Source organism: Sphaeramia orbicularis, chromosome 3 (assembly GCF_902148855.1).
Source record: "Sphaeramia orbicularis chromosome 3, fSphaOr1.1, whole genome shotgun sequence".
NCBI classification, from domain to species: Eukaryota; Metazoa; Chordata; class Actinopteri; order Kurtiformes; family Apogonidae; genus Sphaeramia; species Sphaeramia orbicularis.
This window is the reverse complement of record NC_043959.1, coordinates 47,675,604-47,819,782: the sequence shown is the minus strand read 5'-3', so window position 1 is coordinate 47,819,782 and position 144,179 is coordinate 47,675,604. Positions and strand designations below refer to the sequence as shown.

Below are 144,179 nucleotides of genomic sequence, written 5' to 3'. Positions count from 1 at the left end.
ATGCAACAGAGAGTTCAGTCAGTATTAAAAAACTGTTTATAAATAGCCAAGGTGTTAGTGCTTTTTTTTATTATTATTATAAATGAGTTCTAAAGATTTAATATAATTTCCAAATTCTAAAAGGAAGATTTTCAAATTTGCAACTGTTTTAGTATATTTGTTTTTATGTATATGAAATGTTCCAAATAATATGAACAAATTTACAATAAATTCTAGATTGTTAGTATCATATTTAAAATAAGTAATTACATTTTGGGATGTTATATTTATTTTATTATTACTATTAGATATGATGTAATTTTCCATTTTGGACCAAAAATTAGAAGAATGTTCACATAAAAAGAATAAGTGTAGAGTAGTTTCAGATTCATATTGACAAAAGTTGCATATTTCTTCCACATCATAAAATCGACACAAAATAGCGTTGGAGGGATATATGTTATTTAAAATTTTGAGATATAAAATCCTAATTTTGTTTGTAATACAGTATTTATACGCTAATGTCCATGCTTTTGACCACTCAATTTTAGAAAAAGTTGAATTCCATACTGTTTTACCTCTGGGGGAAATTTTCCTCTTTTCATTCAATGCATTGCGTCTGTTATTACAGCTCAAACTAAAAATATTAATGCCATTAATCAATAAACAAGGTTTATTTGTCTGTGATGATAGATAACTAAGATGATTTTTCATAAGTAAGACAATACCATTAGGGAATACATAGTTATATTCTTTATTTGGATTTATTGTCATGAATTGTTCATATCTTAATAAGTTCCCATCTTTGTCAAAGAGGTCATTAATGAAAATAATGTCTTTGTCAATCCAGCTCTGTAAAAAAATTGATTTCTTTCTAACAATAATATTTTCATTATTCCAAATAATAGCTTTGTGTGGAGAAAAATTGTGTGTATAGCAAAGTTTCCAAGAAAGTAGAGCTTGTTGATAGAATTTAGAAAGTTTCAAAGGGAGTCTGGCGATATAGACAATAAAAAATGTAAACCTCCAACATTTTTAAATATGTTGTGTGGAATAAAAAAACAAATAGATTGAGGAGCCTTTAGACATTCCTTAATCCATTTAATTTTAAATGTGTTGTTTAAATCAATAAAATTCAGTAACTCAAATCCTCCCTCTTTTCTAGATCCTGAAAGTATGTCTTTTTTGAGGAGATGTTTTTTGTTTTTCCATGCAAAATTGATAGATAACTTATTGTGTTACACCAGTAAGATTAGTCAAGTCATGATAATGTGATGAAGTCATACAGTAATGATGTAAAGCCCTTGAGTAGAATAGAATAGAATAGAATAGAATACAATACAATACAATACAATACAATACAATACAATACAATACAATGCAATACAATACAATAGTGTGCTTTAAATAATAAAAAAAAAAAACCTCAAGTGCTTAAATTAGATATTTTGTGGACTGTTTTCTGGATCAGGTACTGTATGTTCTTTATTTTTAAACATATTAGAATTCCTGCACTGATCAATGATATGCTCACTATGGTCAAAGGTAAAAAATAAAAAAATAAATGCAAAAATACAAAAATAACAAAGTCTGTCAGCATCATGAAACACTCTTTATCATTTCAATGGACAGACACTTAAGCAAATGTCAGCTCTGCCCCCTGCTGTGAGCTATGGTATTGTACAATATCATCCATCTCAGAACTAGAAGCAAAGGTGAAAGAGGCACTACTCTTATCAAAAATCTCCCCCTGTGTTTGTTTGTTCTGCGTCACTCTTCTCCGCCGTATTGATTATCCAAGGTACTAACACACCGTGTACACATTTCGAGGTAAAATACAATAAACAAAATTCCAAAGTGCAACCTTTGGATGCATCTTTGACTTTTTCTTGATGTCTTCATGACTTTATCTTCCTAATAAAAACTGAGGAGTCAAGCTATCGTAGCATTTAAAAGTCACAGGCCCTCTGTTCTGCAATCGTTTGGTCCCCACAGTTAGTTAGTTTTGTTTGGCTGCCTCTGAACTGTACCCTTTGTATGCTTTAGTGATAAGAAACAACCAAATTTGAGTGCAGAGAAAGGCAGATGAAAGTTTTCAACCTCCCACAAGACTGCTGGAAGTGACATTTTAAACCGCCTAAAAGAAGATCAGCAACAACAAAAACTAAAATAAAAAGAACAAAAAGTCTTGCAAATGCATAGAGGAGCTGGGCTAAGGGTGCAATCTGGAACGTACACTGGAAATTTGCATTTCAACTCCCCCTTAGAAGTCTTCAGTCTTTATCAAAACCCACAAAGTTGCCTGAGACTGTCTTTAACCTGGACTCAACCCACTGCAGTTAAACACATAATAACATGATGGTGTTAGCAGTGCAAACAAATGTAAAGGGTAATATATGACAGCATGATCTTATGCACATCATCAGCTGGTTTGTTCAGTGACATTATTAGACCAAGTACCAGATAATACAACTGCAGCTATAAATAATATAATCACAAAGACAACCATGTTAAAATGCACCAGTTTGCATCCTCATCTCTCATAATTGTATCTTTTCACTTCCGTCATTATAAACAGGGCTTTGTTGAGTTGAGTTTGTCCTTTGCTTTGTTGCTTTTTGCTCTTTACCAACACACTGTTCTTCAAATCCACATAACTGGCAAATGCATGATAATCTCTTAATTCAAACCCATGTCTCCTCCATAATGAGGAGTAAATTGGTCACTCAATAGACTAGTGGGTGTTTAGCTCAGTGGTTAAGACAGCGGACTCAAATGTGGAAGACTTGGGTTTAATTTCTGTCTGCAGTGGTCATTTTTCAGCTCAATCAAGGAGAATCAAATGCTTATTTTAGGATTTTTTTTTTGTGCGTGTTACTCTTATTACCCTGCCCCCTGAAGGGGAGGCAAGGGGTATTGTTTTTGGTTCAGTTTGATTCTGTTTGTTAACACTCTACCAGCAAAACTTTTGGTTGAATTCGCACCAAGTTTGGTTTATAGATTGCCAGTGACCCAGAATAGATGTCACTACATTTTAGGAAACGTAGATCAAAGTAAAAAAAAAATTATGAATTTTTTATATCTTTTTTTCCCTCCCATTTACTTATAATGGCCGCAATTTCAAATGTCTATAAAAACATCAGTTTTGTTTCTATTTATTTCAAATTTGGCACATATATAGAGGCAATTGATATGCTGACATCAGCACATACATAGACATGATGACATCAGCTGGATCAATGCCAAAATAAGCTCCAATATGTGCAAGGGGCGGTGTTTGTTGTGCCTGATACCACTTGATTTCAAGACTTAAATTCTTATAGTCAGCTCAGTCAGAGACTAACATTCCTCAGAGTAATTCTGTCTTAAATGATTGTGATTTTATTTGTTGTACTAAACACTGTTTGCTAAAATTCTGTCATTTTTGTCTAGTTTTAATTATGGTTTTCTAGTTGTTGATAGACTTGTTGCTTGTTTTAAGAATTCTAGCCAAGGATTTTTTTTTTCTGACCCCATTGGCAGATTTTTTTTGCTCAATATAAGCCAATTTGACCAGATTTAGGAATATTAGGCTTATTTCTTGCATGGCATTTTTTACAGTAGTATGTATGAACAGTAAAGCAAGAATGTGCATTTGAAGGTCAGTGTTTTTATAGAGATGATTCTGTAGCAATTAAACATTGGCGGGATGCATTCAGAGCAACAAGGAGGCAGGGCCTAGGCAGACTGTCCAATGTAAAATTAGCCACAGAAGAACAGTGGACTTTGGCTTGGCACTGACCTCTAAATGTTTTAATTAAATGGGGAGTTTTCTCTTCCTCTTGAGTAATAAGTTACAGTTCTCCTGAGCGGCCTGTGGCACTGGCAGCCTCACGGAGCAGTGATATTTTTTGCCTATAACTGTGCTTTTATTATTATCGCCGCTGCTTTTTTCAGACCAACGAAACAGAACCCAGGTTGTTCCTGAGGGGCTGTAAGTTCACAATCAACACCTTGCTGCGAAGTTTCTTTCCATGTACAAGGTTATTTCTGTTCGCAGAGGTGGAATAAGATTCATTATCTGCTCTCGTTGATGAAAAGGATCATGAGTGATTGTCTCTGTCAAGGTGCCTGTCTGCTCTTAACGAAGCTGATGGTCTCTCAGTTATGTGATCTGGCGCTGATGCTTGTGGGGCTTGTTAGATTAGACTCAGAGATATTTATTTATTCATTAGCAACAAAATAAAACCCCTCTACAATACGGCTACACCACAATTACCACTACAATGCTAATGTCTATCATTTGTCTCTTATTCAAACTTTTCCTCAGGCATTTTTTTAACTGTATATTCTATTTGACCAGATTGTATTGTTTGTGCGTCTACTTTCTTTTCACTGTTGTCAGACCTTAGTTTATCACTGTCACTCTGGAGGTAGATCTATGTGTTCTATATGTGCAGACAGAGCCACAGGTAAACCATATGGGGCATCAAACTGTGACAGCTGCAGGAGAAGTATTTGTAACAACCACACATACATCTGTACATGAGTTCAGTCATGAATCCTCTTGAAATTATGAGTAAAAGACAGTTGCATTCCTTTAGATGAACACACATGTCAGTATGTTGTATATACGTCAAAATGTTGCAACCAACCATCCATCCATCAGCCAGTACATTCTAATACAATAACAGAATTTTCATTCACATATAGGTGTGAGACTGTTCTGCGGTATTGAATTATCACTTATCATAGGGTGAGATGTATAGTTAAAGTCTCACACTCAGTGGTGACAGAAAATCAACTTGAAAGTCACAGTAACTAGCTCAGACATGAAAAACATATATGACAGAGGATTCCAAATTAGTGGTGAGATATGTTGTAGCTTTAGGGTGTTTTTTTTAGATGTAAGCTGCTGATTTGTCGATGCTTTGCTGAAATCGTGCCTCGGCTCGCGTTGGAAGAAGTGTCAGTGAGTGAGATGTCCATACATGTAATTCTTGAAAACGCTGTTCAGTGTAAAACTGTACAATGCATTTCAAGGTTTAGCATGTAGTGTATTGTGGAGAGAGACAAAAATGAAAGTGTTGTTACTGCAGACAATGAAAGTCTTTCAATTCTACGATGAGAAAGGAAGGTCAGAGGATTTTTTTTTTTTTTTTTAACTTTTGCTTTCTAGAAATTTTCATGTAATTCACATCCTTTCATGCTTGAGTAAAGTACCATGATGATTTAGAGGTAGATATTTTCATTCTTTGTCCATCATGATAGTGAAAGCACTGTCTGATTTGTTTGTCCAAATTCTCCCATAGGTGTTCACTTGGGTTCAGATCTGGTGGCTGTGAAGGCCAAAGCAAATGATTCACATTTTCATTCATTTCATTCATCATTTTCATCCTCATCAAACCATTCAGTGACCCTTAGTGCCCTATAGAGGGAGGGGATGATCATCCAGGGAGACACAACTCTTCAATCAGTTTCTTTTTTTTAACTTGTCATTTGTCTGTTTGTCATCTGTCTTGCGCTGTGGTATAGATTAAAAAATACATGCACTAAAATGAATCTTATGAGTGTGATGTATTTGAATTAAATTATATTACTTTGTTGTTTTGCATTATTCAGTTTAAATGAAAGTGGAATTAAGGTCAAGGTGAAGTTTATTTATATAGCACATTTAACCTTATAATACCGAATGTATGTATCATATTTACCTCCGCCGAGGAGGTTATGTTTTTGTTGGCGTTGGTTTATCTGTCTGTCTGTCTGTCTGTCTGTCTGTCTGTCTGTGTGTGTGTGTGCAAGATAACTCAAAAAGTTATGGACGGATTTGGATGAAAATTTCAGGAAATGTTGACACTGGCACAAGGAACAAATGATTAAATTTTGGTGGTGATCGGGGGGTGGGGCACTGATCTGCCTTGGCGGAGGTCTGCACTCTCCGAGTGCTTTTCTAGTTGATACATGAGTTTTGAAGCCCTCTACATGATCAACGTGAAATTTTTTGTCTTGAAAAACCGGATGTGTACAATTAGGTACACAGGTAATCCACCGGGGGGGGGGGGGGGGGGGGGGTGTTCGTTCACCAAAGGCCTTTCCAGTGACACTACAAGATTAAAAGGAGGCAGAACATTGCCAGTTTTGAAAAGAAATTACCAATTTGTTAGAAACGTTTGCATTTTAATATGTTTTTCCTTGTTCAAAAATAATAATATGTGAGCATTGAGATCTGATGTATCAAATATGATACAAAATTTAAAATCACATATGGAAATTGATATTTGAAAAAGACTTTTTTGGGTTGTTCAGAAGGACCAATAAAGGCTCCAGTTTCAAAGAACTGGAATTTTCTGTCAGTGATTTAATGGTTCAGACTTTACAGGGTTAAAACAACAGAAAGTACTGTACAAAGTTGCAGATACAAATGCAAGATATACTAAAACTACTAAAATGAGAATAAATACAGGATATATTAAAACTGATAAAAAAAATTTATACACTGTACTGGGATAACTAGCATTTAAAACACAATCACGAGATAACACAAACAAAAGTCACACACACATTAAGAGAATACTGCCACCTTAAGTCGACTGAACCAAGGACTGAGATATAAATACACACAAAAGCAGAGTGATGCTTTTCCGGCAAAAAGGAGGACAGCACAAACATTCCTTGACCTTTCATTTTAATCAGCAAGTTTGAGTAAAAACAGTAAACAAAGATAAAAGTAATACTGTAAATTTACGTTTCCATGGTAGAGGATTTTTGCTTTATTTTGCATCTTGTTGTCTTTTAACTAATCCTCTTAAAATAAAAATAGCACCACAAAACATCTCATTGCACTTTCTCTGTTTTCTTCAAAGCTTGAAATGGATTAAAGACATACAACAAAAATAACAGTGAAGTAAACTTTCTGTTCAGTCAAATGGGAAACTTATTTGTTCTTTGTAGCTGCATCCTCTGTGGCGTGTGGACAGATAGATTACACTACTACGGTACATGTATGGTTTCAATCAGAGGCTCATGAGAAATTAGAGATGCTTTCTACATTTCAGAGTAAATGATGCTTGTCCGCTAATCTATCTAAGCAAATAAGAATGTAACCATGCTCTGATTTCCACCCATTCAGAATGTAAGCGTAACTAAATGCAGTTCATCATGTTTTGTATTCTAAATACGTAATCGTGTTGCATGTATTAAGTTACACAACGCTGGTTTTATCTGTGCTCTTACAGAGAAGCGAGGAATAAGAGGAGCCATGAATAGTCTCTTTACATGAATAATTAACATGGCTGAGCACGGGCAAATATTTGCTCTGCAGTTCTTTGGAAAGATGTTGCCCACAACCCCCTGAAGAGAAGGCCAGGGCTGCTAATTTAAATGTTTACCACACTAATTTGTCTGGTTTGCATAACATGCTGTAATATTGCTTTCAAATTATGCCAAAAACAGAAGCAGACTCCTCGGGCATCCAGTCCTTAATGTCTGACCTCTGAGAGCACTCCCTGATGTGGCTGTTTAGTCCAAAGTCGAACTTAACTGATGGTCCACAGAAGATTATTTGTGATATTGTCATGCAGGACCATAGAGGTGAACCGCAGAGGGGCCCTCCTGCTCCTTCTCCTCCTCTCCTTTGATTAATACTCTGCTGATTGGTTGCTGAGAGGACAGCTCTGATGACTGATGACTCTGATGCGCAGGCTTGTTGTCTGACTTTGTAGAACCACATTGGAAACAGTCTGAGGCCATCCACATCAGTCTCTTTCTAATAACTCTCACAAAAGGCTCATCAACATGCAATGACATCTCCCACATTTTAAATAGTCCATACCAAGAAGCCGACTAGCATCCATCCTCACGCTTTGTTATCAAGCTGTTAACAACATCAGAATACTAAATCAAGACACATCAAATTTACATGGAAGGAATGAAGGATGGCCCTTTGCATCTGAACATCACATACTTCAAATTAATGCCAAGTACTGTACAGAGCAAAAGACAATCTAATGAAGCTTTTCCTATTGTTCTTCCTTCAGATTTCTTCAACTTCTGAGTAGGTGAGAGATGATTAAGGGGAAGAAAAACTATACTAATTCCTCCAGTTACCATATTCACACATCCAGAATACTGAATAAACAATGTATTTAGAATCTTTATGTTTTAATATTAATGACAATGTGACTTTTTGCTGTGTATTTCACAATCTTTCGTCCCCCAAAATGCACCATACCACTGTGTTTTATTAAACAGAAACACTTTTGTCTCCTCACAGAGGGAGACTTTAGGAAATTGTAATTTGTCTCTAATTTCTTCCACATTTGCTGAATAGCTAACATTTGGAAAAGCAAATGTTGGCATGAACAGCAGGTTTAATGTCACACAGGACAGAAGGACCTTGTGAAGGCAAAGAGTAGAGCTTTTCTTATTTGCAAGAGAGGGAGGTGTTACACTGATACCTGGCAAAGTCTCGATATTTCTCTGATGGGTCTTTCCTCTCTTTAATCCACAGCTGTTGAGAATGAAAAAGACTGCATCAGCAGCCACAGAGCCAAAAGACAAACAGCAGCCAGTCTGTCCATCAGAGAGCTGCTGCAGATGGAGGCCAATGTAGACCAGGTACTATACCTTCACTGTACAGCTCCAATCAGAGCACTGGAACAATATTTACACACACCAAAGGCTCTGTTTTATAGTTGTGGTTAAGTAGATAGGATGATAAAAGTTACAACTCTGGCTGGGCGTAATAAATTCTAATTATAAAATACAAATAATCACATAAACCCTATAAAAGCTCATGTAATGGAGTAAAAACAGGTCTATGTGTAGGACTCAACAAACAGTAGACAGATTTAACAAAAGAATAACAACAAATAAGAGTCTGATCCTTGAGTGTCTTTAACCCATAAAGATCCAAACCAAAATCATTTACTGATACAGAAAGTTAAATGATTGTTGACTCATTAATCCTATCAATACATGTAAAAACAAATGTTCAGAGAACACAAACCTCCGCCAAGCACCCCGAATGGTTTGTATGTGTGGATCGATTATTTCTTTTTAAATTAAACAGTTTCAAGGGTGTTTCATACAGCAGAAAAAGTTGAAGCTTGGTACCAGTCATGTGTATGTCAAATTATATTAAATTCCAATCAATATTTGTTGAGTTATAATGAAAAATGTGTCGTAAATGGGATTTTCAATGTTAAATTGAAATGTCCACAGAGTCCACATTCCACAGTGGATGTGGACAATTTTGTGCCAAATACAAGATATTGTTATAAGCTACAGGTGGACCAAATTGGAGGCTAATCTGAGTCATTTTGAATTTTTTATGAATTTTCGAAAATTGCTCAATGATGAGAGATAGGAAAATTTGAGATTTTGTGACCTAGCTGTGACCTTGAACCTTGACCTACTTGGCCCAAAATTTAATGGGTTGGTCTCAGGGCCTAGGCCTATCTGTGGGTAAAATTTGGTAAAGATGGTTGTAGTAGTTTTCCCGTAAAGTTGCAAACAAACAAACGCAAACAAACAAACACACACACAAAGCAAAGTGATCACAATACCTCCTGGCAGAGGTAAAAATTGGTGTTTAATACAGTTATTAATCTTTTCATGGTCATCAGATATGACCCATTTGGATGTTCAAAGGCTCCATAGTAAACATGGAAACAGCATCATCTTCTGCAATATTGATTCACCAGTAAAACCCATGGAGTTTAATCAATGACAGTGGATGGAGACATTTGGTTTACATTTAGTTAAGGATCTATTTAACCGAAAAGTCACTTTTTCTTCTCTTTTCTCTGTTTTTGATTTAATAACCCATAAAGACATTTATGACCATCGACATGATCAGTGAATTAAATATAGGAAAATACCAGATTTTTCACTTAAAAATGCAAAATACAGAGCATAATATTAGAATAAATGGTGATAAATCACTTAAAAAGGGTTAAAAATAGAGACAAAATCATTTAGAGACTGCCACAGAAGTAGCACTGGGTCTGTATGGGTTAAAGTCATTCATCAGTACATCATGTCTCCATTCAGTCTATTGTTGTGCTTTGGGCTCGGCCACAATCAGAATCAAGGCTTGGTAAAGAACACATGTGCAGAGATGCCACGTTAAGATCAGGATCTTCGCTGTCATTAACATCTTATAATGCTCCTCACATGAAAACAGGAAACAGTAATGTTGTCTTTAAATGTACTAGGTTGACTAACAGATCAGTCACAAAAAACTGAACACTCTTCACACTGCTCATCACACTCCGTCCTTGGTCCAGCCTCCAACACATTCAGTTCAACACACCTGTTGTAAAAAGGAAATCCACCCACAGAGGAGCCCACACCTCTAACCTGTGCACCAGTCATCGCTTCATCTTACTGAGTGGCCAGGAGTCGGTAGTCAGTGATGCACAATGTCACCTGAAAAAGAAAAGAGGAGCAGACTTACGCTTTCAGACATCCACCTACATGTACTCAACCATACACAGTCACCTACACCCTATGACACACTGCTTTATAACATTTCACCACCAGGTCTGGGATGGTACACCATAGCTCAGTTACCTTCAAAAGTATAAAAACTATCACATATATCCTTTTTGTGATGTTTCATTTCGGTCATTTTTTTTTTTTATAACCTCGGAAAAAAACAGCGTCAAAGCTCTCACACACCTAGCAGCAACATCATCACCTTCCTCATCCCTCATTTATCTTCCTCTCCACATACACAATCGCATACTCGTCCCTAAGACTCATTCCCACATTACAGTATCACCTGAGCCCACTGTGAACTCACTTTATGTTTTTACTGGTCTCAGTTCCCAGTCTGGTCTCACCTAGGAGTCCTGAAATCAACACCAAGAAGGCAGCCGGCGTCAGAGACTTCATGAAGCAGCAACTCCTCCTGCTGGTGGATTGGGCAAAATATATCCCAGAGTTCTGTAGCCTTCCAATAAACACCCAGGTATGCAAACAAATAACTACTGTGTAGTAGCACAAAGGAATCCATGTATTTAGAATAAAAAATGAATATCAAAGATCTTAAATAGTATGTACCGGTAGTCACAGCTGGAATTACTTAAAGCAGTGGTTCTCGATCTTTTACTGTCGGGCCCCCCTTTGGAGGACAAAAAATCTCCATGCCCCTCTTAACCCCAAAACCATTGTAACAGTGGTGCAATTGTAACTTTTATTGAAAGAAAAATGAGTATCGTAACAATACTTTTTTGTTTTTCCTTGAATAATTTGTTGTGCAAATTAAAAAAAACTTACATTTTTGCTTGAATAATACAAATAAACTCAACAAGACTGCCCCTGAGACAGTATTTTTCCAAATAAAAATAGGAAATGTGCAACTTACAACTATGACAATAAAGTTATCTTTTTTTTTTTTAGAACAATAAACAAATTTTGGTAACAGAGATGAACATTTTAACAGTATCAGTGGCTGCAGTGAGCCCGTTTCCACTGCACATCTCAGAACATTAAAGTGCAAACTGTACAAACTGTGCAAAAACAGAAACACTGCACATTTTTCTTTTCCAGTCACACCCTTGTCCATTCTCCAAACCTAAATTCTTTGTCTAGTCTAGTGACAGATCACCATGGCAGTGGATTTCTTTGTTGTACATAGGATACATCGCATGCCCCCCCTGGAAAGCCTTCATGACACTCCTGGGGGGCCACCTGGACCAGTAAATGTGCATTATTTTCATTTATGTCAAATCATTTCACCCATTTCACACAGCAGCAAAGCAGAGAAGGTGCAAACTGCCTTTCCTGGTTTTATGAGGATTAGTTGCAGGGCAGTGAAATTCACTTCAGAAAGTGAATGTAAAATGTTGCGTTATAAAAATTGCAAATGTACACGGCTTTACTTTCATTTTTGTCAGTTATCTTTGCTGATTTGTGTTGACTGTGTAAAATAAAGAGTCAGAAGACATTGGGTCTTCATCCTTTTTTGCCACACTGGTTTAATGTTTCCATATTTATAGCTTACATCTCACCAGTAGGTGTTAAAAACACATTCAGAAGTGACTCCTGGGTTCAGTCCACTGTGGGCAGCAGCGCTGTGTTTCATCCACACTCTTACACAGATTAGTTATGTGACATAATGTTGAAGTAATTCAAAGTATTTTAAATGTATTACCTATTCTGAGTGGTCAACTGGAATATATGATAAATTATATTTAAGGCCATGTATCCTGTTATCTGCAGTGTAATACGTTTTCTCAGTGCCATGTTGTGTATTTGAATAACTGTGTCTGACTTCAGTGTTTCTTCAGGGAATTCATGTTGATGTTTTGCTTTACCATTGACATTCTGCAGATGTTTAAAACATGAGAATTGTCTGTATGTCTGTGTGCTGTGCAATTACCCCTGCTACAAATGCACTCTGCAGAACATCTTATTCTACAGCCAGACGCTGTCTGTGTTACAGTAGTTTCATCCTGGGTAGGACAGGAGGAAGCTTATTTATACAGAGAAGCATCAATTGAATTAAAGTCAGCAGTACAGCTAATATTTAAATATATTTTTTTTAACATAAAAAATACTGAACACTGAAAAATTCAACAGCCTTAATATGAATTAATGCATTTGTGTGGACTGAACAGGTAATCATTTTGTCATCATACTGAAAGGATCAGAGGCAGAGGTATCCAGACTGGATCTCCAAATCCAAGAGGAGCTGGACATCACAGAGTTTTCATGCCTCAGATCCATCGTCTTCTTCGCCTCAGGTCAGTTCAACAGAGTGTGACCAGTGGTGGAAGAACTATTCAAGTTCTTTACTTAAACAGAAGTGCTTATACTGCAATGTGATGGCACTACAACAAAGGTTCTGCCTGCAAAACCTGATGTATCTAAAAGACAAATAAATATGTGCAAAATGTGCAGCATCATGCAGAAAAATGGTCACTGTCAGTGTTTGACTGTTATTTATGATGTTTTCCGATTCGTATTACTGTTTCATTACTGTGTATCCTACCTTTTGCTGTAAAGGCTGAGCTCATTTGAGCAACTTGACTCACAGTTACACAGTTTGTAATGCATCATATTCTGTAAGACTGTCCTATGTTTGTAGCATCACTGTCCTGTGAGCAACACAAATGTCTAAAAAGTCAACTGACAATGAGCTCAGAATAATAGGTCTGTTTTTTTAGCTTTGTGTCAATGCATTTTCTGTCAAATCCAAGACTTATTTTTGCTTCAGAAGAAGGAAAATTTCAACACACTTAGAGACATGTGGAGTATAAGTACAAAATAGACTAAAATGGAGTAAAAGTACCTGCAGATTTGTCAGTACACCACCGCTACATTTCAATTGATATTAGAGTGACTATGGATTGAGATGTTTATTCTCTTCCTTGGATCTGTTTATTTTATTCACATTGTAGTTTATTCTAATATCAGGATGTGGTGAAGTCTTTGTTAAGTAAATAAGTGGTGGTTCATTTTCATGAGGCAGCAGCAGTAGAATCAGACTGGAGGACTGGTTAAACTGAGCAAAAACACTGTAAACAAAATTAACATAAGATGGAAGATTGTCACCACATTTTCATTCAGGCATCGCTGTCATAATTTGCATCTAAAAAAGTTGATGTGTCTGTTTTCATTGCCATTATCCAGGTTTTCCTCATCTTTGTATTATTTTATATAATCTCATATGAAATACTGTAGTCTATAGACAGATTAGACACCTCTTGTAATGGCAGAGTACAGGTGTGTACATTGATGCTGAACCACATGTCATCCTTTTAGTGTATTCTTTCCTTTTCAGTTTATTGGAGTGTCCTCAGGTGGTGAAACATCTGCCATTTCAGACACATCTGCTGCTATAAAGAGCCACCTGTGAGCAGCGTAGAAGGTTACCTGTACTTAGTTCCGGCTGATTCTGCCTTCCCTGCAGAGCGTGGCCTGGCAGATGGTTGAGACTCTCCACTTAGCACAGCTGGTAGGTGAAGCCAGAATAGACAGTCTGCTGCAAGAGATGATGCCTGAGGAGGGAACCAAGGAAGGACGAAATACAAGTCAAAACTGGGATGTTCACTTATAGGGTTCCTCCATCTAAACAAGAAATCGGATACATACTATATAGCAGTATTTTTCAACCTTGGGGTCATGACTTCACATGAGGTTGGCTGGAATTAAAATGGGGTTGCCTGAAATTTCTAGTAAGTGATTTTTTTTTTTTAAATACTAATAAAAAATATATGATAAGTTGAGAGAGACAATCACAATGCATAAAAGACATGATGAACTGTGAAGCTGAAACTGAAGCACTGTGGTACTGTTTATCTGTCAAATGTTCATTGTGGTCGGTTTCAGATGCTGCAGCTCTTTCATAATTCATAGTTTGAGTTATTGTTTGTTCAGTGTTAATCTGCTGCCTTGTAAATCCAAGCTGGACTGACTGTACATATCCTGACCAAGGAAAATAAAATTCTCACTTTGTGCAGTAATCTACACCTGGCTTTTCTGCTTCCGTCCATGATAATTTACATTACATAGTCTAAAATTGACATTTATTTTAACATAGTACAGCAAACTATTACATGATCAAAAACAAATTAATTTTAGCAAAAAAAAAGTCTCTGTTTTGAATGCATGGGGTCGCCAGAAATTTGTGACATAAAAATGGGGTCACGAGCCAGAAAAGATTGGGAATCACTGATATATTGCCTCAATAGACAAAAATAACCAGTTTCCATTAATAGCATTGAAGTTTATGGATCTGCAACATATTCAAGTTGAGATAATACAAGATATAATACAGATTAATCTCATCAGTTACAGATACTTATTTATGGTATGATAACGTTAAGATATGCTGTATATCTGTAAAATTAAGTGCACTGTTACACTTGTTACGGTTATAATATTTGCCAAGCTGCTGTTGTTCTGCACATTGATGCTAATGCTTGGCAACACATAACTCCTCCCTCAGACACCTGCACTGTTTTCCATTAAAGTTCTGTATCAAATATAAGATTCTCACCTATAAGTCTATTACTCCACAGTATCTCTCTGACCTCCTCTCTTTCACCTCTACATCTCCTCACAGAATCTCCTTCACCATTGGGCTGTTATTCTCCAAGAAAGGGGTGTCTAAAAACAAGATAAAAACACTAAATCTGATGAAAGAGGTACTCAAAACAAGTGAAACATCTGTCCATGCAGAAAGATAATTTAACTTGAAGTAAGATTGTTAAACCTAGAGATATGCATGTCTACAGAGGTATGAACACTTAAAACAAGAAATTAACTCTTAAAACAAGATAAATTATCTGACACTTCAAAATCTTTTTTTTTTTTTTTTTTTTTGTCAGAACCATATATTTTGCAGTGTGATGGAGTGTTCTGTGTCTGAACTCCAACACTCACTCCTTTAAGGCTAAACCCTTTGGACAATTCAAGTCACTACTCAAACCTACTTATCAAATTTGTATTGAATTTCAACCACAAACAATAATTACTGTCCTAATTCACATCTTATTTTAGTCCTGTGTGTACTGCCAACTGAAAGGTATTTTAAAGAAATTTTTGCAATTATTACTAATACCATTATTATTATCGTTGGTGCTTTTATTTTGGCAGGCTGATTTAATTAATGGCAGTGAAATCAGCATTAATGTATGACACAACTGTAAAACAACATCCATTACCTGATGATCAAGTACATGTGACATAATAAGCCATAGTCACTTCATTATTAGTTCATGAGCAACAGGAATTCAGGAATTAAAGTTTTGATGTGGCACATTTCACATGTTTTATTAGTTGACACTACATCCGTATGTGCTAAATGCCTGTACTTTTGTTTGTTTGTCTCACACAGCCCACACAGACTGACACTGAGGTGTACAGACATGGCGATGATGCCAGTGTGCCCACAGCATACCAGTGGTACCTGTGTACACCAGGGAAAAAACTCATGAAACAACATCATTAACCTGGTAGACGATGGGGAGATTTAACTGTGGTTCTGCAGAATGTAAACCATCAGCCACAATCAGCACTGCTAGAACAGTAATGGATTCATGCAAGTGCATAGTTCACCTCTCTTTGATCATCTACACTATATAAGGAAAGACATAATACACTAATTAGTACCATTTTTACTGGAGATTTGACCCTAACACAGAGCTAAAGTGCAGGATACAGATTAATTCACCAGAGGGCGCCCTAAGCCTGAGTGTGTTCTAAACCTCATTTGTTGTTGACTCCTGTCAGACAAGTTATTGTAAATAAAATACTCCAAAGATGCTGATTATGGTCGAAGATTTGTCATGCAAATATAAATGGACAAATTGCGACATTTGAAGGAATAACGCCACAAAGTATGGAGGTATTGAAAAAACACATGCATTTCACATTAATTAAATTAAAGGCTTGTGACAGGTGGAATTTGTTATTGGAAATGTTCTAACAAAAAAAAAAAAAGTGCACTATGTCCTGATGTGTTGTCCTGATGTGTTGACGGAAAAGGCAGAAAAAATACAGAAGCTCTCAAAGGCTGCAAAAACTCAAAATTACTTTGTACAATTAACGCTATATTTCTTTTTCCAGAGACTTTGTTTATGTACCGCAATTACCTAATCCTTACCAAAATAGAGAAGGAAATCTATCCTTTATTCTTCCCTGAAGCTGATGGCAACGATCCACAACAATGGCTATGATCTAAAGAGTGCATTGGTTATTAATGCCTTTGTTCTGAAGATTGAGCTTTCATGATTAAAGAAATACTCACAAGATGTACAAATCAGGTTAGTTAAATATTGACTTGATCACTTTCCAGTACGGCAAGTATGAAGTCTATGACAAGAGGTGTAAAATCAGTGGATGCCTCTGAGATGAGGTGAAAAGGTATGTAACTTTATATAATGGCATGTGTGGTTTAACATAAAGACTAAAAAGGAGATTCTTCTTCACTGACACTGGATCAAACTTATCTAATGGGTACTTCAGCGCTGCAGTAATATGAGAGTGACCTTTGACCTCCCTGTACCTTCAAGAGGACAAATTTGAGGAAGTTATAAGGCTATACCTTCATCTGCATCGACATGCAAACTTATATTTAGCCATGAAGTCTTCTTGACCTTGTTTTGAGAGTACCATAATAAGAATAGTAAAAGTGACATTATTAAGAATGTTAAAGCTTAAATTTCCTATTTTCTTTTCTTGTAGGGGCCAAATCCTCAGTCTGATTCAGCCCACTCCACAAAGCTGCAGTCACCATTAGCAGAGGAGGGAGGACAGAGATAAAAACTCTTCATCCTGCAGAAGGAAACTTGGAAAAAAAGCACATAAATGGAAAAGTGTAACACACATTCCTTCTGTATACAAATTTATGGTCAGTGAAATTTTTCTCCTTTGCTCTGTCGAAAGCACAGCATGAAATGACATTTCAAGCCCAGGTTCTAACTTTGAAAAAAACATTTATGATACAAATAGGACTGCCTCACAGAAGACAAATAAAATGCATGTGCAAAATGACTGATCAGACGTTTTTGTGGCTTTTGCAGAGGTTAGAAGTGAAAGTACTGTTCTACTCGCTCACAGTTAACCTTGAAATGTTGATTATTGTCTGACTAAACCCTCCTCAGATCTCAGAGCAGAACGTCCTCATTTTCCCACCGCTCACATTGTCGCAGCCACTCACAGAGTTAATTAGGCTTTTAAAGAGGAACATGAGATAGTTGGAGATGAGCTCCTTGTCATGCTTAGGTTTCACTGTTAGTCAGTGTTAAGAGGTTCAACAGTGACACTGCTGTGATGTTGGTTTTCTTCCCAGGGGCCTGCTGCGCTGGCAGTCTATTGATCTGTCAAGATCAGCAGAGTGCAGCGATCGGTGTTAAAAGCTGAGCACTCACTTGCAGCTGTCAATGTCATCCTCCACATCCTGAGTGGAAGGACTCCAGAGAAGGGTTTGTGCGCAGTGACAGCTCTCCTTTCCGCAGCACAGGCCAGCTGTCTGTTGTGAGTGTTTGAACATGGAGGCTGCCAAACATCTTGAAGCTCCTTATGCATAAATATTGTGTAATCTCTGAATTCTGGCCACAGAGTTACTTGACTTCGTACCAAAGGGCATGAAGAGTCCATCTATGCCACAGAATTATTTAATTATGTCAGTGTGGAAAGGCAGTGATGAAAGAGCGGGGAAACACTGACATCATCGAATCACAGTTTGTTTAAATCAAGTCTTGAAATCATACATTAAAGAGAAAGAAACTTTTGACACGCACCACATAAGACAATAAACAATAAACAGTAATGCACAACTAGGAGACCACATCTTTAAACAACTCCAAAATAGAATAAAAGAATATTGTGGTCACTCCCATTGTACATGAGCTGGATTGTGTAAACACGAACAGCTCACAATAACAATGGAAAACATCTCATAGTCAGCAGCTGAATACACCTTGTTTGTTACCAATTTCAAGCATTCAGACATACAACAAACTGTGAATGCTATTTTCTATCAGAAGATTGATTTTCTCCTTTGAACACGTGCGAAAAATAAAATCTAAAAATCTGACTCCGCTGAGACACAATTAGTGACCATCTACCCCATCTTTAATTCATGCAGCTCTCAAACAGGTTTCTTTCTCTTTTTTTCTTTTGACATGGTTTTATTATATAAGCCCTGCAGTTCATGACACATTTTCAGCCTCCAATAAACACTTTGGTCTCTGCCCAGTCAGGCCAGTGAGGTCCATCACCCAGAGGTTTTCACAGCCCTCTCAGGTAGCAGACACAGACAGCGGTCCTCTTTGTGCTATGGATTTATGACTGGAAACCGTTCTACCTAAATATAGCTGTGCAGAGAGCTGCTCTCAACATGGCCTGAACTTCAATCAGGAGTCCTGTCAGAGAAGTAGCAACGATGTGAATTTGAATGTTCAGATTAGTTAACTGATGGGAAAATTACCTGGGTTACTCTAAAAACTTTAATCTAAAATATTATTTTTATTTATTTATTTATTTATTTATTTATTTATTTATTTATTTAACTTGTCTTGTCCCACATCATAACAGCAGAATGGTTGTCTGGCTACCTTGCTGTGCTGAACAAATTTGCTTTGCCAAGGGAAACTTCATAAAGTATATGAGGCTCCCTTTGATATTCCATTGTCTTTATTTTGGGTTTTGTTGAACCGCATTTTGATGCTGGACCAAGCAACTACAATGCCCATAAACCTGTGTAAGAAAATATCTGCTGTCAGTCTGCTACAAATCATCTTGAAAAAAACACTTTATCTTTCATTCTTGAAGCAATTCCAAACAAAACAAAGATGCATTCAACCCTGGAAACAGTTGATATCATGCAAACTTGTAGCCAGAACAAAAGGAATGTATGCTTCATTCTTGTGACTAAACGTACTTACGTATACTCTTCTGGCCAGTAAAATGTGCACCACTTAAGAGATGGAGACAGAATAAAATGGGATGTTCAGGGACATTCAAACCCTTAGATCAGTGATCCATAAAGTGGAGCTATAAAGTAATCCTGACTAGAGCTACACAAGCTGTACAGTCAGTTTATACGAAACTTCTTATCTTGAATATACAGTACCTGACCTCTAAACTTTATAGGAACCTTTTACGAGATGTCCATGTTTTTAGTTTTGGTGTATAATGTTTTACAAGCTCAGCCACTGAAGACAACAAAGAAAACCAACAAAACAGAGTCTTTATGTTCCACTCACTTCAGACATAACAATCCTGAATCACAAGGGATCATCTGAACTGTGGGCATAACATTTATTTCACTGAAACTGTGAAAAACATGAAAAAAAAAAAACAACATTGCCAGAGAACACGTCATGGTACGTTTTGCTTTGGCTTCACAGAATACTACAATAAAAGCATAGTAATGAACAAAAATACTCAACAAACTTAGAATAAAACTATAAATCTACCAGTCTTAAAGAACTTTTCTTACTTCTCTGCAGTTTCTTCATCTCGACTCTGGAGATTATAGACTTACAGACTCATATCAGTATATATACATCATATTTTAACATGTTTTATATGTATTTACTGAGTACTTTTAAAGAAAGTGTTAACAGAACAAGAGCAGGATACACTGAGTGAAATCATAATTGCTTGTGAACCCTAAGTGAGACCCTTACCTATTATAATATTGCATTCAAAATAAAAACATTAAAGGGCATATTTTCATGTATAACATTATTGTACATGTAGTATATGTCATTCATAACATTATAACAACCTTTAGGTGTACTGTAAAGGATGACAATATAATTCAATTAGTCGCACTTTTGACTAGAAAAGAACTTTCCAGGGGTGTAGCTGTAGTTGGTTAGATCCTAGATTTAATCGACATGTATTGTGTTCCCTCAAACCCACTGTCTCTGACCTCTACTTTGCTTCCTCTCTCCTCTCTACTATTAACTTATAAATAAACACTTAACATGAGCTAAACATAAATCACATGATGGTGCATTCATGAGCTCAAGGTTAACTCACTTTATTATAGGGAAATTCAGTCTCTGCATTTTACTCACCCTAATACACACAGGACCAAGCATAAACATTAGCCTTAGCACAAGGAGCAGAGACCAGCCATTGAACTAACTTCAGATCTAACCTATATACAGTATATGTGTGGGGGGTTTTTAGCTTTCATGATGATCATATTTTTATTTGTGCTCTACCCCACCTCCCCCAAAAATATTTTTCTGACGGCCATAATGAGTATAATGTTATATTAAAATGTTAATGTTGAAATATTTGGGATACACTGGGCTACCTGTTTCAGCTGCATATACGGAAATGAACACGTTTTAGTTCAATGCAAATGTATTAAGGCACCATATATGTGTCCTACTGAGCATTAACATGTGTTTCATGGAGCAGAAGATATGATGACTAGTTGAATAGAAGTATTGGAATGGTGCAAAAAATCAGGTGGGATAGATCACATACAAACCAATAGGGTGTCAGAATGGTATATGTTTATACTTCTCATTCAACCACAATCAAATTCACTCTATCCGGATGGCACGATTTATCTGGATAGTTTTTTTTTTTTTTATTTGAACGATGGCAAGCCAGAATGAAAACAAGCCGAAATGAAACAGGAGTAACAAGGTTATTTTTTAAATGTCTGGAGTAAAAAGTGCAGACATTTGTGTGAAAATGTAAGGCGTAGAAGTAAAAAGTCAGCTGAAAAATAATGACTCCAGTCAAGTATAGACAACCAAAATTTCTACTGAAGTAAAGTAACAAAGTATTTGTACCTCGTTTCTTGACACCTCTGCGCAGGACTGACAGTTACAGATGAACAACCATTCACTCTCAGATTCACACCTACAGTTGATCTGGATCGACCAGATAACCTTTTAAGTGCATCTTTGGGAGGAAGCCAGAGTACTCTGACAGGACCCACGCAGACAGGGGGAAAACATACAAACCTGACACAGAAAGGCCCACATCAGCCAGTGTCGGAGTCAAACCGAGTACCTTCTTGCTGTGAGGCGACAGCTCTAACCCCTGCTAACCACTAACCATTAATTACACTGGTCAACAACAAATTTATTGTTTAAGTTTTTTGAGCTGATTTAGGATAATTTTGGTGTGCTGAATCCAAAAATCACATTAATTTTGCTCAATCAGGTCAACTTTCTGAACTATGCCACATATTGGCTTTTTAACATTTTTGCTTACATTTATGGGCATTTTCACATCATATGATACAAAATGCTTTCACATTTCTTGCAATAAACGAGTTCTGAAGATTTTACTTTTGCCAATTTATGATTAATGTTTTTTTTAATATCACAGGTGAATGAAATGGCTTCGACTAGAAGATCTTGCAAAAATAAGCCTGACGTATTCTGCTACATCTGCAGTGAATACACTGTTGTACCTAACAGGAATCCTGTTAGAAAATGACTTTTTTTCTCTTAAAACCTACTTTGGGTGAGAACTATATAAAAAAATCAACTGATAAAGTCATAAAAATGTAATCAATTTTGTGAGAAGATCAAATTTTTCAAAATCAAATTAGCAAAAAAAACTGACCTGATTGAGAAAAACAGATGTCATTTTTGGATTTAGCGGTGCAAAATGGTCCTAATTCAGTTGAAAAAACCTAGACAACTTGCAAAAAACATTTTTTTGTAACCCAGTGTAATTAATGACAAATAATAATGAAGCAAAACTATAGTTAAGCAACTGCAGTCTCAAGACTATAAATGCACAATATGCTTATTGTCAATAGAAACAGATGTAAACAACAATAACATATTAAAAGCATACGTAAAATTAATTCAAAGAAAGTCTCCTGAGATTAGTTCATGAGTTACTGTATTTTATTGTGTTTATTATTGCTTAGATTTCTGTTCAGTAGACTTTATTGCAATAATATAATGTGCAATACACTGGACAGAATAATCATAAGTGCGTTCACAGACAGCAGGGCTCAAAGACTGGCCTGTAACATTCAAACTAATGCTTGTTTAGAACAGCTGAGGATAGACTGGCCACTGCTGCTGCGCTGACCTGCAGAGTTTGTTTGGTCAAGGGAATTTTGGGCAGAAAGTTCAGACACAGCGGGGTGACTTGGGTACGCAAGAACAGCTGTGTTTGCTGGGACAAGGCAGAGATGTGTTGAGTCTCTTTGCTATTTATCTTCCAAAAGGTCCACAATGCTGAGACAGACCTGTTGCACATGAGTTGAATGAGCTGTACATCATAAGTAGGGTAATGCACACATGCCCACAGACAGCACTGCAGGTGTGTGGCACAGTTTAACAAGTGGAGACTGGAGGTGAAAAAGCAGGGTTGGTACCCGCCATGACGCAGGGGAGTCCTGAGAGGAACACCTGGTTACATAGAGACACACAGACACTCCAGTAGGACCAGAAGTTAAACACAGCCCCACACACTTTGGGTTTTTCCACTGTGAAGAAACTGACTGTGAAAAGTACTGTTTTTGCACAACAAATGGAGCAATAAAAGAGTGTACAACTCATCTATTTATCACGCTATGTGTCTTCTCGTGAGTAGAATCTTCCATTATGCGCATTAATTTCTCTAAAATAACACATCATCGAAATTTATGTCACGGCTTAAGAGGCTTTCCAATCTGGTCACTGGCAGTGGGTTTCTGAACGTCAGATATGACAGAGTGAGTACCAAAAAGTTGTGGTTGGGAATACAGCTGGAGAACAGACGTGAAGTTGTTGGCCTTTTCATCACAAATACACAGCAAAACAGGATTAGTACTGGAAAGCTTATGGAGAGGTAAACACACTATGAATGACTTCCTAACAGTTGTTCTCTGGGCACGCTGTAGACTGTTGCCCCTGAGGCCCAGAATTCCTCCTGAGGAAGTAATACCATCCACAAATGTCAAAAGTTGTAATCCGTGTTTATGCACAGTTGTGTGGCGGATTACGTGAAATGATCTGTGATTTTATGCCACACCATGCCAAAGGGTCTGTAAGATCTGCTTCAGCAAATAGTGAGGCCGACCTCAGGACCTGGCTCACCTCTGATAACTCTGCTCTTACACAAACGTCAACCGTGTACAACCTGATCTGACAACCCACCCCCTTTCAGCACTTACCAGCGCCAAAACAAGATTCTTTTTTCTTGGATGCTCAACAAGGAAAATATAAGAAAAAGCAGAGTTTTATTCAAGCAGCCACAGCACACTTCACCCATACCTCACCTTAATCCTTAGTGGCATTTATTTGAACTTGGAGCTACTACTGTGCAACTGGTGAAAATCAGAAAACACGTGTCTGACCCTTTGCAGAAGAATATTTCTGATCAAACAGATTTTCTACAGAGAATCAGTTTGGGATAGAATAAGGCTAATGGCTCCAGTAAAAGATTTAACAGTTTGTGTAAAATAGTTTTCTGCTGATGAGGCGAAGGCTTTGATCATCTGTATTTTCTTACAGTTTGACACAGAACTTGACTTGACATATTGTCTCTGGTGTGGAACAAAACTTTCCATGAAGCAGAATATTAATTGTCAATCAGGCATTTTTTTATGTGGGCCTCAAAACTTGGGACCATCCAGGAGCTTATTCTGTCAGAGTGAGTCATCGTCTCAGCCTCATCATCAAACAGATTCAGTATTTTTATGTGGTGAAACTATTTTTGATTTATGACTACTGTGTTTAGATTTGGGTTTATTATTACTTTTTGACTTTCTTTTGAAAATCATGTCAGACTTTTTATTACAGTCCTGAGCGCTGAGTGGCAGGAAGGTGCCTTTTCCAACATATTCTTCCTCTTCTTCTTTGTCATGTTACTTACGTTTTTCAGCAGCTAAAGGTACTTGAAAAGTCATAAAACTCTACCCATGGGCCAGAGGAGATGAATATTTTATCTTTGTAAGGTCTTTGGCAGGAGTGTGGCAAAATGGCTAAACTGTGGTAAGCACATGACTAGAATTACAAAACAGAAGAAATGGATTGAGTGGAATTACTCCATGTTCTGTTACAGCACATGGACGCAGGAAGTGATATTGGATTGATTCATTCGTGCAACATCCAGTAAGAGTCCAGGCTTTAATATATTCAAAGCACAAAACCTACTGAGCATCATTTCTCCTTTGTGTCCAACACAGAGACCAGAATCAGAATCAAAATACTTTTATTGTCATGTTGTCACACACAATGAAATTTTGAGTCTCATTAAAACAGGAAATGAGTTTCACCCAAACCCACAAAACAAGTGGTGCCAGGCACAACAAACCCCGCCCCTCGCACACATCGTAGCTTATTTTGGTATCGATCCAGCTGACGTCCTCATGTCTATGCGTGTGCTGATGTCAGCATAGCAATTGCCTCTATATATATATATGTGCCCAGTTTGAAGTAAATTGAAACAAAATTGATGTTTTTATAGACATTTGAAATTTTGCCCATTAAAAGTAAATGGGAGAAGAAAAAAAAAGGATTTTAAAAATTCATTAAAAATGTGAACTTTGACCTACTTTTCCCAAATTGTAGCCACATCACTGGCAATCTATAAACCCAATTTGGTATGAATTCAACCAATAGTTTAGCTGCCAGAGTGTTAACAAACAAACAAACAAACAAACAAACAAACAAACAAACAAACAAACAAACAAACAAACAGGCCAAACCAAACCAAAAACAGTGCCCCTTGCCTCTCCTTTGGGGGGCGGGTTAATTACACATGCACCCATAAAAGACAAGATAAAATAAGGAAAGAAAATAGATGAATATGAAAAATATGAATAATTTTGGTAAAATTAATGAATAAAATTACTTGTGCTTCCATAAAAATAAGTTAGACAACATGTATAAGATGCTGGGGGCCTGGTCATCAACACAGCTTTAATTGTGTTTGTGTTTTTATTTTTCTATCATTTTTACCACTAAAAATGTTATTAAATTTGTGAGTGGCAACAACCAAAGCATAAGTAGCAGTAGAGGCAGAACTAGATGAGTAAAGCTTTCAAAAAATAATGTAATAAAATGCACCAACATACAGTATTACTCACACCGGACTTTAGAAAGAAATAAAAATGAGTCTGGAGAAAAAAGACAACTTATCTAGACAAAGTAAAGCCACGTTAAATTGTTTACTGTCTTCACTGCTGTGTTACATAAGCACTTCAGAGACTCATTCATTAAAATGAGGGGGTGATGATGAATGGTGCTGTGATAGAGCACATCCACGACAGCAGACTCCACAAAAGAACAGAAGCTGCCAATGCAGCATAAAAGTTATGTTCCTTTTTCCTGGAAAGGGCTTCCAGCTGTGGAGCAATGGAAAGACAAGAGGAGGAAAACGATGACAGACACTGAAAAACAGAGACAGCGGGATGACAAGAGACAGCAGAGAAAAGATGTGTTCATCATGTGCATCAAACCAGGAGGGAGCAGCCATCTGTTTGACTTTTGTAAAATTATGAAAATATTTTTTCATCACATTTAACCCAAGAGTTTTATCCAAATGACAAATTCTGAGCCATTTTAAATATATAACTAATGACTAAAAAGTGAAGCAAATTAAGGTGAAAGATTTCTTGCAACAGAATAATGTGTTTTCAGAACATTGACAAAATTAAACTCTTAATCAGAAATAGAGAAGCTGTTATTGTATTAGTCTCGCAGCCAGTTAAACGATAGTACTGGATGAGTTTTTATTTTGGCAAGACTCATCCTTGTTTTTTCTTGATTTTTCTGTGATCTTTGGACTGTTTCATGGAGTAGCTCTGCACAGCTCACAGCGGCTGAACTGTGTTATCGGTGGTGAGAAGGGTCTGTAATGTCATTCTCATTGCTCGGTTTCTGCCTCTAGATTCGCCAAGTTTCTTTTCCCTGACTCTCTGGCCCAACACTCACCCTTTGCCTTGGCCCGGTGCTTGTGTCACAGACCTGGTACTTGATACATGTCCTCACAGTGGGAGACTTGGCATCTGTGTGGAAAAATATATTGAGGGGCCAAGTGTTAAAGGCTTCCTTTTTCCTCTGCTGCTCCTCCGTCTTTTATGGCAAGACTATATAAACAATCTATCGGCCAAGTGTAAATTCTGTCTTGTTAATCAATAGCCATAATTTATTGTTGTTAATATTCTTTCTTTCACTGGCTTCTGGGCTTCTGTGTAGATTTTTGTCACATATGATGACTTTGGCCCGTTAGAAAGGGGGCTACCGAGGACAAGCTGCCTGTGGACAGTCCAAGTGGGTACACGATTGCCTGAGTGTGTATTTCACCACTGCACCTGCTGTGGCCTGGGCCTTGTGCATCTGGAATAGTCATCCTATGAAGCAGCGACTGGAAAAAAAAAAAAAAAAATCATTGCACCGCCCTCAGCTTTGATTACAGGATGCATTTGCTGTGCTGCTGTTCATGTCATGCAATGTTTATTCATTAAGTCATTGACTTTTCATTTGTATCAATGATGGGAGAGTTGGACCTCTGTGTACAGTCATCTCCAGAACATTCCAAAGATTCCCAATGGGGTTCAGATGTGGAGGGGTCAAGCCATGTGTGAAAATGTTGCCTCATTTACTCTGAACTACTCTCTCACAATATGAGCCTGATGAATCCTGGAATTGCTGTCTTTGAATATACCATCAGGGGGAAAAACACCTGGTCAAGTCAGTATTTTTGGGAAGTCAACTGACCTCATGTCATGGACACATAATGTTGTTGAACCTAGACCTGACAAACTGAAACAACCCCAGATCATAACACTGCCCCTGCAGGCTTGTACAGTTGGCACTTGGCATGATGGGTAATCACGTCATCTATTCATCACTCTGGAACAGGGTCAATCTGGACTCATCGGACCACATGACCCATGAGTCTAATCTCTATCAAACTGGTGGTTGTTCAAGAAATGAGAAGCTCCTTATGCTATGAGTTGAGTTAAAGGAGAGATATTTAGCTTTTTAAATGGAATTTTGCATTTCAAAACATTTCCCTGTGGTCTACATAAACTGTAAATGCTCTGCTTGGGTCTGAATTCTTCATTAATTCAACTCCACAGTTCCATCTTCAACCCTATGTCTGAGCAATGACACCAGAAAGGTTGTTTTGAGCGCTGGCCCTTTAAATGCACATGAGCCACTTCATGCCCCACCCCCTCCAGGCTGTCAGCTGTGTTGCTCTGTCCCATTCAACCAACAACTGAACACTTTCGGTAATCGGCTCAAAGTCTGGACATATTTTCAGTATGGACTACAACCGCTGCTGCTGACAAACAATTATGGCGTACTTGGAGAAATGTTCATCTGAAGTCTTGACCTTATATGTGCAAATGTCGTGACGTAACTAGTTATAGACATAACAAATTAAGCAGGAATTAAAACATGTCGTAGAAATCCACTCAATTTTTGCTGGAATGAATATAAAGATAGCTTTGCAGCACCTGGAGGGTTCAAATTCAAACTTTTTGAACTATTAGGGTCCAAATACACAAAAAAAAATGCACCAAAGACTAATGAAAGTGGGTTTAGCAAAATATGACCCCTTTAAGAACTTGAATCCAGCAGAAGCATATTAATCACTGCTGTAATTATCCAATGGAGGGATCTAGATAAAGTTTATTTTGCTTAGATAACAGGGTTGTTTTTTTTCTCCACCTCTCCCAAGTGTTGTGTTTAAAAGAGAGACCTACAAGATTTTATTGTAACTAGTGAACTCAACATAAAAAAAGAGAGGTGTAGAACCATAACACAACACACGGCATATATTTATTTGAGCTGGAATAACTGTTCAATTGAAATGTTTTCTTTAGAACAGAAATGAGACAATCATGAGTGAGATTGATTTCATTTAGTCGGTTTTCCTAGCAGACGTGGAAGGACATTTGCTGAGTAACAAGTCACTGTGGACATGATGATAGCAACACTTCGAAGTGTGTTTGTCATTCACACTGCCAGGAAAGGAAAGTATTTTGGCTAAAATTGCATCCATTGGTCCACGTGCAGTTAACGTGCGTCAGCAGGTCTGTCAGGACGGCTACACAGTCATGTCAGCAGACTGATCTCCTGTTACTGCCTGCTACACAGTATAAAGAGACAATGCCACAACGAGTGAATAAGTTGGTTACTCAGACGTCAAAGTCCAACCACCACTCCCAAAACATAATTTATGGTTCCTGGAGAAGCAAGAACAAAATAGTCTTCTCTCTTTTCCCCACTCAGACTTGTCTAAACCTGATTTCAAATATAACTACAGTTGTACATACAGGAATCCACCCACTATTATAATTAGTGACTATAAATTACAGAATGGAAAGAAGAAACATTTCTGGTTTGTGTTTTATACCATGATAACATATTGGATAGCTCTCTTAACAAGAAACAGTGCATGTCAAATGAAGTCCAGATACAGCTAAAGAAACATTCCTTTAGAGTGAAAGCTATTCGTACAAAATCGTGCATAATTACAGAGACAAAAGCAAACACGACATATATTCATCACAGCTGTCTGAGTCTTATGTGTAAATCTAAATGCAAGTTCCGATCAGCCTTAAATAGGAGCACTGATGTACATATAATCCAACAGTAACCCAGCAGGTCAGGGACTGTAGTTTACTCTAAATGCCATTAAATGTGGGAACTGTTCATTATGAAAACATAATTTATATTAAATGGGGTTCAGTTATTGAACAAAATTGTTAATAAAAAAGAGTGGTTCCTTTAAAGAAGCAGTGAATCAGCTGTTCCAACCTCCAGAGAAAAGGCCACCAACAAGCCTAGTAAACCTGTCTCATTTTTTTCTGTCTGGGAACCAAACCTTTCCCAGAGCCCTGAGCTCTGCGCAAAAGACAACTTTCAAGGGATTTTCAAAGTCTAGTATAATAAACTCACCACAGGCTGGGACTTGGGCAATGAGTCCCGGGCTGACATTTGTCTTGGCATGAGCAGGCAGTGCCAACGCCATGCAGATAGCACTCTGACATCAGCAACATGGGAAAGCGGCCTTGGGGTATCCATTGAGATGTTAATTCCATTTGGCTCCATGTAAACTCGTATTAATAACATAGGACTGGCACTGAAACTTGTTTCAAATGTTGCAGCTGGAGATGATTTTGGTAAAAGGATAGCGTTTAACATCTGCATCATAACTGATTAATCCCATTGGCCAGTGTAGCTCCACCTCATGTCCATCTTATACTTGTGATATAAGATGATGCACATCCTACAGATTTTATTGAGTGGTCTCAAAATGTGCAAAAACTTGTGCAGAAAATGGAAGGATTTACTAATGCAGTGACAGACACACTGCTTTTGCATTGTACAACCTATGCGTTTGTTCACAGTTTCCTAAAAAAAAAAAAAAACAACTTGCAATGGAAACAATTTACCTGCGTGTTGTTGCTATTAGATAATCATGCTTCTGTCAATATTGTCTTCATTTTCTCCATTATTTAGCCTAACCCACAAAGACCCAAACAGCCACTGGTGACCAAAACCATCTACTGATGTAGAATGTTTAATAACTATTGATCCACTAATCCTATCAATACGTGTAAATAATTGTTGTAAAATGCAGTTTGTCATCTTTTCACAGTCATCAGATATGACCCATGTGGACGTTCAGAGGCTCCATAGTTACCATGAAAACACTGTCATCTTCTACAACATCGATTCACCAGTAAAACCAATGGAAACTGATCAATGACAGTGAATGGACACGTGTTTTTGTGTTCAGTTAATGATATCTTTGCTGAAAAAGAACATCTTTCTTCAGTTTTCTTTGTTTTTGATACAATAACCATCAACTTTAATATGAGCTTTTATGAACATCTACATGATCAGTAAATTAAGTATAGGAAAATACCTGTTTTACACTGAAAAAATGCAAAATAAAGAAGATAATGTAGCAATAAATGGTGATAAATCACTTATGAACGGTAAAATAGAGAGAAAAATTCATTTGGGAACTACCATAAAAGTAACTGTGGGTCTTTATGGGCTAAATAATGAGATAAAGATGTTCACAGTTGTCACATTTGGGTCTGAACTCAAAAGGTCAGATTCCATGTAGATGTTTTGCGCCATAATTTTTGTCATTGCACTCATTTATTTTGCATCAGTTGACAGTTGTAAGTAGGATGTATGTTCATAGTATTATGGGAAACAGACAACAGAATGGTGGAGGTCCCCCCATTGTATCAAAGAGACCCCACTTTAAGTCATATGTGGAGTGGAAACACTGTCTAAATTTATGACCATCCATGTGCCAGTGGGGATTATACAGCACACATAGCATATTTTGGAACTGTCGATTACCTCTCCAGCCTTCATCATTTAGCATTCTACTTCTGCAAATGTGATGAATGCGTCACATCTGCTCTTTATGATCTATTGAGTTCACAAAAACAAATGATCTGTGCATTAAGTTGACGTTAACAGGAACAGTGTTTCTAAGAATCGGTGAAGGATACATGAGGCTGGGGTTAATTTTTCCATACCTGGCGGAGACAAATCTGCTGCCACTGCTCTTCATTATGTTGTTTATGTCTGTCTGTATTGAAAACAGCCTGATAGACATAGTGGAGCTGGGTGAGAGATTTATGACTTCTTTGGATATCCATCCCATATTGTTGTCTTGCAGTATGTGACACACAGCCTGTAAAGCAGAGGGGTTACATAACATGAAAGAAAACAAATCCCCCCCACTTACAGCTATCTTGAAAAACACCTATCAAGTCCACAATATTTTCCTATTCTAAAAAATATCCGCAATTTTAGCATCCGTTAATGACTCATTTTCTTTTATTGCCTTTGCATTCTGTTGCTAATTTCTTCAGTTTTGTGCTTTTTGCCCTGTTGTCCTCTCTGATCGGCATTATTTTTGCTTTACAGTGCAGTTAAATTAAAAAATAAATAAATAAATAAATAAATACATAAATAAATAAATAAATAAATAAATAAATAAATAAATAAATAAATAAATAAATAAATAAATAATAATAATAATTCAACCCTGTGATGAACTGGCGAAATGTCCAGGGTGTACCCCACCTTCGCCCGTAAGTAGCTGGGATAGGCTCCAAGCAACCCCTGTGACCCTAGTGAGGATAATGAATGAATGAATGAATGAATAATAATAATAATAATAATAATAATAATAATAATAATAATAATAATAATAATAATAATAATAATAATAATAACAATAATAATACATTTTATTTAAAGGCGCCTTTCAGAACACTCAAGGTCACCGTACAAAGTTGTTAAAATAAATAAAACACAATTAAAATTACACACATACATATATAAAACATATACAGTAGGTACAAATGGCAGCACATAATAGTAAAATAGGGGAATAGAGTAGGCCTGTCTGAATAAATAAGTTTTAAGCTGGGATTTGAAGGTCAAATGGAGTAAAACCAAGTGAAATCTTTAGTTTGCTACAGCTATTATTTGCACAGATTCAAATTTGACAGCATCTCTGTGCATTAACAGGATCAGTGCTGTCATGTCCTGCAGCTCACCAGACTTATTCAACTGATTAAGAATAGTTAGACAGAATTATTCCTTTCTTGTTACAGTCAGACTGCGCTCCACTGTGGCTCAACAAGTCTCCCTTCTATATCCAGTGAGGGTAAATGTTTATGCATTGTTTTGATTGCTGCTGTCAAGACATCAGACTGATTGGGCAAACTGAGAGACCATAGAAGGCCAGGGTCAGTGTCTTCCAAACCCTCAGAGACTCGCACCAAAAGAAAACTTCAACAAAGCGGAGGGTCTCTGAAGAAGCGTTTTCTCTACTGTGGTTCACTAGTTGTGCGCTCCCCTCTGAGGATAGAGCTATTTAAACAGAAAATAACACGGGCCCTCAAGCCTTGTTTACTTCAGCTTAACTTTCCACTTGTGTCAAAGCTCCGCACACATCATAGGGATGACATTCCCGCTCATTGGATTCATATGATCACAAAGCATCGGAGGTACACAAGAAGCAGTCAACCATTATCAGCTCTTATGTGTCGGCTCTGCTGTGATGATGAAAAGAAAAAACTGGGCTATGAGTGTGCTCTTTGTTATGTTGCATAAAACAAACCTCCATATTTAGACTGCTTGTCTTACAGCAGGTTTATGTAACTTTTTGCATGGACTCATCATTAGCCAAAATCGTACTAATGGGGATCCTTTCATGAAAACCATGCAGAGAATAGAACAAAGTATCTTTACCATGAAAGACTCAGTGTAAGATATAAATCACTATGGAAGTCTTAGATCTTTTCTGTACCCAAGAATATAAAGGTACCTGTAGTGCGTTTAATACATAGGCGTTAAAATGGCCACCTTCAGCCTCTTAAGCACCAATTAAACAACAAATAATTAATTAAAAACATTTTAAAAGAATATGTAAAAGCTGCTCCAATTAAAAAAGTTGGGAGGCTGTGTAAAATGTAAATAAAAACAAAATACAATGATTTGCATGTATCAGTAACCCACATTTTAATAGGAAACTGGCCTGTCACTGGTTAATCTGTTTTGTCTTTTACTCTTTTTCCCCCCGTCCCATCTCTTTGGAGTTGTGTTGCTGCCATTATCATTTCAAATCAACCTTTTTTTCTCTTTCTTATTACTGTACATTTTCCCAAATTAATCATATATTTTCTATGATTTATTATGAATAAAATAAATGTTCATGAGATATATCACATTCTGTTTTTGCTTACATTTTACACAGTCTTCCAATGATTTTGAAATTGAAGCATCATAAATATAATTCCAAAAAATATATCTATTTTGACAGATTAGTGGCTGTATGGACTCTAATTTATGTGTATAAAACATTTAAACAAGTGGAAAGTCAACACAAAGTCATTTTATCTTCTGTAATACACATTAATAATCATTATATAACCATTCTAAAGGTTATTTCTTTGTCCTGTCCTTGAAATAACTTCAAGCTCAGTGTCAGCTGGAAAAGGAAAACTCTGCTTTTCTTCAAATCATAGGACTGAACTTCAATAATGAGAACATTTTAGTAAACATCACTTGTGCCCAAAACTCATAATAGAGGAGGGTTTTTTTTTTTTTTTTTGCTAATAACCACTGGCTGAGGGCTCTGAGATAAATCATCTGTTACAAATGCAGACTCTTCAAGATGACTTTTTCTTAATCATCATCCAAATGTGTTCAAAATTATGTCTGCAAGACAACATGGATTATGGTTTATACCACCGAATGCTGACAGTTGAATGGGACATATGTACGCACACACACTTGGGTTTATTCAATGGGCTGTGAATCTTCAGCGAACTCTTCCCAGAACTGATGTGCGTCACAAGAAAGAAAGAAAAACTGTCTGTGTGACTGTCAACGCTGAGATCACCCAGGCCTTATCGTTTCAGACTAAAACATGGAGTCCATAGAAGCACTCAGGCAGCAAAGCTTGGTTTAACTGTTCCAGCCCACATTGGTTGACTACACACCATCACCGCAGATTCCTCATCATCTCTCTGACAAACAGCCTTTATTCTTCTGCTCGGGGTTGCCTTCTTCTGGGCCACAGTTCAAACCAAGTCCCGAGGGAATGCAGCCAGGGATTCTCTGCGGTGGCTTTCATACCAAGAAAAAACAAAGAGGACGAAACCAAATAAAACAGCGATTGGGATCCATTACTTAGCAAAGCATCGGCATATAAATTTCCCTAAGTGGTCTGGATGCATCAGTGCAGGATGTTGTCACTTGAAACGTTGTGATTTATTGCGTTGCAAACTCAAAGTAGCATTCCGTCTCACCTGGCAAACAAAAACCATGCACTACTACATACAATATTTATGCGTCTGTATAAATATTTTCATTCAAAGGCTTTCGTCACCCTTCTGGAGTACTTCTGAAATTAATTGCACGAGGTGTGGATTGGAAGACAGATGCACATACAGATAAATACATCATCAGCTAAAGGCAGAAATAAAGGATTCAATGCTATTTTTGGAGAGCTAATGGACTTACAAATGTGAAATACTAATGAAAATGGTGCTATTTTCTAAAACTGTGGATAACATCGAGCATGTTTATTTACTTTATTTTTACTTTTAAATCATTTTCAAGTAACTTTGTTCAGTTTTTCTGTCTTCAAATCTTTGGAAAACAGTTATTTATGATGTATTTTAACAATACAGCGTCCTAATATTTAGTCAGTTTCATCAGATTTATAAATGTTGTGTTGTTGTGGCATCTTGTTTCACTCACTACATGTTTATTATGGTCCACATTGTCTTGTTTTATCTACTGACAGACAGAAGACAGAAGGTTTATCACACCAGATTATTCACCACAGCCCTTTTTGTTTGACGGCCAAACAGTTTCCTAACCAACCACTTTCTATCTGCGCTCCTCTGAGTGGATGGACAGATCTAAAATTTACACAATACACGGTTTATGGAAAAATATGGAGTCAAGAACCTTGTCCTTACTTGAACTATAATCTTCAAGAGCATAAAAATATTGAAATATGTTAAGTCAAAGACGTATTTTTATTTGGGTCAGACAGCAACAAAATAGGAGGTAAACCTTCTGAATTCCTGATGTATTCCAAATGTTCCCTTTTGATAAATGGCTTCTGTAAAGCACTCATCCTGCTTTCTCTTACACTTTCATCTAATAAACAAGCAGGACAGATACACTCCTATCATTAGATCCCCCATATCTCCAGTCCATCTCTTTTGGAAGATCATGCAGCCTCTAAATCTTAAACGCCTCCATTTCCCACCTGACTGTCCTGAAACCACATGGTGCTCTACATGGACTCCTGGTCTGGATGCTGTGGAACATTGCAACATCCTGCCTGAAGGTTCTGTCAGGAGTCAGAAATTTACAAACTATGCTATACTGCTAAATAATCTCTTTCCCTAACTGTAAAACTGCGATTAATAAAATCCCCAATATTCGGGTCTAAATTTACATATCCCCACACATCTTGCTCTTTACAAATCCACTGTACCCACTTTATCCTCACTGGGGTCACTGGGGTCGCTTGGAGCCTATCCCAGCTACTTACGGGTGAAGGTGGGGTACACCCTGGACATTTCACCAGTTCATCGCAGGGCTGACATATAGAGACAAACAGTCACTGCCACATTCACACCTATGGGCAATTTCGATTAACCAATTAACCTATCAGTGTCTTTGGATGGTGGGAGGAAGCCGGAGTACCCGGAGAGAACCCACGCAGACACGGGGAGAACATGCAAACTCCACACAGAAGGGTCCCACCCCCCGTCGACTGGTGTTGGAATGGAACCCAGGACCTTCTTGCTGTGAGGCATGAGTGCAGGTTCAAATAATGAATGAATGAATGAAAATCCACTGTAAGATTATTCACAAGAGTACTAAGGTGCACAGTACAACACAGGAGGCAGTTTACGCTGGATGTTAATTACTACAAAACAGGAAAAACTGAGAAGCAGAAGGCAGTACTGTAAATGGCAGACTCCATAATGAAGTAACTCACATGTAATTCCACTGGGCTACAGATAAATGCCTCCAGACTAAAAGTAGTGAAACTTTACCAAGTTTGAGTCAATGTTAAAGAAAAATTAGGTCAAAAATGCTGGTTGGCTGTAGTTTCCAAGCTACAGTCTTGGGTAAAAACATAAAATTCTGAGAATTAATGAGTGAGTGGGTTTTAATCAAAAGGAATGTTTGTCTCAGAGCAACGAGATCTATTTTAAAACACTGTGTGCACATTACAATACATTCACTTTACAGGTTCTTTATAGTGGAAGAGTTATAAATCTATTATATAGATGAACATACCCCAATATATATGTATAATAACACACTCATATCCATTGTAAATGTCAGCTAACCAGCACTTTTGTTTTTTGTTTTCCAACTTATTGTATTAAAGTATGTAAGCTTTCGCACATTTTATTTCACAGGCAGATCATTTCTAAAAACAAAAACAAAACAAAAAAAGACCATAGACTAGTGTGATTAATGAATATTATGAATGCCATATTTCATTTCTCTTATTTCTATTCAACCCCATGAATCTAACGCACTGGGCTGTTAATATAGGAAACTGTCACTACAAACTGGAAATATCTGCAATAGATAGATAGACAGATAGATGAAAGACAGACAGACAGACAGATGGGGGACAAATTCAAGGAAAAAGCAACATAAAATGGCTGAATAATCTGTTTAGCCACTTCAGCACTCTGAATATTGATTCAGCATGTCTACTGACAGAATGAATACTGTTCCTCACAAGATATTCCCTCATTTGATGTTTTTCAATGTGATTTAAAGTAATATCCAACACCCTGGTGTACATTAAGGTGTGCTGACTTCAATGGTCATAGTACACAACTCACATCATTTTCCTGCTCATCAAACCATTCAGTGACCTGGTGTGTCCTATGGATGGGACATCAAGCATCCTGAAGGAGACCCCTCCCATTCAAGGAGTATCTACATGGATATTTACAAAGAAGGAAAGATTTGTCACAGAGAAAAATATTATTCTTAAGTGTCTATATCAGAATGAAAAACAGTTTGTGCAACATCAGATGTGCAAAGAATAACTAAGGTCAAGAAAACTCAAGGTTGGACCGAGCCCATGAGCTTTTTCTCAGAGCAAACCTGGGGATTTACAGGGTAAGTCTAAATCTTTATCTCCTCTGACAACAGGAGTGAACCACTCACCACACAAGCCAGTTGCAGCTGTTTATCAATAAGGTGTCCAGAGTCCTGTCGAACTAGGGCTTAACCCAAACTGAACATCTGCCTCTAATAAAACCCTGGGGGATGAAGAGTTATTACAATGATACTGGAGTCCTCTGCTTCTCTATGGCCAGTCTGTTCCATCTGATTTGTTTTTCTCAGGATTTGGTTAATGAGGAAGTCATTAATGGCATTAATACAAAGATCTTATCCTTTTCCATAATGCTGTGTCAAGCAGCTGTTAAATGCTAATGAGAACCTCAGCTTTCAGTGTGAAATGTGGAATTACAAGGTCAAGAACAATATGGACATCGAACTTGGGCCAGATCCACAGAATTTCTTCCTTTTCCTTTCACTGTAAGTGAAAAGTAACAGTTCTTTTGGCAGATTATGCATGTGGACCTTGAGGAGAAGTGATTTCTTCAATTTATTGTTCCATTTCATGCAGCATGTGTGTGTCCAGTGGAAGCAGAGCCAGGTTATGAACACGATCAGTGATGTTCATCCAAAGATAACAGATAAAACCTGGGTGGGCTGCATCTACATTTCATTCATAATGCTTATAACACACATTTTGGGAAGCTAACACATTTAAGATGCATCAGAGCATCAGTAAATGTGAGGTTGAAGATGTCCTTGATGATGCAATAATCCACATTAACCACAGTTACGTTACTGTTAAAGGCCAGTGGAGATAAAGGGTGAGAGTTAAACTGGGTTCCCTGACTCAACTGAAAATGGTGAATGACAGGGTAGTAGGACAGAAAGAAAAAAAGAAAAAACCTACTGTATGTACCAAAACATTCCAACTCAGCTGGAAAATGAGCAGCACTATCCTTAAAGGTCACATAGTCACTGTACACAATTTCAAATTAAACAGAAACATGTGTTTTAGCATTTGTAAGTCTTTTTTATTTATTTTAAAACTGTGCAAAAAATACCTCATCCTGTATAAAATACAACCCAGACAAATCACACATATTATTTTTAATCTTACTGAATAAAGAACGATTCATGAAACACAAATCTTTGTATTTACAGTTTCCAGAACTTTACAAAACCTCTAGCAATTTCCATATAAAATTCCCATACTGAACAAACCTTAATGTCTAGCGTTAGCGATAGGACTGAGGTAGAATGAAAAAGAGCGATAAAGCTGAAATATGCTGGAAGCCAAAGATTTTTGAAGTCAGCGGGTCCTTTTTTTTTTTTTGGGAGGTGTTCTTTAAGAAAGAAAAAACATTGCAGGAAGGTTAATATATAATCAATATAATATAATTTAGGACTGAACTTTCTAAACTCAGCTGTGCAGGTGTTCAAAAAAGAACTTTACATTAGCTCTATCTGTATCTGTAAGGGATGTTATTAATGCCAAAATGACACTTCTGTGCATTACAGTACCACTACAGAAAATCTTATGAGATTTTAATCAGGACATGTGTAAAAATGAGAAAAAATATCTATAAAATTAGGTGATTTTTAAGCAAATGACTAAAAAAAGGCTATGTACCAATGCCAAAAGTGCCTCAACCTAAAGTGACATAGAGGTATGTGTATTCTGCATATTCTGCATAAAGTCAATTGTTCCAAAGTGCAAAAACTGCCATTTGATGAAGATACAACTAACCTTGTGCACCTTAGAGTATGTCTACCCTAAAACTATGACTGTACCTAACATGTTACACATTCGTCTGCCTTAGGTGGGGAGGGGACAAATTGACCATTTAATGTATGTTACAGAGAAAACAGAAATGTGGAAACAAAGAAAGCATCAAGCAAATAATAAATAGAAAATAACACATGACAATTCAGCTGTCTGTTTTGTCGCTGAACACATCCGCAATATTGTCGCTATTCTGAAGGCCCATCTGCACCATCTATTATGTGAACAAAGCAATGTAACACCTTCATTAAATCATCTCCACATGTCTGGCACTGAACAACACCACAAAAACATTTCCTTTTCCCTACAGCAGTGCCTGCTGCCTTTGTACACTTCCATTTCTCACACTGTTTCCTCTACTTCTGTGTATTCACAATGAGCCTCCCATTTAACCTATTAACACAACTTAGACTTGCTTTCACAGTCTAAACTGAACAGAACATGGACTATCTAGGTTAGCAGAAGGGCTGGTAAAATAAAATAGAATAATCATAAAAATGTTATATTTGATACTCCATTTTTAAAACAAGCAAAACACCATATAATCTGTACACAATGATTAAATACAGTGTGATCAGTATACATTCCTTTGTATGAAAACCAATTTTGCAATAAGAACATTAATGTAAACATAATACTTTCTGTAAAACAAATATCAGGAGAGAGAACCAGCACCAGCTGTTCAATGCATACTAATGTGTTGAAACATTTCATATTCACAGATTACGAATGTTTAAGAAATCTCTTTATTGGGTTTTCAAAACTGAGACATAAAGCTCCATCAGAACACTGGATGGCTAATGTTAGTTAACTAAAGGGGAGTGTGTCTATCAATGTGCTGGGAGGTTGTATGTCCTCTGAAGGCCCTCCAACAGATGAATAGCCTCAGTATCCAACCTGTAGGCACTTCCTGCTATTGAACAGCAGCTGAGGTGACTGTCGGTGTTCGGTTTTCTGAACTGGAGCCTCACTCCCTCACGGCAAAGACACGGAATGAGCCTCCTTCTGTGTTGCTTTTGCTGCAAACAGACGATACAGACACATTATTCCTGGAGAATACAACTGTAGGAGATGATGAATTATTAATACATCCATGTGCGTAGTATCTTTGCCTCTGGGAGACTAAAAGTGCTTCTAGTCAGTAAAGTTTGCAGGCAATGTTGCAATATCTTTGTGGAAAAAATCATGTTAGCAGTGACTCATTGTTGCTGTATTTCTTTGACCTTTCCAGCTACCACATGTGTTAACACTGAGGACTTTGTAATTAGTTCATTAGTGGAGAGACCTTGAAGTTCTGCCATGATCAATAATCATGATAGGCCGGTGCGACTAGTATCTGGTCACAGATAATTATCCATATAGGAAAACACTAAGTGGGTGACAGATTTCCATCCCAGAGTAATTGGATAGGCTGTGATTACCTCCCCAGCAACAGAGTGCAGTCCAAGCTGCCCACCCTGCCATGATGTTGGCACATGGCGCTGACTTTCAGCCGTTTATTGACCTCCTATCTGAACACACCGAGCTTGGATCGGCATTAGATTTCATAGTAGTCAGACGTAGATTATTTTGGCCATTCAGCATTTTGCACACTCAATTGAAATGCCTGGATAAAATAAGCAAAGATCCCATGTGTGGCCCATCCACACACCAAACCACACCATTACTCTTGCAGCCCCACATGCCAGCACAACTGGCCACAAGGGTTTCCTTGCCTAAGCTTAGTCCAGTGGAGTCGGCCACAGACATGAGTGTGATGTGAGAACCATGGTGTGCACGCAAGGAAGCCACTACATGTAGAATTATAGGACGCATAAATCAAGATTGTATGGTGAATAAAAGCACCTTCCTCAGACGTGTTTTATATTTTCTTGTCAAATTTACCTGTCTAATTTTTTTACTACAAGCTTTATGTATTATTTCAGTTGTATTTCAAGGTTTCTTTACCACACTCCCACTGGTCAAATGAAGTATTAAACTGTACCTATAATTATATAACTGTGGCATGTATGACCTCCATGAACACGGTTAAATCTTGAAGAGTGGTTTAAGGTTTCACTGTTCATCTCCAGATCCCTGCACATCCCAGTGTCTCTGTCCGATAAGATCTCAGCTGAGGTAACAGGTGCATCCCAGCCAACATTAGTGTAAGGGAGACTTCACTCAAGTCCAGTTTATACACATTCTCCTAGTGTTGAGAAAAGGTCTTATCAGGCAACATAAGTGGAAACACCTGAACGAGGACCCGCTGCCAAGCCTCACAGGTGCTGTCCATTATCTTGCCTGATTATTTTGGCATCTCTGTAGTTACTGCTTTTGTTGCACCTGTTGGAGAGGAGCATAACTTTGGGTTCCTTCAAGGGGAACACCTTTCTCCATTTATTACAAATATCATTTATAGCGTCTTATCCTATAACCCAAATCACAGAATAATTATGCATTACAATTTACTGCATCAAACTTATCATTGAGGCTTTACTGGGTTACATGTTGCACTCTTGAACCTACACACTGGAGACCACTTAGGTAATGTTTTGGGAATGTCCCATGACAGCTGATAAGGGGAGTGCTGTTAATCTTGTACTAACATATGTTACTGGTGAACATATTCCCTTATTTCCTATTAATAGCGTACATAACAACTAAGGAGGCTTTGCAGTTACACAGCTGCCAAAGTGCAAATATGAATGACTTTTGTTTAAAAGGTCTCATTTGGGAAAGATAATTCACCGCAAAAAAAAAAAAAAAAAAAAAAAAAAAAAAATTGAGCTAATACCTTTCAGACTGGATGCCATTTTTCAGGACACCAACGTAGTTCTTTCTCTTATCCAGTGACAGAACATCCACCAAGCCTCCATCTGCCTTGAGCACCCCTGCATGGATTGCTGCTTTACAAATACTGGAGCTCTGTGAAAACAAAGTGTGGCAAAGATGAGACCGACTTTTACAGGAAGGAATGGTTTTACAAGACGGTACTTATCAAATACAGTATAAAATACAGTTAAAAGCGGTAAGACACAGACAAATACAGTACGTCAGCACACTCACACTCACATTCACACTCACTCACACAGTTGTTCCACGGTCTGGGCCAGAAGTCTGGCTCCAGCTCAACAGACCATAAGGTCTTATCAACAGTCTAGAGGAAAATCATTCATTTCTTGTCCAAACAGATCACACTGTCCACACACTCCTCCAACAATTCTAACCAGATGGTGTATGTCTATACACTGTAAAAAAAATATAAAATACACCACTGTAAAAAACAAAACAAAAAAAAACCAAGTGGTACCAAGCATAACAAACCCCACCCCTCACAAGTATTGTGGCTTATTATACACCCTTGTGTTGTGATAATGTTCATGAAGTTGAAAAAATAAATGCACAGTATGTTTTCATGACTTTCTTCTTTTTGATATTGTTTATTTGATATTATTTCAAGGTCACAGACTCTAGCTTTCACCCCCAGAGTTAAACATTTTGACCACAGCAAGTTTAATCAGTTCCTCAATGGCATTCATTTATTAAAACAAATTAATTCTTTTTTGTTGTTGTTGTTGTTGATTAGATTGAATTGATTAGAAATGACAAATTTTAAATGGATGCTTTTTTTGTTTTTGGGACTGATTTCCCTATCCTTTATAATGGCAGAGTACCACAATGTTAGGTAAATGGTGGGGGAAAAAAATTGAAAACATTTACTCAAAATGTGAAAAAAGCCTTAGCTTTATGTCAGAGTGATATATAACAATTGCCTCTATATATGTGCCATGTTTGAAGTAAATTGAAACAAAATTGATATTTTTATAGACATGTGAAATTTTGCCCATTATAAGTAAATGAGGAAAAACATTTTTTTTTAAATTTTATTTTATTTATTTATTTATTTTTTTAAATTCATTAAAAAATTTAACTTTGACCTACTTTTCCCAAAATGTATTCAGATCTATTCTGGGTCACTGGCAATCTATAAACCCAGTTTGGTGTGAATTCAACCAATAGTTTTGCTGCTAAAGTGTTAACAAACAAAGAAACAAACCAACCCAAAAACACTACCCTTTGCCTCACCTTTGGGGGGCAGGGTCAAAATAATACATTTCAGTACAAATGAGATATGAGATTGGCAGATTTGCAAGGAGTCACAGAGCTGCCTCATGCTGTTACTGTAAGTATTAAGGGTTAAGGGTCTCTGGGAAATGTTGATCTGTGACCAGCTGGACATTATCCAGGGTCAGTTTGTTCACATGACTACACCAAGCAGCAGTGAAAAAAAATGAGTAACAACAATGACATGAGTAACCACATGTAGTTTATCTGGTAAGTTTAGTCTAGAGGGGACTATAAAGTGAGTAATCTGCTTTAACTAGGTGATATTGGAGCATTGATGCACAAATCAGTCTTCCTGAAACTAGCTCTTTCTGTGTCTCACACATCTGAGAAAGGCTTAGACTATGATAGCCCTCACTGAGCTGCATGCGAGGTAATACATTCCTGGCAATCCCACACTTTCCTCACCATTACTCCCACTCTCCATGGGCCACTTTCGTAATGTAATTCAATGGATTTCCATAACTGTCATGCATTATAATGTCTGCACAGTCATTTTACTTTAACGATGCTGCAATCTGAGACTTCACTGAACTACAGCCTTCGTGGCAGAACTATAAAACAGAGTAAAACCATTACCTTCATCTCTGGTGTAATTCATGACAAATATGGAAAAGTTCATTGAAAAACCAAAGATGTCAACCACGATCATCAAATTATCAAATTAGAGAATATCATTTGGAAGACTGGGGCTCATTCCTGTAGGACAGTTCAAAGACTTGTACCATTGTACAAAGTACCCAAACATAAAATGCAGAACTTACATCTGTATAAATGTTGTTCCCAATCACAGGCGACCAATACGAAGGTTGAGTCTTGCAGTTAGTCGGGCAGAAAACTCTGGGGGAAAAAAATGAACTCATTAAAACATTACTACGATGTGTAATGTAACCAGTTCTATCATAAAGATTGGTACTAGAGCAGATACAAGAAAAGACTGCTGTAGGTTTAAACTGTGTCAAAAAATGTTCAGTATAATGGAACAACTTAGGGATGACGGATGTTCGACAGTACCTTGGGCAGTGTGTGAAGGGCTTTTTGAAAGGACATATTTCAGCCACTGTAGTATAGCAGTCAGCAGTGATTTCTGCCATAAGAAGAGGAAAGAAAACATTTCATATATGACCTAGAAAACGTACATGCAATCGTAAGTCAGGGTTCTCAAGGTCAGTGCTTTATTTACCTTCCACTTTGGCCACCACAAACGCATTTCCAGGTTTATATTTGCTATAAAAGAAATCACAGAGCTTGGAAATAAGGACAACAAATGGTTCTCTGACAAGTTATTGAGCAATACATGAGTGCTACAAGTGAAGAAATGTGTTTCCAAAGTGCTGATGAATGTAATTTGAACATAAAAAGAGAAACAAGACTGATCAGAATCAGGTTTGTACCTTAAAGACTCAATGCCATTTTTGGTAGCTTTGACAAAGAACGGAAACTTGTCTCTTCTTGTGACGTCGACCACTCCACCGTTGTTGTCAATAACACCAAAATGGATAGCAGCTCTGCAAATACTCGATTGCTGTGACATTAAAAAAAAAAAACAACCATTAATTCGGGAAATACACATATGTATTTAATATTGTTTCATGATGTTTGTGTCATGCCGGACAGACTTACCACATCATAAAAGAGAGTTCCCCAAACTTTGCCTTTCTTGTTCAGGCAATTAGCAGGACATTTAAACCTGCAGAGACAGAAAGAAATAGAAAAAGAAAAAGAAAGTTCAGTCTGAAGAAGATATTTGTAATAAATGGGAGTAATAGGGCATCGAGAAGGACATTGTTATTCAGACACATACTATGAAATTTCAGCCATGGAGTGGTTTTCATCATCAATCTTTATTTTTATTTTTATTTTTATTTTTTATTTTTATTTTTATTTTTATTTGTTTTTATTTTTGTTTTTATTTTTATTTTATTCTATTGTATTTCTGTTTTTATTTTTTATTTTATTGTATTTCAAATTTCATTTTGTTTCTTGCACTCAAAAATTCTATGTATAATCAAATATTTTAATGTGCACTGTTTTTATTTTTATTTTTATTTTATTGTATTTCTCCCAAATTTCATTTTATTTCTTGATGTATAATCAAATCTTAATGTATTTTAATATTGTATTTTTTCAATCAATGTGAAGCACTTTGGGCTACAATTTCTGTATGAAAGGTGCTATACAAATAAAGTTTATTATTATTATTATTATTATTATTATTATTATTATTATTATTATTATTATTATTATCATTATCATTATCATTATCAATACAAGTGAAAATATATTTGACAGAAATCAAGTTAACAAATAAGATAAAGCATTTAAATTGTATTCACATTAAAAATTAACATATGGTAGCTGTGTAACTATTTCATTCCCATGACATATATGACAGCATTAACAGGAAAACAAATGAAATGGGCTGTTGAACTGGATTTGATATAATGTTGGTACACAAAGCAACTATATATATACTGTATATATTAGGGTTTGCTGGTATAGGATATGTTAAATTCATTCTTTCATTCATTAAAGTGACCAGACCTGTTACAAGTTGCTCCTCTGCACTTGTCCCGCAATCTAGTCTCACACTTAATGTTGTGAGCTGAAAGACAAAAACAAAAATACTAATAAAAAAAAATGTACAAAAACACTGTCACAGGGTTTTATTTTAATTATCTGTAACTTATTATCTTGATGATCTTAGTGCAATATCTACCCAGAAAGCTGCTGCTGGGAGTATTCGAAGATGGTGCCCTAGGAGTGGGGGTCTTCGGAGTGGTGGGCTTGGACACTGGTTTCTTTGGAGCTGAGGGTTTGGGTTTTGTTGTCGGTTTGGCGGTGGTACGAGGCGACACCGGAACCTGAGGCTTCTCCACCTCGTTCATGTCCTCTGTCTCTGAACGCTGAGAGTCTGAAGATGGATAAACGGGGGGAAATGAGGTTAATAAGGTGGAAATACTAATGTCCTTCAACTCCAACCACATGTGTTTGCTGACCTTTGAAGCACTGGTTATTCTTACACCCTCCTCCATAGCTGGGAGGGCACTGGGAACAGGGACGGCCGTGCTGATACGGGGCCTCTCCAATCCAGTTGCCTCTGTAGAAGTGTAACAGTGGACAGCTTGACTAAGGTGGAAATTAATCATCAGTCAGGCATCACTGGGCTCATGGCCTTGCAATTACTTCAGCGCTTTTTGGTCATGGTCAACACTCCCAAAAGTCATTAGTCCCACAAACGAATAAAAATAGTCCTTGTTGTCTCTCAGGCTATTACATCCTGTGGGCTGTCTGGAAAACAAGCGCCTTCTCAACTGTTATTTTTCTTTCCCTGCGCTTCATTATTATTTCTTTATTCTGAACTTCTTGAGGAATTTTAATGGCCCCAATATGTCTCACAAATGTCTCAGACAACTAGTCGACAGGCAAAATCACCTCTACCACGGCAGACCTGCAACTCACATGTATTGGCAACACACACTATTTCATTTACCGGAGCTGTAAGGAGGGAAAATGTAAATGTGAGTTAAGAATGTAGAGGTGTTGATGAACAATGGAACATGGAGGTGTATTGATCTTACTTTGGGGAGTAGTTGCACACAAGGTAAACAGCGTTCTCCCAAATTTCTCCCCAAACGTTCATTCGTGGACACACATGGACAGCACAGCCCACTCGGGTAGTGGTTGCCCAGACCAGCTGTGGAAGGGAAAGTGAAAAGGTGGAAAGAAGCAGGGTTGGTATAATTAATGAAAACTAAGGCTGAAAGAAAAACTAGCAATGAAAGTTGGTATCATTTTTGTTTTCATACATATTCCTCTTTTTATTCCTATTCATACACATCAGTAATTACCTTTGACCGGGTACAATGATTACATACTGTGTCCCAGTTACACTTTATCTATTAAGAATAAATCACATTGTCACAATCATTTCACAAGAAGTTAAAAATATCGTATTTCAACAGTAACAGCGTGGCCAACAGTGTAGTTATGAACGAAACAAAACTAAAACCCAGAATTGCAGGTAAAATCACCTTCATTCTTGTTTTACCTAATGTTAACAATGGTGTGCAATATTGGACCTACAATAAATAATGGTTCTAGAAATCATATTTCATCCAGCTCCTGTAAATGAAGGATTTTTTTCTCCTACCAGGTATATTGGTGAAACTAACACTAAAACTAATTAAAAACTAAATTAAAGCAATTCTAACTACTCATACATCCACAAAACTAAGTAGAAGTAAACTGAAATCAAAACCAAACTGAGAACCCATTAGAATACATATACACTAGTCAACATTTGCTAGGGATCAGGACTATAACTTTGCTATATTCGGGGGTGTAATTCTGGAAACTTGAAAATTTACTTTCCCAGTGGAGTACAGCCTGCGGATGCGGATGGTGGCCACACACATTATTGACATCACACTGTATGTGTTTCAGAACATTCTGAGTGGTTTCAGTGAAAACAAAATTGGAAGAGTAATTGTTGTGAACTCTAATTTCTAGGGTTGTATCACCCTTTTGCCTGAAAGTGCAATAAAAATTTATGTTTTTTTACCTTTTGGTCCATTTTTCTTTACATGACTAGCCAAAGTACACACATAATATATGAAGTCACCCAAAATATTATACAACATCAATTACTGTGCAAATATAAAACTGATCCCTAGCAAATGTTGACTAGTATATTTATAGTGATCAGTTAAATCCTAGAAAAACAAAACAGCAAAATATTGAGCTTAAATGTGAGCAGGCAAAAGCTGAGGTCTGGTGTTTGGTGATATTTTGGATTCAGTAACACTACAGCAGAATGAGTACAGTGTAAAATGTGCAAAATTAAGTCTTTTTCATTGTTATTTTTTATACTAGTTAATTGTTTGAGCTAAAAAATCAAAATGAGAGACAGTCTGTGCATTTTCCTTCATACAAAGAAACCATAAAACTGTCTTTATTAATCAAAATATGACTTTGTCACCGAACCATGCAGCCATTTGGTACAAATTCTCCCTAAAATTATGGATCAGAGAGTCACAATTAATCAGGCCAACATGATTTCCAGGCCTGGTTTGTTATTCTGTTGGAGTCATTTAATGTGTCCCCGGTGACACAATCATGATTATCCATGTAAAAGTGTAAAAACCACTCTCACTTTTTAATATCTTACTCTGAACAGACAGAAGTCAGCTCAGGTTTAGAACTGTCTAAGGTAAAATAAAACGCCTTATTAAATGGAAAGCTGCTCTGGTGGTGTTTCAGATGAATGATGTGCCATTTGACAGCGAATACAACACAGCATGGTCCAAAACTTTCTCTCCAAGTCTAAAACATGTGCGTTCTCTTCTCCTCAGGAATGTTCATCTTTTTCCTGGTAGAGTTAGAGGCCATTGGAAGCAGTGAGTCAGCATCCACGCCAATGTGTACTGAGCGCTGCTGCTGCTGCTGCTGCTGCTGCTGCTGCTGCTGCTGCTGCTGTTGTAGCTGACTGTAATCTCTGGCTCTGGAGCCTTTTCACTATAGAAGTATCAGAGAGCGTGATGCAGTGCAGATACATCAGGCGTCCAGGAAAATGAAAGACAGAGACAAGGTGATGATGCTCAGATTTGGCACTGTCAACTCTCTGCAGCATCTTCTGAAGAATCCAGGTCAAGCAGTGAAAAGATGTCTGGTGTGTCTGGAAATGACTACCAGATGCCAGTGATCAGGTTTCAGGGTGAAGGCAGAAGGAGGAGTCTGGATGTTTTTGTAAACTCATCCCAGCAGCTACAAAGTAAAGTCTAGTGGAAGCAGACGCCAGCTTTCCCTCTTATATTTCCCTCTGACTGACTACCTCATTTTCTCACCTACACCCTGACTATCCTTGTCACTGCTTTCTCCTGTTTTAACTCACTCACATCTCATTTTCTATATATGTTCCTCATCCTCCTTATCCCAGTCTGTTTTCACTATCTACATATGCCTGTCATTTAACCCCTCTGTCCCCATAAATACTATGAAACATCATACAGCAGAGAGGAGGGTGCACACCACATGTCTTCTCAAATACAACCCAGCAACACCTTTTCAGTGACAGACACATATGTTCTATATTACAGATAAAAGAAGAAGATAAAACAGCATGTGGTTCAAAGGGAGGCTGAAAATATATCAGAAATTAGGTCAGTTACAGAGATGGGAAGTAGCTAAGTATAAATACTGTGTTAGTGTTCTTTAGTTTTAGGGTCTCCACTTTACTTATACTGGTACTGGTACTGGGATTTCTGCACCTCACATTTTCATTAATTTTACAGTAAAGAGGGATTATTGATTGTTTTCATTTTGTATTACTGCTCTCCTTCCCAACACGAAAACCGATTTCAACTTAAATGGATGAAACAACAGTGCATTAAAAAAAAAAAAGATCCCAATAACTCGTCGGCTCATTCTACTTAAATGGAAAGACAGAAATCCACCAACATTCAACCTCTGGATGAAAGACCTTATGAACTATCTGACAACAGAGAAAATAAGATATACCACAAGAGGCAATGCAGCCAAATTCTATGTAATGTGGCAGCCTGTCTTATCATATATTAAAAAGATGGACATAAACAATTTCTAATTATAAACAAGGATATGTATATTTTTTCTTTTCTTTTTTTTTTTAATTCATTGTATTTTATGTATTCATTTTGGATGTGTGCATTTATATATTTTTGTTGGCGTATGACGTGCGTTAGGGTCAGGACTCTGTTAGAGTGGGGGTACATAACTATGTTGTTATATTTTATGTACATTCAATTGTACACTTATGATTGTTACGATATAAAAATTCAATAAAAAAAACTTTGGAGGGAAAAAAATATCTCTTATTGTATCCATCAGTGTATATCACTCACAACAAATGAAAACAATATAAAAGACATAAAAAGGCAAAACAGATCGAGACTGGACCGCGGAGACAGTAAAAAATTATTTGCATATCATAAACAATGAGTATTATTATTGTTTTTATTATTATTTATTACTTTTTGAATGGCATTAATCATTCAGTTAACCCTTTCATGTATACTGGTCACTACAGTGGACAGCTATTCTACAGCTATTCTCTTGTACATTCATGTATTTTGTTGTTCTTTCCATTGTTTTTTTTTTTTTTTTTTTTTTTTTACACATATCTTTATTAAAGTTTAAGACACTACATATCTTTTCCGACATGAACTGGTAACATTATGTAGATCTCTCCTGAGCATAAACCCCCAGAATCACAAGCCCTCCCCATAGTTTTCACACAATTTATCAGTAAATACATGTTTCTGTGCGTCAAAAATTTAACGTGTGGTGTCCAGCTGAGGGGACATTTTCGCAACTTCATGAAAAATAGGTTCATAAGAATTTTTTTTTTTCATTATTATTATTTTTTTTTTGTATGTATTTTTTATTTTTTTTTAATTATTTATTTATTTTATTTATTTATTTTTCAGAAGAAAATTTTCAATCACTTTGTTTTTTTCATGCCTAAAGAGGAATAAAAACACTCAGGAAAAAAATTTGATGAAGGTTTTCATAATTTGTGCATGAAAGGGTTAATGATACTTGGTATTATCATTTGTGATGTCTTTTCATTCACACAGATGATTAACTGAGCCAGGTTACTACTGCAGCCAAGTAATAACATTCAGTCACAATCACAGTGTAGTTTTCTGTCTTTTAAACTCATTAATGTTATGTTTTATTCATACTCTCACCAGTTGGTCACTGTTTTCTTTCCAAAACAGAATGAAAACGCTGATGCTTAAAGGGTGCATGTTAGTATTTTACAGGTTAAACTGTTTTCATTCTACTGACGATTTGGTTAAATATCACTACTGGCCCTTTGGTTTTAAACACTCATCATATATTTATAGAACTGTTTATCTGTCTATATGAACATCTGGTAGAAATTTCTCTCCAAGAGCTTTTTTTTTTTTTTTTTTTTTTTGACTTTAGTGAGTACATTTCAGAGCCCACACTAGTGTGAGAACTGTATTCCCTCTGTGCTTGTACTTGCAGTATAGAGTGTGTAGTGCTGCCACCTGTGGACAGGTATCTCCTGGGATGTGACTCACCTGGGTGTAATGGGTGCACATGGGGCCGGAGCAGCGTTCTGGACACCAGGGGTTACACTCATGGGGGTAGGGATACGTGTAGTCTTTCACCTCATCGTACCAGGACTGGATGTGGGTGGCGGGTGAGCGGTATCTGTACACACACACACACACACACACACACACACACACACACAGTGGACTCAGACACAGGCAGTCCATGTTTCTGCGGCTGAAGGGAAATATCTGAGGGAGCTGCCAGGTGCATTGGCCAGACTTTACAAACACTGCGTGAACCCCCTGCTCCTCCCCTTCCTCCAGATGATGAGTCTGGATTTGACCTGGCACAGAGAGCAGCAGGCTACTCCCCTCTATAACAGGGGGAATCAAATCTAAAAAAAAAAAACGTTTCAGAGCAAACCTAAACATGGCTCACCAGTCTAACAAATCAATTCTAGGCCTTATTATAAACATGTCTTTTTACGGTATTGAAAAGTGCTGAGCTTCTAAACGAAAGAGTGGAGGAAAAAATGGCTCTACATCCCATTTGTTGGCACGAGAAGAAAAGAAGGGAACAGGGAGGGAGGAAAGGGGTTGTGAGAATGGGAGCAGATTCCTGGAAGGACACCTGCTGTGATAGCCATCCACTGTCATACACAGAGGTCTACTGTATCTGCTCCGACACACTACAACCTTTATAGACTCACTCATTACTGTGTATGTATCCACGCTTACATCCCAAATACAGGTCACTGCTTTTGTTTATTCAAATTGACTGTGTCAGAAAATATCCCAGTTTCTAAAAGTAGACCGGTTTAAAGTGATTTTGACCTTAATTTGATGTATTTCTGTAATAGCTGCTGTTATTTTCTGCAACAAGAAGATGCTGAAAAACAGTGAAGACAACATGAATAGCTTAGAAAAGTAGTACAGTAATGCCCATGATGTTGGAATAAAATATTTTCACCTCTTCTCATGTGATTTATTCTTCATAGAGAAATTGTAACTGGCATTCAGTATGTAATCACTTTTGATCAAAGGTGATTACTGATGTGTATAAATAGGAATAAAAAGAGGAATGTGTCTGAAAATGAAATTCTTCCTACGTATGGGGCACACAAGATAAGAAGCCACAGAAAGTATGCTGGTATTGTAAATGGCTGGGATTATATAAACACAGCTATCAAAAATAATTCAATAATTCTTAATTCATCGTGCTTTTGATTCTGTATTTATTAAATCAACTTTGGTAGATGGATAGGCCATCAGATAACGAATCCAATAAATACTAGTACATTGACCCGTGGGGGTCCACGGGGCCTAGATCTGGTAGTTTTTATGCTGTTGTGTATTCATGCATGCTGTACTGAATTTGCCTAGCAGTCACCACCAAAGTGTTCTGGGTATAGCAACGTGATTGTAGACTATTGTACTCCAAAATATTGGTCGTATCAACTTGCCGTTGTCACGAATCTGTTCCTTGACCAAAAATACATATGGATGCCAAACTGCAGCAGTCAGCTCTTTTCAGATTTTGTGTGAATCCCGAGACACACATACATGCACACACACAGAGGCCGCTTGGCTTTTATAATATAGATAGACACTATAGGAACCCAAGACTATTTTTTTTTGTATTTTTGCTCTGTTTTTTTTTAATACATTTTGTCATTGGACATTTGACTGTATTACAGGACTGTGGAGCCTTGGAGGAGGTAAACACTCTGCAGGTTTACAATGTCATTAATTTTTCGTTTACCTCATGTTAACAGTGACAATAAACAAAGATAAATACAAACTCTTTGATATTCAGCATCACCTGTTGCATACAAAACTGAACTGTATTTGTCAGTGCATCTCACCTGCCCCAGTGAACCCCCAGGTTTTGTCCAATAGACTTGAGCAGGTCCTGAGGTCCATGGTCCCACTGACACTGCTCTGCCCACTGTGTAGCTGACCGCTCTAATTCATCGTCCCAATCCTGCACACACGAAAGAAAACAAGCAGAATGTACATATATGAGACATGGATGTAGAGCTCCTGCAACATGTGGTATTAGGGCAGTCTAAGCTTTATCTTGTTGAGACTTAGTAGATCCCTAACCACAACCTGTTCGTGGCCTCTGTTCTTGCACTTCCTTCCTTCCCGGTGAGCTGAAGCTAAGCTGGATACAAATACAACATTAACTTTAGACAGTGACATTTGAGTGGAGCAGCTGGCGCCTGGCCCCGGTCCACTACAAATCTCCAGCAATCACAGCTAAATTATCCACATTTCCTGAGATGGTTTCTTTACAGTGGTGGCGAAGAGGGTAGAAAGCAGAGAGGACACCTGACTCCCACTGTGGAGGGAGAGCTGCATACTAACATGGCCCCTCAAAGCACATCTCCTCAGTAAATTTCCAGCCTTTTGGTGGTCGCTAAAACATGCACACACAGACACCACTGTAACCTCAAATACCCATACATGAACACACACACTGTCTGTTCTCTGGATTCTGAGAAAGCACTGGGCAAAGTAAGTCCTCACACACTTTCCTCCCTGGCTGTAACCACACTTCAGAGACACAGGCCACCACTGCTCATAACACCGCAGATCCTGTGGACCTGCAGTGTCTCAGTAATAATCCTCCTTCTGCCACGTAGTCCCATCACTTTCCCTCCCCAGCCTTATTCTCTGTGTCACCCACTGACCCAGCCTTCCTTGGCTCTCTCGGCTGTTTGCAGGTAGGACAGAGTCAGCATTATTATCCGTCTTGTAAAAGAGCAGCGCAGCATGCTGGCAATAGTTTACCATCATGACTGCATGTTTCCAGCTGAGAAAAGGGCTGTTTTTAAAGCGTATTAAAGAAACAGCACTTTTTCAAGCCAAATACAACTTTAAATCCTAATCATCTGCCTCATTTAAGAGCTTAATGTTGCTGACACATAGATTTAAGTTTTTTGGTTGGCTTTTCTGAGGTGAATCCTGAGATTGAAGTTGATATGTTGTAATTATTTTTTACTGATGCACAATAATTGCTAAGTGTTAAAGTGCTTGAGGTAATGGGACATGCCTCACCATGTACTCCATGTTGGAAGCGGTGGGATAGACTCCGCCCCTCAGTTTGTTGTGCAGCTGGATGATCTCCTCGCGGTCCGACCAGCGGATGGCTCTTCGGGTCCTATTGCCAGCTGTGTTGCTGGTGCCGTTCTGGTTTGCCTCCTCCTCGTAGCGGCTCAGCAGCTGTTGGAGCTCCTTGGAATCAGGCAGGAAGAGGGAAGATGATTCTCTGACGCACAACAGCAGGAGGGAGAGGGAGAGGAAGGCAAGCCAGGCCGTGGCAGTGCAGGTCATCCTGACTCTGAGGCAGACGTCCAGGCTTCAGTAGACACAGGAGTGTTTTATGTGAGTGCTGCTCTGAGGTGTCCTGGACACAACCTGCAGGAGGAAACATTTAATGAGTCTTTCCTCACTGTGTGTGTGTTAACAGGAAGATTACAAAAACCTAATGGCACAGATTACAAAAGTAACTTCCTCACACAAAATTCTGATTATTGATTTGGAAACATTTCCTCATTTGCTTATTTTTCTTGCGTCTTGTTGTGTTGCAACTGATGTGATCAAGTCTGACACATCACCCTTCTCTATCACAAACCTGGAACTGAAATGTGTTCTACTCTCATTTCAATGTACTTCATTCTTTATCAGATTAAAATAAAAAGACTGGATGCGCTCACATCTGAATGACTTATTCTGAAAACAAAATGTTACCATGAACTACTATCTTTGCAAAGCTTTGGAGTGAATTACATGGAAATATGTTCTAATGTTCTCTCCTGCTTTTATACATGTAGTCTTATCAGCTCTGACACTGAATTATGTAGCATCATGAACTTTAAGAAGACAGGATTATGGGCTCACTATATTCATGCATATGATACAGATTTATCTCTAAACTAAGATGCTGTGATGAAATCCAGACTTAAAACGTTTTCTTAATAACATATGTTTTCCTCCTAACTCATGTCTTCTTGCAATATCTGAATATCCTCTACCTCATCATCTGTCACAACAAACTGTGACGTACTTATACTTACATAACTCTGATCTTACCAAGTCCAAACCAGAAGCAAAACTCTTTTATTCCCCTCTCACTATTTGATAAGCATCAGGTTATACGAAGCCCTTTAACTCTCATTGGTTGCACTAAGGAATACTTTCATCATCATTTTTGTTTGATTATTTTGTAAAGACTGAGAGCAGGGTGGGACAATGAGGAGACAGAGCTCAGTTCAGACCAGGTTGATAACACAGTGTTCACCCTGTTGAACTCTCTCTGAGCAAAACACTACATTCCTGACACATCCAGGAGCAATATTCAGTAACCGGCCCCGCATCTGACCTCTCTTTGGAAAGGAACCATTAAGGCTGAGGCGTCCAAGATTAAAGCTAGACCAAATATCACAAAGTCACAGCCTTTTATAAAGAGAGGGCTGCAGTCAGTCAGAATGATCAGAGAAGAAAGAAAAAATAAACCAAGTTCTTGTTTTGCACTGGTTGCTCTTATCCTTGAATCCCTTCACCTCTTTTCTCTCTGGCTGAAAATGCAGCTTGAGGTCTGGCAGAGGCTTTGTGTCAACATGCTGTGCCAGCTCCGGGCACTGTGAGCCGGCTGGCAGCCCAGGAACCACACCCTTCTCCTCTGCCTTTGCCCCTTTTCACACTCAATCTCTACCACCGTCTTCTGTCTGGGCCCTTCTCATAGCTCTCATGAATTTTATACCAGAGTGACAGACTGAGTGAAGACACACACGTTGCCCTACTGATGGGAAGTCGTCCTGAGCTGCTGGCGGGCTCCTGCAGGAGGCTAATATCTAATGTAAGGAGGGACTGACTGTGTGTCCTGAGGCACCATGAGGCTGCATGTAAACACAGCTCCTGTTACAATGTAGGTCCTCTGGCACACTTTGCAATGCCAGTTTCTAGACTTTCAGAGTGTAGTATTACTTTTTCATTGCAGCAGCTCTATACTCCTAACACCCAAGAAAGTACAGGTTTTGGCTTTTTTACATGAATTAATTGCCTTGATTGGAAACATGCATTTATTTTTTAATGAAATGCAATGAACAGCGTTTTTTTTTTTTTTCAGTAAGGCTGTGAAACTCTTAAAAAGCATTGTTTAGTCTCAGGTCTAAATCATTATAATATTGTAGTATTTTCCACTATAGTAGCTTTGGCATTGACATTTTCTCAGCACAGCAATGCACTCACAGCAACCAGCAAATGAAATGAGAGATGTTTTCTGTCTTATTTTCATAGCATCATAATGTGGAAAATCAGTGAAAGCAAAAATGAAAAAGCTTAGAACTAAACAGTAAAGGTTAGCTTCATTAAACCTGCTCAGATAAACATCTTATCACCTTAGTGTTTATTTGTAAAGGAGTGAAATGTTAAAATTCTGAGTCCAGTCTTTTGCTCACCTTGATCTGTGTGTTGTTATCCAGATGGTTGGATTGGTCGGAGCCGGTTTGGTGCGCTCTGGGTAGGTGTATGTTAATCCGTAGTGAGCGGCTCCGCTGTTGCTGCTGCCTGTTGGCGCTGTTCCTGACGCATAGGAACTGTGTAACTTCTGAGCAGGCAGAGTGCCTTATATAGAGAAGGAGACCCCTCAGGACCAGAGGAAAAAATTACTGCGTCTCCTTGCTCCCCCACTCGCCTCCAGCCTCTCTGAAGTAGGTTATGTTCTTGGCAAAGGCGGCGCAGTGCGCACTGCCGAGCGCGTAATGTCAGAGAGAAACTACAAATACTGTCAATCTGCCACTGTCATCAGCTGGGAACAGACACCCCAGCACCTACCAGGGACCATTTAGGGACACTTATTACCCAGATAGTTACACATACACAAACATCACAACGAAGACTGAAGAACTCCAACAAGAACAAGAGGACCCAAGTGTAGACAGACAGACAGACAGACAGACAGTATTCAGTATATATAGATAGTATATATTAGTATATATAGTAGATATAGTAAATATCTATCTATCTATCTATCTATCTATCTATCTATCTATCTATCTATCTATCTATCTATCTGTCTGTCTGTCTGTCTGTCTGTCTGTCTGTCTGTCTGTCTGTCTGTCTGTCTGTCTGTCTGTCTGTCGTTGAAATTCCTTTTTTTTTTCAGGTTATGTTTAGATTATTTACATTTTTTGTGAAAGGATAGATTGTAAATGTTAGTATTATCATCATGTATTTATTTATTTTTTTTGTAATAAAACTAAGAGAAAAATTTGGAGTTGTCATCATTTATATGATCTTATGTTATTTTACACTTTACAACATCCAATCCACTTGAGGTAGAACTGGGCTGTAGTGGCTCCTGAACTAAAATGACTGTAACATCCCTGAGTGGTAATATCTTCTGTGTAATTTTTGCATTTCACTTATTCATCCCATGGACCAGATTGGACCCACTGGTGGGCCAGTTTTGGCCTGCGGGCCACATGTTTGACACCCCTGACAAAAAGAATGAAAAGTAAAAGGAGTCATTGTTTTACCTTCATATGTGATGCTTTTGGGTTCATATTACTGACTCATTTACAGCTACATAAAGGTTGAGTTCTTTTCATCTACTGTATATACATTGTATTTCATCTAGATTAATGCACCATATTCTGTAGCATTGTTCTCCTGTGAGAACAACTCAATTGTATACAGTCAACTTTTCCTGAGCCCTGAAAAACAGTCGTGTTGTGAGCTTTGTCCAAATACGGAGCTTTTATAAAGTTAACTTAGTTTAACAAAGGAAGATTTTCTGAACTTCAAAGAACAAAACATTCATGACATGTTTTCACTGGAAAGGAAGGGGATGAAAAACTGTAATCTAACAAAAATAAAACACACTTGTCAGACAAATGTATAGTAAAAAGCCCAATATTTGGTCCTGATGTGGATGTAGAAGTATACTGTAGTTAGTTACATTCTACCACTGCAAGGCATAATAAAGTGAAAATGTGGTTTGGGTGTTAATACTTTAAAAACATGTTACCTTCTACTGTTAGACAACTGTTATAATGAAACACTTTTACCCATAATGCAATAGTTTTAGGTGAAATCATCCTGCTACCCTTTGAACTATTTATATGGCTACCTTCACATTTAACCTCTCCTGAGTGATTTATCATCATTTATCATAATATTTTCTCTGAATTTTGTATTTTTCAGTGAAAATCAGGTATTCTACATTTAACTTAATGATCATGTACAGTAGATGTTTATAAAAGCTCACAGTAAATTCCAAAAATATTTGATCAAAACTGAGAAAAAGTGACTTTTTCAGCAAAATATATCGTAAACTGAACCAAACAAATGTCTATAGCCAGTAACATTTGTAAAACATTTTTTTGGTGGATTAATGTTGCAATAGATGATGGTGTTTCCTCATTCCCCATGGAACCTCTGAACGTCCAAGTGGGTCATATCTGATGTTGCTGAAAAGCTAAGACATTGTATCTTACCTGAATTATTAAACTGAATTGATAGGATAAGTGGTTGAAAAGTTATTAAAGATTTTAGACCAGTACTGTTTAAAACATATGACTCAACCTCTAAAGTCATTATCATTGTTTTCCTACTTTTTATTCAATTCACTGCAATCATATGTATTTATTCACCTCCGTCTTTGTATAACTGATAATCTTTATAACACTGAAAAATTAACTTTAATGCCCTCAAAGACTTGGTCCAGCCGAGAACACTGTTAATAAAATCCTGTACACATGGTTTATTGTAAAATATCCAAGTAGTATGTATATATATATATATATATATATATATATATATATATATATATATATATATATTTATACACACACACACACACATATATATACACACACACACATATATATACACACACACACATATATATACACACACACACATATACATACACACACACACATATATACACACACACACATATATATATACACACACACACACATATATATATACACACACACACACATATATATATACACACACACACACATATATATATACACACACACATATATATATATATATATATATATATATATATATATATATATATATATATATAGTAAAGTTTCCATAGTTGACGACACCTGTAGACATGTTTACACATTCACTTCATTTGAACAATGTTCATAGAGGATTTTCAGTCAAAACATCCAATAAACAAGTGGTGCCAGGTACATCAAACCCCACCCCTCACATATTGTAGCTTATTTCGGCATCGATGCAGCTGATATCATGTCTATGCATGTGCTGATGTCAGCATATCAATTGCCTTCATATACGTGCCAAGTTTGAAGTAAATTGAAACAAAATTGATGTTTTTATAGACATATGAAATTTCATCCTTTATAAGTAAATGGGAGAAAAAAAAAGTTTTCAAAATTCATAAAAAATTTTAACTTTGACCTACCTTTCCCAAAATGTAATCACATCTATTCTGGATCACTGGCAATCTATAAACTCAATTTGGTATGAATTCAACCAACAGTTTTGCAGCTACAGACATGTGAAATTTCACCCATCATAAGTAAATGGGGAAAGAAAGAGATTTCAAAAATTCATAAAAAATGTTAACTTTGACCTACTGTTCCCAAAATGTAATGAGATCAATTCTGGGTCACTGGCAATCTATAAACCAAATTTGGTTTGAATTCAACCAATAGTTTTGCTGCTAGAGTGTTAACAAACAAACAATTCCCTTTGCCTCTCCTTCGGGGGGCGGGGTAAAAATACTGTTGGAGGAGATATGATGAAATGAGCTGAAGGAACCAGGATGTACCACCTCACTGACCCTGCAGAAGGGTCATAACCCAAATAGTTTACATTTTATTCCATCATGAGCTTGATTTCTGCCTGAAAAATCTCAGACATTTACAGGAACACAACCACTCTGAAGGAATGCCAGCGAACTGAGCCCTCAGACAGACGTTCTTCCCACAAGCCTTGTGCCAGTTTAGGCTCTGCACTCAGTCAAAATACATGTTTAACAGGAAGTCTGGCCCATCATGCATCAGCACTCTCCCTTTTAAGTCCTGTATATGCACAGATCGGTAGCTTTGGTCACTTCTGAGATCTTCATGGAGAAATATTCTGTTGACAGATGAAAAGGAAAGCCAGGAGCTCATGGGGTCGGTCTCTAAACAACAGAGCAAACAGCAGGAAACATACTGTAGGCTTGGCTTCCAACAGATCCACTTGTTGGGCCGTTCATCCCTTTTGGAAAATCAGACAATTCTCCAAGTAAAACCTCCGTCTTTATTTAATTGGAATCATTGTGGTGTACCAACGCAAAAGCTCCTTCATTGGCGAATCATTCTGTGATCTGATGACAGGCATTTAGATCCATCTAATGCCGGCAGCATTATCTTACAGCATCAAAACATTATGAGGGATGTTTTCTCCTTCAAGTGTGTAAAATGATGGAACGTTATTATCCTTGCTGATTACATAACAATGCAATCGGATCCTGATGGTTTCTAAGCTGAGTGCAGTCACTGTTACAAATCAATTTATCCAAACAAACCATCCAGATGGACACCAGCGTCAAAGATTACACAATAAGGCATAGTCTTACTCCTTGGAGTTTGTTAATTGACACCGTTTGTTTACATGAACACCCGTATCCTCTTTTTCTTGTTATGATTATATTGACATTGACAATTAACATGAATAAACACAATTGTTAAGGTTTGTGTGTTCAACAGCATTTGGCATTTCTGATAATTTGGTATAAATTTGTTTTGCTTTTATAGATTCTCAGTCATTTCTTTCTGTACTGACTGTCTTACCAGTGTGTCAGAATAGATCACTCACTTTGATATATAGCTTTTCTATCACTAACAACAGAAATGAACACATGAAATGACAACTTTGTTTTGTTCAGAATATGACGCATAGATTTTTTGCACTTTGCTCTGTTGATCCACATTTCCCGATCCTGAGCATTGTTTTGAGGCAAGGATGACAGATCACTGTGTGAGTAAATAGTCAAAGATGACACTTTATGACTGTATTCCAATGTCCAAGGGAGGGCTTTCTTCTCGGAAGCATCAGTCGTTACTCAGCTGCTTTACCCCAGATACATAATTCATGCCAGGCCAAATGGAACCTCATCATCTCTCAGCTCGTCAAAGATGAAGCTGAAGACAACAGAAGGATTACAAAACTCAAAACATCCTTCTTCTGTTTACTTCTAGACATTACATAATCATGAGCAGGTGGGACTTGGTTTTTCTTTTTCTGAATTCAAGGAGAACCGCCATCCAGTACTGCACACACACTGTAGGGTCTTCGAGGACGTACACAGGACTGAGGCCTGTGGGTTTATTTTGACAGGGGCTTGAGGAAGTCCTTGAAACTCTGGTTCTCAAAATGTTTACTTTGCTTAGAAATAGGAGAGCTGTTCAATCTCTAAACAAGATGCATAAAAATGAGCTGAGGAGGAGGGAAAAACAGGATAGTGAATGAAAGGACCATATGGTGTACGGGGAGGATTAGAAAAACAAACCGGCACAGAGACGACTATAATGTAATGCATGAATACCATTCCTGGGAAAATGAAGAGGTGATGGAGACAGAAAAGTTAAATGTAAACCCACAAGTTGTTAATTGAGGGCGAGGGTGTATCAAGCTCAGAGTTTTTGTAGCGTAGAGGACCAGACATGAGCTGAATACACACCAGCTGTTTCATCCTCAACAGTAAACAGTTGGAAATAGATATTACTGCCAGCAATATGGATTATACTGCATTTGTTTTTTCTCTTCTTCGATGACCGCTCATATCCTGAACTGAAGCCGCTGCGTTTATGTCTCCACTTTTTTTGTCACCAATCTGTATCTTATGTAAACAGCTAAAAACACAGGCATTTTAAGTCAATAAGAGGTCAAAAACGGCATTAGGACGGATTTACGAGTACAGATGCGACAGTGTATCTGCGGTTCAGTCCAGTCTCCTGTCCAATAAATAAGACGACTCTAACATGAGCTGGACTGACAAAGTGGCTGAGTGACAAAATGAAGAGCAGATTCATACTTGACAGGGCCCCATTGTTCTCATCATCCTGTTTGGATACATGTGGTTTGACTTCATGGCCCAGAGGCAGAGCACAATTTTGACAAGCTCATCTCCCCGGGATAATTATTCTGATTCTTGGTACTTAAATGACCCTAAAATGGCACAATAATATGCTCACATTACAGCAAAGGCCCCGAGTGCTAATACGCTGTCTCTGCTCAGATGGATGCTGCATTAACCCATAATGAACCAAACATGCACCGCCACCCAAAACCATCTACTAATGTAAAATGTTTGTCTATTGATCCACTAATTCTATCATTACATGTAAATATTGCTGTAAAATGCAGCTTGTCATCTTTTCATGGTCATCAGATATGACCCATTTGGATGTTCAGAGGCTCCGTGGAGAACGTGGAAACACCGACATCTTCTACAACATTAATTCACCAGTCAGACTGATCTCATGAAACGGCGTTGTATGTCACGCCAGTTCTTATGGCATTTGGCGTGCTATACGTATGCATTTTCATCCTTTCGCGTGTTATTCAACACCATTTGATCGCATGTCAATTTACACCAAGATCTCCGGTTCATGTATCTGTAACCATAACTCTAACCCTCAGTGTGTGCTATTTGATGCGGCGTGAACATACACGCGGAAAGCTTATAATGCATACAGATAACACGCCAATTAAAATGCAATTTCATAATGTCACGTTGCACCAGTAAAACCCATGGAGTTTGATCAATGACAGTGGATGAAGATGTATGTTTTGTTCAGTTGTTGATATCTTTGCTGAAAAATTTACTTTTCTTCTGTTTCCTCATTTTCTTAATATAATAACCCCCAACTTTAATCTGGGCTTTAATAAACATCTACATCCTCAGTGAATTAAATATAGGAAAAAAACTGATTTTCACTGAAAAATGCAAAGTACAGAGGACAATTTTATAATAAATGTTGATAAGTCACTTAAGAAAGGTTAAATAGAGAGAGGAATTCATTTGGGAACTGGTGTAAAAGTAGCACTGGGTCTTTACGAGTTAAAATGACTGGCTTGTGTTGAAAAATACAACCCACTGTTTCAACAAACCGCTCCAAGATGTCGAAAAGGCAACATGGGAGCAAACGTAACATACAACCATCAAAGTGTGGCTGAGGGAGAACCATCTGAGTATAGGTGGTCTATCAGTGGGTGTTCAGAGCTGGAATTTAGCCTTCATTCTGAGGGCATGCAAAAAAAGGAGATCTTGTAGTTGTTTTTTTGACATTAATAAGTAAAATACTGCGCTTGATTGTTGCTTAGTGAGCAAAGCCACATTTCATGGTATAGCCAAGCTATAGTAAGGGAGGAATAAATAGTAGGGGATACCAAAGGGCAGGAAAACCCTTACAAGGCAGATATTTCAATGATGGGTCTGCCTCCCATTAAACCAAACAGTGGTGAACTGAGACATGGTCCTAAAGAGCACCCTGGGCTTAGAGGCAGCCAGATATAACACACGACATGCAGTGTATTTTGACACAAGAACAGGGGACCAATTAGCAGCACGTGGTAGACCAAAGACTCTGAGGAGTGTTGTTGTTTTGGTTTATTGTGCACATTGTTCTGTAGGCCAGTCCACAGTGTAGAGACTGCAGATGTTTTTACTGTATTATAAGAAAGCCAAGTAGTCCTCTGACTACACTTCATTAGCAAACTGCTTTTTGCACAATCATTTATTTGAACAATAAACAAAATAGAATGCTGGAGGCTTAAAATTAAAAGACAGTATAGATTTTGTTTTTAGGTCAATATCCCAACAAATCCCAGCAGACAATAATAGTGTTAGGAGCACATACTGAAAAGAGACATTATTGAAGCATTTCACCAGCAAATTTCCTGACCAGCCATAAAAGACTGAGATAAAACTGTACAACAGAAAGCTCAAGGTGTCCATTTTCAAGTTCCAACTTCCAAACATTCTGCGAAGGGGAAGGAAAAATGCAAATTAACAGTGTCACAATTTGTGTAGAATTGACTACAAAGCCAGCAGCACAACTGAACTGTTATTAAAGTTAGATGTACTGACTGATTAAACAGCATGCCTCTGTTTGGTGTGTGGAATGAGTGGTGGACTGACGAGAAATGGCAACAATACTTTGGATGGAGAAGGCAAAAATAACATCTTGAATAGAAATTGCGGGGAAGGCAGTTAGGCCGATAATGTTGTCCTTTGGTTTACCTGGGAAAGGTTTCTAACTGGAAACCCACAAGATAAAAGTGAATTGCAACTATGCATCACATAAAGATGGTCTATCACAAAGGTTAAAATAATTTAAAACAAGTGTGCAATATAATGCCAGATTTGAACTCTGATCTAACCAGTGTCAGTGAAACTTACCAGCAACTAAGGGGCATGCTAACATTAGAAACAAAGATAAAAAGGAAGTGCACAGTAAAGAGTGGAAGGGACCTACTCTCACCTGTGTACCATGGTTTAACAAGAGTGACAAGAGTGTGAAAAACATTTTTAAAAAGTCTGTGTGAAAGGATTTCTAAAACTGGACAAACTGAAACCATTTAGAAATACTTTAAGTTGATAAGTGTTAATACTGAAATCCTGACACTGTTTGGAATGAAATGGGACTTGAGCAAAACAGAGGTATGAAAAGACAAAGTGACAAAAATGGAAATAAATATCAAGCAAAGAACTAGTTTGATTTTATTCATTGTTGTGCTTTAGCCTGTGTAATTTCTTTTCAAACACCAATTCAAATGCAAGCATATTTCTGAATGGATCGAGAGCACGGGAACATCCAATAAATGATCAGTGACAAAAAGAAAAAAAAAAAAAAAAACTAACATCTTTTAGTAATTCAAACAAAAAAAAATATCACAATCAATGAATGATCCAAAATTAATATCTTCAACAAAAGCAAACACTATCTCCTCTTGTGCGCATGTCTGGGGTCTTGCAGAGATTAGCACAGGATGTAGTCCCACTTCCCCTCAACACTAATGTTACCTCGACTGTGAGGAAAAAGCTGAGCCACAAAGAGTAAATACAGATTTCAGGTACATTCCCCTAACTCCTCAGACATTAGACGAGCTGTTGCTGTCTGAATAGGGGTAGACTCGTACGCTGAGTGGAAAAACATCACACATGGAACCTAAGGCAGCCCCCGCCCCCCCCTCTGCTGTCTGTTGAGTTGGGGGGAGAGGGGTGGTGTGGCTCAAAACTACACTGATAAGCCACCTATACACAGGTGGAACCTTTAGACAAGTAAAGACAACAAAAATATGTCATGGATAAGGAGGAAATGTACAAAGTAAACAAGGGCAGGTTTTGCAGTGGAATCTGTCTTAATTGGTTGCCATCTCTCCAGTGCAAGAACTGAGTCTCAAAACTAGCAAGGTCCTTAAGGACCCAAACAAGTTTTCAGTCAGCTAGAATTTTATATTTTTATTCTTTTTTTTAATACATTTTAAGTCTAAATATCTGCAAAATATGCATTTGCCTGTCACGTCTTCAATCATCAACGTATACTTTGTGCACAGAAGCTTTTTAGTTATCACTTTAATTCTAAAGCGCATTAATTTTTTTTAGATAGTCTTTCTAAATCTAAACCCAGATAGCATAACAAGAATCTCTCAAACAAGAAAGCTGCTCAGTTTCCATATCCCCGATCTTTTTTTTTTTTTTTTTTTTCCTGTTTTTGATGGCTCAGGTTGTACCTAGATTTAAAAGCATCAGAAAAGTGAGGAAATGGAAGAGGAGGAGGAGTTGATGGCAGAACACAATCTAGCCTTGAAAGGAGAGACTCATGATAATGCTGGTGCTGGGCCATTTCAATGCACTAGGGCACGATTCAAATAGGCTTTTGAAACTGCTGCAAATTCATCAGGACAACAGTTCTCCTTACTAAAAGGCAAACACTGATACTTGTCATTTCCTTAAAAAAGGTCATTCAAACCAGAGAAATTTCCCCAGCAGTCCATGTTTGCAGCCTGTGGTAGATAGTCCATCCTGTGTGTGAGTCCACTGTTCTCTATCCAAGCCAAGCTGTGGGCGCAAGTCAGAGGCGAGTCTCGGGTCCTGACCTGTAACCCCACTCCACCTCGGTCTATTCAACAGTCCTTCCTCGCTGCTTTTTGAAACAAAACGAAACAAAAACAAGAAAAAAAAAAAAAACAGCAGTGGTGCACAGAGAAGAGAGAGCAGTCACAGGGAATTTTTTTTGTGAATGCAGCTTGTTTCTCTTCTTCCAAAAGAAAAAAGAGACAAGGAAAAGGTGTTGGAAAAGCTGGTTCTCAGGAAAGCAGGGACAGGAGGGAAGAAGAGGAAAATCTTGCAAGAGAACAAGTTGGGCAGTGTTCCTGTTCATTAATTTGGTGTGTTTGTGTCATGTACGTGTACTGTCAAGAGTGCATTGTGGGTGTGTGTGTTTGTGTGTTCGGGTATGCTTGCGTATATGTTGCGGGTTTGTGTGTATGTCTACAGCAGGTCGACGCGGCGGTAGTACAGCAGGTAGGCGGTGCGCTCTGCAGTCTGCCTCATCACCTGGTACTGGTTGATGACCTTCACTGTCTGGTCGTCAATGCGCAGCCAGCCGTTAAGACCAATGTGGAAGACATCCGTGGTGTAATGACCGCCTGTCGCACTGTTCCCATGGTGATAGACAACTGGTACAGAGGAAATAGAAGAACCATGTTTCAGAGATGTGGCAAGTTTCTAAAAAAACCTTATCTTCACTGTTTATGTTATTGATCTGAGACTATAAACCAAATTCTCATCCTGTTTTCCTTATTGTCCCATTGACGGCGCTATACATATAATTAACTATGTAAGTGTGAAAGTTTACGCAGGCAATTAAATTCAGTCCTTCAACTGAAAAAGGTATACACAATTGATAACTTCAACTAAATCCATCAGAGGTGATCAGATTTTGCATTACTCATTATTGTCATATTTTAATTTGCCTGGCGCCTACCCATCAGCTGTGTGCGCAAAAATTATGAAAGCAAAGGGAAAATAGAGGTTGATTAATTACAATGTTTTTTCTCCAGTCAGATGATGTATTGCTTGGAAAAGCAATACAAGACTTTTTATCCAAAAAAACCTCTTCTCATTTATTGTGACCAAATGTATTCCCTGGAGTCAAATGAAAAAGGAAAACTACTGTCAACCAGATGTATTGGGGTTCGACACAGAGGAGATCAGGGGTTCTTTAAGTTTCCTTCCACGAGGATCCAAATCCATTTTAATAAATTAACAATAAACTGCCTCTGATTACATGCTACAAACAACTCGTGTATAAAACATATTGCTGTGGCTGACGTACATAAAAAAAAAAAAAAAAAGTAAAAAAACAAACAAAAAACACTCACCTGCGAAGAGCCTGTAAGTTCTTTGGCCTTTCACAACTTTGCTTCGCACTCCAGAGGACAAGAGATCTGAAAGAGCATTGCAGTCGTTAAACTCAGCTCAAACTCGAATCCAAGGATGTAATATCCCACTAGCCTCCATTAAATAGAAAAGTGGTAGTTGGAAGTAGCTCTGTCCGCTGACAAACGACATGACTGACAACACAGATGGACTACATACAAAATAGCAAACGGCACGACTCCAACATAACTGACAAATTGTAGCAAGTTGAGTGGAAAAAACAAATGGTTTTCCAGTTATGCTTCAGAAGCAAAATGACAGACAAATGCTGATTGCTACTTCCCCCTGCAATATATGCAGAATGGAGACATTTACAGCAGAGACCAAAACATTAAGGAAAAGAACACATTTTTTAAAAAAGTTTTTTTTTTTCAGTTACTATAAAACTCTAGTTTTCAAAAGCTGCAGCTACAACAAAAAAATGAGGCCCAGGAAACATATGTAATAAGGTTTATTATCCAAACTTCAATATTCATCTGAAGGCTGACCTCCACCCAGAGGTTGTACCAGATATTTTTTATTGTCTGTCATTTTGCTTGACAGGGTTGTAAAATCAAAACACATTATTATCTGTCATTTCAAATTAATTTTTTTAATGATAATGACACATATTTAGTAATATTTACTGTTCAAAAACATCTCAATGATGCAGTAACTGTAGATGCTGCTGGCTGATAAACCAACATGATATCATGACTAATGTAAATATATAAGACCCTTTTAATTGGTGTGTTATCTGTATGCATTATAAGCTTTCCACATGTATGTTCATGCCATGTCAAATACCACACACTGAGGGCTAGAGTTTGGGTTGTATGAACTGGAGATCTTTGTGTAAATTGACACACCATCAAATGGCACTGAAGGACATGTGAAAAGTAGAAAATGCGTATGTATAGCACGCCAAATGCCATAAGAACTGGTGTATTACTTGCTTGTCCTTCATCTTCCACCGTATCAGTCCCTCTTTTTTCACATTTATCAATGCCATCACATTTTCTGGGCATTTTAAAATAACTACGGAGACTTGGCTGTCTTGTCATTTTGCGCTAGCAAAGTAGTATACAAATTTTGGCCAAAGTCAGCTGAACAACGAGACAAGTCTTGACAATGACTGATTAATATGCACACTGGCCACCAACTGGTCAGGGGGTCTACTACAGGTGAACTAACAGTGAGTAATTTGACAGAAGTACCAGTGTTGTGCTCAGCGTAGTTGTGAACGGTGGCGCTGTAGGGTTTTTATATATATATATATATATATATATATATATATATATATATATATATATATATATATATATATATATATATATATATATATATGTGTGTGTGTGTGTGTGTGTTTGTGTGTGTGTGTGTGTATATATATATATATACACACACACACACAAACATAAAGGTAGGATGCTGTTATGAACTGATGCCTTGTTAAGAGAGAGACAGACCAGCGATCCTCTGTTCAGTGCTGTAAGAAAACTTTCTTTGGTAGATTACCCTCAGTATTTTAATCTGTCAAAATGACAGACAGCCTTCAGAATTTTCCGTCGTCTTCAAAAAAAAAAAAAAAAAAAAAAAAAAAAAAAAAAAAAAAAATCAGTCAGTGACTGAATATTTTCGGTTAACTCGACCTCTGCTTCCACCACCTTTATTTCCTGTTTCCTCCTAAGTGTCACTTCCACATCAACACCAACAAATTAAAAACATAGCAACAAATATTTACACATTAAATATTTTGAAAAAACTGTTGCAACCAGACTGTTAGAGCATCATACTGTGTTGTTTCATGTAGCTTTCAAAACCAATATTCCCAGAGAAAGACTCATCATGCGGTTAAAGATTAATGTGTCTCTCGGGAAACTATATTTTTTTTCATGTAAATTGTACCAGTGTGAGCAACTCATGAAACTAATTCTCTAATGTTGAAAATAAGGAAAACATAGCTGCTTCTTCATCAAATTCATCATGTGATGCCAGAAATGCAGACCTGAATTCTCATAAATGTCCCAACGTGGCAGCTGCAAACCTGAAACTAATACTCACAGGATGGATCATAAACTGCAACAACCTCAAAATTCACACCTGATCCTACACCTAGTTTCAGTCATGTTTGTCTTGAAACCGAGAGCCCTTGTGTATTAAAACAGTGCACTGCATTTACACCGGGTCTGTACCTTTGCTGATTTCCAGGTCCACAGGGTAATCAATGTTCTTGGTCAGTTTCTGGCAGCCTCCAGTCTTTTCAAAGACAAACCTCTTGAGATGGAGCACCAGCACAGGGGGCAGCTCTTCCAGAGTCACCCTCCGACTGATCTCAATCTGAAAGAGAGAACAAAATCAGACATGCAGTTAGAGAACATACTGTGACAGTTTTGTCCCAGAGAGTATACTCTTTAAAGAACCCAAAAATTTATTAGTAACTAAGACAAAGATGAAAGTGAATACATTTCTTCTGAACAAAACACAAAAAGGGAGACAGCAAGTACAGAACAAGAGGTAACATTTTATAAGAAACACAAGAGGGTGCTGGGAACTTAAAGCCATCAATAGTAACTCAGTCAGTTTTTAAAGCTTTTATTAAGATCCAAGACCAGAGTCAGGCTGTGGAACAAAGTTTACAATCCACTAAATGACAAAAGGGTCAGGGTCAAAATGAACTGTTGATGTGTTTAAGAAGACAAAGACCAATAAACCCATAATGCAACTAGAGGACAGATGTTTTAGTACAATAAAACTTCACTATCTGTACTCTGGTTATCAAAGATTCAAAGAAATTAAGATTTATATCTAATGCTCTGCAACAAACATCCCCATTGATGGGCATTAATCCATCAGATCAAAGATGTGACTCCAAATCACAAGTATTTGCCAAGAATAGCTATGTATTCACCCTCTATTTAAGACTGTTGAATTAATTACTTTGAAGGGGAGAACCAAAAGTCCATTTTTGTGCAATATGATTTGAGTCGATGGTAAATATGACACCTGCGTGTGACCTAAAATGTAATTTTCCTTACCTCCTGCTTGGTTTTCGAAGTGTAGCCCTGGACTGACTCTCGCGCCACCAATGTTTCTAAAGCCTCCTGGACAGTACGAATCTTCTCTGACTGGATGTCCAGCTGCAGAGTAAAGAAAGGCTGGAGTGTGGCTGACTCCTTAGAGTTTTGTTGATACACCACCGATCTGACAAAGAAACCAAACATCCAGTTAGACAAACTATAAGGCACCAAGAACCTGCTGGCTTATACTACTGAGGACGACTATGATTAAAGACATTTCAACACAGAAATAGTCAAAATAATCAGAATTTATTACACAACTACATTTTCCATATCTTCAAATAAACTTGTTGTTGCCATAAATGTTAATGTTTTTTTTCCGTGCTTAATTTCACAAATACCACTTGATGACATGGCATTTGAAATTATACTGCATACATGAAACTGCCAGACTCAGTGGGTGAATACACCACAATCCATAAACAGACACTCCTGTATTCCATTTCTCTCTGGTTGCAACCATCTCTAAGAAAATAAGCCTTTAAAACACTGTGCAACCAGTATAGACAAGGACTGTGCCAGACCAGAACCTCACAGAATATATTATTTAGGCAGACTACACCCGCACAGGTTCTTAGCTTTCAGTTTTGTCTGAAAGTTAAGACCTTTGTTTGTGGACACGCACCCCACATTCTGCCGCTGGGGCTACTGACCACGACTGGCCCACAGCGGCTGTTCATCTGAAGGGCTAGTTTAAGATAGGTCACTTCATGTCACCAATAAATTGGCTAAGAAACATTTAGAAGTACAAATGAAGATGGAATAATTATCTTCTGAGGCTGACATTGAGACTTTTCACTGAAGCTTTAACTGCAGAGTAAATAAATCTGATGTTATTACTAAGAGACTATAATCCAAGAAAAGTACATAGAGTTTAAAAACAAAAAAACACCCACACATCCGTTCACATTTAAATATACCTGATGTGACCACCAAATATGTCAGTGATGGGCGTGCGGACAAAGTCAGCTTGACGAGTGATGGAGGTCTTGTTTCTAGGGCCGACCTGCTCCCACTCATCCTCACTCCCTTCTTCCTCTTTATCAGCAACATCCTCTTCCACACCCGGTTGGGACTCCGGCCCATTGGGCGTGGAAACTTCTGTTAAAAAAAAAAACAAAAAACAAAAACAAAATACAAAGTTAAGGTGATGCTAAACATTAAAATAGAATCATACAAGTCAACTGTAATGGGACGCATTAATGAAAATCTTTCGGAGTCTCACCATTTCCAAGATCATGTAATAATAATAATAATAATAATAATAATAATAATAATAATAATAATTTCTATGGCACCCAAAGCGGTTTACATTATTGATTCATTATGCATTCACTCTCACATTCTCACTCTGGTGGTGGTGAACTACATTTTGTAGCCACAGCTGCCCTGGGGCAGACTGACGTAAGGCTGCCAATTCACACCAAACAGCTCCTCCGACCATTCATACGCATTCATACACCAGTGTGACTGTCACTGAAGACAAGGTGGGTGAAGTGTCCCACCCAATGACACAACGGACTGACCAGGACAGAGCAGGATTCGAACTGCCAACCCTTAGGTTATTGGACAACCCGCTCTACCTCCTGAGCCATGGCCGCCCCAATGTGATTATGTAGATGTACTTTTAGTATTGTTGTAGTACAACTCTCATGAAATTTGTATTGATTAAATCTATTTAAAAGATCCAGTCACGAGCTCAGTCCAACTATCCGATCCAATTCTGCCAAAACATTAATTTTCCAAACGCTCTATTCTGAACCACCAGACTCAATCAACCGCAAGGATTTTGCCTCACAAAACTGCTACTACTGGAGAATCTGAATTTAAGTACTAATGTACTGCAGTGGCACTACAACACAGGTTGCAGAAATACACTTTGTGTCAGGGAGCTCCCAGAGGTTAAAGAGCGCTACAGTTCCCCATGACAAAAAAGACTGACGGTAGGAAACATGGCAACTATACTCTAAATACAGCCTACATGAAAATGGATTGAAAATGGATGGATTAAATTGATTTTTGGCTGTCATTTATTTGTTAATAAAAAACAGTTTAAAAAAACATTTCAGAGCCTGGTATGGTAGTGCTTAAGTGATTCTCTGTCATACGGATGTCCCTGAACTACTCATCTCTCACATTCAAACCTGAAAATACAGACTCTGATCACCTCCATTTCAATGTGATTCCAGCTTTGTAGCAGTTTTCAGAATCATGCAGTTGGTGGACTTGGGCCCAGACGAGGGATATGGTTACACTTTAAACTGCTTTTAAAAAGATGAACGTTAAAGATGTGTCCAGAATCAAACAGCAATTATTTCTAAAACCTTTCAGACCTACCTACAGGATTAATTGTTTTGATGCACTCTGAATGCACAGGAAGCACCAGTGCACCAGTACGCAGCAGCTGAATTCAATCTGACACCTAAGAAAAGTATGATATGCTTTTGATACACAAATGATTAAAGTGCTTACTCTCTTCCTGAGGCGAGATAAGTTTTTTCAATGCCAGCATCTCTTCATGCAATCCATTGAGAGTGAAGCCAAGATACTCCTCCGCATCCTCTTGTCGACCCTGTGAGCGGAGCAACAGAACATGAGTGCCTACAGTTAAATACTCCTCTGCTGACTCAACATGTTAATGTGCAGACACTGTTACATGAAGTGCACAGGTCTTATTAAACATTACAAGATAAGCATCTGATTTCAGTCATCTTGCTCATTAAAATTACATCAGGAACGACTTCATTCAGGTAAGCTGTCAAATTAGCCATCAAAAACTGAAAGATGTGCATTTATTTAAAAAAAAAAAGAACGTTTTCTTCAAGCACTGTCTGTTCAAAGAATGAAAAAACCCTGACACATTACAGATTTTTCATTGTTCTATAATGAAGGGAAATGCAGCCCACCTTCTCAGAGAGACTAGACTTGATGAGTGTGAGGAGTCTATAAATGTATGTCGGTTCAAAAGGTACACCAGGTCGAATGTCTTTCACGACCTTATCACCAACAGCTGTGAAAACATTTGTAAATCAGTAACACAGACAGCAGCCTAATTCACAGGAGTTTTGGGCATCCTGTCCAAAGCCTCACCTTGCTGCTTGGCTTTAGATGGCACGGGCATGTTGTTGAACTCATTCACGAGCCTTACACTGTCAGAGATGGACAAACGGGGACATCACTGAGCAAAATATACTTTCACAGAGTACACTGATGTGTGTGTAATGAGATACCACTTACAAGTTGTCTATCATGGGTGTGGAGGTACAGGGTCTCTGTGTCTCATTATGCAGAGGAAAGGACTTCATCAGGTGATACATGGGAGGGCAAGCAATCAGGGCCTGTAGGGTCTGAGTGTACGGAGTCAGGGAGTATAACAATTGCGCAGAAGAGCAACATAACCTGCTGTAATACTCTGTAGCCATCAATAAATAAATAAATTCAGAACCCCTCATCTCATTTCCTGGCTTTGACATTAAGTTTCAACACAACCAAAAGAGAAGAAAAACCACACATCTCCAAAAAAGAAACAACATTCATCTGTGATAAAAAAAGAATTGCCAAAACAGAGCGACACTTCCTGATATAATACAAACATTTTGGCTCAAATGTTATTATGCTGTAAGGACATCAGTTAAACATGAAAATATCCAAATTAGGTTTCTCTGCGTGAAAGGATACAGCGTTGATATAGCACCAGTTTCCCTTGTTGATCAGTCCTCTCGGCTGCAAAGACACTGGTTTATGTATCAACTTCACATTCTCAATAAGTTCTGGGGATTCAAACAAACATTGTTTATAAGACGAGGCCCTGTATTACTGCAACAAACAATGAAGAGCCATGTTGGTATGATGACAGAGAATAAACAGTAAATGATGAAGCAAAATGCAGTTTAACAAACAAATGTCCCTTTTTCCAATCACGCCACTTGTGACGAGAGCACGAGTGACTGTTTAAATTAGAACAAGACCTTCCTGTACCACGCCTAGGAAGGGAGGCTGTCACTGTCACACAGTTCCCATGGTAACGTGGACACAGAATCATACAATGGATTTATGAAACATTAAAAGATGACAAAAATTGAGCCTGTGTTCATTGCCAACATTAAACTGTCTGATGATGCTCTGATTAGATTCACAATTTTAGATCCAATATAACAACATAAACACATGCGCAGTATGTTGAGGTTTGTGTATTTTCAGCCTCTGCTTACAAACAAATCTTACATTTAGAACTGTTGAGCCTTGACAAACACACTGCTCTATTCGTACAAGCCAGTCGTTGGCAGGTGGATTACTAAGCTTACAAAGAGCAACAAGTTCAAACTGATGTATTTCTTCTTTTACACATATGAAGTGCTCTTATCGAACCCCCGTTTATGTCAGTGCTTGAGATTTCATAAACCTGCAGTCATAAACATCCTGAGGTTATGGAGCAAAGGGGGGTAAGTATTTAAGTTGAAATTTAAAGATACAGAGAACACTTACAGGAAATGCACTACCGCATACAGTGTGGAATATTCAATGCTAGGGCATATTGCAGTTTTACAGTGTGTAAAAGCAGCTGGTCGGAGGCTGCTACGACTAAACATACCAAATAAACAAGCAGCAATAAAAACTGCTTTGCAACTGAAATACAATTGCACAAACAGTGAGTGATGTTCCCATCTGTCTGTTATCAAACTGCCCAGTGCAGACAATATATATTCAACCATTCAGCCTCAAAAAAAAGTCTAAGCAGTGAGTATGACCCATTGGTGATCACTTTTTATGATCTCCCTGTTTCCGCTGTCATAAATATTTGTTAGGGACGGCTAACAAACTCAGCTGCAAGTTTTCGTAGTTTATAAACAGTGATATTTTTTTAAGTAAATGAACAATATGCTGTTTTGCAAAATGGCTGGGGATCGCAGAAAACATTGTTTTGAACATTTGCTCACAAGGGTAAAACAAAAACCCAAACAGAATAATATTGAGAAGCAGTGTAGACACAAAAAACCTGCCACCCCTGGTTTCTTTTCACAAACTTCTAAGAGAACATAAGCATACTATAACCTGCAGCGTAATGTGGTTTATCCAAACAAACAAACACTACATATTGCTTTTTAAGGAGACGAGCACTGGTGTGTCTGGCAAAAACAAGATTTACTTGGCACAGTGAAATGGTTCGCATGTTGTATGCATTTCCAAGGTCTTAAATGAATGAAACCAAAAGCCTTCTCATATAACACTTAACTGAGCTTGCTGTGGTGCTCTCAACCAATCGTTCTCGACATGAGGCCAACCCACAAGTGTTTGGATTCAGTTGATTCTCTAGTTTGACCTGATCAATGAGATTTTTGAAGAAATCCCTTTCTCCTCTTTTGGCTGAAATACAGTCAAGGCTTTACTTCTGCTGACTCAATGTTTCTATGAACAACGAATGTATGACTTTCTCCAGCCACCAAGAAATTAGATAATCAGCGGTTTGACTGTAGTAACAGCAGATGTGTGATCATTATGACAAAATTCTATCTAATCTGTGGCTTTAAATGGCAGGCCAGGCAATTTGCATGTCTTGGTATAAAGTATGACCTATGAAATAATGTTTAACAACTGTCTAACAATCTTAGTATAAGTTCAAATTTAATCCTAACAACAAAACAAAAAAAAATTGTATATTTTACATTATTTTTAAGTATGTGCTGCTTAAAAATTTCTGAAAAAGAAGACAGGTCATTGGTACTGTATTGTTCTACACATTATTATATCAAACTCCTTACAACTCCTATAAAGGTGGAATTATGTGCTTATATTGTACGTTTGTGGGGGGAACCTTCCATTATTCAAAGCAGGGCAGTCCTGGTCTGTGTACATGTAGAAACAAAGTAACAAGCTAAACTAAGTTAGAAAAATGTGACCAGTGATTTTATATCTGACATCTATTCTGGACATACTACCACCATCTAGTGTTCATTTTCCACACGTGTGACATATCTGAATGTTTCAATGCATCAACACCTTAAAAAGCAGAGTATGCAGCTGCATCTTAATGAGCATAAAAGCTGCAACACATCAAATCTGATCACTTTTAAACTATCCCTTAACTTTGCCATTATCCTCTAAAATCTAATGTTTAAAAACAAAGCAAAAGAAGTTATAAGCAGTGACAGTATGTGGATGGTGTTCCAACATTGCCACCGAGTGGATTGAAAGGGAATAAGATGTGATGCCCAGAAAAAAGGTCAGCTGGTGTATTTTTCAAAGATTATCACCATCTTTAAATTATACCTGCGAGTTTAGGGGCCATAGGATCCTCTGATACGTGGACAGGGCCTTCTTTGACCTCCCCAACTTTCTCTAGCTGCTCTGGCGTAGCAAGGGAAGGGGCGACCACTTCCACAACATTCTTTACCTCTACAAAGGCCTGAGGGCCCCCAGGCAGAGGCTTGGAGTTGTGGAAAAGGCTAGCCCAGGATTTGGGGAGGTTGGCAGTAGGTGCAGCTGCAGTTGCGGGCGAATGGGCCTGGTCTGTCTCTGCTGGCTGAGCAGCAGAGTCTGAGGAGACCTGCTGAGCCTGCTCCTCACTCTCACAGTCCTCTTTGTGTCCATCTGCACTGACAGGAGTATCAGGCTCTGCTATCCCATTGGCCACCCCACTGTCTCCGACTTCCCTCGCCTCCAGTTCAGTAGTCATGACAGAAGTGGTGACAGGAGGGGTGGCTGCAGCAGCTGAAGGAGGAAGTGGTGATTTGGAGCGGGGGCTGTGTGGAGTATCTGAGAGTTCAGGGCTCTGTGGAGCCAAATGGTCTGGCTGCAGATCTGCAGTCCTCGGTCCCTCTGTCATTCCTCTGCTTTGAGAGGAGGATGAAGAGGAGCATGTTGCAATGCTGCCATCTGATAAAGAGGCAGCTCCACTCGTTAAGTCCAAAGAAGAGTCATCAGGGCTGTCACAAGTCCTCTGATTGGAAGTGGGTGTGGGGGCTAACTTAACTGCTGCCACTGATGTTACTGTGGAGACAGGAGCAGGGCCAGCGAGTTCAGGCCCCGACAACACCTTACTGTCCACTTCCTCAGCACTGTGGTGTGGGGCACCGAGTGCATGTCCGTTCACCAGTGCTGTCATAGGTGTCCCATCTGCTGCATTGCTGCTGTTAGCGCCAGTTGACGGGTCCAGGTAGTTGTAATACCCCGGCGGTCGCTTTTTCTTTTTCTTTCTCTCTCGCTGTCCGAGGCTGCCAGGGACTCCGTCCATGTCCTGGCAGGCCTGGTGATTGTCCAGGGCTGAGGTCTCTGAGTCAGGGCCATCCAGCGAGTTGAAGTGGGTTCCGTCAGGGACATCAGCTGCAGGAGGAGTGGTCTGTTGGGCCTTCTGGGCCGGCTGGCAGCCCAGGATGAACTCTGGAGCCTGGGGGTTCAGAGTGCTTGATACCTTGTATAAAGGATCGTTGACTCCAATCGGCTTGGAATCCATCACCTCATCAACGCCAAACTCAATGCGCTGATAGTCTTCTGCTGCAGATAACATTTAAATCAGTTAGATACACAAAGTCATGTTCCTAATCACAGCCTAAAATCTCAGTATAAAACCAGAGTGTGGTAATTCTAAACATGTGAGCCATCACCCTAAAGGGCTGGTAGGAGCCCTCTGATAGGATCAGACAAAATAAAAGGACAAATGCCCTTCTGGACCTATTTTTAGTGCAACAACTACTGTTGTGTCTATGCCTGATTAAACTACATTCCTTCTGGGCCTATGCGAGTCCCAGGAATACTACTAATAAATCCAAGAGTCACATGACTCAATGTACAAGACTTTTCCATATGCAGAAGATCATAGTATTGTCTTAGGATGGGTGGATCTTATATTCTATATACATTTTATATTACTAGTGCTGTTACGATTCCAAATATATGACTTCTGTGCAATACTCACCCTAAGTATCAGTTTACCAATACTGAAACAATATGACAAAAATCTAAGACATTATGAAATAATATGAGTGTACATGGACCTTTTTATGGAGACTACTTTTTGGAGGGCCTAGTTTTATTAATTGTCATTTTTATTGTAATTTTCCTCAAAAGGCAATTAGAAAATACACCAAATTGAGCACAGGCTGCTGCCAGATTTTCACAAACAGAAAACATGTCTGTTCTAATCATTGTGCCATTGCATCTTAGAGCAGCACAATGCGTTTCTCTTGCAGGCCTGGAGAATCAGCATCAGGCTCACAAAGTGTCTCTGTCACCTCTGGTTTTACATTTTCTCTTTTCTCAAAATACTTTCAAGAGGAATAGACAGTCATTCTTTGTGTTGGTTGTTTTTAAGATTTGACAGAAGCTATCAACACTGTGAGGTGAATGCAGGCTTGTCAAACTGATGGTTAAATTTCACTAGTCACAAAAATCAGTTACACTCAGATGAGTTTTTAACGGTATTTGAGGTCATGCCTATGGAGTAATTAACCTGCATTATTCATCACATTAGCTGACATGATACTCTGAATTCTCCCTGCCGTTGGTCTGTGTATGTTTATACATCTACAGAAGCCATCAGTGGTGTCAAAGTGCCACAATCTTTTCTGTGTGGTTTGTCTACTTTGTCATGGACGGTTGTGCATGTTTACCCTCTTACCATTACCATGAAAGCTGCAGGAGGGGTAGTGAAATTTTAAAAAAGTGGCATCCCCACCGAGTAGACTACTGGTATTCTCAAAGTACTATTAAGTGGGACAGTTTAACTGCATGGTATTGTACATTTCTAGTACCAGTGCAATGTACAATACTATTTACAAGGCCTACTTTTAGTACATTTGAGTCCTAATCCTTCATTCTTACTCATTTCTTACTTAAGATCTATAAGTTCAGATGCAAAAATGGAAGCTGTAGTCTATAACGTGTAAATAAAATTTAAACTTAAAAACTGCACATTAAGAATGTTCACTGATGTGTGTTAATGTTCTGAATAAATTTTATATTTGTGTTATCTAGCAGTTTCATGAAGTTAAAACAATGCACACTGTTGAAACAGAAGTATCATTTAGGTTCATTGTTACATTGCAGATTAAATAAGTTATTATGCAGTGAGAAGCGCAAAGTGAAAATGTGAACAAAGAGGAAGACATTAGTAAGTGCAAATCAGAAAAAATAATCCAGATCCCTTTCATTGTGACACAGCTGACTGGTCACCACCACCAGTAGACCACCTGATGGTCTGTAAGGGTTAAGAGATTATAAAGACGGTAGTTACATCCTCTACAGGGATTAGAAGGCCCTCTGTTAGTGTCACTGAAAACACACTTCATGACTGTAAAATGCATTCAGCGGAAATCTTGATAATGTATGGCTTGATAGTTACACACATGTTAGCGATCACATAAAACCATTGCTATGCCCTTAGTAAATAAGCTGTGATTGTTAAATTTTACAAAAACTCAAATTTCATTTTAATTTACTCGAGAAAAATGCATTTTATGCAAGAGGGTAAGATACTCCACAGTATCTTGAGCATGCAAAGCTCTACAGATTTTAACCAACAGGCAAGAGAAAGAATACAGGCGCAAGGTTTAGAAAGCCACCAGTTTTTGAAACTTGGATTTTCAGTTTTACAGCAAACAGCTAGTGAAGCCACAGGGTGTTGAACTCCTCAACTCACCGCAAACCTGCAGTCCCATAGACTCCATTATATAAGGTACAGCAGGAGTGCAGTAACTTCCTAAATAATCAATACAAATCAAGTTAAGGAAAATGTCATGTTCATACGGGTGCTATTTCAGTGAAAGGCGGCTGCTAATACATTTATTATTTGGTGGCTTGAGATTTCAAGATGGAAACAGCTGATCATTTCAATAAAATAACAAACTGGGATCAATGCCTTATTACTGGCAGTACAATCAATATGTGTATGAATATACATTTAGCAAAACAAAGCAAAAAAAAACAAAAACTATTTAATCATACACGCAAGAAAATACTAATATCAAATACAAGCACAGGAAACATCTGCTTCAGGGGAAATATATTTACTGTTTAAAAAAATTGTACATACCAGAAGACTGACTGACGCATGTGACTTTGTCATTGAACGGAGGAAGCTGTGAAGAGACAAAATAAATATACATATTATAATAGCTGATGCATGTCTCTGAGCTAGATGAAGTAAATTTAACTACATAGTAGATACATGAAAACCACTTGGCAATTTTTTGGACTGCAAAGGAAAAAGTAGCCCTGTGACATGTAACACTAGGGCTACAGACTCACAAATACTGAGCTTTGATTTCTCTCCCACTTTGGAGGTGAAAATATTCTATTGGTGCCAGCATAATAACATTATTTTACAGAGAGCTCCACATGATGGCTTACTTACACAATAATGTTACCGGATTTGCAAGAGTTTTGAAGTCTGTTTCACAGTGATTCATCTATTCTTTAAAGTCCATCTTTTTACATATAGATATTTGTGTCTCTTGATTTTTCATTTATATTTTTGGGGGGTTTTTTTCTCAAAATTTGACAGCTAAATCATGGAACAAGGATATGGGGGCGATGAAAGTTGATGCAGCGAGCGAAACTGGACATGGCTGGCTGCAGTACAGTGTCTGTGCTCTGCCAAGTGAGTTATCAAATGTCTTTACTGCCTCATTTTTTGTTACTAATTTAACTTTGTACAAGTTGAAGTATTACTTCAGGACATACTCTATTCTTCATTTAGGGGCACATTTGTTTTCTGTTTCTCCCATTGTGTGTAAATATTGCAATGTTAGTGGCCCAAATTTCTCAGGAAAATGCAAAGTTATCAAACCTATTCTGACCCCTCTATTCAGCACCAAAACCTCCACAGAACCTAAGAAAACCCTGAACATGATTCTGCTGACCAGCAGAGGGTGCCAGTAAATATTATTCCTTTGAAATTCCTTACCTCGACATAACATCGTGGAGTCAAAAAAAACTGGTTGATCTCATCAGGGCTGAATTCCCCGAAGATGTACTGTGGAAAGAAATTGATATAGATTGACATCTTATAGCAAGGGGAAATATGGAAAAAATGGCTTAATATTAGGAGGGACTCTGTAACTGGAAGAGATTCAAAGGCATTATCATTCGATCTCAAGGTGCAAGCAGTCTTGCAACAGTCAAGTTCCAACACTGCAATGCTGGCTTGTGCAAAGGTAAAGCATAATATTAAGTCATGAGTCATGCAACATTATACATCAACTACTAAGACAAACAGCTCAGATTTCATTTCAATAATGTTTGGCTTGAGAAAACCAGGTTTTTAATTTGTTAATATGGGATAAATGAAAGAACACTAAGCACTCATTACCAAAAACAAGCCAAAGCAAGTGTATGGATATTTTTAATTTCATTATCTTATTCAAATGTACTGGAGATACACTGCATTGAACCACACAAGAGTCCACATGTGGACAACACAAAGCAACGGAGAAAAGGTGAAATGAACTCAGTAGCCACAGTGTTAATCCTCTCAGTGAAATAAACAGTGGAACGTGGCACAGAAAAAAGAAAGTGCAGCTCAAGCATATGTAACTCTTTGCAAACGAGGCCCCACATCAGGGCCTGCATTGCTGAAATGGCACTACGGGCGACAAACAGCCACACATAATCCAGTGACCACAGGATGGCTAATACAATCACAACAGAAAGAATGTCCCTTTGCTTCTTTCTACAGGCGTGCCACACGTACCACACTAAGCTTCCTTTGCTGTTCGTTTGGACAGAGGATTACAACAAATTAGCCATCTGTATGATTTCAACACCGTTTAGTGACGACACCACACGTGCACACACAACAAGTCTATAGGAAGTGCCTGATATAACAGTGAGCAGGGCTGGGAAAAATTGCAATAAGTTCAATGTTTTTACAGAGGTTTCATCAATATTTATCTACCTTCAGTGATGTTATGTCAAAACCTTTCCACAAGTTTAAAATATTGTTACCGCATCAGTGAATTATCTCATTAGCCTTTTACAAATAAATTTACTCAGAATTACTGATGGGTTTCATCTGCAATAAAGGCCAGAAAACAAAATATTATGGCATAATTACGGGAAATGCATTTATAACCTTAGGCATACAACTATCCCTTTCTACACTTTTTAATCAGACTTAGGCTTTTATAAAGTAAAATGAGTCATCTCAGTACAGTTGATTCATCCAAACACTGATTGACCTGTGTACTCTAACCATAACAGGGGACAAAGCCAGCACTACTGTGGTCAGTCTCTTTAACTGGAATGTTGAGTTATTAATGGACAACTTGGCAGAACATAAAAATACAGCAGTGCCACTACAAATAAGGTCAGACAAGTTTTCAATAAATTCATGGAACATGCCTCTGCCTGCATTTTGCTGTGATGTAGTAATAAGATATTAATTAGTTCAGCATTTTAGAGTGCTAAGATGCTATAGAATGGGAAACACTGTCTTTTCAGTCATGTGCATCAGTAACGATTAAAGGAACATTGTAGTGACACCATACACTGATATGGTCAGTAGCAGGATACATGTAATCATCTCATTTGTTTTTAGTTATTAAAACTTAAAAAAATGAAAACTAAAAGTAATATACTGCTGCCATACATGTTACACTAAGTGGGTGATTTTAACTGCTGTTCTCTGTATTCAGTCCCTCAACTGTTCTCCATTGGAGGCAGTACATACTCAACTAAATACATAGTAAAATACTCATCTTCTGTAGGGCTGGAAACAAATGATTCACTTAATTGTTTTTCAGGAAAATGCAGAAAGCCAACCTACTGGACTACAAGAATATTTAAGACCACACAAATGTAAACCTCACAGACATAATTATGTATATTCAAATAATACCGACTGTCCCATTGAGCTACCGTGTCCAGGGGATTCCACCGAGCAGAGCAGCTCCACTTTAATAGCAGATCAATTTAAAAAAAAAGAGATAGAGCTAAAAATCTGCACATTAATAGATCTACTACTGCTGCTATTTGTGTTCTTTGACATCAGCCTAATATCTGCAGACAGCTGGGCCGCTATCTATGATCACTGCAGCCCACCTTTTGCAGTCTGTCACTCTCATAGGTGCCACTTTTTAACTGACAATGAAACACCCAGGACTGGTGGGCCACCCACAGCTCCAACACAGCTCAACTTGTGTCAGTCAGTAAACTACAGCACGTGCCCGTTTAATTAACTATTTGTTTCTCAGTTTACAGGACTGTCACATTTCAAGACAACTCATATAATAACTGTGATAATGCGGTTTCTTTTGAACCTGACCAGTAACTTCGTTTTTATGATGCAAATGTCTAAATTACATATTTTACAAAAACATATGTTCAAGTTAGACCGGTATTGTATCAGCCTACACTAGTCTGCATCACATTTCAGAGCAACAGCTGTGAGTCAGGACTAAAGCAGCGTGAGTTGAGTAGAGTAATAATGGAGAACCGGTAACTACAACTTTTAGGTGTATTTAGGTGCACTATGCATGACTGAGTTGAAAACTTGTGACAAGTTGGATGATATCCTCCTCTGTGTGTTTTGTTTGTGACTTTCCTGTGGCAGTGTGTGATGATTACCATCTCACTCAGATTTACGGTTTAGTAAGACATTTACAAAAATAAGAAAAACACTGCAATGGCAGTTTAGGATTACAAAAGCACTTGCACACAAGGGTGCTGTAATTTATCACCTACAGTGAATTCATTCGATTGCGTTGGGCCGACTCTACTATGCATGCCACGGATAGTGACTTCAGTTACCCGTTTACACAGCTTTACTGGTTTGACAAGCTGAGCCAATAACTAACACAAATAGTGTTTCACTGACACACTGAAGTGATAGTGATCTTTGGTGATATAAAATATTTCAGCTATGAACTATATTTTACTTTACGATAATCACCTCAGTGCTGATTCTGTCTGACTCAGCAGAAATAATAATGTTGTGCTATGTCTGCTGTCCTTTGATTCAACTCCTTTTTCTGAGGAAATTTAGTTTAAAGTATACTTCTTATGTCAACATTTACATTTCATTTTTTCAGCTCTCTTGTGGATTTTTGTATGTATTCATCGCTTCAAGCACAACAAATTAATGTGACAAATTCACTTTAACTTGTCTACAGAGTTTTTTTTTAAATAAACACAAAGGGTAAGAGAAGAAAATGGTTGCCAAGAGTGGCAACCAGACCAAATGAAATAGTTGACGATGGTCCAAATCTGGTTACCCAAGGAAACTGGACAACAGGTTTTTTGTCACAACTTAACTTAGTCTGTTCAAAAATTATTCTATTATAGGCTACTCACTGATAGAATAGCAATCTCTTGAATCCAAAACACAGTCAATGCCTTTCAACTGCAAAACAACATCGCTGTCTTATATGTTTGGTTATTGATTTGACAGGTCAAATAGTTTCACTGTCAGCATTTCATGCCTTTTAAGACGTGAAAAGCTGGCAGCTGTGCCTGAAAGACGTTGGGGCGGGTATTTCAGTTGTTACTCTAGGTGTGACTGAACAGAAAGCCAATAGAAACTCTTAATGTAGAGGGCAGGAATAAGTATGAAAGCATGCAGAATTAAGTCCTCGTTACAGGTTTTTCTTTCTGTGCTCGTTAACCATGAGCTTCCTCTATTCTGAGCAGAGTTTTAAGTTCAAATATCCTCCGCTACAGCCTTATTAAGATTGTGTGGACTGCTGTGCAGAGGAAATCAACTCCTAGAAACTTCAGACTGATATGATTCTTCATGCTAAGTCTTTAAATGAATCTCCCCACATGACGGCTAACTTCCTCAGATTTAATACGAAAGTAGCTACTAAGGACAGAAGTCACATGGAAACTGGCGGTGTAACAGCGCGTTCACCCAACAGGATTTGAGCAAAAAAACACCTTCTGAGTTTTTTCAATATCCAGTAAGTCTTTGCTGTCACCGAAGGCCCTCACTGTCGCATTTAATATTTAGCTAACCAGCTAGCGGAATGACTAAAGTATAACCACACCACCTGTGTACAACTGCTAGCTGGCTAAAAGCTAAGTGAACAGCGCGAAATTGCTGTATCCTGTTTCTCAGCCGTGTAGAAAGCAAACATAAATCGAGGCAGATCGTTTCTAAACCGTTACAGTGCCTCCTAACAGCCACGAAGCAAAATACTTTGCAGTTACTATCAGTTAGAGAAAATATGCGCTCGGGCAGGGCCTGTCGCAGCTCTGAGCAGGTGGGCCATGCATACACGCAGCAGTTTTCTGTGTCACTTTACGTTGGGAAATAAAACATGACACTTGAGGGATCTCACACCAAAGTGGCTCTGACATTAGATTCACCATGCCTTCACGTCATTTTGCGTAACGTGGCTGTCATATCCCAAAGACTGCAGTAAATAGTACCACTGGTCCAATTGAATGGAGGAACGTGGGGCCTGTTAGCTACCACGCTGGTGGTGTTCAATGGGGCTTAGGGGGGCATTAGCAAGCACTTTTCTCTACTTAACATTTTCAATGACACGACTAGCCAGATGTTTGAAATGACAACACGCACCGAACCAAACTGTCAGCACTGTACAACACTATTTACGGTCAAAGTGTTGTGCGAACAAGAAGCGGTTTAGAGTCTACAAATAACGCTACAGGGCGTGCGGCAGGAGTTGTTTTGAGGGCTAATGTTAGCTAGCTAGCTTAGCTACCTGGTTGCTGTGAGAAGCCATGCTCCCGGTGAGATTTTCTCTCCTCCGCTGACAAGATGAAAACTCTCCCGGGAAGGTGTTGTAGGTTTGTAATGACAGTTACAAAAGGTGTTCTACTTCGACATCATTGTCATTTTCCCAACGTTGTCCGGGCAGTCGTAGGTTTTGATCCATGTAATGCATCAGCACTTCATGCTGCTCGCATTGCCGTCACCGCCATTTCTGTCTAGCATCTTCCTCGCTTGCTAGCCGAGCCAGCGCGCGGTCGGTGGTAGTGGTAGCGTGAGCTCAAGGGATAACGGCAGACACTTCCGGTGGAGGTCTGTCGTGTGACTTCATAATAAAGTGTTTTTCCATGGCCCCAGAAGATCACCCAAGTTTGTGCTCTTATCTATTAAAAAAAATCTATCTATCTATCTATCTATCTATCTATCTATCTATCTATCTATCTATCTATCTATCTATCTATCTATCTATCTATCTATCTATCTATCTATCTATCTATCTATCTATCTATCTATTTGTCTGTCTGTCTGTCTGTCTGTCTACAATTTGATCTCTACAAAAGTAAAATAATAGGATAACCTATAGCCTATAAATAACCTGCAAATAATGACACTTTTTTTGGTTTTCTGTTTTAGTGCAAAAAAAGTAAAATTGTATTGTGAAAACGTTTACATTTACAAACTATCCTTTCACACAAAATGTGAATAACTTGAATAACCATAAACAACCTTAGATTTCCTCAGAAAAATAAATTAATTATAACAATATTATGCCTCAGCATATCATTTACACATATACATTACAATTTATAGATCACAGTGGATCTACAAATGCATAAAGCATTTGGTGACAGGCTTCTGAAACAGAAAAATATAGTATTCAGTTTAATGATTAAAACTTGTCAAGACTCCCTTGATTGTTAACGTCTTCTATGTAATTTTTGCACTTTACAAATTCATCCCATGGGCTGGACTGTACCTTTTTGGTGAACAAATATTTAGATTTAAAACATTTAAGTATATAGCCTACTACATTTCCCTCTGTGAAAATGGGTAGGTAATACAACAGATGAAAGTTCATTTATTAATTAATAAAAATCATCGTGTTTCCATATATAGTTTAGTTCCATTAAGTGTCAAATGTACAAGTAAATAAAATTAAATGTAATGATAAATAGAGGATATGGAGTGAATGTATCGTTAATGTTTTGCAGAAGTTTGCGCAAATATAACACAATAGAAACATCAAAATCAGTGACCTGACAGCAAAATGTTTTTATTTTAGTCGACAATAATTCTGAAATGCACTCAAACCTCAGCGGAAATACCACGAGCTGTATCACGGATTATTTCCACGAGCTTTACGATTGAAGCGTGACCGCGTGCGCTGCGTGCGTTTACGTCCGGGTTGGGACACAAATGGCACTTTTTAATTTAGAAGTTAAGCACCGGTACAAACCTGGAACTATTTGCATACTTTCAGGTTTTATCGTTACCGTATAAAAGTATTCTTCGTTAGTACTTCTGTTCAAACTTTTTTTTCCTGTCAGAAGTGATGAAATAAGGTGTAATTGTACAATAAAATGGTAAAATATGAACACTAACGCTAATCACAACACACTATGAGCTTATGACTGACGTAAAAAGAAGCGTGAAGATGCATTTACGGCAGATATTTCCGTAAAACCGTGGTTTGAAACTAGGGCGTTCCGTTTTCCCACGAAGAGTAGGAAGGTAGTGGGCGTGGCTCCGCACAGGTGAACGGCAGGAAATCTGAACACAGGAAACAAACACAGTGGGCTGTTAGCTTTTTTTTTTTTTTGTTTTGTTTTGTTTGGTTCTTTTTCCCCAGCCTGGACAAAAACAAGAGTAACGAAAGCACAAATACTGACTCCGAAGGTAAGCAAAGAGCGTATTAATTTATTAGACTACAAAATAACGTTGTTATTCTGTGCATTATTATTGTGTGTTAAACATTTTCAGGTTATGAAATCCAGTATCTCCGCTTTAGGGAAGGTAGAAGCGGAGCAATGAACTGTGGGCCTATTGAAAGTTGAATCTTGCTTTATAGATTAAAACAAACAAACAAACAATCAAAACATAGTAAGAACTCAATTTCATGGACTTAGGTTTGTGAATATGTTAAAATTCACAGTTCCTCTGCCCCACTGAGACTTTACCTACAACCAGATACCGGATCATCAGTGACACTGTGGTCCAGGTATTAATGTATAATATATTTATCCTGCTTCCTTTAATCCATTCAGGCAGTTGCAGGGTCATAAGAGTCACATTTCATTTCATTTATGGGGTGTTTAACCCTCAAAGCTGCTGGTGACCAAAAGCATCTACTGATCTGAAATGTTAAATACATTTTCAATCATAAACCCCATTAATGCATATAAATAATTCAGGTAAAATGCAGTTTCTCAGCTTTTTATTTTCATCAGATATGAGCCATTTGGATATTTAAAGACTTAATAGTGAAAATGGAAGCGCATCATCCTCTGTTCTATTGACTCACCAGTAAAACCCATGTAGTTGACAAAGAGAAGTGGCTGTAGATCGTGGGTGTCAAACATATGGCCCTCAGGCCACAACCGGCCCACCACAGGCTCCAGTTCAGCCCAAAGGATGAGTTTGCAAAGTGTTGAAATTAAACAGAAGACATTAACAGTCAAGGGAGTCACTAAGTCTTGACCAGGTGTTTTGATCATGAAGTTAAATACTATATTTTTCAGTTCCAGATGCCGGTTACTAAATGTTTTGTGTCTTTGCAGATTCACTGTGATCTGGAAGTTGTAATCCACATAATGTCAACCATAAGCTGAGGCATAATATTGCTAAAATTTCACATATTTTTCTTTAGAAATTTCAGGTTGTTGATGGTTCTCCAGGTTATTTACATTTTTTTGTGAATGGATACTTGTGTAAACATTTTCATTATAAAATTTTTTATTTTTTTATCAATTTATTTATTGCGCTAAAACAAAGACAGATTTGGAGTTGGCATTATTTATAGGTTATTATGCAATTATTTTAATGGTTCAACTCAGTTGAGATCAAATTGGGCTGTTTGTGACCCCTGAACTAAAATGAGTTTGATACACCTGCTATAGACACTTGTTTTATATTTAGGTGATATTTTACTGAAAAAGTCACTTTTGCTCAGTTTTTTCTGATTTGATACAATAACCTTTGAATTTGTTGCTGACCCTTTATCAGGGTGCTTGCACAGGTCTTGAAAGTCTTAAAAAAGTATGGAATTTTGACACGCTGTTTTTAAGACCTTGAAATGTACGGAATTTTGTGTGAAAGTCTTAATAAAGTATGGAAAAAAGTTTCAGTTGTCAAATTTTAGAGTATGCTCAAAGGCACATAATCTTGTAGGATAAGAAATACATGAGGAAAACATAAAAAACTAGATCTGATTTCACTAACTGTTTGGTACTGGAATGATTCTAGTGAAACTTGTTTGTGTGATATCCATGCACTTTTGTGATTTTCATAAGTTTTGAAAACGTTTCTGTCAGTAAAACATAATTTACTGTGAATTATGCATACATTCATTCATACATTTATTGACATTATTATTTTTTATCATTATTATTATAAAAACAAACTTTTCTACTACACACAACAGGTACAGTCTCAACCAAAAAAGTAGGCATACAAGTATAAAAGTACATAAAGTCAAGGTCTTAAGTAAAAAAATACCAGTTTGGAAAAAGTCTGGAATATTTATTTGTCCTGCTTTATGGACATCTACAACGTCAGTAAAAATGCAAAGGATAATATTATCATAGATGGTGGTACAGCAGTTAAATGTAGGGAAATTTCATTTGAAAGTTGCCACAAAAATAGTTATAGTTCTTTTAGGGTTTGATGCCAAAAGTGTCTGTGATGTTTTGTTGGCAGAGGAAGATGCCAGAGAAAGGAAGAAATCACCAAAGGAGTGATGTGTACCCAGAGGAGAGGAACCGAGACCGGTACTACTCACGCAACGTAGAACACTCTACGTATGATAACAGAGATCGACACCACAAGTCAAGAGACGTGGACAGGAGTCGAGAAGAAAGGGAGGAGAGAGGTTCTGCTGATGACAGGAGGGTCAAACAAAACAGACAGAGGGACATGACAAGCACCTCTCACCATGAGTCACCTGCTTATAGAGACCACAGTCATGAAGCACCCTCCAGACTGTAAGAGACCCACAGTATAGACAAGCCCACATACACACCCACTGACAGTCCTCCACACTTGACTGTACACAATCAGCATGTGGTTAAGTTAAATGTTGACGTGCTATTTTGATGTAAAATGTCTTCACTATAAATGCTCTTGTTTTTGTAGGTCCAGAGAAACATCAGTTTATCACTCTGAAGGGCAGTATTATGAGAGACAACACAAAGAAGCTCTTTACAATCTCAGATACATCTTAACCTCAAGAGGCAAGTTGTATTTATATCTCTAAAATACTGCTATGTATTGCAGTTTTATTACTACTACTATTACTATATATTTTTATCATGAGCCACCCATATTTAGCTGTATATCATACTTTAGTATTTTTTGATCCCCAATAAATAACACATTTTATACATTGCTCATAAGATCTAAAATTGTATAGCGATTTTCAAGAGCTTAGTTGGAAGTGTGATAGGGATTTGCTTCACTGTTCTGTTGTGATATACACAGAGGTAGGCAACAGTAGGTGGGAAATAGGGACAGAAAACACTCAGAAGATGAAAATAATTCCCACCCTGGTTTCTTACAGTTAGTTAATTATGTCTGTAGATGGTGTGAATTATGGATATCGCTGGTATTGTCTATTTGCATCTAATTTTTTTTTACCTTATTTATCTTTTTCATGTTCTTAGTATGTTTTATATGTTAAATGGTTATTTATGTAAAGCTGCTAGTTGTTGCCATTTTGACCGTGACTCCCTGGAAGACGAGATCTCATTGGGACCGTCATAGATATATAAAGGATACATATAAAAATTACTTAAAATAAGAATTAATTAGAATTTTATGTCCAGCAATTTAGATATATTCGACTGAACTCTTCAGTTCAATAGTTAAGCAGTCTCTAATTAAGTGAAATATAGCTGATTTCAGACATGCTTTATGGCATGTAAAATTTTTAGGATGGAGCCAGCCATTTAATCTGCTACTGCTTTTTTTTTTTCTTTAACTGGCACTGAACTGTCATCATTTTTGCCTTTAAAAATCCACTATCGGTTGACCTCGTCTGTATTATTTTATTTGGTGCTGATGATTACTTGTTGTATTTACAAAATATAGGAAATATAACAGGACTGTCCCACATTCTGAGGCCGGGATCCAGATTTAATAGCTCATTTTATTCAAACATCAGTCCAAAATAAGGAAATAATCTTATTTTTTGTCCTTGTGTTTCTTTTTTGAGGCAGTTGGTGATTAACTGCCTAATCATTTCAGCCTTCATGTTTGTATACTGGATATTCATGGTAGAATTGTGTCGTCTCCCAGGCCTCTGCCAGCTTATGGAGCTGTTTGTAAATCTGCTTATTGTCATCTGTGCCGGTGTGCCGCACAGCAACAACGGGGGTTACCGTGACCTGGCCAGCCTCGGAGGAATTTACTATTATCATTTCGGAGGAGCAAGTGCCTTCAGTGGAACAGAGGCGGACCGGGTGAAAGAGCTGGACCAGCTGTTCCATCAACTTAAGCGGCCTCCGTACGTCTTCACCATGGCTTGTGCCGGGTGTTTAATGATCTACGCCTGCGTGATGTTCGCTCTGGGGATTTTCCGAGTGCCGTACCGCTGGCCTCCTGTGCTGCTGGGGGAGGCTCTGATAAACCTCCTCATCGGCCTCGGCTACATCCCTGCTCTGGCCTTCTTCTTTATTAAAGTGCAGGACACCTACAATAATCCCATATGTACGGAGCGAGAGCAGCTCTATAAGAGCAAGGGGCATAAAGGCTTTGAGTGCCAGTTTCACGGAGCTGATATTGCAGCAGGTCTCTTCGGGGTTCTGGGGTTCTTTGTTTTTATCTTTGGTGCAGTGTTGGCTGTCAGAGCTTTCAGAGCAGTACGAGAGCTAAAGAGGCAAAGGAGGAATGAGGAAAACAGTTTGTGAAAGTATATTTTCCTCTTTGACATATATGAACAAAACAGGATTGATTAGAAATATATGTGAAATTAAATAAAGAAGCTTCTTGTTATATTCGTTTTAACTGTATTAATTGTCAAATGTGATCTGTGAAGTGACTTTTTTCATCAGTGTTTTTTAAGTTCTGTCATTTTCCAAGTTTACAGACATTCATATCTGTTACATATTCTACAAATGTTTACTTCTAAAGATAACCTATATGAAGTGAACCATATAAAGATTTTTTTCACCTTTTTTTAATACAGAAAAATGATTATGGGATAAAATGCAAATAAAGACACTATAAACATATAGTGAGTTGTGTTCTCTCTGTGTTGTAAGGTTATATGATAATCATTCCCCAAACAGGTTAATGTATTCCCATAATTTCCCATGCTATGCTCAGGCTTTTTTTCCATTTAGTTGCTGATCATATTAAAAATAAGCGAAATATTATATCTTTTGGCAGCTCACACAGACTCTTGTGATTCAGCAAAGGAGGCTTTTGATGTGGGGGGGGGGGGGGGGGGTCAGGTTAAGTTTTTGTTGTTTCTTCTATAAATACAAAGGGATTTTCACTGATCAGATGGGTTCAGTGTTTCAAGTATATGACATAAGTGATACATACATGTCATAAAATGCAAATAAATGGTAAAAGATTGAGTGCAGTGACAATAATGGGTAATAGTGGCTTGGCTCCTTCAGTATTTTTCCATCTTTTCCAACTCCACTTGGAAAAAGGATACAAATTAGGTGTATTTATTCCCTAAAGGGGTTTTACAACATTTACAGTAAAAATACTGTGACCAGGAGTTTTGTCAGTGGGTGATTTTTAATACAATACTGAATCTGCAAGAATTTAGGATGCTGTTCCAAACTTTACCAGTAGATGGCAGACCTACTGTGTTCAGGAATCTCTTGTTTTAACAATGGGCTCTATGCACAGCCCCACCACTTCCTGAACTTCAGGAGGGTCCTTTATTTCCTGTCTTTCATTATTGGACACACTGATTAATCCAGGTGTGTCTGCTACTTCTTGTTGTGACTACTGATTAATTAGGCACACCTGGATTAATCAGTGTGTCCAATAATGAAAGACAGGAAATAAAAAACCCACCTTAAGTTCAGGAAGTAGTGAGGCTGTGCATAGTCTATTGGAGATTACACATGACGCTTTCACTATTTCATTTGTTGTATTTTCTTTTTTGTGTGTACATTACCTTTGGAGGAAAATCTCAATGAAGCCCAAGATATATTTATAAAAACTTTTAATTATAATACAACATCAGTTACACTATTATTACTGTATATTTATTGGCATAAAATCATTATAAATGGTGAGCAAAATGGACACTGGACCAAAAAAATCACAGTAAAAAGTTTTATTGCTACTTGGCTTAAAGTTAATTAAAAAACATCTTGTCTGCTCAAAACTAATGATAGCAGCATTTCAAATAAAATACCAACCATCTTCCACTCTCAGAGTCCAAGGGAGTACAATGCAGTCTGACATAACAGCAAAAGTGCTCATTGTTAGTCCTGTTCCTAAATAAGAAACTCTTTCCTAAAGATTAAACAAACAAAAAAAAAAACAAAAAAAACAAAACAAAACTCAACTTTAGCAGTAATCTGCATGCGAAAATAAAAACCTTAAAATATTGGATATGCTCCTTTTTGTACAAATAATTCACACTTCGTATGTACTCATAAGCTTTTATCTTGATGTATATACTAGGGCCATGCTTTCAACATTAAATACAGTTATACTTTGTACTTTAAAATAAGTACCATAATGAGTGACAGTTTTCTGAAGAACCTCAATCATGTTGAATTCTGAAGTGGAGAGATATAAATTTGCATGAAACAATGAAGTACAAAAATAAACATCAGCTTCTTGGCATTGAGAAAAAAAATATTCAAGCATTTCTAGAAAATAATGCACAGAAAGGAACTGTGAGATTAAAACAATGGCTACTTTGGTCACATGGAGCATCTTCAATCAGGATCATTCGCCATATTCACGCAGAATTACAGTCAGTCCGTACCCACAGGAGCATGCACACACAAACTATACTTGTACATGTCAGCTTCATTTTACACACACAAACACAGACATTTCGCAGCTGAGTTGTACACAGAGCTTGTTAACTTCCTTTGCAGAGAGGAAAGGATCCCTTACAGCTAGTAAATGAATCAGCAGTTTAAAAAGCACTGACGCAGTAGCCTATTCAAATGCACATAGTCTGAAAATCGGTGCATATTACACCACCGGACCCCCTCCACTAAAGAATTAAAGGGAACATTTTCACCAATGTATTGCACTTCTCTGTACCCTGTGTTCTCTCTTCCTGCATCTACACATACAGTAGGCATATATACATACACACTGATCTACTGGTACATGGGTCATATCCTTTATGTTAAAAGTATGCACAGTACTGGACATTAACATTTGTTGTCAACAAAGAGACTGACAGAATAAATGTGCAGTGAATGTACAACTGTATCAAAAAACTGAAGTAGGTGGTTTCGCACGTGTTGATCATGAAATTCTCAATTGCTGATGTAGCAAAACTGGACTGAAAATGAAAGGATTTGACAAAGTCACAAAATAACGTTGCACAACTTATACACGCACAACCTTTGTTACATACGTACCGTCAGTCGAGATTAATTTTTAGACACATTGAAAGAAGGGATTCTTGTAGTTTTAGGTGACTAAAATTAAACCACTGAATTACAATAAATATATACAGATGACACTTGCATATTTGTGAGAGTAAACATCACCATCCCTATGGAAAATGCAACTTGTTTTCTTGAACTGACCCCCTTTTTCAGTAGATGTGTCAGTGTTTTTTCCAATCAAAATCTGTCATCTTTTTTTTTTCCTAGTTTCTTGTGTGGCAGGTACATGTACATGCCTGTCAGTGTTGCTCTGGCTTTAATCAGAGCGGTCTGGGTGACATGCTACGTATCTTTCGGTAGGAGAGGTCTGGCTTTCCTCTAATCTATCATACCATGAAGTGGTTGGCATCTCAGACACCACACAAGCCTGGACCAGAAAACAAACCATCAGCCCAGCCACTAAATGTAATTTCCCATTCTTAACTGTGGACAGAGATAATCCCACACTCTTAAACTTTGACACTAAAGTCAAAATTCAGAGTAAAATGGAGACTGAAACAATGACTTAATGTGAGCCATGATAACTATCGGATCAGTCGGTGGCAACATTGTGAGGAAAAAAATACTTTCATGAATGCCAGGTAATCAGGAAATAGAGATTCAACCCCTACAGTATATCAGGAATAAACATGAAGAATAAATTTGCTCATTTCCACTCAATAGAGGGCCCGAAAACCCCGTGGAATGGTAGAGCGATGTTGGCAGAGAAGGTAAGAGTGCATATAATGATGATTATTATGAGGAGACATTCTGTAAAATCCGAATGTAATCAAAATTAAAAATAAAGCAGACATAAAAAGAATAAATGCTTATCATACAATACATGTTAAAGAAGGAAAGTAGCACAGTCAACATTTTACGTGATCATTTCTGTTGGCTATGTATTCTTAGATAAGAGGTGATATGTCAGGCAGAGGGAAGCCACAATAATCCCAGAACACTAAAATGATCATTATTTTGTATATTATGTTCAAATATACATAACTCTGAAATTCTATATTTCTATATACAAAGTGCTTTTAATAGTGATTAATCCTTACAAAAACTCACATAGCAATTAAGGCTTCACCACTGACTTACGCATTACTCACGCATTACTTGGGGGAAAGTGAGGGCAAGGGCTTTGCCAAAAGAAAGCACACACCATCCTGGACTAAAAGTCACAAATAGAAAATGAATGGGATGAAAGACGAAGAGCCTCTTTTTTCACAAATACTGAGTAGTGTTGGTTTAAGGCTAAATAGAACGAAGAAAGGTCCAGCTATGCAACAGCTGTGGAATGCCAGAATAACACCACTGTTGTGGAGTGGCAACTGAAAATGTACAGATAATGTAGTAATCACCAACATGAGTAATTACCTGACTTTGGCCTTCTTACGACAGCAGGTGGTGACACGGCACTGGTGAGGTTGGCCGCCGTCACCACTGCTTCATCTCACTGCATGTTGTCCAGTATTTGGCTGAGTATGACAAAGTAAAATCTAAAGGCGACTCGATTTGAATGTCAGCTGCTTTCTCTTTTGGCACAAGGCAAAGAGGTTTGGGAATGGATGAAGTGAGGTTTTAAGGGCTGCATTATATTCACCTGATGATATGAAATAAATAGTTTCTATAGAACTCTATTGCACTATCTGCCTTTGACTGGTTCTGGTTCCACATATTTTAAAAGAAAAGAGACTGAAATATTTTAAATGAATGGGTGAAAATATACTTTATATCTTTGTGCTGCTGCACTGACAATGTTCTGTACCTTAATTGTGGGTTGGATTTTACAAAAGCATTTCTCCTTTAACAGGAAAAGGCATATATGAAGAATGTGCAAGTGAAAAGTAAAGAACTTTAAAATATAAAGAGACACAATTTGTTCGTGTCCTGAATTCTGCAAACAATATAGTTTATATATTTGTAAGTATTATTCTATTCAATAATAGATGTATTTATGTTTATCTATTAAATATAATTATATGTTTATTAAATATCACATCCTCTTACAGAATTGCAGATTCTGCCCACAAATAGTACGACATCATGAACTCACAGACCGGGTTCTTCTTAAACTTCACTTTACAGTGGGCCACAATTACACATCCTGAACATCATCTGGGTTGTGTTTGGTTGTGCATTCAGGACTGAGCCTAAACAATGATTACATATAAAAGTGGCTCATTAACAACCAAATCTATTTGCATGGACAACAATGGATGTTTTCAAATATAAAGTCTTAGCAGCCTCAAAAGTTATGATTAACGAAATGTGCAATCTTAGCAAAAGTGGAGATTTTTTTCCCAAAAAACACCCCATACAAATACTATATCCATCATTCAACTCCAACTGGCGGACCATGTAATAACTCACTTTAACACCTTGACAGACTGATTAGACTGAAATTAAATGACACTGATGCATCCTGGGATCTCCAGTCCACTGTACGATGGCATTAAAACCAACAGGACAAGAAGATAAAGAAATTTTACTTTCCTATGTAATTTATAAGATCATTTGATCATGCATGTCACAGATTGAAGTGTTAAACAACTGATTTTTTAGTTCTTCAATAGATTTGTTTGTTTTGTTTTTTTTTCAAATATCAATCATCATCAATTTTGATGCTGACAGCTCAGGTACACCTTTGCGTATTACTGGCCAGTGTGTACTATGCTGTTTAATTTGTTCTGTGAAGAGGGTTTTGTGTGTCCTGTATTGTGCGGGAATGTTAAAAAATTAACATAATACATTTTCTGGCAATGTATGAACAGTTATTTTGTTTTCACATCTTCTAGTCTTATGTGTCTTACACATTATACAGACTTATTTCCTTTTTTAAGCCATATGAAGAGGAGGAAAGCAGTAGATGTGCCAGTGTCGGTCTCTTTGAGACTGTCCCTCCTCCAGATGTACCAAGATCACATCCCAATACTCAGCCAGGATGTGGAGGAGGTCTGGGCTGAAACGTCTGCAGTAGGCACTTTTTTCTAGTTTCAGTTATAGGGCTTCACTCCAGGACCCGAGAGACCAAGGAGCCCCTGGAGAGGAGATTCAACCTCTCTGAATACGCTCTCATACACACCCTCCAGATTGCTTGATATTCCAAATAAAGGGAAATGTTGCTGACATGAGAAACATGAGGTATCTCATTTCATGTCGGGCTTCTTTTGGTCTATTGTAGCCAAACTTTTCACATTATCATCATCATCATCATCATCAGTGCAATCTTGGTCGCTCTCTTGTTGGACACTCTGACTGTTGTGCACAAATCATTTCACCCCAACTTAGTGAAGCAGCATCACATGATAACATCAGCGTTCCACAAGTTTGCTTTGTCCTCACAAAAGACCCAAATGGCAACTTGAATCAGAATATACTACATGTTTGAAGAAAATCTCCTTTGTTTCTCTGGAATGGCACAATCATAAAACTGCAGCCTGATGGCGCTCTGCTTTCTCTTCTAGAAGGCAGTATCATACACTTCCTGCTGTAAGACTGGAGTTGGGCCTGGGGCTGGGACTAGGTTTGGGGGAAAGGCAGGAGGATGTGGATGATCCCACACAGGGTCTTTTAAGGAGGAGGTTGTAGACAGTCCAGTCAGGCTGGAGACTATAGGGCTCTGGCCCCTAAGCTGCTCCCTCACTTCCTGCTCTAGACAAGGGGGTACAATAAGCTGGTCCTCTGGGTCCTGCTGAGCTGGGGCAGTGAAGTAGCCGGACTTCTTCTTAGGAGCCTCCAAGGCCACCTCAATGAGATTATGGCTATCCTCGGGAGCCACCACAGATCCATTGGAAAGTTTCTTCCCAAACAAGCTGGACGTAGAAGGTGACTTCTTGAGGTCGGCGATCTCTCTCCCACAAACAGCCAGTAGGCAGCCATTTGTCGCTGATACCACCACACTGTTCTGCCTGCGCATTTTACCACTGGAAAAGTCAGAGCCACGCTTTTCAAGGTCTTGGTCTTTGGGGCTCTCAGGGGCCCCTGACCGTAGTTGGAAAGCACAGCAGTGAATATCTACTTCCACTTCTAACTTGCTGCCATTTGAGATCACACCCTCGAGGGGAGCTTCATCATCACTATCCAAGCCGTTGTCAGACTGGTTACTTGAGAATGTGGCACAGGAGGGCTGCCGCTGGAACAGACCAGGGTGTGTTCCTGTCCCAGCTGATCCTGGCACCATGATCCCACACAACGTAGTGGCAGGGTGAAGGCTACACCGTCTCTCTGGACGCGGTGCAGTGCCAGATGACGGGTGCTCATCAGATGCAGTGGACCCCGCCTCACTGCCCACCTCTGACGCTGATGTCTCACTGTTGAACTCTGATACGATGCCACTGCTGGAGGAGAGAGTGGCCGGGTCACTGGGGCCCAGGGTCACAGACACAGGTAAAGGGGTCGGATGGGGACCGCGGGGTTCAGTGGTGGAGACGGGTGGCTCACAGGTGCAGTTGTCCTCGCCGATATGTAGGGACACAACCACGGCTCCGATGTTGTCCTTACATCCGTAACTCTGGGCGAGCGAACAGAGCTTCTTGGCAGCAGCGCGTGGATCTCGCACAGCCTGCACAGTGCACACAGCCTCCTGGTAGGAGACACGTTCAAACAGCGCTCGATTTCCCAGGATCAAGAACTCATCTTGAGCACAGAGGGGCTCAGTGCGCACATAAGGCTTGGGAAGCACCCAGGGAGACAGATAAGAGCAGCCCAGCAGGCGAGAGCAGCATGTCACTCCACTCACTTTATTGTCCTATAAAAGAAAAGTCCCTTAGAATAAAACATGGGTGTATCATCTCATAAAACTTTATGAAGAGAAAACTGCATATAAAGGTCTAGTCCACACTAATACAGATATTTTTCTAAATGGACATTTTTAAGATGGTGTCTTCAAAACCTTTACGATACAGTAACATCTGCAAAAACATGAGAAAGCCAAAACAACTACAAACACTTGAACGAGTAAGATTGGGTCAGTGGGCAGTGGTAATGTCTACATAAGCAACACTTCAAAATATACTCAAGAAGAACACTGTGCTGGTCTTCCTGGTGATAAAACAATAACTGTACAAGCTTTTTAAGTAGGGTACAAATGCCAAGTTAAAGTTCAAAATGGTGATTGGCAGCAATAACCAAATGTAATGAAATCAGCCTAAATCTGCTGTTGTTGTTCTTCAGGTTCATGCTCATTACACAAAGCAAAAAATGTGCAAACACAAATTTAGTTTTATGTAATAGTTTCCCAAATTCTTTTTTTCCACACATTTAAAGCAAAGTTTTTTCAAATCTCCACACTGTCTCGCTGTTTGAGTGACCTTAAATTCTGTTTGCAAGAGGCCAGAAAATGGTAGTTTTACACCATATTTGTATTACTGTGGACATTAGTGTTTCCAAATATTAGATTAAAAGTTGAACTAAGTGTAAAAATGGAACACAGTAAATATATACATTGTACTTTACCTCTGTAATAATGGCTTTACTGAGTTTAACTCTGTCCATCTCCTCAGTGCAGTTCTCCAAACTGTAAACCTTAGAGAGTGGAACAGGTCGACCGTCACGGCACAACACTGCCTGGCAGGTCCCTACGTTGGCCACAGTGAGACTGAAGAGGCCTCCTGGATCTGAAGGCTCGTGGTGGATGTAACATAGCAATGCAGAGGCACCCAGTTTCTGTCCAGCCATGCCCAGTTTTCTGTCCCATACAAAAACAAACAACAAAGCTACAGTGTAACCCATAAAACTGCAATGAGAATCTGTTTGTCATTTGACCCACAAAGAGCTGTTACCTGTGAGACGTAAGGAAAGTGTTGCACATATACACAGTGTCAACGCTGGAGTGCTGCAGTTCCTCGCACAGCACATCTCCCATGGTGCACTGCAGCAGTCTTGGAACTTCCTCGTTGCGGTCTCCATCAAAGATACCATAGCATGCTTCCACACCATCTCCAAATTGGTCTACAGCCAGCACAGACACACACAACCTATTCCCAACAAAAGGCACACAAACAGACAGCTCAGCAACCACCATACAAAGGTAAACCTCATACATGCCAGTAAAAAGCAAAGGGTGTCAGCTGATAAAAGGCACAGCTGTGTGGGCCCTTGCAGTGGCTATAAATGTACCTTACATTGTTACATCCATTAGATCCAACAGAATTATTAGGCTCTACACTGTCAGAGCAGCCCTTACAAAGATCTACTGAGTGCTAGGCGCCTGCCAGTGATTTAGATATTGACTCAGTGGCAGAAACCTGCTCTATCCTTGTAATGTTGCTTCCCAGCAGAAGAATACTGGGCAACAGAGTGATTACATGTAAAGGATAACAGCCCATGACAGGAGCCCCGTGTCGACTCAGAGTGACTAGGGATCACATTTTTAGCAAAAAATGAATACTGTCTTTCTAAATACTACCTCCATATGTTTGTTTTGGACTTATTCAGCCTCGAGCAAGACATTTTTGTTCGAGGTTGTACTTTTGCATCTCAGCACCTTTTACGCATTGCATATATATTGCTAATTGTAAATTGATGTAATTTGCCACTGATCCAATATTTTTATTTATTTATTTATTTGTATTCAAAGAGTTTACCCTATTTTCATCCTGAACATACAGTTAAGTACCTCCTATATGTGGCACAAATTTCAATACTATTATTATATTCTCAACTATGTCTGCAAAACTGATATTGTTTCTCTACAATTATGCATGTGACTAATCTTGAATCAGCAAAAAACTAATAACAACGCAAGATACACAGTGTTCCTCACTTGTTTCTTTGGCCACTCATTTCAGAATATCCATGATTCCATGGAGTGGAGACGGTCTGTGAGTCTCCTGTTGTGGTGGATTTCTGGTCTAGCTTCAGGGTAGTGATGTGACTAAAAAGGACAAATTCAGAAATAATGACCAAGATGATGATGACATGGCAACTTCATTAATGTAGTACATATAAGAAAAACAGTATAGGTTTTTCATATCAAGGAACACAATTGCTCCATTATGTATTCACTGTGTGAGTCACCTGAACAGGTTGAGGGTTTTGTGCTCCAGCATCAGGCTGCTGTTGCCTGTCAGGTCCAGTTCTTGCAGAGTGGCAGGTAGTGAGTCAGGCAGCTGGATTTCAGTCAGCTCATTACAGCTCAGGTCTACGAGCTACAGATAAACAAATCACATATGAGCTGGGATGCACCTCTGTGATCAGATACACTTGTCAGAGGTAACACAAATAAATCCAGAATTATTCTAACCTTGATCTCAGGCAGGTTGAGTATCTCTGGGAAGACAGTGATATTGTTGGAGTGAGCTATGAGCGTGTGCAGTTTCTTACAGCTGGACACAGTGGAGGGGATCGTCTTCAGCTTGTTGCCACTTAGATTAAGCTCCTCCATCAGTTCCAGTTTACTCAGTTTGCTAAACACACAACCATGGCAGTAAAAATGCAGTGATTTAAAGATACACAATACTAAGATTATCATTAATTCATAGGAAGTACACATAACCTTGCAAATAACAGAAAACTTGCATTATTCACTGTACATATATAGCGTCTTATAGCAATATCATGCAACAGCTATGTCAAAGTTTCAGACCTTGTTGACTTGTGTACTTAAATTACATCAAATGTTTCCAGAAAAAACTTTGGTGACCTGTCCATATTTTCATATCCACTTTATTGATGTATAAGTCAACATTTAACATTACCTGTGGATATTTCATGTAGATGACATGAATATATGTCAGTTAACGTAAACTTTGACATGTTACCTCATCTGTACCATGATTTCGACCAAGATTTCATTGACAATGGGGCGTCTATCTTTTATTGTTTTAGACCTTGAGACCTCAACAAAAATTAAATAGTGTGTGTTTAAGCTGTCACTTAAACAGTGACATCTATAGCTATGTAGTGATTCTCAAAATAAATCCATAAAGTAAAACAATCCTGTAAAAAAAAAAAAAAAAAAAAATACAAAAAGCACAGCTGGTAAGACTGTCAGAAGTACTGACAATAGAATCCAAACACTTTCATTCACCTGGCTGGGAAGGACAGCAGCTGGTTGTAGGCGATGTGAAGGACCCGCAGGTTTTGATGTCCTACCAGCACAGCACCACAATTCTCATTCAGGTTGTTCCCCGTCAGGTAAAGCTCCTGGAGAGTGCTCAAGCTCTCTTCTGATTGGCTGCTTGGAGGGATACTTTCCAGGGCATTGGCGGACATGTTTAAGTATTTCAGACTGTCAGGGAGCACAAAAAACAAAGTGTGTTAAAGCTGGGATTACTGTGACAATGTAGACACACCATATAAATAATACAACACAGACAGAGGAAAATACAGATTGTGGTTGATGGATGTTTGGCCTTTAACATTTTCTGTTGTGCTTCTTTTTGTCACCTCTAAACACAGGCTGTAAATGTATCCTTAAAAGAGCAGCATTGACTTACTGTTGAAGGTGCTCAGAGAAAATGGATAGTAATCTGAGTTGCTGAGGTTCTTAAACAATTTGTGTTAAGTCATTGTCTATGTGTGACACACACAATAATGAAATCTGTCCTTTTGACCCAGAAGGGAGCGGCCTTGTCACGTTGTTGTTTCAAAACAGTCAGATGTTTTTTTTTAAAGTGCCGTGATTTCTGAACCTTACAAATATTACGAGACAGTTGATGTTTTACTCTATAAATTTGCTATTTTAGGCAGCTGAGTGAAGTAAGAATAAGGTTTAGTCATAATCCCACTTTTTGGCTACACGCCTTTTCCGTCAATCTGGAGTGTAACTGCTTTCTCTGCATGGCTCTTAGACAGCATATCAGGAATCCCATCATGCAAAAAGCAGTCACTGCCATTACCATTCAGCATTAGAGACGGTAAAGTACATTAGAGAGCTTGAACTGCTAATGGGTGTTAAGTGATTTACCACACAGGAAATAGTAGGGCAAATGAAGCTCCAGTTACGGTCTGGATCTGTCCATTGATCTAGGCCACAATGCTGTCATACGCAGATCTCCAAAACAATGAGCTGTGATACAGTAACTGTTAACTGCAACTAAACAGTAAAGAGGTTAAAGTTTGAAAGAAGAACTACAGGTTTGAGCCCTTAAGGATTGTTATAATATGAAGGACTTAAACAAATAGACATGAAGGAAAAGGATGAAGAAGGAGCAGAAAAAAGGATGAGACTCACTTTAAGGCTTTGTAAAAGAGACTCTCTGGGAGCTCGGTTAGCTTGTTGTGTTGGAGGTCTAGAGCTTCCAGAGGGACGTGGTCAAGTAGGTCAGGCACTCTCTGCAAACGATTGTTCCCCGCCAGCAGCTTTCTCAAACTTAAGCTGTTGAGCAGCCTGTTGAAGGCCAGCAGAGACATTTAAGAGCCAGATCAGTACAAGAAAAAAAAAAAGGAACACACCAGCAAAAAGGCAAAGAACCAGAGAACACGTCTCCATGTGGAGATTGGAGTACTTATAAAACCGGTGGCGTGGGCACTGTCAGACACGGCAAACCATGCTAATTAATCTATCATTGATCTGTTCCGCTCGGTTTTTAAACAGACCTGCACGGGGATGTTTTATTCTTCCCTAAAGCCAACACAAAACTCATAAGTGGGTACAGTGGACAGAGGAATATTATCTCATTTGGAAACGCTTTCTGCTGTCTCATTTAAATGCAAATGCCTGTGCTGATGCCTGGCAGTGAATGATGGTAACACTGAGCCAAGCTCTATACAATGACAATGCTTTACAGCAGACACTGTCCTCCACAAAGACACACATACCAGCTGTTTGTGCTAATTTCTGTCATTCCACCGGCCAAATATTTAAATAAACATTATGAAAAGCAGTCTGGCATTAGAAAGAGCAATTTAAAGGCCTAATCCTGTACAATTAGAAACCTGACCTTCTCATTTTGGCCATGATAGCAGGCTGCTTATTAGATTAGGTTGAATAAATTCACATTATGCAACACACAGGATGAAGCTTGAGCATAAAAAGGTCAGTAACCTGGATGGAAGCTCAGATAAGAGGTTGTGTGTGACATCCAACATCTCAATTTTTCTGCAGTCACAAACCCAGTCAGGAAGGTATTCCAAAAGGTTCCTGTCTCAACACACACAAATACACAAAAACACATACAAACTGAGCAGAACTGGAATTTGTCTTCTAAGAGCACATATAGTAATACTTCCTTTACCTTTTTCATAATAGCAAAATAGAATTTACTGCAGATATAAAATACAGTGAAGGGATACATAACAGGTTACCAGTCAAAAGTGTTGATTATAAATCATGTGGAACTGTTCTAAAACTTCACATAATGCAAGAAAAAGAGAAGAATGAAGTGCAGGTGAGCACTGTTTTGACAAAAGAGGATGTCAAATGTGACATGTCAACTTAATGTTATTGTTCAAATGCAGTTCCACATTTAACTGGGGCCAGATGAATGAAAAACAAGTTAAAGCTACTACTTATAGACCTCACAGTCTCTACTTTAGGGATTATGTTCCTTATTCCCAGTCAGAACTCACTGCGATAGGTCCATGTGTGTCAGCAAGTTAGGGACTGGGTAGATGTTGACTGTTGTAAGGCCTGTGGGAAAATAAAAGAAACAATCAGCAGCCAAACATCTTCCAGTTAAAGTTCATGCAGCCTAATTTGTAAAATGAATGTGACAGAAAGGTCCTGTGCATATAGACATGAGGCCAGTGAGGTAATAATAGCAGATAGTTGATGCTCTGTTTGACTCACCATTGCTGCTGGCATTAAGCATGCGCAGTGTGAAACCGCTGAGTGTGAGTGTCCCCAGCTGGTTGCGTTGGCAGCACAGAGTCTCCAGGTTGCAGACGGTGCTCAGATCTAGTGAGTCCAAGCAATTGTCCCGCAAGTCCAGCTGCGTCACCTGGTTCACTGCCTCTAAGTTTTCACTTTTCACCCAGCGCAGACCATTCAACCTGCATTAAACAGTAGAACTACAGTAACTATCACTGCAAAGCAAGAGAGACAGCACCAGATGAAGAGCCTGAGGTTAAATATTAATACAACATCTAAAAATCTAAATGTAGAGAGTGCACTCTACAAGCTAGAGTACTTTCAAATTATTTTAGGATGTTTAAGATAGTGGTGACAGATTTTAACATGTATTTCTTAGAGGCAATAAAAACTAACTAGATGTGAAGCTTTTTATTTAAAGTGACTAATAATTATATTGTAATAGTACTTTTGAGTCATAATATGGTATTATATCGTTATATTAAACCTCTTATGTCCAGAAGGGTTATTTTTCAGGAAACTGGGAAAAACAACATATATTCTAAGTAAATGAATGGAGTTAAGAGATGTAGTCACAAACTGTTTTCAACACTTTTCATGGGTTAAATATTTCTAAAACCATCAGACCAACATGAAGACTGAACAATAAAATTGTTTTATGGCAAAAAAAAAAAGACCAAAAATGGACTTATGAGGTTTCTACCTGGCAGCAATGACACGAGTAATAGATTTTATAATGTATTCATTTGTCATGCCAAAAAATGTCACTCTGTTACTACACCCCCAGCTGAATTTGTGTGAGGTCTGTAAAATTCAGTATCAGAATAAGCAGTACTCAGTGCTCTGAAAGGCTGGAGGTATGTTTGTTAAAGGGGCTAAAACCACGCCCAAATGTGGGAAAGGTGCATCTCCTCTCAAGTGCCAAATACCACTACGACCAGAAAAATAGATGCTCTGTCTAGCAGCTTTTTTGGACTTCTACAGCCAGACATGTTTGAGCAAGCAGAGCCGTGATCAAAGAACTCTGATCAGTCTGGTTCCTCTCAGTCTGTAACACAATGCTCATTATTCCTCCAGTTTCTGTAAATTAGCAGAAAGTGTTACTGATTAGCGAAAGCCGAGTCAAACGCAAATAAATACCGCAGACCAAAACTAATTTTCTCGCTGTACCAGTTGTATTTTTCTGCATAGGAATAAATCCAACTAGCCCTCAACCTTTTCTCTTCACCATTAAAAATAGGTTATGTTTAGGACTACTGTGGGTGTAGTAACTCAACATTAATGAACAGAACCACTGAAGGGTATGTATGGATTCAGTGCATCATTAAGCACTTCAAATGACTAATTCTATAATTAAGCAGAACATAGTTTTTCATATGTTTTCAGCAATTATTTTATGACATGTATAAAAGGTTTGCTGCAGATGTACTTTGCCGTTATAGATATAGTCTTCCACAACTTAACTCTCAAGGTGAAGTTATTGGCTGGATGTTGATGGAGCACTGGACCCTTGTTTGATTGTGAAGCCGGAAGAAAAATCAATGAGAGGTGCTTTCCTACCACTGATTACCCACCACAGAGTTCTCCTTCAGCAAGGTACTTAACTCCCTACTGTTCTTGTAAAGCTGCTCAGAAGACACGTGTATTTGATAGGAGACAATTCCAAGTGTGAGTGAACTGTACAAATGAAATCATGTATTTGTTTATACCTTCTCTTTACAAACATTTAATGGGCAAAAGAGGTTGTGACACTTTGGATGTGAAACAGAAATGGAAAAAAAAACCTAGGAATTGCTGTCTTAGAGATAGAATGGGTAAATATCTGGAGTTCAGCAGTCAACCACTTCTTCAAGAATATGGAGGGAACATTGCTGGAAGAATATAACTCCTAAAATTACAGCTAAATATGTGTCCAGAGTTCAACCTTGTTGGAGAGAACGTGGAGATGTCAATGTAAATCATGTACATGTCTTTTGGTAATGTTCTAAACTTCATTTTAGGATAAGTAAAGTAAGTAAGTAAAGTAAAGTAAATTTTATTTATAGAGCACTTTTCACAGACAGAGTCACAAAGTGCTTTATCAATTCAAATCAGAATCAAATTAAGTTTACAGAGACCCAACAGAATCCTTCAGGAGCAAACACTTGTGATTGGTGACAGTGGCGAGGAAAAACTTCCCTTTAACGGGCAGAAACCTCGAGCAGACCCAGACTCCTGAAGGATGGCTGTCTGCCTTGACCAGTTGGGGTTAAAGAGAGAGAGAGAGAGTAAAGGAGGAGAAAAGAGAGAGCGATAGAGATATAGAGAGACTGGGGGGGGGGGATGACACATGGAGTACGTTATGATGAATACATAGAGTGTAATCAGTCTGTGGTGGTCCTGGGTCAGGTGGGAGACTAAAAAGCCTTTTTGAACAGGAGGGTTCAAAAAGGCTAATGTATATTCAACAATTGTTAAGATATTGAGTTATGCAATCCCAAAAACATGTTTGGTGATGTATTTCGGATATATTATTGGTAATAATGTAATTAAAAATGATAGATATTTGTTTAAAATACTATTAGCATCCTGTAAAAAGGCTATTACCAAAAAATGGTGCAGATTAGAACCACCTACAATTAACAACTGGCTACAAATAGTGAACGGAATATTTGAGATGGAGATTCTGACCCATAGATTGAGGACTCAAGAAGGGCAGTGTTATGATAAATGGGAGAAATGGACAATTTTCATTTCAACGTCACATTACTAAAACCAGTTGTTGGTCACAAAGGGTTTTTTGTGGTCAGTGTACCCCAATTGTCCCTTATGTTTGCACTGAACAAAATCCAAAACAACAATAAAAATATAGTAAAAAAACAAAAGAAATCATGTATTTCTACAAACCTGGCATCTCAGAATTTATGTTATACAAGAGGTGATAGCTAAGAGGAATGGAGACATTACCTAGACTTAGATTAAGTTTGAAATATTTGAGAGAATGTTCTTTGTGTTGAAGGGATTTGAACCTCCTGTCCTCGTATTTCATCAAAACTGACAGAGGCTGACTTTGCTACATGTCACACACTGAACACACTGGTGTATAAAGACAATACAGAGACAGAGGAGGACAATATAAAGGAAATGCAGACACTGAGATCAAGGTGCTGTTTGTTCTTCTTACCGGAGGTCAATGTTTTTCAGGTGGCTCATTGCGGCCAGAGTGCTCAACTCCAGACTCTCCACTCTGTTCCCAGCCATGGCCAGTTTGTCTACTGCGCTGAGTCTCTCCAACACAGCAGGGATGTGAGAGAAATTGTTGAAGGAGAGCCCCAGGCTGTTGAGCTGGCAAAGGCCGCCCAGCTCCTCAGGCAGGGAGCTGAGATGGTTTCCATCCAAAGACAGCGTCTGCAGGCTAAAAGATAGAGAGGATGCATGTTTTTTCTTTCTTTTCTTTCAAAGTAGGTGGCATCCATGTTTTGTTAGAATTATTCATGGTTTTCCCTGCACTATCCAGGACAGAAACAGACATGATATAGAGTCACATCCTGATCTTTATCTGGTACCATGACAAAATATTTTAACTTAACACATTCTAGTAAAGTCATAAAAGTCTTTCAACAACAGCCCACATTATGAATACACATATCTGACAAATTATTGACTAATAAATACAGAAACACTGAAAATAAAACTACAAAATGTAAAAATAAATATTAAAATAAGACCTAAAAAACAACTATTAACAAGAAAAAAAAAAAATTTTTTTACTTCAGAATGAATACAAATGATATCCATCCCAGAAAAGTGATAATTCTAACTCTAGATAATTCACTTTTAATGTGCAATGTGGTTGATATTTTCAAAGCCACCTTACACGTGATATCCAAAATAATCATCCTCTCTGAGGAATCTGTATAATTATACCGAATCATCTCCTGTTGAAAAACATATGTTCAAAGTGTGATGTATCTGCCTCTCACTGTCTTTATACCAAGAGTTTTAAGTGAAACACTTATTTATGAATATGTTATTGTGTAAACGTGTGTGCGTGTGTGTGTGTGTGTGTGTGTGTGTGTGTGTCACCTTTGAAGGTTGCCTATCTGTGCAGGGACAGTGTGGAGACTATTACAGGAGAGGTTGAGCTCAGTCAGGGAGAGGATTTCACACACACACTCAGGAAATACACCAAGACGGTTGTGAGACAAGTTCAAACTCTTCAGCTGAGAAAACCTGAAGACAGAGAAAACAGTAGAGTGGAAATGAACACTTATATGAGATCAATGAAGTAAAATCTATAAGGCAACAACAACAAATATTGTCTCAGTTTGTTTAACATGTTTTTTCTGGACTTTGCACAGTTCATTTGCAAAATTAACCTTGTAACAGGCATGAGTTGCAACTGTATGTGAACATCCACATATTGAAGGTGTGTCTACCTGACTGTGATCCAGATCATAGAAACAGCGCCAGACAAAAGGTGCACAGAAAGACAGCAGAGCGCTTATGTTTCTTTACCCAAACAGAAATCAAAGGCAGACATTTCAACTAGAGATGGATTGAGTTTTTATTTCTGCTGCTTTCATTTGAGTAACAGCAGATGAAGAGTAAAAGCACTTTGAAATGTACAACAGATAATACTGGAAAATTGCGGTGACTGTGAGGATCTGCTGATACTGACTGTGCCCCAGCTTCAGAGTGGAATGAAAATGTCTGCGCACGATTCAGTAGCACAACAAGCACCAGATTATTAGCTGACCTGGTCCTGCAGTCCCCATTCTTAGTGCTCCATTTGTCTGCAGTGCTATTTGCTGTGAGAATGCAGTGCACAATGCATGTGAATAATAAGACAGATAGTTGGCAAAATACAGCTCAATTTAATTCCCCACAAGAGTCTGTCTATTTTTTATGCTGTTTTATGCTTCAGACATAAACAGTGGCAGGAAAGAAAGGATGCTATTAGCTATTGCATTGACTATATGTCCATTGGTGCCTTATTTTTCTAACAAAGATGAGAAGATAATAGAGCAGAGGCTATATATATAATTTCATATAATTCTGGATCATTCTTATTATAATATCTGAGTACAAATATCTGGAACAACAAGAGCAACAATATCCAAAAACACTTAAAAACACAAATTGCGAAATGACTCCATTGAGGAACAACTACTGTGAGTTTTGATGTTCTCTACATTGATTTTACTTTTGTTTGACTTAGGTGGTGCCCAGAATGGTTTAGCCTCGGAAAGAAAAAAACAGCATTACTTCCAATGTGTTTGTGTACATCAGTCATCACTTGCATCCAGGAGAATTAAGTGCTTATTGCTCTGCTACACAGTTACATCTTCCACAGTAAACTTCCTCTTACTCCTCTATCATTAATCATAATAGTCAGACTTCACACAACACTGCTCTATCTTTGCATACAAATTATAAATACACAACCAGGAAGGGCAACGCAAAAACTGAAAGTAAAGACTGAAAGTGGCAAACATTACCAAGCATACAACACATTGTGGTAACGTAGTAGATATTGGCCTAAACCAGCTGAATAAACACACTTTCTATTGCATGAAACCATTAACTGATGACTACATAAGCTGTGTGATATATGCAATATATCACAAATAATGTTCATTGCAATAATCATGTCATAGTGAAATACTGAGCCAAATGATTAGCTGGGAATAATAATCGAATGCAGGTGTGAGCAGTGGTGTGCAGTTTAACTGTGCTCAATTAACAGCTCAAGGGGGTACATTAACACTAAAAGTGCATCAGTAAAAATGCCAAGGCAAAAATACATGTCTAGAGAGACTATTGTTTGATTATCAAACACTGGATAAGTCTCACAGTCTCAGTTTGAGCAGCGAAGCACAAAAACAGCTACAGAACAGCACCAAAAAAGGGATTTACTTCTGTACAGAAATGTTTCAACAAAACAGATGCTTTCTGAAACAAGGACATGACCTCATTCCCTAGATGAAGGATTGTCTCTTCTGCTCTGTTGTATCTATTAGCAGATGATTGTATAAAATTCTTCAGCTTACAGGCTTGCCTTTACCTGGGAAGGTTGAGCAGGCCCCCGGGCCCCTGAAGGCTCATGAAGTTATGTCGCAGGTTGAGATGGGTGATATCCTGGCTATAAAACAGGTATTCAGGCACGGCTTCCAGGCTGTAGCAGGATAAGTCCACCAGACTGACCGTCTGAGACACCACCTTCACACACAAACACAGGAACACACACTTGTACACACATTTGTACACACAGCAAATGAATATATTTGCTGAGGAGGTTGTGACTGAATCTTCATGTGTTATTGTATATCATGTTGTCACACATGCACAAATTCAGCAACTTCAAACCTCTATCTCCTCAAACTGTGGTTGTATGTATATTACACAGTATATACTATATGTAAAATGCAGCCAAGCAGATGACCGTATGCAGGCAGGATACCTAGTTATGTTCATCTAGTCCAGTCTGAGGACAGACTCCTTCATTAACTACAGGGCTGTACACTGTGCAGCAAACCAGAAAATGGGACGGCTGCTTAGCAGAGCATGACATTATGCCACTGGTTTTAGAGATGACAAAGACAAAACTGCTCATTTCTCAAAAAACAGCTCATCTGACAGCCATTTTAAACATGCAGCTCCTTTTATAAATGGAGCAATTAAGTGATGTGAGAGTGGGCTGATTGACAAAGACTGACAGTGTATACTTGAGCACTGGTGAACGGAGGGTTTTTCTGTTTGTTGTAGATTATTTGCATAGTGATCACTGCAAGTAAACACTGTCACTGTGGAGCAATGTGAGGTGATGTGATAAAAAAAGAAGATAAGGAGAATAAATGCCGGTTGGATAGAGGATCTGCTGATACCGACAGATGTGATAGAAGTGAATAAAACTTGATAGCGACGATGAATGGCGGTAATGATTTAGTATTTCTGACGTTCAATCGGATGTAATTAGATGATTTTCTACAGAAAAATGAACAGTGAGGACAGTAGTTTTACTTGTCTGTATGCACAGCTGCCATATCATAATTATGAATGTTCTAGACCGCATACTGATGTGTTTGCATGTACACAAAGTCACAGTTAAACCTCCCAGTAACAGCCTATAAATCTGCACTACAGCTAATAAACATTTCATTATTGTGATTCACTAAAATGCAAATTCTCCTTGTTTACAATTGTGTGTCAAATGACTAATCAGTTCTAAAATATATGTCACATAATAAAAGATGTAGTTATCCTCCTGAACCATGTCACACATCCTGACTTTTTATAAATACAGATTCTCACATGCTGCTGTATCACTATCATACAGTATGTACCATCATTCCAGTGTTCAGTCAGATCCTGTCTGCTCATTTTGCAGCACAAATGCACTTGCTGACTTGCTCTTTTTTTCTCTGTCTCTGTCCTGCTCTCACACACTTACAATTCCAAGATGAAATGTACCATAAACACTGGCCTAAATCCACCAAAAAAAATCATCAACCATCATCTCTGAGTCTCCACAGTATTCACTGATCTAAGTCACTGCCTAAATAAAGTCTACTCTAAGTAGACTGCTCAAGAGACAACTCTAACCCAGTAATCCATACCACCGTGGTAGAGAGAGATCCTGGACTTAGCATGAATCTGCAACTAATTGGATTTTCTTTTTTTTCTGATGGCTTTCTCCTTCCATGGCTAATTGTATGCTGGCTCAGCCCCAGTGGTGGCTCACAGAGGCTGCTCAGCTACAGGAAGGAGCTGCAGCACAATAGTCTTTAATTAGAATATTAGAGACAAAGCAACTAAGCAGAACAGAAACAATGGCATTTTTGTAGAACAGCTGCAAAGTCCTGGCAGGAATCTCTGAAAGACAGGAAGAGTGTACCCCAAATACAAACATGATGGGTCATTTTGCAACCTCTCACCCACAGCAACTTAAGTAATGAGCCTCCTGATGCTAGCTGGTGTAGAAAAACTCAGTACAGGTGTCCCCTGACAGAAGCAAAGATGATAAACTATGTGGTTCCAGGTATACTCTTAAATCAAAGCCAGACACTTCTGAGAGTCTGTCTCTGTAGAGCCAATCAGAAGCACTTAATTGGGCAGTTTGTGATTGGGCAACACACAGGCAGACGACTCACAAGACAACTAGTCTCTACATCTATATTTGATTTTCTTCTTTTTTTTTTTTACCACAGAGGGACCAACTAGAAATACATAAAATGCTCCAGAGAGACACAAACACACTGACATACACTCGTTGTATTTTACTTACTTTTGATGCCTGCCGATGCCATCGTTGATAGTCTGCAAGTGTGTCAAAGTTGACAAAGTATGTCTGAGCCTGTGAGCCAGCTGAGCTGAACATCAGACAGTGTTGCCTCCTCTTCACCTCCTCCACCTCAATGTAAAGACAACACACATGGAAAACAAAGTTCACCATCCCTGTGTAGTCATACATTATCTTTAATTAGTTTGTTAGTTTAGATTTATTTTGTGCATATAAAATCACCAGATATCAACATGGTCAAACAAAATTTTTCAGCACTTGAAAAGGAGTAGGAAGAAGCATAACTTATAGACTCCCACCACCTTTTTACAAACTAATAATTCAATTAATTCCACTTCCTTTGCTTTGTTAACACACTTTTTATATATATATATTTTTACAATAACACAAAGCATCCATACAAACCATTCACATACACTTTTTAGTCACCTCACACACAATCAAATTTACATAATAATTTGCAAACTATAATATTTATATGCGCTTTAATTATTTACAACAAATACAATCAATTAATTTTTTTAATAAATGTGATAATATCTCCTTATCACATTGTCTGTATTAATTAATTACAAATAGGTAACACCCGATAATATTATATTTTTATGCATTCTTCTATATTATAAGTCGATATTCACTTATTCAGATAATGTTTTATATTCTGTTATAATACTATATTTATAAATCCTTTTAAATGCACAAACTGAAGAAGACATTTCAAAGTTTTGGTCCAAATTATTCCACAGATGTACCCTTCTAACAGAGATACACTGGCTTTTTATGTTTGTTCTACACTTCATTTTCTTAAAAATTTCAGTTCCCCTTAAATTACAGTGACTTTGCCTCAGCTCAAACATCTCCTGTAGACTGTAGGGGAGCATATGGTCATGGGCTCTATACATTATGATGACAGTATTCAGGTCAACAAGATCGTGTAGTTTTAGGGCATTCAATTTTATAAATAGGGAATTTGTTGGAGTCAAGTACTGTGCTTGATTGACAATTTGAATTGCCTTTTTTTGAAGTAAGAATATGGAATTAATATTTGCTTTATAATTATTACCCAACATCACCACACAATAGTTGAGATATGGAAGAACAACAGAATTATACAATATATGTCTTAATATAAATAAAACTAAATTTATGGTATTTGGAAACCAAACTGAAAGTAATATTAAATAAAAATGTCTAAAATTAAAATTGGAAGGGTTTGGGAGACCAAATTCAATTGTGATTGATCATAAACTTAACTGGAAAAAACCTGTTGAATATGTTAAAGGGAAAATCTTAAAATCAATAGCAATCCTGTACACAGCAAAAGACATGCTGAATCACAAAGGTTTACGTCTAATTTACTGCTCACTGATACTTCCTTATTTAACTTGCTGTGTTGAATTATGGGGATCTACTTTTACAACCACAACTGATAAAATTGTTTTGCAACAAAAACCATACATATCATAAATAATGTGGGATTTTATGATCATACAAATCCATTATTTTTAAATTCTCATGTTTTGAAGTTTAGAGTTTATTGCAGAATAATGCAAATCACGTTTAAAGCAAAAAACAAAACACTACCAGATTGTGTGCAAAAGTTTTTATAGTGTCTGAAAGTAAATATGAGTTGAGAGATGGATGCAAATTTATGTTACAAAAAGCTAAAAAAGAAGTCAAAAGAAGATGTATTTCTTTTAAAGGGGTTCAACTGTGGAATAGTGCTAATTTAAAACTTAATCAATGTACTTCCTTTGTCATGTTCAAAAAAGTATTATACGCATCTATATTTGAGAGTCATGGCTATAATTGGAAAAACAAAAAGAAGTTTATATACATATATACATATATATATATATATATATATATATATATATATATATATATATATATATATATATACAGTACAGGCCAAAAGTTTGGACACACCTTCTCATTCTTTGCATTTTCTTTATTTTCATGACTATTTTCATTGTAGATTCTCACTGAAGGCATCAAAACTATGAATGAACACGTGGAATTATGTACTTAACAAAAAAGCGTGAAATAACTGAAAACATCTCTTATATTCTAGTTTCTTCAAAGTAGCCACCCTTAGCTCTGATGACTGTTTTGCACACTCTTGGCATTCTCTTGATGAGCTTCAAGAGGTAGTCACCTGAAATGGTTTCCTAACAGTCTTGAAGAAGTTCCCAGAGATGCTTAGCACTTGTTGGCCCTTTTTCCTTCACTCTGCGGTCCAGCTCACCCCAAACCATCTCGATTGGGTTCAGGTCCGGTGACTGTGGAGGCCAGGTCATCTGGCGCAGCACTCCATCACTCTCCTTCTTGGTCAAATATCCCTCACACAGCCTGGAGGTGTGTTTGGGGTCATTGTCCTGTTGAAACATCAATGATGGTCCAACTAAACGCAAACCGGATGGAATGGCATGTCACTTCAGGATGCTGTGGTAGCCATGCTGATTCAGGTTGCCTTCAATCTTGAATAAATCCCCAACAGCCTCACCAGCAAAGCACCCCCACACCATCACACCTCCCCCTCCATGCTTCACGGTGGGAACCAGGCATGTAGCATCCATCCGTTCACCTTTTCTGCGTCACACAAAGACACGGCGGTTGGATCCAAAGATCTCAAATTTGGACTCATCAGACCAAAGCACAGATTTCCACTGGTCTAATGTCCATTCCTTGGGTTTCTTGGCCCAAATAAATCTCTTCTGTTTGTTGCCTCTCCTGAGCAGTGGTTTCCTAGCAGCTATTTGACCATGAAGGCCTGATTCACGCAGTCTCCTCTTAAACAGTTGTTGTAGAGATGTGTCTGCTGCTAGAGCTCTGTGTGGTATTCATCTGGTCTCTAATCTGAGTTGCTGTTAATTTGCGATTTCTGAGGCTGGTGACTCAGATGAACTTATCTTCAGCATCAGAGGTGACTCTTGGTCTTCCTTTCCTGGGGCGGTCCTCATGTGAGCCAGTTTCGTTGGAGCGCTTGATGGTTTTTGCGACTGCACTTGGGGACACATTCAAAGTTTTTGAAATTTTCTAGACTGACTGACCTTCATTTCTTAAAGTAATGATGGCCACTCGTTTGTCTTTACTTAGCTGATTGGTTCTCGCCATAATATGTATTCTAACAGTTGTCCAATAGGGCTGTCAGCTGTGCATCAACCTGACTTCTGCACAACACAACTGATGGTCCCAACCCCATCAATAAGGCAAGAAATTCCACTAAGTAACCCTGACAAGGCACAGCTATGAAGTGAAAACCATTTCAGGTGACTACCTCTTGATGCTCATCAAGAGAATGCCAAGAGTGTGCAAAACAGTCATCAGAGCTAAGGGTGGCTACTTTGAAGAAACTAGAATATATGTTTTCAGTTATTTCACACTTTTTTGTTAAGTACATAATTCCACATGTGTTCATTCATAGTTTTGATGCCTTCAGTGAGAATCTACAATGTAAATAGTCATGAAAATAAAGAAAATGCGAAGAATGAGAAGGTGTGTCCAAACTTTTGGCCTGTACTGTATATATATATATATATATATATATATATATATATATATATATATATATATATATATATATATATATATATATATATATATATACACACACACACACACACATATATATATATATTTTTTTTTTTGTTTGTTTGTTTGTTTGTTTTCTTTCCACTTGACACCATGTATTGTGTACCTTAAACTGTAAAGTAGGAGGACATTAATAAGCTTTGCTTCGGCCTGAGCCTTTTTCAGTCAAATTGCATTATTTCTCTTTTCTTCTGCTGTTTTGAAATGCATTTATGACTGAAATAAACTATGACTGTGACTGTAAGTAAAAGGATTCATCATCCATTTTCAATCGTCATACACAGGTATACACTGTATATCAATAATTTGTGATGATGTGATGTAGTTAACATTATTTTTCATATATTTTTATGATACAATATGTGCATTACTGAAATTTCTACACCTCAAAGAACACATGGCTACAGTTTTTTACTGCTTTGACCTTTAAGGATAGATGGAAAAAAGTCAGGTTTCTATTTCTGGAAAATAAAATATTGTCCCTTTCTTAAAAGCAGGCAGTTGTCAGGAAACAAAATGGAAGAAGCAACTTTTTCGCAAGACTATATTTATTTATCTTTTTTTTTTTTTTATCTTAACGCGACAGGAAGTATGTGGGTGTGGATGACCTGCAACAAGGATCTTTTCTGTTGTTTGCCTTTTTCATCAAGATTCACCACAGTCTACAGATGTGAACTTCAGATGATCTCAATACTCAATCAAAGAGTTTAAAGATTTTCATTCCAACAGCAAAATTTATTTTCTTACTTAAAACCAGCTGCTGCCGAGTCCTGAGCTATAGAGACAACCTGTATGTACTCTTTGGCATATTAATGTACAAAATAAGGAAACACTGTGTCTGATAACAGTCTGTTTGTGAAGTATTACATCATGTTTTCAACTGATAGCGATGGACTCTATTGTCTGCAGCTGTCCAACCCAGCTGTGTTGTTGCACTGTATCTGCCCTCATCTGGGACTGTGGAAAGGGAAGGATTCAGCTCTGAACTCTCACCTTTCCCCCGACCAGGGGCAGGATGTGCATCTTTCCAGTAAGGCTGTCTTTAACAGAGGCCACGATTAGACAGGTGCCACAAAGAATGACCTGCCGCTCTGCCCATTTATGCAGCTGTGTCTTGCCCTTTCTGACGCTGAATACGCCTTTGAGCAGAGTCCGCTCCTGCTGGTCTGCATTCACTGGACGCTCTGGAGGAAACAGCACACACACTGAGGTTAGTGTAGATCCACAGACATTGATCTAATACACAAAACCCCTGCCCCTCCCCGTGTGATAAGCAAATTCTGATAATTAATAGCAAATGTTCTATATCCAGGATGGAAGCTTCCAGAAAATGAAGTAATATACATAACCAGGTCAGCATGATTTCACCTATAGATTAGTCAGCTTCTTCACATAACAGTTCCAGGAACTTTTCTTACATCAGCACTTGGGATGGACACTGCCCTATTATCTCATTTACTGTACATCTGGATAGATAACCAGCTCAGGTTCAAACTCAAATGAGAACAAGAGGAGTCTTCACTGAACTCTATCCATTACACTAAAGCTGTACTCTGTAACATGACCAATTTAAGACATTTTCTTATTAGAGGCTTTAGGATCAGCTTTAACATTGACAACATGATTTAGTGATTTGGATTTTAAGGATACAGGTTTAGTACTGGGGCACTGAGTGACAAAACATCTTCCAGAAAACACATCATGTCACAAAACACAACATTTCAGTTTGCAAAAATGGTGAGACAATATTTATTGTTTGCGATTGGACAGAACCCAATTTCAGAGTTCAGAGTGTATTCAATGGATAGACACAGGAAAAGACATTGAATGGTCACAAATGACTAGAGTTCAGTTTGGTCACAAACAATAAATGTTGTCCCACCTTCTCTGCAATCTCAAATTGTGTTCATTGTCTTTTCTGATCCTGAGTTACGACTCACTTTTAGGTCTGCGCACACAACAAAGCTATAGTCCCACAATGGACTGTTTCAGCAATGGATTATACCCACATCTGAGCAATCACCATGCCACTTAACATATCAGAGTAGGTGGACAGGTAAAGTGTCAAAGTGTCCTGTGAATGATAAATGGCTATATGCCCATACTATTTCTACTTCCTTTTCCTTCCCTCTGTCTCCTGCTGTCAAATTGATAAATGAGTCAGGGTTTTTTGTCATGTTAAACTTCACTCCTTTCAATTAAATGAAGCCAGCGGACACATCAGGCATCTTAGCTGGATGGTACTGAAGGACACATCAGATGGCAGAGCTGCTGTGTCTGCCAGGCTTCAGGTATACTCAGGTTAATAGCAGGTCAAATAAGCACAGAGGAGACACAGTCTCAGCCTCTTGTCCTCTGTTGTTAAATTTTTCTCAAACCAACTTATGCTTCCTCCCACTCAGAGGCTCTCATTGCAATCTGCTCTCTCTCTCTCTCTCTCTCTCTCTCTCTGACTTGCACTTTCTTTCCACCTCTCTCTCTCTCTCTCTCTCTCTCTCTCTCTCTCTCTCTCTCTCTCTCTCTCTCTCTCTCTCTCTCTCTCTCTCTGACTTGCACTTTCTTTCCACCTTCACTTTCGCTCTGCAAGGGCATCCAAATGAAATGAAAAGACGCTTGTGTTTTTCTTTGCCAGGGAAACTGGTAATGAACAAGCCAAGTGCTTCTGACAACAAATTGGCTTGCTGGCAGATCAATAGTGGTCCCTGATCCTTGGGTGTTCCCTAAGTTGGATAGAAAAATACAGACACAAACACTTGGGGCCATTGAGAGACAGTATGAAACACTGAAACAGAAAACAAAACACACAACCTTAATACCTCATGGCTAGTAAGTCAGTAGTGACATATTCATTACAGCAAATCTATATTGTTGTCTCTTGTCATTTTATAGGTATTGTCACATGAGTCACATGATCAGTGATAAGATAAGTCCAAAAGGTAAGCAAGTGCATGATTAATGTGTTCTGTATTTACACACTAACGTGCAAAATTGCATGGAAAAGCATGAGTTTACACTATACACGATACTGTGCTGCTTTCATTGTGTCTATCCAAAATTATTCTAGCCCGTCCAGCTCACAGATCAAGTCAAACATAAACATGCTATAAAAACAGGCTACCCCCAATATCTGATGCCTGTACATTGTAAATAAGTTGAATACACCTATTCCAATACGCTAAAAATATCTGTAATAGACCACACAGAGAACTCTGTAAGGGTATGGAGATAGATTTAAAAGGCTCTGAGAAAGAGAATCCTATTGACTACATATGTTAAAAGCCTTGGAAAATGTCCCAGATGAAAGCAGGAACTAAACTCCTCTCACTTTCTAATGTTCATCTGTAGCCCTTTCTTGTATGTATTGTGAAGCCATGATGGTTTTACATTTTTCTTTTGTGTTTTTTTTACTATGCGTCTGGATGCATATTTTTTCTTAGTGATTTGAAAACAAGATCTGTCATAAGACTTTACCTTTTGCTCCTTCATCAGTCTTGTGAGGACTTGCCTATCCCTCACACTGACCATAGGAGTCAAGGGACCTGCTTATACTTACACTGACACTAAGGCTATGTTCAGACTGCAGGTAAATGTGGCCCAAATCCAATTTTTTTGCCCATATGTGACCTGTATCTGATCTTCAGTTTGAACAGCACAAATCCAATTTTTTCAAATCCGACCCAGGCCAGTTTCATATGTGGTCCTAAATCTGATACATATCTGATATTTTGCAATACAACTTCAGTCTGAATGGCCAGGTCGCATTTATCTGACCTTTATGTAATTGAAATGTGACAAACATCACAGTTCTGTGCCCCAGGAGAAGCGGAGGAAAAAATATAATTCAGATATGTGTTGTTACCCTTTCCAATCATGTTAACCTGGCCTCTTTATTGCTTATATTGTATGGACAACGCCTGTAACCATCTATGTACTTGAGTCTTAAGTTCAATTAGAAAAAATAAATAATTAAAAGGGAAAAACATATTTACTTCTGTAAACACAGCACATGCCTGCATGGTCACGCATTACGTCAGGATCTGTTTGGCACATGCGGGTCACTTCAGGGTCGCTGACAGAAGTTGCATTTAATGTGTAATATGAATGAGCACACATAAAAAATTGTATTTCACCAAAAAATCCAAACTGTGCATTCAGACCTGCTGTCTGAACAAGCCTATGACACAACAGCCAATACATATATATATTTTTTAATTGCACTCTAGATTTCCTCAGCTGTCTTCAACTTCTTCTAGAACTAGTAAGATTTCCAAACTGAAGAGCACCAGAGTGACACGTACTAATACACTCTCTTTCAGCCCTCTATGTAAACTGTTCTTTCATTTTGCTATACCTCAGTACACTTTTGATAACAACCAAATATCAAAAACTATCAAGAAAAAATTCCAATTCCAAAAAAGCCACTTATTACTTTTATAAATACTAAATTTTCTACATACAAATTACAAATACTCCACCTCTTCTCTTATTCCTTGATCAGATAGTTCAAGATTTAAGTCACACTTTTATATTATACTGTATTTTACAGAGGTAAGGTACAAGATACTGGACACGTTCCCACCCCGCATCCCCAACTTCAGTGAAGCCAAATGCTGTGGATTTGTGTCTTCTTCCCTTTCACTCAAGTGATCTGGTGTCAGTTTGCTGGTGTTTCATTTTCTTAAGACAAGCGTAGCGTACAAATGTCATATAGTGTTTACACTTCAATTGATGAATTACAATCAATTCCACAACTTAAGCAATTTTTACCACCTGATTACCACAACACCTCAATCCAAACAGTTCCAGAGACTATGCATAAAAGCAGCATCTTAGCATGTATAGGTATCTTCATATAAGTATACTGCTTGTGAGCTTCCATAACAATACAACCACCAGTCTGAAAATCATTGGCCTAATTGCGCAATATGAAGTTCCAGCCATAAAGCGCTAACATCTCCTAAACAAACACACATGCTCTCCCTCAAGGTCTGCAGGGCTGTTAGTTGCTACGGAAACAGGTTGTTCACAAACCCAAAGTCCAAGCCGAGCTACTAAACCTCCATACAGGCAGCTCTTTGAAAAGCCGTCCATTTCAATCCATCTCAGTGATGATGGGTAAATAATGTTGACTAATTCATGAGACTCCTGAGGTGTTTACTGACTTGTAGATGTTGTATAATGACGACTTTTTTGGGCAGGATGTTATTTCTTCGAGCTTTCAGAGTCTGAAAAGACCAGCATGTCTTTACCAAACTAATCATCAACCTGTCTCTCAGATTGTCCTTGGAGAGGCTGCCAAACCACAAGGACAGCGTGACAAGTGACACATCAGAGACTCGACTGTGCAACATCTTATCTGTCGTCTGTTCATTTTAAGTGTGGCCGTCGCTCACCAGCTGAAACAAACCTAAGTGCACTAACATCTCACTTCATATGCAGATGAGCAAAAAGACCAGGAGTTGGGCAGATTCTTCTACCTTATCTCCAAAAAGAAGAGAAGGACTGTGACAGGGAAGCACATGAAAAAAGGAACAGGAGGGAAGAGGTGACGGAGAGAAAACAGGAAAGATGAACTAAGGAGTTAGAATTAGGTGGAGCAGCTGCAAACGGATTAGTAAAACTGAGGTTCTTTTGCCAAAACAGCTTGCAAAAGAATAACATTTGATCGGAGCTTGTCAACATATTCTTTGTTCTAACTACAAACAGTTACATGATACTAAGGCCTTACACATCCATGGTGCACTGACACAGATGTTTTCACTCATTTGACCTGTTTAAACCTCGGGTATAACCATGTTAGACCGGTATATGTCTGTACTTCAGGTCTAACCTAAATGTACAGGCCAACAAAGTTATATTTTACTGGTTCATGGAGTTTAGTGACCTTATATAGTGTATAGCTTTACCTGATTTGAACTTGAACAATCTTATGAGCTATGATAAGTGAAAAAAAACTTGTGTCTACTTTGGGAAGACTTTAGCAGCATTAAATACACATCATATTATTACCATCTACATTATAATGCATGAGTGGTAATTAACTGAATGACAGTAGACAAGAGCTCAGGGAAATGCACCTTCTCTTAAAGGAGTGATATTTTGCTTTTTTTTTTTTTTTAAATGAAATTATGCATTTTAAAACATTTCCCTGTGGTCTACATAAGCTGTAAATACTATGCTTGGGTCTGAATTCTTCATTAATTCAACTCCACAGGTCAATCTTCAACCCTATTTCTGAGTAATGACACCCGAAAGGTCATTTTGAGCGCTGGCCCTTTAAATGCACATGACCCCACCCCCTCCAGGTTGTTGACTGTGCTGCTCTTTCCCATTCAGCCACTTATGCTCGTTAATACAACCAACAACTGAACATTTTAGGTAATCGGCTTGAAGTTTGGACATATTTTCAGTATGGACAAAAACCGCTACTGCTGACAAACAATTATGGCGTAATCAGATAAATGTTCATCAGAAGTCTCGACCTTATATGTGCAAATGACGTGACGTAACTAGTTACAGATGTAAAAAATTAAGAAGGAATCAAAACAGGTTGTAGAAATCTACTCAATTTTTGCCAAAATTAATATACAGATAGCTTTGCAACACCTGGAGGGTTCAAATTCAAACTTTTTGAACTATTAGGGTCCAAATACACAAATAAATGTACCGAAGACTAATAAATGTGGGTTTAACAAAATATGACCCTTTTTTTACAACGCATGTCCGACAAATATCAGCAGCAAATATCACATTCCAGAGTGAACTGATGATAACAAAGATGTCAAGTGCACCGGGCTACAGAGTTCACAGTTTCATTTATATGTAGACCTGAAGTAGGAGGTCAAGGGTGAGTAGAAGGAGACCAATGATTTCACAGATGCTCACACTGCAAGTCTTACTGTTTCATTCAGATTTATTGCTCAGATCAGGGGTTTTTGTTTTTTTTAGTGATTATATTATTTATTGAAAATATGACCAGTCAGATTCAGCTCACACAACATGATCATGCTCCACAACTACACAAAAGCAGCAATGTTACTCCACTATAAGTAGAACAAGGTAATATGGGCAAAAAAAGTAAATCTTTTTTTTTTTTCCTCAATGTTATCAATATTTTTTGATAGATTGTTTTCTGGCTACATGAGTTGAAAGCAAATCATGTACATATTCACAGTTTATATATTATAAAGATGAAAGAAGCAAACAGGTTGCATATTGCAGATTGTTCAGAAGAACTGTCCCCAGAGGTGTAATCTTAATTTTATGATTTGGGCATTTTTTGGGGATCTTCAGACAGCAAAACCATGATTAATTAAATAAAGCTCTAATTACAAGTAAATATTATACATTCATCCCATTACTTAATAAAATGTAAGTAACATAAAGAAAATGTATCTGAAGGACAAAAAGTAAAAGGAGTCATTTTAAAGTAAAATTGTACATAGCATAGTTTAATTACCATAAATAACGTTTGTTTGGTTTTTTTTTTAATTTATGCTGGGTGTGTTGCATTCTTCTGCTGTAGATGGTGAAAGTTGTGCTCATGTATGAATGATTCTATAGTGCAAATCTAATTAAACTCAACCTAGAGCATCATAAAAGTTATATCAATTCTGACATGGCAATTCAGTCTGAGGTTGTATTAGAAAAAAAAAATCACACCTGTATCATTAATCAGATCTGTGCCTGATTTAGACTCACACACTGAAGTGTTCCAGATCACAAATGAAAAGATACGATGTGATTTGTGTTCACACTGTTGTAAAAGAAAAAAAAAAAAAACAAAAACAGATCTGAGTCACATGAGCAGAACAAATCAGATTCTGACCACTTTTTCCTGTAGTCTGAACATACTCTTAGCCTTCAATATCTGCTGCCCCACAAACCTTTAAAGAATAAATGGAAAACAGAGGCCCCTTAACATAAAACAGCTCATCATTGTTGGGATAAAGAAAATTACATTTACCCCAAAGGACGTATGGTGACTGTTCTTTATTTTTTATGGCCAGGAGACAGTCAGTGTACTAACTGGAGCCAGTTTCCATCTCTTTTGTGTAATGGTTTTAGCTTGTAGCTCCTGATCTCAGTCTGAAGGGTGTTTATATTCTTTCAAATCTGTTCTTAATCAAAGACTGGATGATTCAGAACAATACATTTGACACAGTGCCACCAGTATCTCAGGGCCCTTTTGTCTTGCTCAAGATTGCATAGATTGTGTTAGCATGCAGCAGGGGGTCAGTGGAGGTGGAAACAGTATAATTTCACTCAGAACAGCAAGCTCTTTTTGAGAGCAAATTCAACTTCAACCCACCACCCAGATGCCTTTTCTTGGTGGTTGTATTCACCACACTATTAAAAATTAATCTCCAGTCTCTAAATTGTGTAATGAATTTAAATGTAATAATCTAATGCAGGACACCGATGACAATTCACAGCTAGGGACAGATCATTAAAGCCATAAATATTTGTATTTTTCAGCACTGGTTAAACCGGAGAAGATATGAGGCAGTCTTTCGGTTTTTGATGAGAGATATCAAATTATTGGAAGAAGTGGAGTTACACCACAGAAACAGCATCTAACAAGGAGATGACACAAAAACAGGTAATTTGATAAGTACCAGGATGTGACTAAAATTTTAAGTTTCTCTTGTATTTGACTTTTTTCCACCTTTGGTCAGTCCTGTAAACTGGTTGTTTTCCTGTTAAAACATAAACTCCGTACTTCACACTTTCTGTTGCTCCAGGACATCATTATTATCACTCAGGCAGCAGAGTTTCAGACAATTGTGCAATGTGACACAGCAGGTTAGGACATCTAAACTCTTCGTTTAGGTTTCACTTCCACCAGCAAATCAGCACTGGTCAGATCAATAACTTATTAGATACGTTCAGACTGCACACAGGGGACTTATTTCCTTCTTCTCTGTTGTTGACAGTGTACCTGATGTGAAATGAGCGTGGCAGCTTCAAGTTTCTACACACATATGTAAGGCAGAGATCACCCAAGCAGAGGTGGAACGGAGCCCAGTGACAACAGTCGTTTCACTGCAGCTGCACAGACCATCCACTGAACCACTAACCCTCAGGTCTCTGCAGTTGTTTTCACTATGAGCACTTTTTATTAACTCAGCATTTAGAGATGTTTACTCCCATGCCCATGTTTGTTTTCATCTCATCTGTGCTCCACAGCAGGAGTGTGTGTGTGGGCAGGAGGGTGGAGAAGGTTGAAGATGAGTTTTCTAAGCAAATAAGTGCTTGGTGAAGTTTAATAAATCTTCTACTACTGCACTGTACTTTGAAACACTTTGGTGACTTCACAGAAAAAAGGGGAATAACCCTCCATGGATAGAAATGAACTCACTTTGGGATGCATGGTTAAACAGAGAAATGCACATTCATATGCAAATGGGAGTGCGTGTGTGTGTGTATAGTATAGATTACACTGATTGTATAACCATAAGTAAAGAGATTCAGCAAAAGAGTAATTTTCCAAGCATGGGAGAAGACAAATCAGATTTTCTTTACTCCTTACACCAACAATCTTACACACGTGATAGTTATAGAACATTTTCACACACACACACACACACACACACACACACACACACACACACACACACACACACACACACACACACACACACAAGCTTTCATTTCTGTGGAAACCAGTCCAATTTTTGGATCTTTTGACAACTGTTCTTAAATGCAGTAAGTACCATAAAAAAAGAATCCATTAACTCTACTGTTTTGCGGTTGGGAAAATCTGTCATGAAGCCATGAAGATATAAAACCACCTTTATGGCCAGTTAACACCACTATGTAGATAAGTGATAGTAATTTGGATGAACTAATCTTTTACGTGCCTTGCGACACCTGACATTTATGTTTAAGGATACTGAAGCCAAGGTTATAACATTGTGAACAGCGCGCGACATCTATAAAATGCTAAATTTGCAGACGGAGTACGCTATATAAGTTGACTCTGAACCAACTAGTTATAACTGAAAGGCCACAGTCCCATCATTTGCATAGTCAGATCATTACTCTTAACGACAGTTGGACATGCAAGGACCTGGGAGAAAGACCTAGTAACAAAGCTCTTGTTCTGTGTTTCTACAACACAACACAACCCGCCAACATCATCATTGTAGGTGGAAATAAAAAAAAAAACAAACCTAAAACAAAAAAAATAGGGTTATCTCGTGGAAGCCAAAAAATGAGGTCCCCTAGCAAAGATAAATGGCCTGTGAGCTCCTAAACTTCAAAACAGGGATGTTGGTTGAACACACTGATATAATACAACAGACACAACAACCTGCAAATTATATTTCCAGACATTTGCTTGTTATTCCTTCAGTCTTATAGGAACCAATGGGGCAAATCAAGCTGTTGTCTTTGCCTTTGTGTGATGTCAAGAGTGCCAGAGTACCAGAGATGCCGGGTCTCTGGTTCTCTTTTCCCATGAGTTGACAAAAGGAGGCAGGAAGTCTCCCAGGGGCCTGGCTAGAGGCTGCCCAATGTGGCCTGACTACTGATATTATCCAACACCCATCCAGTTCTCATGTTGGCAAGTGGCAAACAACAGTGAAGCCTCCACGGGACACATAGGGACTAGGAATTAGACTGAGGCCACAGAGATCGACTAACAAACATCTGTTTACCTTTAAACATCTATTCTAGGATTAAAGTTAGGGTTAGAGTTGAGGGTTAAGGTTACATTAGAGTGTTTGTGTTATGTTTCAGCTACATGTTAAAAACAAACTACAAGGTGTTTTCAAATGAAATATAAAACCATCATTTTGGCTGGTACTACCTGATATAACAAGAATGCAAAAAAGGATTGATAATTTATTTATTTACTGTATGACCCTAAATCTGCTCTAATGATCTTAATTATGAAGAGTATGAAGTGCACTTGTCTATGAAAAATAAAGACAACACATCTTATTATTACATACAAGAGAGTAATATTCAAACTGAACTCCCATTCACTGAGCCTCATATCTGCACCATTAAGGTCTGTTCACACAATACATGTACTACCTGTGAACATCAGGTCATTTATAATGATTGTTGAGGTCACCCGTCATTTTAATCCCATGTATATCTGCCATGTCTGTAATTTGCAAAGTAAAAATTCCACTACACAATATCTATCCTGTGATAATTTTAGTCCTCTGCTAATTGATATCTCTGTGATTTGATGCAATATGAAACATTTTCTGTTTGAGGATGATGGAGGTTACACTGGTGATAATAAATGAAAGTTCTGAAAGTGTTTTGTGTGGAAATTCAAGAGGTTCATGTCACAGTATAGCATGGATATTCACTGTAAGAGCAAACTTAAATCCATCTGAAAAGGGACAACTCAAAAGAGGATGAGATGGATGACATGCAGCCCAACTATCTAAAAGTGGTGAGCTAGCCCTTAATATCACAAACAAGGAATAAAGTAAGGTTGAGTAAAAGCAGACTTTAATTCATTTCCAAATCACCAGGAGTCCACAGGTTATAATAGTCCTATACGAATCAGGCTTTCTTCATTTAAGATGTTTAATGTCCGTCCCCAGTATAATGCATCTTCAGACTAGGACTGGGCAACAGACAAATCTCAAAACAATAATGACAAGCTTACTCTTATGTTTGTTCCAAAAAAAAAAAAAAAAAACTGTTCTGAGAGTCTCTACACTTTTTTGGTCTCATTAGCAAACTGCTACTCAGTTGTCTGAATTTCAGATCTAAGCAAGAACTCTATGGTGCATTCAGGTGCACATCTTAAAGGAGTTCTATGTAACACTGATATCCCAAACACTCAACAGGGAAGTCGTGTACCTGTGCACACTTACAACTACCACAACCACCAACAAGTCAACAGCCTATATCCACAGACTGTATCTCTCACTGAATAAAGTATAAAGCTCATTGTTTACACACATCTGTATTACGGTATCAGCAAGTTAGTTTCTTCAAACAAAAACTCACAGCCACTTATTTTGACAGTTGGACAAAAAAAAATCAGCATCAGCTGATAGTTTACATTATAGCCCTGTTAGTTTAGCTCTGTTTTTAAACAGGAAACAGCAACAGTAAAACCACAAATCACTTGTTTTCTATACGGTTTGTGTTGTCAATAGCTACACTCAAAATCTGAATAATCCAAACAAGGTCAGAATCATCTCAGTTTTGCCTGAGTCTTGTGGATCAACAAGCATGTCAACTTGGCAAAGATAATAACATCATGTCCTCCTGAGACCCAGCAATTCATTTTTGTCCTCTGAAGTGGACAAGAGCTTTACTTAAAAAAAAAAAAAGTCCGCTGAAAGTGACATTATATAATTTTTTTTTTAAATGCATCTGAAAAAACTGTTTCCAGTTAAGGTAATTATTTAATGTAAAATGGCAAAAATGTTTACTTATTGGGTCTCAGGAGGATATAATAATTTTATACCTTCATCACCTTCAACACCACTCACATGTGTTGAAGAAACATTGTGATTTCAGCATCAAACACATATGTATTACTTTAGGACTGTCTCAAGAGGTGAAAACAACAACAGCACTTCTAGCTTTAATCACTTTACCATTTTCTTTCTTTTCTCTAAAAGATGTTTTTAACTTTTTCACTCTCCGGTAAAATGCCCTGTGGCATCCACTACTCTTTTTAGTGGACACACAGCTCTTATAGTTTGTTGGCATAAATATAGCCCAAGTGTATCTCTACAATCCAATACACTGGTATCTTTGACATAACTTCAGAACTCTTTATTCTAAAGACTCTAATATTAATCAATATTTCAAAGAAGAAAAACTCCATATAGCCACTTTAAATTGATCAAATCTGCACTCAAAGGGCCCACTAACAACTGTTAACTAATACTGTATTTCCTGTTTTAAACTGTCATTATATTTAAAGTGTGTTAATAATCAACAGCTTAGTTAATAAACTATCTTTGTTCAGACTTCGGTCATTATCAGGACACTTTACAAAGTGGAATTATCAAATTTTATCTTTGCTTTATCATTCAGTCCTGAATTAATCACAGAAGTTAAATTCGAACCTGCTGCAATTTGAAAAAAATTAAAAGTATTTTTTTTTTCTTCGTTCTGGACCATTTGCTATATGTGGGAAAGATGACATATTAGCTATTTAGGTGCTGTGGTTTGCTCAATCTTTTCTGTCACAGCAGCGTGCATGAGGTTGTGATCACACACAGAAGGATTTTGACTGATGTAGCAGGAGCATCCGTCAGTTTATTAAGTGGAGACACATTACAGAACATCGCTCACCGTTGATCCTTAACGGCAAATCCCTTAATTGCTATTACTGCAAGAAAATCATTAGACCTGGAACAAATGTGCACACTCAACCGAGAAGTGTTTATGTGCTGTATTAAGACACATGCGGGGATACAAATTTGTCCTGTTTCTCCCAAGAGTCAAGGTGTGAAATGAGAAACATCCATTCTGCTGCTGCTTTCATATATCACGCTGACACAGAAACACTTAGTCACTGCACAGCGGTGGTCATGGGAGCATGTTGACAGCAGCAGGTGAAAGCGGCGTACATGGGAATGGCCAAGCACCACAGGGTGAGGGACGAGTGGTCACTTATCATAAAGCTCTGACGGGTGTGTGTTTGTGTAATCCCAAGCACTGCTGAATGCTAGACAGATCAGAAAGGCATCACTCTTTACCACCAAATTCACTACATCAACAGGACAGTGCATCATGAAAGCTCACACACTTCTACACACAGGCACAAGATAAAAAGACGCTGTGATTTAACCACGTTGGGCCATTTGACCTCTGTCCCCCTGATCTAGGGTGATGACAACATATCAAACTGAGAAACATCAGGTTGCAAAAACTGGAGGGGATGGCCTTGTGGTTCAGTACTCACCACTGTAAAAGCGGATCAAACAGCTGAGGTCTGAGTTGGCTGCCTCTTGCTGTACTCGTACAGGATCTGCATATCCCATAGCTGTCAGGTATTCATAAACCATCAGGAGTGGGCGTTCAGAGGGGTCCAGCCTCCTAAAGTGTAAAAAAAAAAAAAAGCGACAGTGGTGTTTTAATAATTTCAGGACTTAGAAAGATGAAACTATGGAAGTAAGAATTATATAACACATTATAAAAATATGTAGCATTTCATATTGAGCTCTGTCATTTATTTTGTGTGATGCAAATTACACTCTTCATGGCAATATTTTTTATCATTTGGATGGTGCTTTGTGTTTCTCCACACAGCACAGATGCAACCAGGAAATCTGCATCAAGGCAACACAAACAAACATGGAGGACCAACCAGCTGAGACAAAACAAGGAGCTTGTGCCTAAAAGCAAGGCTACTTCTGTCACATGGACCTGGTTTGGGTATGAGACCAGAAAACCATACAAATGATGCTACGGACCGATACCCACAGGCAAACATCTCTTACCACCAACACAGAATCAACGTCAGATACGACAGGTCATTTTTTGTTTGTGACTGTACTTGAAAACTATTTTTTGTTAATTCATCTTTTTCTGTTTTGTTTTGGGTTTTTTTTATTATTAAAATTTGTATTCAAAACAGTCTCACCACATATTACACAGGACATCACTGATACAAAGTACACTGTTCTCTTCTTTTTTGAAGAAGAAGAAGAAGAAAGAAAAGTGGGTGTCAATATTACTCACAGAAAGAAAGAAAGAAAGAAAGAAAGAAAGAAAGAAAGAAAGAAAGAAAGAATGAAAGAAAGAAAGAAGAAAGAAAGAAAGAAAGAAAGAAAGAAAGAAAGAAAGAAAGAAGTAATTTGTGAATCTTTGTTGCATGAATATAGTCATATAAATAAATATAGACTTTCCAGTGCAATGCAAAACAGAGGAGTAATATCTTTCTCTGTTTTGTACAAAAAAAATATCATATTTTGTTATATACTTCACAGAAATCTGGCACAAAGCTCAGAAAAAAAGGGAAAAAAATCAAATATGAGTGAGTAGCTTTTATTTGAAACCTAACTATTGTATGTTTAATTAACAGTGGCTGCACAATGAATTACAGAATTAGAACATTTTATTACAGGAAACTGTGGCCAAAACACAAGCCAGGAAACTTCCAGCAGGCCACAGGAGGACATGTCGCAGATAAGCCTCCCTCATTAAACCACAAATTTTCCAACCTTGGATAGAGCAGCAAGAAGTCATTAAATCTCTGCCATCCAATGCCACCCAATCATTTCACATGCCCTCACAGTGACAGGTAAGTTTTGCAGCAAACCACACAAATATGTGTCTCAGTTTACACACATCCAGTAGTCCAAATATTGCACAGAAATAGGTGAGATGTTTAAAAACCAAACTACTTTCAGTATTTTCACTTACTTCGGTTTAATTAGAAAAAAATTGTCTAAATTGTCTAACTAAAGAAAAAGGTAAGAGCCTTCTACTGGATCATTTTTGCAGTGATTAATATCTTGCAGCGTGAAACAGGTTCTTTAACCATAACTGATGCAGTGAGTAGCCTCTTATTCCTTAAACAAGTGTCAATTCATTAGAGAGCATAAAGATTTGACTGTGTTTAAATGTGGTCATGTGGTCTGATGAGTCCAGATTGACCCTGTTCCAAAGTGATAGACGTCTCAGGGTGAAGTGATTACCCATCATGCCGAGGGCCTACAGCACAAGCCTGTGGGGGTAGTGTTATGATCTGGGGTTGATTCAGTTGGTCAGGATTAGGTTCAGCATTGCTATGTGTTTAAAAAAGGATGGAGGAAAAATGTGACACTGGGTCAGCTTATCAAAACAATTTCAATGTGTGCCACAATCAAAAGCAAAAAGCCATCCGATGACATGTTACTAAGTGGGACTAAGAGTTTAATAATATATACTTCCACATACTTCCAAGTTATTGAGCCCTATTTTATCATTTAGCTTGAAACAAAAATATGTCCACAGTAATGTTAAGATGTTACATATAAATATCAGAAGTTAAAACACATCAAGTCAAACAGTTTGTGGTCCAAATTCACCACTCAGATGACATTTAACAAGAGCAGAAGAATGACACACTGGTCAAACAGCAAAAAACAACATGGGAAAAAAGTGATGGTAATATGAGCCGCTGTTTCAGCAAGCTGGAAAAGATTATGCAAGGCAGTAGAAATCAGCCAAAACACTCATGATTAAACAATATGTAATAATTGTGAAAGTCCTAGATGCAAGGAGATGATGTGAGATTTCTGTGAAGAAGTGGCTGATCTCACTTGACATTTCAGAGTGAGGAGCTCAGTTGAACAGTTCTGTGTCAAACCACTAACTCTTCTGAGAAAAGCCGTTTGAGATGTCTGAGAGACTCCCTTTGGAAGTACTCTGGGCATTACTAACTAGGAGGAATCCCCGGGACAGACCCAGGGCACACAGGAGGGATTACATATCCCAGTTCTCCTGGGAACACCAGGAGATCCCTGAGAAAAAGCTTGTTGCTGGGAGAGAGAACATTAGACCGCTCCTCTCTTCCTGTTGGCATTATGACCTTGACCAGAATAAGTGGCACAAAAATGAATGAACGAAGGGATGGATTGCTTCTATCAACTCCCCTGCCTTAGTAAATTTATATGTAGTGGGAACCTGTCGGAAAATGCAATGATCTACTTAAGGCTAAAAGGGGCAAGCTATGCCCCCCTAGAAGTAGTCCATTATTACAAGCAAATCACTGACAAAAGCCTCGCTCTTCCGCCGGCTCCTTGCAAATCCTTGAGTCCATATATTAAATGCTATTGTGTACATAACAGATGCTCATACACATATCTACCATTCCAAACAGTGTTATGTAGAGGACACTAGGGGTAAAACACTTTAAAGAAGAAGAGATAATATAAGCTAGGAGCCTTTTTAAGGTCCTGGGATCTTGTGTTTTCCATTAACATACCCATTCTATTATATCTAATGTTCATTTTGGCTTGAGTTTATGGTGTGTGTTTCCTGGAAAGGAAATACCTTTTGCACAAGGCAGCAATCATACCTTTGTAAAGTTGGTAATACCCTGTATTTGGATGCTGAAGAAGTTAATATTAAATTTAAATCCACCCGGTCATACTGAATGGCAGACCCTGATTTGTGCTGCACTGGTGGAAAAAAACACAGAACTAACATGGTATATCCGCAGGCTTATTAAAAGCCTTTCATTTATACCAGTCATCATCACTATGTGATGCTTATAGTTCATAATCAGCAGAATTATAAAAAAAACAACTTGTTTTATAGGCCATTAGTTGTTCACACTATCAGCTATAGAGTGATTAAAACCTCCTATCGTGTTTTTTATGCAATATCAGCAGCACGTGTACTTTTAATCATTAATGTTACATAACCATTTACAGTAGCATCTCCCTCAATACTCCTGGCACTTTTGCTTTCCTATGCTAATACCTTCACATAGACTTTCCCAAAGAAGCTAAGGAGGAACGGTCCAGACTCACTCACTGTAACAGATCAGTGAACCACCTTTTTTATCCTTTCACAGATAATCAAAGGGTCATTTGCTATTTCTGTCTACATATGTCGTGTGGAGTTAAAAAAAGGCGCTCAGCCATATTCCCCAAGGGTATTCTATGGTATGGGAGTGTTATTAGGGTAACTGTAGAAGGTCCTTAGTGCTTTGTTTGTTTACCCTCTTCGATCAATGTGAGTCTTTTCACATTCATTTGTGATTTTCAAAGGTAATATATTACGCAACAGTCAAGGCCCAGTTCAGTTTTGTGATAGTGTTGAACAAATGAGACAGAAACATGAGTTAAAATACAATACATACAATTTGTTCAGTACGCTCTTTCAGCCTTTTCTTTCAACTAAGACATGCTACCATTTTAACCCATAAAGACCCAAACACCCACTGGCAACCAAACCGGCTGCTGAACTAAAAATGTTTAATAACTTCTCAAACACTAAATCAGGGGTGTCCAATCCTGGTCCTCGCGAGCTACTAGCCTGCATATTTTAGATGTATCCCTCTTCCAACATACCTAATTCAAATGATAAGCCTATCATCAAGCTCTACAGAAGCCTGATAACGACCATCATGTGTGCTGGAAGAGGGAAACATCTAAAACATGCAGGATAGTAGCACTCGAGGACCAGGACTGGTGACCCCTGCACTAAATCTATCAACACATTGAAATAATTGGTGTAAAATGGAGTTTGTCATCTTTTCATGGTCACCAGATATGAGCCATTCGGACGCTCAGAGGCTCCGTAGTGAACTTGGAAACACTGTCATCTTCTACAACATTGATTCACTGGTAAAACCCATGGAGTTTGATCAATAACAATGGGTGGACACACTTGTTTTATGTTCAGTTAATGGCATATTTTACTGAAAAAGTCACCATTTCGTCAGTTTTCTCTGTTTCTGATATAATATCCTTTGAATCTACTCTAAGCTTTAATGACCATCTGAATGACCAGTGAATTAAATATAGGAAGATACATGATTTACACAGAAAAAATGCAAAATACAGACCATAATATTACAAAAAATGGTGATAAATCACCCAAGAAAGATTCAATACAGGAAAAAAATATATTTGGGAATAGCCACAAAATTAGCACTGGGTCTTTATGGGTTAAAACATACTAGTTGTGTGACAGCTTGTGTTTCACTTTCCAAATACATGTAACTGCAAACCAAGGCATCTTTCATAGTCTTTTTTTTAATCCTTTCAATTCTTACATTGCCATGAAAGTATCTGCAGTGGTCTCTAAAGCCACGTTTTCACTTCGTGGTACTGCCGCGACTTGACTTGGCCTTTTTTGCGTTTTCATTACATAAATGTACCTGGAATCTGGTACCCAGTGCTTCAGCCAAGGTTCCAAAACAGGCGAAGAGATACTAAAATGTGACGTGTAAACACTGCAGACCACTGATTGGTCAGAGAGTTGTCACTGCATCATCAATGCACCTCCCACCATTTTTAACAAACCAGATTCAGAAGTTGACAGTTATTAAACCGGTAGGCTAAATACATCCATGATGACAGCCTACAAAACAACACCGTGGTCAGTTGAAGAGGTTCAGACATTTCTGTCATTGGTGTCCAATGAAAAGATTCAGCGTGAGTTTGATGGGGCAACACGTAACGAGTGAGTTTATTAGCAACTCTCAGAGCAGATGACAACACATCTTACGAAGTTACATGCAGGGTTGCTATAATAACAGGGTACTCTACAGTTAGTACTATCCTGTAATGGAAACGGCCTCCAGGAACAGTACCTGGTACCTGAGTCGAGCCGGTACCACATAGCGGAAATGCAGCATAAGAGGTCTGAGTCTAGATGGATCCAATTTTTTTTTTTAAAAGAGGCAAACCTTCCAGAGTTCCAACTTTTTAACTGCCACATGTAAAGATGCCCTTCATCACCACTGCAAAAACCAAATGGATCCGAAAGAAATTAGTGATGCGAGGCCATAGGTACCAAATGTTGGCCAGTTTAGACAAACCGATTCAAGTTTAAATCGCATCACTAATCCTGGCACTACTGATATTTTGGCACAATTCCCAGTAACATGTAAATGTCAGTGTATTTACCTCACTAGGTCTCCATGCAGCTGAACGTAGAGGCCCTTTCCATCGCGTTGGGCACACAGCTCCTCTACTGTGGTGTTGCTGGAGCAAAGCACCAACTGCAGGTCTGTCTGAGGGGTGGACGAAGCCTGGGGGCCCGAGGCAGGTGGTTGTAGCTCCACTGTCCCCCCATACAGACACACACAGCCTCGCTGGGTGTCTCCTTTGAGCCAGTCCCTTTCACGAGATCCAAATCTGGTCTTTCTTGTTACACAGCTACGACTCCCATTTCGCTTCATGTTGCGCTGCAAAAACAGAAAGACCCTTTCTAGCACAGAGAAACTGGTGGATTTGTAAAAGTTGTTGTGATGATGGTATCCAGGTATGCAGTGGTCAAATATTTTCGACTACATCTAACGCTGATATTAATAAAGACTAGCTACAATGATGAATGTTGACCGTCCACGAAAAACTATAACACACTCAGGAGATGATGGTTTTAGAGCATACAGTCTGGTCTAAGAATATCCCCTCAACAACTGTGTTCTACCTCTGCAGTACAAACACTAACATTATATTGCGCCTGCAGAAATTAAACCTCCCCTCATATCTATAGAGAATATTCATAGCCGTGATAGACAGGAAACACATGCTGACTTATAAGTGATATCTTAATATTTTAGTAACCATACTCTTCTATTTTCTTCCATCGATTCTAATGTATATTGAGCTTTAGGTCTCACATATAAGTCACGCTAGAGCCACTCAAAATACATGTAAAGCTCTCTGAAGCATTCCAGAAGAAGGGAAGGCAGATCAACAATACCAGCAGTTACAGTGGCTGTAACTGTAGTGTCGATTTTATTCAGGACTGGAGAGCAGAGCCACAAAGCCAGTGTTCTCAATTTACAGATCAACCACCCCCACCCGCCAAAACACACACACACACACACACACACACACAACAACACACACACACACAAACTAACACACACACACACACACACACAAACTAACACACACACAATGCAACTTGAGATCACACATAATTGCATTTTTTCATCCAAATATTTTTTCCAGGTTATGTGACAATTGTATTAAATTTATATCAAACCACTCTAGTTCAGGGTTATCCTCATTACAACACTTAAAATGCCACTAAGCTTGTAAATAATGATTATTTCAGTTATTGTGATGAGTTCGGTTTCACTTTAGCTGTTTAATCATTTATGGCATCAAAAATGAGTTAAGTTGGTGATCCCAATCATCGCTGAATGAAAAGTAAACTGAAAGATGCTAGTTTAAATCCCACACCTGTTGACAAAGCTGTGTAATCAGTGAAAGTAAGCTGCCCTACATTTTCCCTCATTATCTACAGTTCAGTCATGTTTAGGTGAAGCATGGACATACTGTTGTTGAGTCAGTGGCCAAAGCAGTCAAATACAGACATGCTCCAAAGTCTCTCTAAAGCTTTTCAGCCAACCTGTACAAATCAGAGTAGTATAAAAATATGTTTTCTGTACCATATGATCAAACAGGTCTCACCAACAGCAGTATGTGAGACATTTATCAATGATTTTGGATGACATTTGGATGTGACCCCTGTTTACTTAACCCACTAGGGCTCATTTCTTTACTGAGTCTAAAATATACCATTAAATAATCTATTTTATGGGGATGGTATAGTAAGCATTAAGAAAAAGACTGATGAGCATTACCTCTTAGCTGTTCACACTGACTCACTTGTGAGAGATTTGTATGTCTGTTAACAGAAATATGGCAGGGCTTAATCAAATTGGAATAAAAATGAGCGACTCTTAACAGAATGACCTTTTTTATTTCATGATTTTCATGAATGTCCTTCCTTCAAATTCAATAACTGAGTAACTATGATTTAATAACACATCAGTGATTCTATGCCCTGGTCTGTCACAGTGCTTTGGCTACAGATACCTCAGGGAATATAAATGACATGTCATTATATATCCTGTATCTTGCCCTAAAATGTCATAGAAGAACTGCTCAGTGGGCCTCCACTTGTCTTCAGTCTAATTGCCTCCAGTGTGTGTGAACGTGTGTGGTTTGTGGCTGTTAATTTTACTGTGGTACATTCCTCGCTGGATGGCAATCATCCACAGATCAATCATGAGCTCGAGAACATCAATCACCGTATATCTCAGCTGTTACATAATATTACAAGGATGCGTTTTCATTCCAATGCACTTTGCCCTGTCTGAATCACCTTCTGCAATGTAAGAAAAACCCTGACATGTAACACAATATAGATATTTTTCAGTACTTTGCCTTGTCTGAATCACCTACTGCATCACAAGACAAAAATCCTCCTGTTATGACCTGCCTTTAACACTCGGATCCCCGTTGCAGCGTGGGCTCCGGGTCCACTGCGGCTACCGCGACCTGCAGTCGGATTCAGCCCCGCTCGGTGGACCACCGTGTCCGGCTGCCTGTCTATGCAAGCCCCGTTATCGCCGACATCACCTCCCTTCTTCATGCCCGTTTGGTTGTTGGTCGCCGCGACCGCTGAATTATTATCCTCGTCCTTCATCGCCATGTATGTTTGATGTTAACAGCGACAAAAAACAAGAAGTACAGTCCTGCTGCGCGACTGGCAAATTCCCACGGAGAGGTAAAAATTCATCCTGTGTCGGTGCAGCGACGCCATATCCAGACTGAATCTGACTGCTGTCAGATAGGCCTGCTGGAGAGCTGATCAATAAACATTACATGGGCGGGTTCGGGTCTTTATTATTCATCAGCCACGGCCCCTTTCTCAGGGGAGAGGCTTTACATTAATCGTAAGAAAAGTCATTTACCACTTGGTGGCGTTCACAACAGAAGTACACCATATATGCTAGTAGGGCGTGTCTGTTCTAGACTACTATAATCTAATAGTTGAACAAACAAATTGGATATTTGACATCTTCCATCTATAAAGTTCATAAAACGCTTTTCAGAATGTGTTAGTTGTAGTCAGTCATATTTAAGGTCAAATGGTGTTTATAGATGTTATAGATATATGATTTATACCATTCAACTGAATCCAATTAAAAACAAAACTTTTTTGGTTTTAGAGGCAATTTAAAGGCACTATGAACAGCAATACAATAAATAACACATCTGTGCCTTAAGTTTTTAAGAAAAAAGTTAAATGTTTTAAAATTGTTTAGTTATTAAAAATTCGTTTTATTGTTTTACAATTAATGAGAACCTTAATGTCAGCTGATTTCATGTGCTTGTGACCTCTGGTGATCACATGATGAATAAGAAACCTGCTTCAGAATAATGCTAAACTAATGTTTTTAATAAATGTATTTGACCCACATTAAATTATTTATAACAGCAAACTTGATGGCTTTGGTGATGTGAGAAACTCAAATAAACTCATCAGCCTACTATTTCGTAATAAGTAACAGGGGATGGATGATTTATTAAACCATTTTATTGTCCATCTCGGGCTATTACCAGTATCCTGTAACTATGTCCGAAGATTGAAGAATCCTTGTTAACCTTTAGAGGCTCCAGATATCCTAGTTAATGTTTAAACTATTTAACTTTTGCCATAACATCATAGTACACTGCATTTAAACATATTAGAGCTAATTAAATCATTCAACGTTTGACCTAACTGCTAGTTTAATATTTTTTTAGTAGCGTAAATAGGCTAACAGCCTATGCTAACACATTAGCTTAGCCTTACCAGTTAGCTGAGCTATTCTCTGCTCAATGTAGCAGTTCATACCAAAACAAAAACAAAAAGTACTATTTGATCAAGATTAAGGTATTTTACTGAGTGAATACTGGACTTTGGAACATGTAACTTTGATACAAGTCAGGTATTGGGTCTTAGGTCACCACTCAGTCATTGAAGTTGAATAAACATGGATATTAAGTGAGATATTTGACCCCTGACTTTTGGTAAATGACCATTTTCACACACACACACACACACACACACACACACACACACACACACACACACACACACACACACACACACATATATAAATAAAATTTTCTCTTTTTTTCTTGTGTATTTACTGTTCCTCTTATTGTAAACAGTAAGTTGACTGATTCTTCTTGTCCACATTTCATTGTTGACTGTATAAACTGCAGATCACAAATTTTAATTGTATCAGTAATAAATCTAATTCAGGAAAGATGTACATACATCAGTAAAGATGCAAAACCATGACATGCATCTGGTTGTTTGGTTTTGCTATTGAAATTATACACAGTATTTTGACACCACACAAGCTGTTTTCACAGTCAGAGGGAGATTGTTTCTTTAAAATTGGCTCAGGTGTTTAAAAGCAACCACAAATGTGGGAAGTCTTCAAAGTCCTTTGGATGACACAGCTGTAAATTTCTGCTCATCTATGTAAGCTCTGAAATAATACATTAGGTTCTAATATGCAATTTCTAATATAATAAAATGGTTAGATTACGGTTTTAACATGGCGAGATGTGTCAAAAGTTCAACATCCACCATCTTAAATAATGGATAGAAATAGCCACATCTTCATTTTTCATATCATTGCCACAACACTCCACCCCCAAAACAAGAAAACAAACCATTACTCAGCTAGATTTTTATTTGACTTTTTATTCGCTTGATCATTTTCTCCAACCCAAAGACAAGAATACACAGCATAAATTGAAAATATCCCATTTAATAGTTTACAGCTTCTCATCTTTAATCATCATTACTTTCAGTCTGACATTCACACTCACCTTGAACGCCATGGAACTGAGATTCAGTTCAACATGTCAAACTTGACTGGAAAAGTGAACCTCATGCCTCCACCCTCCCCCAACAAATCACATACCATATTGTTTTACAGTCAGGACAGGCCTGGGGGTTACAAACAGATTTTGATTTCAAAATACAATGAATGCATCGTTTCATTAAACAGGGAACGTGAACATGGTGGTAATTTAGATGCTCTTTCAAGCCCTTTACACACTCAATTCACCTTAAATAAAAAAACCTCAATCATCCAATTAATTTATATTGCCTGATGTGCACATTTATCACCCTCTTAAAAACATTAACAGTATTGTGAGCACTATCAGAACTAATTGTACATGTTAGTACTGACCCATGAATGTGGTGTGACAGATTTATAATTTGAACTTTTCTTGCACTTCAAAAAGTCTCAGGTCAAGAGTAGAAATGACATTATTTACACTGGTTTTCACATGCAGCTCAGAAGCTGAAAGTTGAAATTGCAGCCAAAAGTCATGTCCTATCTAGAGAAAAGACATGTCACCCACCATCCCGCTCTCAAGCATGAATACTCACTCTGTCTCTGTCACTCGCACATACACACACACACACACACACACACACACACACACACACACACACACACACACACACACACACACACACACACACACACACAAACATCACTTCAAACGCTGACCACACTGCTGATGGGCACGTTTCTTTTCGTCCTCTTACGTTAGTGTCCAAAGCACTTACGTTGGGTTTGTTTCCATTTTTACATGATTTATGGGATTGAAAGATCTGATTGAATATGATTAATAAGGGTACATACTGTGGCTGAATAAGACAATACAAACAACACCAACAAAAACATTCAGGAATAGATGTATGGAAACTTCCTTTCCCATCCTGTCCCAGCCTTCTGTTTTGCACAGCTCCCCCTTGTGGTTATTAGCTTGTAGCACAGGCTCATCCCAGGATTTTGGTCTGGTGAAGCTGCACTCCATGAACTCAAAAGAGGTCCTGGGAGAAAATTTAAATCTATCCTTTGCCTCTCTATCTCATGTTTTGCTATCCAAGTTGAATTGAAAACAGCCAGGCCTGAGATCAGTTACTTGATGTACAGCCACACCTTTTACAAAGTAACCTACAACCAGAAGGGCACCTGAATCATACATGAAAAGAGGGCCATGCAAAAGGCAAACGCCACAAGCAATATTAATAAATAAAGGAAGCCATAAGCATGCCCAGTATGGTTTAGGCCTCAAAACTGCATCTTTAAACATAAAAAAAGTCACAGTGAGGTTAAAAAGCTTCCTCAATGTGGCATGAGTTGTGGCCTGTTCAGTCCAAGTACATTCTTAAAAAGATGGTTCCGGGAAAGTGCAAGTTGACGCAAAAGTAATCCGGCAATCATGAAAGCAAACACACCAAAGTCAAGGAATAATCATCTCCAGACTGATAATATTCCTTCTAGACAGGGCATCATTTCACAAATCAGTTTGTAGATTTAAGAGTTTAATAGATTTGAATAGTCGTAACCACAGACCACTAAACCACACATAAGGCCAGAGGAAATAGTTACATAGAAATAAGACTACCTGCTCGTCTTCGCAGGACACGAATACATGAAGCATTTTGGGGGTAGGGAAACAGATGAAGCAAGGTGCCACTTCTGCTGCTGTGCAGCACTGTGCTTAAGTTTCTCAGTAGTACAGTACATCATTCAGACAACATCTGTTAACACAGATCCAACTCTTTTCTCACCATAAATAGGAACCCCAACAAGAAACCTGCTGACTCACCAACTGTCTTTGTAAAAGAAGTAAAGATGACACATCCAGTCATGAAGTATGAAGAATAGTAAATCTAATGCAGCTCAATTGCATCCTTTTTAAGATTCTTTTTTGTACATATATGCATACAGTTATACTCCTAGCTAATCTTTTAAGTCTTCATGTGGGTTTTATTTAATTTGATCAGCTTTTGTTTGTTTTACAACTATATACAATGTACAGGCAGCAGATCATATCTTTTACAATGAATGAGTGATGATACAGGGAAGTCTTTATAGACTGATGCTGACTAGATCTATTTAGACAATATACATTGTGAATAATTGGAATTTTTAGAAAATGGTATCTAAAAAAAGGATGAAAGATAGTACAAGAGACAAAATTGTAAAAGCCCTCAATATGTACAGAAAAAAGCCAATATAGCATTTTTTCAACAACAGAAAAACTTAAAC

The 144,179-nt window shown here is 38.1% G+C and overlaps 5 protein-coding genes across 12 annotated transcripts; 2 read left to right on the top strand and 3 right to left on the bottom strand.

Annotated features, from left to right (window-relative positions):
• Nucleotides 1-5,082: 5,082 nt before the first annotated feature.
• On the top strand, nt 5,083-14,026 carry hnf4b (hepatic nuclear factor 4, beta). The gene is given in 9 exon segments (XM_030131205.1): nt 5,083-5,095; nt 8,468-8,590; nt 10,788-10,937; nt 12,347-12,382; nt 12,385-12,423; nt 12,585-12,710; nt 13,037-13,046; nt 13,751-13,853; nt 13,856-14,026. Coding segments are annotated over 9 exon segments (771 nt in total).
• Nucleotides 14,027-38,040: 24,014 nt separating this feature from the next.
• Nucleotides 38,041-56,696, bottom strand: crispld2 (cysteine-rich secretory protein LCCL domain containing 2). Its single transcript, XM_030131053.1, has 15 exons — nt 56,447-56,696; nt 54,045-54,404; nt 52,847-52,965; nt 51,006-51,138; nt 46,497-46,612; nt 45,915-46,015; nt 45,635-45,829; nt 45,460-45,520; nt 44,539-44,605; nt 44,310-44,440; nt 44,099-44,142; nt 43,930-44,002; nt 43,680-43,755; nt 41,585-41,715; nt 38,041-39,827 (listed from the first exon to the last, which is right to left on the bottom strand). The coding sequence occupies exons 2-15, from the start codon at nt 54,318-54,320 to the stop codon at nt 39,776-39,778; spliced, it is 1,575 nt and encodes a 524-aa protein (XP_029986913.1). The 5' UTR covers nt 54,321-54,404; nt 56,447-56,696; the 3' UTR covers nt 38,041-39,775.
• Nucleotides 56,697-64,730: 8,034 nt separating this feature from the next.
• usp10 (ubiquitin specific peptidase 10) lies at nt 64,731-86,463 on the bottom strand. Of its 6 annotated transcripts, XM_030162816.1 has the most exons (15): nt 86,198-86,463; nt 81,439-81,507; nt 80,566-80,611; nt 80,173-80,232; nt 76,806-78,029; nt 74,217-74,308; nt 73,776-73,885; nt 73,629-73,687; nt 73,445-73,548; nt 73,011-73,110; nt 71,459-71,639; nt 70,497-70,662; nt 69,654-69,798; nt 67,422-67,487; nt 64,731-66,716 (listed from the first exon to the last, which is right to left on the bottom strand). In XM_030162816.1, the coding sequence occupies exons 1-15, from the start codon at nt 86,216-86,218 to the stop codon at nt 66,529-66,531; spliced, it is 2,631 nt and encodes an 876-aa protein (XP_030018676.1). In that variant the 5' UTR covers nt 86,219-86,463; the 3' UTR covers nt 64,731-66,528. The 6 variants fall into 6 exon arrangements, with proteins under 6 accessions (XP_030018676.1, XP_030018697.1, XP_030018664.1 ...); XM_030162837.1 differs by lacking the exon at nt 80,173-80,232; XM_030162804.1 differs by lacking the exon at nt 86,198-86,463 and having other exon boundaries at nt 81,439-81,537.
• Nucleotides 86,464-87,583: 1,120 nt separating this feature from the next.
• marveld3 (MARVEL domain containing 3) lies at nt 87,584-92,635 on the top strand. Of its 3 annotated transcripts, none has more exons than XM_030162849.1 (4): nt 87,584-87,959; nt 90,121-90,404; nt 90,556-90,653; nt 91,717-92,635. In XM_030162849.1, exons 2-4 carry the CDS (start codon nt 90,127-90,129, stop codon nt 92,325-92,327), a joined length of 987 nt encoding a protein of 328 aa, XP_030018709.1. In that variant the 5' UTR covers nt 87,584-87,959; nt 90,121-90,126; the 3' UTR covers nt 92,328-92,635. The 3 variants fall into 3 exon arrangements, with proteins under 3 accessions (XP_030018709.1, XP_030018706.1, XP_030018717.1); XM_030162846.1 differs by lacking the exon at nt 87,584-87,959 and adding an exon at nt 87,973-88,101; XM_030162857.1 differs by lacking the exon at nt 87,584-87,959 and adding an exon at nt 88,062-88,101 and having other exon boundaries at nt 90,117-90,404.
• A 1,071-nt stretch (nt 92,636-93,706) lies between these two features.
• On the bottom strand, nt 93,707-139,891 carry phlpp2 (PH domain and leucine rich repeat protein phosphatase 2). The gene is made up of 19 exons (XM_030127071.1): nt 139,541-139,891; nt 137,206-137,486; nt 131,541-131,674; nt 118,634-118,824; nt 114,032-114,157; nt 111,812-111,966; nt 109,831-109,977; nt 108,929-109,159; nt 105,745-105,947; nt 105,525-105,585; nt 105,001-105,096; nt 104,188-104,343; nt 103,042-103,242; nt 102,256-102,418; nt 102,030-102,160; nt 101,776-101,886; nt 100,793-100,987; nt 100,467-100,698; nt 93,707-99,759 (listed from the first exon to the last, which is right to left on the bottom strand). The coding sequence occupies exons 1-19, from the start codon at nt 139,751-139,753 to the stop codon at nt 98,473-98,475; spliced, it is 4,314 nt and encodes a 1,437-aa protein (XP_029982931.1). The 5' UTR covers nt 139,754-139,891; the 3' UTR covers nt 93,707-98,472.
• Between the last annotated feature and the right edge of the window lie 4,288 nt (nt 139,892-144,179).

What these genes read in the sequence shown, in the direction of transcription:
- phlpp2 (XM_030127071.1), bottom strand. Translation starts at nt 139,753, where the DNA reads ATGGCGATGAAGGACGAGGATAATAATTCAGCGGTCGCGGCGACCAAC. An exon ending in CAGATAGGCAACCTTCAAAG is followed by an intron (nt 109,160 to 109,830) that starts GTGACACACACA and finishes TCTATCTTTTAG; the next exon opens with CCTGCAGACGCTGTCTTTGG. An exon ending in CTGCTGTCCTTCCCAGCCAG is followed by an intron (nt 102,419 to 103,041) that starts GTGAATGAAAGT and finishes TTGTGTGTTTAG; the next exon opens with CAAACTGAGTAAACTGGAAC.
- crispld2 (XM_030131053.1), bottom strand. Translation starts at nt 54,320, where the DNA reads ATGACCTGCACTGCCACGGCCTGGCTTGCCTTCCTCTCCCTCTCCCTC. An exon ending in GAATAACCAGTGCTTCAAAG is followed by an intron (nt 45,830 to 45,914) that starts GTCAGCAAACAC and finishes ATCCATCTTCAG; the next exon opens with ACTCTCAGCGTTCAGAGACA. An exon ending in GGAACAACATTTATACAGAT is followed by an intron (nt 41,716 to 43,679) that starts GTAAGTTCTGCA and finishes TTGTTTTCACAG; the next exon opens with AGCTCCAGTATTTGTAAAGC.
- marveld3 (XM_030162849.1), top strand. Translation starts at nt 90,127, where the DNA reads ATGCCAGAGAAAGGAAGAAATCACCAAAGGAGTGATGTGTACCCAGAG. An exon ending in CATGAAGCACCCTCCAGACT is followed by an intron (nt 90,405 to 90,555) that starts GTAAGAGACCCA and finishes TTGTTTTTGTAG; the next exon opens with GTCCAGAGAAACATCAGTTT. An exon ending in ATACATCTTAACCTCAAGAG is followed by an intron (nt 90,654 to 91,716) that starts GCAAGTTGTATT and finishes GTCGTCTCCCAG; the next exon opens with GCCTCTGCCAGCTTATGGAG.
- usp10 (XM_030162804.1), bottom strand. Translation starts at nt 81,537, where the DNA reads ATGTCAATCTATATCAATTTCTTTCCACAGTACATCTTCGGGGAATTC. An exon ending in ATATTTGGTGGTCACATCAG is followed by an intron (nt 70,663 to 71,458) that starts GTATATTTAAAT and finishes TTTCTTTGTCAG; the next exon opens with ATCGGTGGTGTATCAACAAA. An exon ending in CTTCGAAAACCAAGCAGGAG is followed by an intron (nt 69,799 to 70,496) that starts GTAAGGAAAATT and finishes TCTCTCTTTCAG; the next exon opens with ATTGAGATCAGTCGGAGGGT.